Source organism: Camelus dromedarius, chromosome 2 (genome assembly GCF_036321535.1).
Source record: "Camelus dromedarius isolate mCamDro1 chromosome 2, mCamDro1.pat, whole genome shotgun sequence".
NCBI classification, from domain to species: domain Eukaryota; kingdom Metazoa; phylum Chordata; class Mammalia; order Artiodactyla; family Camelidae; genus Camelus; species Camelus dromedarius.
Window position 1 is genome coordinate 20,960,161 of NC_087437.1, and position 116,632 is coordinate 21,076,792.

The window sequence follows — 116,632 nt, forward strand, 5'->3', positions numbered from 1 at the left end:
TTCTCCCGATGCCTCTGTCTTTTTCTGTGTCTCCCCCAGACTGAGCTGCTGGAGAGCTGGGGCTGTCTTCACCTTGACATGTGTCTCTGAAGCTAACTATTGTCAAGTCTGACCCCCAAAACACATTTGTTGACAGACTGACTGACTCCTATTCTTGCCCTAGAAAACAACTACCCTGCCCTATTAAGTCACAGTTTCTTCCTTCTTAGGGCAGAGCAGTTAACCTCAAGACTAGGAAATCATCTTCCTCCTCACATACCAGGGTATTATTCATACAGTTTACTCACTGCAAAAAGTTTCCTTGAAATAAAGCTAACAACTAGTCAAAGATTTACAAATTTCCTAGTGTGAATCAATTTTTTCACAAGCTCAGTTATAATCTGGGGCGGGGGGAGCGGAGCAGGGGGTGGGACCCTACCCTTCTTAGCTCTGTTTCCATAATACCCAAGTGGTGGTAAAGTCTTCAAAATTGGGATGGTCTCAGGCATTCAGCTTGTGATTGCGAGTATGGACCTTTTTTTGAACCAGAATAAAGTGTTCTTACTCAGAAGTAAGAATGTGTACGTACGTGTGGCTTGAGGGTGGAGGCGTGTGGATATTATTACGGGAGTCTCTAAGGCACCTCTTGGCTCGTTTTGAATAGGGTAGTTTTGAGGTCTGTGCAACTGTCAAATTCCATTCTGTTTTCTTTCCACAGGGAGTTCCCTTGAGCGCTAGAGGTGGAAGTCCGCTGATGGGGACGGGGAGGGGGGCTAATTTCCAGGAGGATTTGGGGATCTCGGAAGGCCCAGGGTTTTCCCTCAGTAGGGTTTTGAGGCTGCACAGAGCCACGACTTGGAGCCACACTTGGCTAGCTCCTGGGCTTTTAGGAGGCCAAGAGGAGCAAAGCCAGGAGGTGTTTAGCGCGGGGAAGCCGGGCTTAGGCGGAGCGGGGGCGGTGGTGAGTGGAGGTGGGGGGGCCGGGGGGGGGCGGGGGCGGGGCGGAGAGAGCCAGGCCGAGGCCCAGGGGCGGGGCCAGGCGCGCGGCTCACCCTGGCGGAGGCCGCGGCTGGGCTCCGCCTCGCCCGGCTACGCAGGCGGCGGGGCTGCGGCACAGGCCGGGCGGCACCATGGCGGCGGCGGCGCTTGCTGCTGCGGCGCCTTCTTCCGAAGCGCCGGCGGCGACTGCGACGGCAGAGCCTGAGGCCGGGGATGAGGACAGTCGGGAGGTCCGAGTGCTGCAGAGCCTGCGGGGCAAGATTTGTAAGCGGGGGCCGGGCTGATGGGTCCCACCCGGCGGCGGCGGCGGCCGCGGGGCTGAGGGGGCGGCGAGCGCGCGGGGGTGGCGGCGCCGAGCCGCGCTGGGCTCGCGGGGCCGAGAGTGGCCTGGGCGGTGGCCGGGGCCGGGCGAGGCACGCGGGGAGGGCCGGCACGGAGAGGCTGGGAGGGGGGTGTGTTGGGGGAGGCGTCTCCTGGACGGGGCGGCGTGGGCTGGAGCTGCCCCTGTCCGGAGGGAGTGGAGAGCCGGGAATTTGCCGGGGAAAGGGGGAGGCTCCGGTGGCAACGCTGGCGCGAGGGGCTCGGCCTCGGGGCGCGGCCTGGGTGCGGGGACTCCCCGGCCGGGGGTGCGGCCAGGGGCGCGGGCCGGGGGAGTGAGGAGCTTCCGGCCGCTCTCCAGCGCGGGCCTCCGGGCGGCTGCGGGCGTCGGGAGCGGCCCGGCGCTGGAAGCCGAGCGGTAATTACCCGGAGGCGCGGCCGGAGAATGAGGAGGAGGAGGGCGGGGAAGCGGGGCTGGCCCGAGGGGAGGGGGCTGCCTGTTTCCTGAATCGGGGAGAGGTGGGAAAAGGCGCCCCGAGTTGGAGGAAACGGGTCGCCCTGGGGCTCGGGTGGCCGCCTCGCGGGTGCTCGAGAGTGAGTGCGCCGGGAGGGGCTCGGGCCGGACACCTGTACTCGCCCCATCTCGCTGCGGCGGGGACTTGAATCGAGAGACAGCGTGACTGACAGGGACTTCAGGCAGGATGTAGTGGCTTCCTGTGAGCAGGTCTCGAAACACCGTCATCCAGCCCGCACTTAACCCACTTAATTCCTTTCTTTCTCATGCGTTTAATTGTTACTGTTGTGAGTGAGCCAGTCTAGTTGCCTTCAAATTTTTTCTCAGAGATTCTGCACATTGCTATGGACAGACCATTTGAGTTCAGTCATTTGGACATTTATTTGGCTTCCGATTTTTTCACAGAAACGCCCCCCCCCCCCGCGCGCCTTGTAAGCTGTATCAACATAATTTATTTTTGCTTTTATTGAAAATTAGCTTTGCTTTCTTGATTCAGTATCCTCAAATTGGAAACATGCTTTATGTTTCATGTAAATAACCCTTAGTCATGAGGAGTACTTTTCACTTTGTATGAAGAAAACCGAGTTGCATTAAAATGGTTAACAATGCTCTTTCTTGCGCAGGATGTAAAATTTTCCTCTTCCTGAGAAGTGATGTTATTAATTGAGCTTGGGTTTTCCCACTTTTCCTCTTTTCAAGTTGCTCCCACTTTCAAGTATTTGGGATTTTACTAAACCTCAGAAGCAGACATGTTAAATTCTCTCACCTTTTTATTCCCAGAAGTAGTCCGTCCTGGGGCTCTTAAGAGAGTAGAGTTCTTAAAACCTGGGAAAATGACACCAGAGAAGACCTTGTCTATAAGTTCCCAATGTTGAAGTTACCTTCTAGGGTATAAAAGTTTTTCCATATTCAAATTAAGTCTTATGCTTAATATTTGAATACATCTGTTTTAAACATGGGAAAACTACAAATGAATGGGCCAGAGCACCTCCTTGATCTCATTTTCCAAATTTTTACTGCTTTACATTTTAGTGTCACTTGATGCTAGGCAGTGTCGAGCCTCGCTGATTGACTTATCTGCAGGTTATACCGTGGAACTGCATGTACATATGTCTGTCTTGGAATTGAGTTAGGGTTGGGTTGTTTTCAAAAGGACTTAGCTGCCCTGCACTTTCACCTGCTCCATGGCGAAGATAGCACTGTAACTGATGTCACTGTGAGTGAAACTTGGGCCTACAGATTTAAAAAAAACAACAACAACAAAACACAGCTTTGTTTCTACGGTTTAGAGCAACCCCACTACCCAGATTTGGGAGACTGAACATCCACTTGCTGGCAATGATATTACCTCTTTAACTGTAGTTGAGGTATTACGTCTGTTATCTCAGTTTCTTGCTTTTTGAATTGCTTGGCTTACAGCTCAGGTCATGGAGTGCCTATTTCATAGAAAAAGTGTATTAGGATGCTTGTAGGTGAAGCTTCTCCCCACCTCCCTCTCCTTTTTTTTGTCCTCTTTTTAAGCTGGTGTAATCTAGAGTTGGTTGACTGAGCTTCAGAACCCTGAGAAGAAATGCTGTTTTCTGTTTCCCTGAAACTGACATGTGGGTTTTGCAGGTTGAGGGTTTGGGGGCTGGAAGAGTCATTGTTAGCAGGTGCTACAGTCACAGAAATGGGATGATAGTGCTTCTGACAATGCAGATGTTACGCAGCTTGGGGATGGGGGTAACCCTGTCAGCTTTCCTTTTCACCATGCTGGGAGACTTGGGAGGAAGGCCTGGTAGTGCCCACTAGCCTGGAGATGTGCTGGCAGATTCCAGACTGCTGGTTGAGAGCCTCTGACTTGGACGGTTAGAGATCCACAGAGCTGAAAGTGAGCCTGAAAGGAAACGTTCCTGGATGTGGGCAGACCCCTCACCTCCAAATCATAGCAGCAGAAAATGAGGAGGGATTGATTTATATGTCTCCAAAGTTCTAGAGTAGAACTCCACAACCTTCTTTAGGCATTTGATTCCAGTATTTGTTAGTTTTCCCATATATCCCATCTGATTTTCCCATATACTTCCCATATACTTCACAAGGTGAGATGACAGATTGAAAACCATTTTGTGGTCACTTTCAATCAGCTGACATTAACAAATCCAGTGTTACTGCAGTATTTTAGCTTATATGCCGATCCCCAATTCCCTGAGGTCATATTAGTGCTGTAGGAAATCATGACAGCTCCAGATATTAATATTCAAGAGACAGATTTGGTTTTTGGATCTCCTAGAGTTGTCATATGAACCTTTGATAAAGGAAATTACAGTTGTACTCCAGACTCCATCCTTTGGCTTGAACTCAGTGCAGTGAGTGGCAGGTATGCTAGTCCTTCTGAAGCACTTTGACATTGGCCCCATCCTCCTAAGAAAACCTTTCACAAGTGAAAGACGGGGACTGGGGCTTCTCCTTTATACTTTAAGGCTTCATGCTGCTATTTTGTGCTGTCCTTTTCGGTCACTGCTTTTTGTTAAATTTGCTCTTGTCCAGGTTGTAAAAATGTTGCTCAGAGAGCTCACGCTACCTTATATGTGGGTTTATCTGCTCAAGGGAGACCAGATTGTTAAGGGAGCCAACGAGAATTTGTATGAATATTGAGATGTGTGGTACAGTACGAGATCTGTGGGCCCATGATGTGTCCCAGAACTCACTTGGTCTCCCTGATATTTTTAGATGAAGAGTGATCCAGGGCTGTTTGGAGAAGTAGAATCTGTGGGTATGGTTAAGTGCTTGAGTTTAGAGGTTTGGTCAGGGTAGTCATCTGGGTTTGCTTCTTCACTTAATTTCCAACTTTTGTTAACCCTATTGTGTCTTTGTATTCTCACATGTAAAGAAGAAATAGTAAAAACACCTCTACCTCACAGGATTGATCTGAGGATTCAGTAAATCCCCTACTTTGATCATCTCTCTTTCTCCCCGCAGGAGCTGAATCAGACATGGACCACCTCTTAGGAAGGAGTAAAGTAGGAGATAAAAACTGATGTTTATCTAATGTTCATGCCCAACATGCACTGGCATTTCCTGGTGTATGAAGCTGACTAAAATCAGACCTGAATTCTGTTTCATACATTGTTAATTGTTGTTCATGTGACTTTAGGCAGCTCACTTACTTTTGAGCTTATCTTCCTCCTCTTTAAAATGAGAATAATTCCTCATCACTATCCATTTTGTACATGTCATTCCCTCCACCCCATATTTATGTCAGGGAACTCCTACTCATCCTTCAAAAGCCTGCGCCATGTAATCTCCTGACCAAAGCCTTCTTTGGGGCACTGCCACCCTGATTCCTGGAGAGAATGTGTTAGGCCTGTTTGGCGTACTGTTTGGTGATCACAACTCATTGTTCATTTCCTTATTACAGCACGTTTTATAGAAATCATTTATTTCCCCCATTAGACTGTGAATTCTTCCAGAATAGAATTTATTATTCTTCTTGGTTTTTTTTTTTTTTTTAACTCTCCAGGTGTCAGTACAGTGCCTAGAACAGAATAGGCCTTTAGAAAATGCTTTACCTCTCACTATGTTATCCTGAGGAGAATTTGAGATATATACTAGATATGAAAGTGCTTTGTAAATTTTACAGCCAAACAAACTAGAAGGTGATAATATTATTAAAAGAAAATGACATGGGTCTGTGGCAGGAAGTTCATCCCTTTAAAAATCACAGTGCCAACTGAGCTTAGGTTTGAAGTGATGCCAAAGTTGCCTCATTAGGAAAAGGATTAAATTTTTCTAAATGCCCTGATTGCTTATTATTAGGGGATTTGAATATTGTTACCTGACCATATTCCATGAATATCGTTACTAATTGGTCCTGAGCCTGTAAAAGAAAAATCTCATAATCACACTGTGTACACATTAAATGTTTTTATTTGCCATGGCAGGTTTGCATTTTTTGGTAATAAAGTATAATCAAAACATTTTATTGACCATGCAGTAGAATTGAGAGGGAGAGATTAAAAAGAGTTTATTCATGCTAAGAACTCATTATTATCAGATATTTGAAATGAGATGGGTTATTTAATAAATTAATAGAAAGAGGGAGAGATTAAAAAAGGTTTTGTTCATGCTAAGAACTCATTATTGTCAGAAATTTAAAATGAGATGATGAGTTATTTAGGATGGAGGAAGAATCCATCTTTCAGAGGGATACAAATGAGAGAAAGGGGTTCTTTGTAAAAGTTCACAGAGCACTCTGCTAATCATTTGGTCTGAGGAAGGCAGGAGGTAAACCTCAATGAGTTCATAGATTTTTTTGTAACTTAGAACTCTTTGAATGGACTCTAAGAGACTGGAACTAATGTAGCTGAAATAAAACTATCGTTTTATCCTTTAATCGTAGATGCTAATCCTATTTCTTGTTAATGTGCTTTATGAAATTATTTGACAATAATATCAGATTATATGTTTTATCTACTAATGAAGTTCTATGCACTTTTGAGAGCAGCTGACAGCTTTGTTGTAATCAATTAATGTAAATTAAGAGACTATGTATATTAAGAAATTTCTGTATCTTTAGTTTTATATGTCATTATTGTCATCAAAAATCCCTAGCTAAAATAATATACCTTATAAGGTTATACCAGTACACATGCAAACATCAGTGAACAATAATTGACAAATCTGTTACTGTGAGCTTGGTTCTAAGAATATTCTTAATGACAAAATGACTTTGGGCAAATTCTTTAACTTTGCTGAGCTTCTGTTTTCTTACTTGTAAAATGAGAGTTTTGGATGTGGACTTTAACATCCCTTCCAGCACAAAGTCTTTGACTATTACCTTTTAACTTGAACCATTTTTTTAAAGACAGTGTATCAGATGCTTTTCTTTTAAAGCTCAAATGTAGTATGCTTATTTTGCGTAAATCTAAGATGTATTATATAAGATTGTTTGAATCCTAACAACATTTTTTTCCTGTGACCATTAATTTCTTCAGTAATACGCAATAAATGTCTGAGTGTCTGTTAGGGCACTAGCCTCCTGGAATGTGAACTGGGCCTAAGCAGTGAATGAGATGAAAAAGTTTCTTCCTAGTTTGTCCTAAAGCAATTGTTGCTTTTAGGCACCTGTATTCTTAGAGATTTATAGATGGTTAGAGCTGGAAGATGGAGAACATATCTTGTTCAGTCCTATCATTTTACAAATGATGAAGTTGAGGCTCAGAGACTCCAGTGTCACACAATTAATGGCCTGTTGGGCACTAGTACACTAGCAGAGTTTTTGCTAAAATGCTACATAGAATGAATTCATACAAATGTACTGTGTTTAATATATGAAGATTATACTGCTTATCTAGTGGTATATCCAGAAGTAGTAATATTGTGCCATCTACACACTCATCTGTTCCTTTTGAAGAACTTTGTGACGTGATTAGGATTCGTGATGAAACTACGGTTGTAAGCTCAGTGGAGATTGAGCCTGGGTATTTACCTGTTTGTCTCATGCTCTAACTCAGCTGTTTTCAGATCTGACTGCCCATCAGTGTCACCTGTGAACTTAAAAAATTTGATGCCCAGGCCCTACTCCAGACCTACTAAATCAGTATCTGGGGTGGTACTTGGACATCTGTAGGTTAAAACATCCCACAGGGGTTGAAAATGGGCAGCTAGGGTAGTGAACCTCTGCTTTTGTGCATTGAACAGACTAGCCCCCAACTAGCTGAATAGTAGCAACCTGCTGTGCATGACTGTTTAAAGAGTACCAATAGAAAGTTTGGTGTGACATAAGGGTGGTTCAACAGACACAGATCAATCAATGTAATACATCCCACTGACAAGAGAAAGGACAAAAACCACATGATCATCTTAATAGCTGCAGAAAAAGCATTTGATAAAATTCAACACCCATTTATGATAAAAACTCTCACCACAGTGGGTATAGAGGGAACATAACATAATAAAAGCTATAAATGACAAACCTACAGCCAGCATAGTACTCAATGGTGAATAACTCAAAAGCGTCCCACTAAAATCTGGGACAAGACAAGGCTGCCCACTATCACCACTCCTATTCAACATAGTCTTGGAAGTCCTAGCCACAGCAATCAGGCAAGAGAGAGAAATAAAAGGGATCCAAATTGAAAAAGAAGAGGTAAAAGTGTCACTATATGTAGAAAACCCTAAAAGGTCCACACAAAAACTACTAGAACTGATTGAAGAATTCAGCAAGGTAGCAGGTTACAAGATTAACATTCAAAAATCAGTTGCATTTCTTTACACTAGCGATGAATCAACAGGAAAAGAAAGTAAAGAAATAATCCTCTTTCAAATAGCACCCAAAGTAATAAAATACCTAGGAATAAATCTAACCAAGGAGGTGAAAGAATTATACACGGAAAACTATAAAGCAGTGATTAGGGAAATTAAAGAAGACATAAAAAACTGGAAAGATATCCCATGCTTCTGGATTGGAGAAATCAATATTGTTAAAATGGTCATACTGCCCAAGGCAATCTACAGATTTAATGCAATCCCTATCAAATTACCCAGGATATATTTCACAGAACTAGAACAAATCATAATAAAATTTGTATGGAATCACAAAAGACCTAGAATTGCCAAAGCATTACTGAAGAAAAAGAAAGAGACTGGAGGAATAACCCTCTTCAGACAATACTATAGAGCTACAGTAATCAAAACAGCATGGTATTGGTACAAAAACAGACATATGGACCAATGGAACAGAATAGAGCCCAGAAAGAAACCCACAAACTTTTGGTCAACTAATCTTTGACAAAGGAGGCAAAAACATACAATGGAATAAAGATAGTCTCTTCAGCAAACGGTGTTGGGAAAACTGAACAGCAGCACATAAATCAGTGAAGCTAGAACATTCCCTTACACCATACACAAAAATAAACTCAAAATGGATCAAAGACTTAAACATAAGACAAGATACAATAAACCTCCTAGAAGGAAATACAGGCAAAACATTATCTGACATACATCTCAAAAATGTTCTCCTAGGGCAGTCTACCCAAGCAATAGAAGTAAAAGCAAGAATAAACAAATGGAGCCTAATTAAATTTACAAGCTTCTGCACAGCAAAGGAAACCATAAGCAGAACAAAATGACAACCTATGGAATGGGAGAAAATTTTTGCAAAAGATGAAACTGACAAAGACTTGATCTCCAGACTATATCAGCAGCTCATACAACTTAATAAGAAAAAAACAAATAACCCAATCCAAAATGGGGCAGAAGACCTAAACAAACAATTCTCCAAGGAAGAAATAACAAATGATCAATAGGCACATGAAAAAATGCTCAGTATCACTAATTATCAGAGAAATGCAAATCAAAACTACAATGAGCTATCACCTAACACCAGTCAGAATGGCCATCATTCAAAAGTCCACAAATGACAAATGCTGGAGGCTGTGGAGAAAAGGGAACCCTCCTACACTGCTGGTGGGAATGCAGTTTGGTGCAGCCACTGTGGAAAACAGTATGGAGATTCCTCAAAAGACTAGGAATAGACTTACTATATGACCCAGGAATCCCACTCCTGGGCATATATCCAGAAGGAACCTTACTTCAAAAAGTCACCTGCACCCCACAGTGTTCATAGCAGCACTATTTACAATAGGCAAGACATGGAAACAGCCTAAATATCCATCGACAGATGACTGGATAAAGAAGAGGTGGTATATTTATACAATAGAATACTATTCAGCCATAAAAACCAACAACATAACGCCATTTGCAGTAACATGGATGTCCCTGGAGAATGTCATTCTAAGTGAAGTGAGCCAGAAAAACGAAAGAAAAATACCATATGAAATAGCGCATGGGTGGAATTGAAAGAAAGGAAGGAAAGAACGAAGGAAGGAAGGAAGGAGAGAAGAAAGGAAGGAAAGAATGAAGGAAGGAAGGAGGGAAGGAAGGAAGAAAGGAAGAAAGAAATGAACATAAATACAAAACAGAAATAGACTCATAGACATAGAATACAAACTTGTGGTTGCCAGAGGGGAGAGGTTGGAAAGGGACAGACTGGGCGTTCGAAATTTGTAGATACTGACGGGCATATGTAGAATAGATAAACAAGATTATACTGTACAGCACAAGGAAATATATACAAGATCTCGTGGTAGGTAGCCCACAGTGAAAAAGAATGTGACAAGGAATATATATATGTTCATGTATAACTGGAAAATTGTGCTCTACACTGGAAATTGACACATTGTAAACTGACAACAACTGAACTAAAAAAAATTTGGTGTGATCACAGGGAGGTTTTAATTTGATTACTTTTTAAGGTTTATTTGTTTATTTGATTAGATAATACAAATATTTGGCACAAAATTCAAAAGATACATAAAGGTATACGTTAAAAAGTTTTGTTACTTCTTTTGTCTCCTAGCCATTACCTTTCCAGAAGCAAGCATTGCTGGTTTCTTGTGTATCCTTGTGGAGATTATTTAAGCATTTACATTTAAAAGTATGAGTATTAATATCTCTCTCTCACCAATATACATATCACAACAAAATACACACATTGTTTGTATCCTGCTTTTTTATGCTTAACAGTAATAGCTTGAAGATTTTTCATAAATAAATAAATAAATAGGGGAGCTGCCTCATTTTTTAAACAGCTGCATAAAATTTCATCATCTGGATGTACCACAGTTTATTTAGCCAGTCCCCTGTTGATGGACATTTAGCTTGTTTGCAATCTTTGCTATTATACACATTATTGCGGTAAATAATCTTGTAGGCATGTCATTTTTAATATGAATACACGTGTCTGTAGGATAAATTCTGGATGTTAAACTGATGAATTGGATGGTATGTGCATTTTCATTTTGGAAAGACAGTGCCAAATTGCTTTTCATAGAAACCGTAACAATTTATGCTCCCACCAGCAATGTTTGAATGTCCATTTCTTTATACCCACATAGTGAATATTTTAAAACTTCTTGATCTTTACTGGTCTGTAAGATGAAAAGGAATACCTAATTTTTAATTTTAACTCACAACTTCTAAATGAGGTTGAGGATCTCTTCATATTTTTCAGAGCCATTTTTATTTCTATTTTTTTGGTGAAATTGATTATTTGGTTTGCCTTTTTTTTCTGCTGAATTACCAGTCTTCTTACTGATTTGTGGGAATGCTTTATGCAGTGAGGAAGTTAGCTTTTTTTAGTGGAAAGATGTTTTTTAAATTTAGATGCTTTGGCTGATGTCTGTGTTTATTCTTGAGGAGAAGTTGGTTGTAAGATCCAGTGAGCGCAGTCTTTTGTTGGTTTCATCTACTTATATAATTTCTGATATTAGAATAGAAGTGGAAAAAGAACTGTTTGAGGAAAAGTAAGTGAAGACTTATAAATAGGAGTTAAAAGATAAACAATAGATTGGGAGAAGATATTTGTAGCAAATCCTACAGACAAAAAGAAAACACTTATATAACACTTATTCTGTGCCAGGCACTGTTTTAAAGTGTTTAAAGAATGTTAACTAATTTTATCCTTATGGTAACTCTGTAAGTACAGTTATTATCCACATTTTTACAGATTAGGAAACTGAGGCATGGAGTAGCTAAACTAAATTAACTTGCCAAGATCAGAGAGCTAGTGAGGCATGGAGCTGTCATTCAGACTGGGCAGACTGGCTCTGTTGCTTGTAACCTTCCATGCCATGCTGCTACCTGTTAGTATTCAGAATATTGAAAAAGTTCATCCGGATTTTAAAAAAGAAAAGAGCACTAAAAAAAAAAAAAATAAAGGTTGTGAAAAGGAGATTCAAAAGTCTAGTAAACATAAGAAAATACTGGTAAGGTTTAACAAAAATTAATCAAAGAAATACAAATTTAAAACATTAATCAGTTTGTGAAAAAAGAAAAGGTTGTTAATTTTGGTTTTAATTTAACAAGAAAAGCTTGTTAAATTTGGTAAGGGTTTAGGGAAACAAGTAGTTTCTTCACTGTTGCTGTGAGTTTAAATTGGAAAGCAGCGTTAGAGAGCATTTTGGCAGTATCTGTTAAAAATTTAAAAGTATATACTCTATTCATTTCTACTTCTGTCTATCTGCCCTACAGAAACACTTGTGTATTTGCAGAAGATGCATATACAAAGCTGTTTAATGTTACCTTGTTGGTAAAACAAAACAATTAGAGGCAACTTAAGTGTCCATTCATAGGAAATGGCTAAATAGTGTGTTCATATGCATATTCTATAACAGCTAAAAAGAATGAGATGTATCTATACTATGAAAGAACCTCAAGATGTACTGTTGAGTAAAAAAAAAGAAAAAGCCAGTTGTTAAGGTGATATGTGTTGTTATTCTACGTGTTTTATTTTCTCTAATGTATATGGGAAAATGCACAGTGAGAGGTTTGAAAAGATGAACGACATTGGTTTTGTCAGTGGGGACAAAGGGAATTAGCCTTATAATGGTTTACTTTCCTAGAGAGTGTATTATGTATGAGCTATGTTATCAAAAATGACTATTTGTATAAATGAATTTGATGCAATATTAGTCGTGTAACCAAATGTTAGGTTTGGTAACATTTTGAGTGCACACAGAAATAAAGTCAACTTTTCTGTCAGTTTTTTGGATAGTTTTTAATTTTAATATAACTTCACACACACTCACACAGTGTTAGAATAGTACAGTGAATTCCCATATGCTCTGCCTGTTTTTACAAATTGTATTCGGAAAGTTGACTTTAAAAAAATTCAGTGTTTTTTTTTCAGAGGAATATAGTGAAAGAAAAATTTTGATCTCTTCAAATATTATAACATTTGTGTGAGTGGTACAGCACCTCTTAGTTTTGAATTTGGACAGTTTTATAAAAATACTTCTTGGTGGATGGGGGAAGTAAACTAACATTTATTGAGTATTTACTCTTTTCTAGGTACTGTGTTAGGATATGTTGTAAATTATCTCATTTAATCCAATTTCATGAAGAAGTTTGTTATCATTCCTGTTTTAGCAAAGAAGCAGACAGAAAGGTTATTTATTCACTGTTCAACGGGGCATAGCCAGGTTATTCAGAACGTCTTTAAGATGCCAAAATCCTTGTCCTTTTCTCTACCAAGTTGCCTGTCAGATGGTATATTGGGAAGAATTGATGAGTACATTTTTGTTATCAAGAAGTTGATAATTGTTCCTAAATTAGTTATGATCTAATGTAATGGGTATTCAATAAAATTAGAATGTTGGAATGCTATAAAAATTTGTCTCTAGTATTGTTTTGAGGAGTCATAAAAAATATTCTTCGGTCTGCATGACTGTGCTCATGTAGGTTTGTCTCTGCATGTTAATGGTTCTCCTAGGGCACACATGTGTGCAAGTGTGCACATATACGTGTACATGCACTTGTGTGGATGCAACTGCTTTATATCTAGGTGCCCCCCCCTTTTTAAAAAAGCATTACATCACAATGAGTCCCATTTTGGCTTCCTGGATGCTGTTACCAGGAATAGCAGCCTTATCCCACATACAGCCTGGGTAGGCAGCCCTGAGTTCTGCCACCACTTGATTTGGGCCTTCCATTTGCTTGCCATGCTAGTCTCTCTCTGTCAGCTTAGGAGCCCCTAAGTTTCAGGTGGCTGTAGGCCTATCCTAGGACAGATTTTTACCATATGTGCTTCAGAGTTTGGTGTGCTACTTGAGAAGGGGGCTGTAGGGAGCTTAGGAATCAGCACACATTCAGAACTGAAACCAGAAGTGGGCAAGACAAACCACAGGAAGATCCTGCCTGCAACTTGGTGACGTCTTGCTATAACCCATGGACGTTTCCTGGCAATACCTTGCGAAACTTGCCTTTTCATGTGCAGTAGTTTCCTAACTTCTCGTTCTGGACCAAGCTTCAGTCAGAGATGATTAATATGATAGCAGTATAGATAACTGTGATAATTATTGCACAAGACTTGTGTAAAACAGTTGGCCCCTAATTATGTTCTGTAGACTTTCCCACTAAAGAGCTGCATGTTACCTAGTAGGGCGTTTTTGAGGAGTTGCCATGGAGTTTATGCTTTAAAACCTTGACTTTATGCCAGGTTTTATAACCACAGAACCATTCTTTGCTCAGAGTCTAAGCTAACCACCTAAAGTATGCTGGATTCCTGGAGTCCTTTGCCCACTCAAGTGCTTGCTCAGTGCTATTACTTGAGTTTTTGTCTTATTGATGCTTGCACAGTACCTTACTTCCATGATGGAGTAGGAGTGTAGTGTTAGTGAAACTTTATTATTCCTTATTTCTTTAACCTCCAGGTCCCAGGTTAATATCATAGTGCCTATTCTTAGGTAGAACCAGATTTCTGATAGGATTTATGTAATGTGTTGATTTTTTCAGATTACCAGTTGAGTGGGATTAGGGAATCTCGGATTATATTTTTCTTTTCTTTTCTTTTCTTTTAAACATTTTTTATTGACTTATAATCATTTTACAATGTTGTGTCAAATTCCAGTGTTTGGCACAATTTTTCAGTCATACATGGACATATACACACTCATTGTCAAATTTTTTCTCTGTGAGCTACCATAAGATTTTGTGTATATTTCCCTGTGCTATACAGTATAATCTTGTTTATCTAGTCTACAATTTTGAAATCCCAGTCTATCCCTTCCCACCCTCCGCCCCCCCGGATGGATTATATTTTTCAAAGATAATTTATCATTTACTGGGAGTGAGAAAAGTTGTTTGACAGTCCAGTTATCTGATCATGCTAATTTATGCATTGGAAAACCCTACTTACCAGTAGCTATTCCAGTAGGCACCATATGCCTATTGGTGACTCATTCTTTGCCTGAATAATATCACATCTATATCACACATCCAGTGGTGCTTTCAGGGTAACAAGAAAAGGGAGAAATAACAGCTGCGTAACTTTTTTCTCTTCAATAGTTCTTAGGCATCCCTCCCTCCTTTTTTGCTACTGTACACCTGGGGCAATCTGTCATTTCACAGGATGGATGTGAAACTTTTGGAAGGTCATGTTGATTATGGCAGTTTTTCTCTTCCTTTCTCCATTGAGAACTGTAAAGATAAATGAATGAGAGAGAGCTGTTACCTTGTGTGAGATTTCTTTATTCTCTACAAAGTATTTATTATGTTAGGTACATAGAAATTGATTGAATGATGAATGAAAATGTAGCACGTTGAAAACATGATTTTCTGCTACTTTTGTAGTAATCACCTAATCTCTCGGAGCCTCAGCTTCCTCTTGTATAAATTGGTAATATTAGTTATTCTAATCCTACAGAATGGTTGTGAAATGATTGGATGACTTGGTATACTGCTTGCACGTTGTGCTCAGTTAAGTGTGGGCTAACATAAGCAGTAATAATCAGTAAAGTGTATGTTCATAGTTTTTTTGATGAACAGTTTATTTAATATAAATGTGTATCTAGTTCTTGTAGTGTTTAGCAGGTTAAACTGGCAGTAGGTAGCAATATCTGAAAACATTTGAAATCAGAGTTGCCATGTGCTTTTTAAATTTCAGGCGTTACCTCTCAAAATCTTAAAGCTACGGGAACCTAGAAGATTAACTAGTTCAGGGGTTGCAAACACCATTCTACAGAGAGTAGGCATAGTGAGGTAAAGCCAGGTGGGGATTGTTATGATTTCCAAAGAGAGTGCCTGTCTGTAGTTTCTACTCAGAACCACGTTGCCAGGTCTTTGATTATTAAAGAGAAACCAGAAGTATGGATTTGCTTATTATTAACTCTCCCAGTTTCTAGATATTAGCTCCATTTTTTCTAATACTGTGCAGGCCAAATAAAGTTAATTGCTGGCCAGCTGACCCCAATTTGTGTCCCCAGTCTGAAATAGTTCAAAATACTTGTTTTAGACATGTGGGGGCTGAGGTATAGAAAGGCCAGATATTTTTCCATATATTTCCTCTAGTAGAAATGTATTCCTTATGAAATAAAAGTCTCATTAAAAAAGTAAATAAGCTCCTCTGGTGTATCCAATTGTTAAATTATAGATTATCTTTGGTTAGGACCTGATGGCTTGGGTGAAGGGAATTGTGTCAGATGCTAATTTTTAGGAATCTCTGACCAAGGAAGGACATGACTAGTTACTATGTATTGAATGCTTACTCTGTTCTAGGTATTGTGGTAAGGGCTTTACATCAGTTAAGGCTCACAGTAGTCCTGAAGCATTATAATTACCTTTTTTTCATGCAGGAGGTGGAGACTAAGGAGATCATTAAGTACGAAACTCAAATTGAAACTCAGATCTGTCTCCAAAATGAATTTGCTTAATTTGCTGTACCGTACCAGTACTGTATGTTTTCAGAATTCTGTACACCTTTTATCTTACTGCAAAAATTTAAATTAAACTTTATAAGAAAATTTGAAAGACCTTATGTTAACATCACATAGGATTGTCTTATTTATAATTAGATGGCATAACAACATTTCACTTTTACTCTAAACTTGTCAGCATTGAGTCTGTATTGTATTTTTAAGAGTATATTTGATTCATTCTTCCTCCATTTTTTTTGTTGTGGTGTGTATAGATGATTAAGTTTGCATATTTTTGTATCTTTCCCCCATCTAAAGTTCTTAATCCTCTGTTTAGACTGATATTCCAGTTACTAGAACATCATATCCTGAGTCACTCAGGCCAAATTCTTTGAATTTTTTCTGCATAGTGTCTCTTCCATTTTTCTTTTCCTCCGTTGCCCTTTCATTACCTTAGTTTAGGCTCTGTAACTGTCCGAGTAATTTTCCTGAAGCATAGTTTTGACCACAAGGAACTTTTAGTGACCCGAATTGCTGCCTGAATAAAGTAAAACTCCTTAGCTTAGCATTCCAGGTTCTGTTTGATGCCACCTTTCCTTTTAGTACCTTAGCCCTTCCTATGCCCCTTTAATCTCTCTCTGTGCTCTAGCCAGCCTGAACTATTCACCGCCTCCTCGAAGGTGCTCCTCTTGTTTCCACCTCCCGGACTGGTTCGTGTTGTGCCATACTCCTGGAATGTTCTCTCTCTATCCCCAATTTCTGTGTATAAAAAAAAAAAAAAAAAAAAAAAACTCACTGGAAAAAGTTATTATTAAGATTGAGTGAAATGATATGTATGAAGTCCGTAAAAAACATCTGCTGCGTGTAATACGTTTATTTCTTCAGTAAATGACAGCTATTACTTTGATTGAGCTTTCCTCCTACTCCAAATAATCTTTATGTTAGGGTCATCTTGCCCAGGACCCTGGCCCTTTGCAGTTTCTCTTGGGGGTTAATCACACTGGGGTCTGTGTTGGCTCTTCTGTACTTAAGATGTCCTTTGAAATAGATCAGACCTCTCTGAAATACACTGCAGGATCTCTTAGGATAATTTCAGAAAGGAATAGCTGTCTATTCCTCTCAGAGCTGCTGTATTCAGAAAGACATTAAGAGGAATGGAAAGAGTGGGCTTTGGAGTTTGTTTTCTGTTAAATCACAGTACCAGCTCTGTAACTGAATTTTTAAAAAATTATAAAAAAGAACAGGAACAGTAATGCTTACATCACAGGGTTGTTGTACAGACCAAATGAGGTATTTGAGAAAATATTTAGCATTGTGTTGGAGCATCCAACTGCTTAATAAATATTTATCTTCTTTTCTTATTTATCCCAGTAATATCTCCCTCCAGGGCACAGAAACACACATACAAACTATAGATATAAATGCATGCATGCAAGCAGTCTCCTCTAAAACGTACACATAAGCGCATGTGTGCATATATTCACATTATGTCCGGAAACATGTACACCAGAATCTCTACCCAGTAGCCTGATATTTGGAATTCCAGTCCTAGGTAAAATTTGTATGGTACTGTCTGGATTTACTACTGGTGACCTTTGCACAGTCACTGATCTTGTACACAGAGAATTGGCCTTCTTTCTATTTCTGTTAATCTAAGTTATCTTATCAATTTTGATTCCCAGTGGTGTTTATCTTGTTGGTTTAAATTGTTTGCTCTTTGCCAACGACTAAAAGATATTTTCTATAAAACAAATGTCTACCCTCTTTCTTCAGGCATTTATGCAGAAGTTACCTTCTAGGAAGAGCCTTCCTTGGTTCCCTTCCCTCTGCCATTTCATGTGGTGCCCATTCCTGCTTAATACTAACGTGCTATTTTTACTTATTGATCTTATTTGTTATCTATGTGTCCATCTGTGTTAGCTCAATGAGGACATAATTTTGTCTGTTTTTCTCACTAATGCATCCCTAGCATCTTAGTAGGCACCCAGTAAACATTTGAATGTGTGCATTTCAGAGTTGGTTTGTTTATTTTCAATGTGATATCTGTGTAGTAACGCTATAAAGACTTAAATTTAGTGCTTTTGGTAACTGTATACAGGGGATATTTTCTTTTTAAACCTTTGGAGCAGTTGATGTAGATCAATTTGTATCAAGCTTATAAACTTATAAAAAGTAGTTTATATGGAATTTTATCATTTGCGATGTGGTATTAGAACCTCTTTGCCCATGCTAAAGTTATAAACATACACATACATACACTTATTCAGTAGGTTTTCATTGTCTATTATAAACTAGGCATGATGCTAAGAATTGGTCCTGTCCCTTAGAGTTTGTTTATAGTTCAACGAAGAGACATGTAGCAGTCTCCTTTGCTGGTGGTTCCTTCTTTTAACTCTACTAACGCAAAATGATGGAGAGCTCTGAGGCAAGTCTTCAAATCTCTTTTCATTTTTCTTCACATTTACTTGACGTGTGATCCTGTATAGTCTTACGGTTTTATAAATATTGTGTACTTGCTAATAATTCTCAAATTTTGACTCTAGCTAGGACTTCTTTGCCCCCTTGACATTTGTACTTGGATATTTAATAAGTATCTCAGACTTAATATACTCAATACAGACTATTTATTTATTTACTTATTTATTTATATGTTGGGGGAGGGTCCTGGATTTTTTTAAAATTTTAATTTAAATTTATTATAATTTTTTTTATGGAGGTACTAAGGATTGAATCCAGGACCTTGTACATGCTAAGCATGCACTCTACCACTGAGCTGTACCCCTCAGTACAAACTCTTGATCCTCCTTTTGCAAGAGGCTCTTTCCTCAGGAAATGGCATCTCTATTCATCCAGCTGCTCAGACTGAAACTCTTTGAGAAGTAATTCTTGACCCCTTTTTCTCTCACACTCAAATCCAAAATATCAAAAATCCTTTTGGCTTTATCTTCAAAATATAAGCCCAACTGACCACTTCTCTCCATGCCAGGACTGCCCCCCTGGTCTGAGTTATCTCCAATCAAAATTATTGTAATAGCTTTCTGTCTAGTTTCCTGCTTCCACCCTTTTCCTTCTGCAGTGATTCTTTAGAACAAAAGTTAGATCATTCTTCTGTCCGTAATCTTTCAGGAGCTTCCCATCTCATTCAGAAAAGCCCAAGACTTTCCAGTGGCCTACAGGACCTTATTTAACCTGCTTCCTCCCCACCCCTACCTCATCTCTTGCCATGTCCTCCCTCTCCCTGCTTTGCTTATTTTACAGCCATACTGCCTCCTTGCTGTTCCGTCAGTGTACCAAACTATCCTGTCTCAGGCCCCTTGCATGTTTTATTCTCTCTGCTTCTCCATCTCTTTGCCCAGATATCTACCTGGCTCATTACCTCATTGATTTCTTTCAAGTATCTCCTCAAATATCTTGATTCCCTGTAGAAAATAACATTGCCATACAGAAATCAGTTGCATTTCCTTACACTAACAATGAAATATCAGAAGAGGAAAGAAACAATCCCTTTTAAAATTGCATCCAAAAAAATAAAATACTTAGGAATAAATCTGACCAAAGAAGTGAAAGACTTTTACATGGAGAACTACAAAACGTGACTCAGGAAATTAAAGATGACTTAAAGAAATGGAAAGATATCCCATGTTCTTGGATTGGAAGAATTAATATTGTTAAAATGGCCATACTACCCAAAGCAATCTACAGATTGAATGCGATCCCTATCAAATTACCCAGGACATTTTTCACAAAATTAGAACAGATAATACTAAAATTTATATGGAATCATGAAAGATCCAGAATTGCCAAAGCATTACTGAAGAAAGAATTATTTTGGAGAAATAACCCTCCCAGACTTTAGGCAATACTACAGAGCTACAGTAATCAAGACAGCATGGTATTGGTACAAAAACAGACATTTGGGACAATGGAACAGAATAGAGAGCCCAGAAAGAAACCCACGAACTTTTGGTCAATTAATCTTTGACAAAGGAGGCAAGAACATACAGTGGAGTAAAAAGACAGTCTCTTCAGCAAGTGGTGTTGGGAAAACTGGACAACTGCATGTAAATCATGAATACTCCTTCACGCCATACACAAAAATAAACTCAAAATGGCTTCAAGATTTAGACATAAGACACTATAAACCTCCTAGAAGAAAACATAGGCGAAACATTATCTGACATAAATCTCAGCAGTGTTGTCCTAGGGTGGACAATACCCAGGCAATAGGGATAAAAGCAAAAATAAACAAATGGGACCTAATTAAACTTACAAGCTTCTGCACAGCAAAGGAAACTGTAAACAAAATGAAAAGACAACCTACAGAACGGGGGAAAATATTTGCAAGTGATGAGACTGGCAAGGGCTTAATTTCCAGAATATACAAACAGCTCATTCAACTCAATAACAAAAACAAAAAACAAAAAACAAAACCCAATAAAAAAAAAATGAGCAGAAGACCTAAACAATGAAGATATATAAATGCCAATAGGCACATGAAAAAATGCTCAGTATCGCTAATTATCAGAGAAATGCAAATCAAAGCTACAGTGAGGTATCCCCTCACACCAGTCAGAATGGCCGTCATTCAGACGTCCACAAACCATTGGGGGAAGGGTATAGCTCAAGTGGTAGAGCGCATGCTCACCATGCAAGAGGTCCTGGGTTCAATCCCCAGTACCTCCTCCAAACAGAAATCAATGAATAAACCAAATTACCTTCCCCTCTTAAAACAGACAATACAAGCAAAAGTCCATAAGCCATATGCTGGAGAGGGTGTGGAGAAAAGGGAACCCTCATACACTGTTGGTGGGAATGTAGTTTGGTGCAGCCCTCATGGAAAACAGTATGGAGATTCCTCAAGACTAAAAATAGACTTACCATATGATCCAGCAATCCCACACTTGGGCATATATCCAGAGGGAACCTTAATTCAAAAGGATAATGCACCCCAATGTTCATAGCAGCACTATTTACAATAGCCAGGACATGGAAACAACTTAAATGTCCATCAACAGATGACTGGATAAAGAAGTTACGGTATATTTTTACAGTGGAATACTACATATATGTATACATATGTAAATGTATAAATAAATCTAACATGTATAAAATACACAACAACTGTATAGCACAAGGAACTATATTCAATATCTTACAGTAACTTATGGTGAAAGAGAATATGAAAATGAATATATGTATGTTCATGTATGATGGAGGCATTATGCTGTACACTAGAAATTGACACAACATTGTAAACTGACTGTACTTCAGTATAAAATATATATATACACACAAAAAAAAACATTGCCCTCCTCCCTCTCTCTAACCTCTGGGCATTCCCTAACTCTCTTACCTTACTTTCTTTTCTTCCTTGGCAGTAAGTATTTGTTTCTTTTATAGCAGTAAATATTATGTACTTACTTAAGTTTAAGTGTTTATGATGTTTGTCCCCTCTGTCTAGATTGCACAACAGTTCCATGTGGGCACACTTATTTTTTTTAACATTTTTTATTGATTTATAATCATTTTACAATGTTGTGTCAAATTCCAGTGTAGAGCACAATTTTTCAATTATACACGAACATATATATATTCACTGTCACATTTTTTTCTCTGTGAGCTACCATAAGATTTTGTGTATATTTCCCTGTGCTATACAGTATAATCTTGTTTATCTATTCTACAATTTTGAAATCCCAGTCTATCTCTTCCCACCCCCTGCCCCCTTGGCAACCACAAGTTTGTATTCTATGTCTGTGAGTCTATTTCTGTTTTGTATTTATGCTTTGTATGTTTTTTTGTTTGTTTGTTTTTGTTTTGTTTTGTTTTAGATTCCACATATAAGCAATCTCATACGGTATTTTTCTTTCTCTTTCTGACTTATTTCACTTAGAATGACATTCTCCAGGAGCATCCATGTTGCTGCAAATGGCGTTATGTTGTCGGTTTTTATGGCTGAGTAGTGTTCCATTGTATGAATATACCACATCTTCTTTATCCAGTCATCTGTTGATGGACATTTAGGCTGTTTCCATTTCTTGGCTATTGTAAATAATGCTGCTATGAACATTGGGGTGCATGTGTCATCCTGAAGTAGGGTTCCTTCTGGATATATACCCAGGAGTGGGATTCCTGGGTCATATGGTAAGTCTATTTGTAGTCTTTTGAGGAATCTCCATACTGTTTTCCACAGTGGCTGCACCAAACTGGGCAGACTTATTTTTAGTCACTGTTATGTTCCCAGCATTTAGAAAGGTGCCTGGCATGCTGTAGGCACTAAATAAATATTTGTTGGAATGAAATACAAGTGCAATACAGTTTGATCCTTATAGTGGCAGTACATATAAGATGCAGTAGGAAGTAGAGGAAAGGGTGACATGACTACCTAGGAGTTGAGGGAAGGCTTTACAAAGATGCCCTGAGAAAGATTTCCCTGTTTGGGGAAAAAAATCAGGTGAGAGCATCCCATACAATGACAATAGCATTGCAGACATGAGAGAACACAGTGTGTTCAAGGGACCAAAAGTACAGTACTGCTGGAGCATAATTTGTGGGGGTAAAGATTTAGTAGTAGGTGGTGCCAGATCATGAGAGTTTTTATGCCAGACTAAGAAATTTTAGATTTTATCCTGGGGCAGGGGTAGATGGTGTGGAGCCATTGAAGACTTTTGAATGAGTGATATATTTGGTTACATATTTAAAAGGTAACTGGTAACAGTGTGAAGGATGGGGATCAAAGCTAAATACTACATTTTATTATATACTCTGTGTATGATGTTGCAAGATATATATGATGCAGAGAAACAGTTACTATCACATGAAGGGGCAGGTGGCTATTGCATTTTATGGTTGGACAAAACCACTCATATGTAGTGTGAAGACGTTCTTGGCATACTTGCAGTACATCTGTGAGGGAGAAGAAATGCCCAGTGGAAGATTAGTTCATCTCTAAAAGTCTATTCTTTAGGATAGAAGCGTTTTTAAAAAAATTTGGTTAACAATTATGTTGTAAGTCATGTAAACTAGAAAAGTTATTAAAGAGTACCAGTTATGAATTCAACAAGAAGGGGTGTTGTTATAGAATAAAAGATGTTGTATTTGAAAGCCAGCCTCCTTTCTTCATAGAAGAGCAGTTGTTTTGTCAATAATATGCCTCCTGACCTTGATTCATTGTTGAAGGACATAGTGACAGTTGTAAATGTCATTAGATCTATATTATTTGCTACAGGACCAATGGTACATCTACCTTTGTAGGACAAATACCTGCTTTTGCATATAGTAGTACCCTGGCATGGACAGAGTTTTTTAAATGAAGAATAAGCTAAAAACATTTCTTACTTTCGTTCAAATGCAAGTAAAAACCACTTGCATCATTTCAGCTGTCTTGCTCAGGTGTCCTATCTCAGCAATGTATTGAATGTCTTGACTACTTTAATCTTATTACTTTAGAGTCAAAATAGGATGTGTAAATTTGAGGATAAGATGGAGGTGCCAGAAACGGTGCACATGGTTTGGATGTTGAGTGTTTGGCACAACCAAGTTCGTGGAAACATGATACTGTATCATTGAGCGTGTTTTAAAAACCACATCCAAATGCTAAAGTAGGAAACAAAGAAATGTTTTCCAGAGGCAGATATAGCAATACAGAGAATTAAGATCCATTTGTCTCCATTTCCCAAGTTGAAGCATTCACCTCTTGTGCACACTTTGCTATTCAACTCATTGTCTAATGGAACAATAAAAGTAGTTATGAGTGAAATACTGCTTTATAATTTTTGAGTTCATGTTTGATCCAGATAGGGATTTTCAGATTTGTTAGAAAAAATGGAAAAGATAAGAGAAACTAGTCAGGATTAGGTTACAGAATCAACTCTAGCTAGTTTAAGCAGAAAGAGATTTAATAAAAGATTTTAAATGGCTTATAGAGTTGTTGGAAAGACTGAAGAAACGGACTCTAGTCAAACTTTCAGGCATGACATTCAAAAGCCACATTGCACCTGGACCACAAGGGGCGTAATTACCACTTTTAGGATCAGAAAGGTGCCTGCAAAATTAGGAAGCTGTAACTTGTAGCTGCTAGTCTTAGAACTCTGCCACCTGTGCCATGATGAGAAGTCTGCTGCTATTAGGAAACAGACATCGACAGGCCAGTCAAGTGTGGGTAATGGATGAAAAGCCCGAAAAAGGGAGTCAATGGAAAACCATTAGAATGGGTTACCTAAATTGAGGAAGGGTCAGTGTTATCAAATACTAAAGTGTGGTTAAATAAGGTCGCACCAGAAAAGCAGTCCTTTGATTTGGTAACACTTAATATTATTATTGTTCTTGAAAGTTCTAGTAAAGAAAGGGTCAGAAGCCAAATTTCAGGTTCAGGCTGTGAGTAGGAGGTGAAGGATTGGAGCGAGATTTTAAATTAAGTTTTCCAGAAGCTTGCCTTTTAAGGAGCAGTAATTTTTTGTTAGTGTTTTTATTTTTTTGGTCCAAAGCACTTGCTTATTTATATACAGTAATTAACTAGAACTAGTGAGGCCCTACGCAGATATCACATGTAAGACAAGTATATTCTAAAGTTCCTGACGTCTGACCTTTTTGTGTAGCTTGATATAAAGTGTGTGCTATTAAAATAATCTCTGCTTAGAGATGTAATGGGTACAACGTGATTTTTATTAATTCTCTAACCATTAGTTACTTCATTTTTTGTTTTTTAAAAATAAAGTTGCAGTTAATTATTTTGATTTTTTTTATAAAGTGCCAATTAATTACTACTGTAGTTTGGAGTTACAGTTTAAAGCCTTGATAGCTGACTTAATCAACATATTAACATGATTGATTTGTGATCTGGCATTGATTTCGATGAATTTACTTGCAAGGTAGTTTATTTTGAACGTTAGTGACACTCAAAGAGTACAGATTATGACAACTGCCTTTCTAAGAAGTGATGTTGAGTGCATTTTATGTATTACATAGAAGTTGAATTTTTACTTATTCTAAGTAAATATCTGACAATGTCAAAGTCATTAGATTCTGCTGACAAAATGATCCCCACTGTCTCCCTCTTAAACAGGTGGGTGGTAGAATACGTGTACACTTAATACAGTGGCATTTGCTCAAACTGCGCTTATGTGAATAAAACAGCAACATGTTCAAGGGCAGTGATTGAGTGTTCCAGATTCCCTCATTAGATATGGAGCATTTTATTATGATTTAATTCCAAATTTGTTTACTTTCCAGGCCTTATATGGTGACCTAGTTGTATTTTCAGTTGAGAGAAAACAAACCAAAACCCTCTGGGTTATATAGAGGGGAGCTGTCAATGAAAGAGAGACTTAAAGGAGAAGATTGGAAATAGAATTGGTTGGCAGTGTCCTAGCGTGAGAGGGAGGGAATGGGGTAGAGAGAGCACCGGTAGATGGATGAGCTTTGGAGAAGAGGAGGGGGATCTCTTCTCATGTGGAACAGGAAAATGGATGGATACAAATTCAAATACATATAATTTTTTTTCTGTTAGGAAACCAGTGTATTTATAAAGGCCAACTCACATTAGACAATCTGAGGGTCATTTTAAAAGATCAGATTCCTTGATTCTGACTTGAGATGAATGTAAGTATGTTTATTCTGTTTAAGTGGTTCCTTGACTTTTTTCCCTAACCTCTCAGTGACACACTTAACAATGAGTATCTTACTGGTGCCTTTCCATTGATTTTCTAATTTTAATTTTAGAGAACTATTTGTTACTGGGTTTTTCATCAGTGCTTCTTAAGTTTCTGATTGACTTCTTTAAAATATATTGGTTTAAGTGGCCTTTAAAGTTGACAAGCAGAAAGAGACTTGAGTTTATCTAGCTCAGGCTTTCATCAGGAAAACTGTTCTTCAGAGCTTTGAAGTCGTTTGCTGCTTAGTGGCATAGGTGAGACAGGAGCATTGGTTTCATGATTCTCAGGGAAATGCTCTTGCCCTGTGCCAACCACCTTGCTTTCCTAATGTAGTTCACTGGTGTCTGACTTCAGCGCCCACACTTCTGTGTGTCCTTTCAGCCCATGAGCATCTCATATCACGAGAACTTCGAAACTAGACTTACAGGCTTCTTCTAATATTCATTCAGCAACTATTTCTCAAGTGTCACCTGTGTGACAGTCACTGTTTTAAATCTTGGGGATCAGCAAGTTCTCAGGCCTTGAATTGAGGGAACCAAAAATAAACTTAAGTAAAAATGAACAGTTTCAGATAGTTGTAAATGCTGTCAAGAAAACAAGCAGAAATAGAATATGGTAGCAGGCTTATCTACTTTAGATAGAATAGTCAGGAAGGGTTTTTCTGAGGAAGTGGCATTTGAGCTGAGACCTGAGTGGTAAGAAGAGGCAGCCATAAGGAGAGGGAGGGTTAGAGCGTTCCAGGCAGAGGCCCTCCCCTTGAACAGGCTGGGCATGGTTAATGTAAGGGAAGAGGGTGAGTGGGAGGAGAAGAGGCCAGAGAGAAGAGCACAGTCCAGTAGAGCTGTGAAGACCATGAAACTAGGGATTTAGAAATGGCCTTGTACGCTAAGTGAAATGGAACCGTATTGGAGTAGGGGAATGACCTGAATAGTGTGCTTAAAAGATCACATGCTTGATGGAAGGTGGGCTGTAGGGTAATACTAATGAAGGCAAGAAGAAGTGGTGGGATTTGGGATTTATTTGGAGGTCTGCTGGATTTACTGATGGGTTGGATATAGGGGTGGGAGGTTTTGGAAGGATAGTGAAAAAGAGAGAAGATGCTGGTAGACTGGGGTAAGCCTGTGTTCTTTGGGGAAGAAATCAGATGATCTGGGGCTTAAGTTTGAGAAGCCTACTGAATATTCAAGGAGGCAGTTGAATATTCACATCTAGTGTTGGGGAGCAGTAATCAGGGTGGGAAATGCAGATTTGGGAGGCATTAGCATTAACACCATATACCCTGAAGGAATTTGCATAGGGAAAGAAGAGAAAGTGGTCCAGAACTGAACCCTGAAGCATTGCAACATTTAGAGGTGAGAAGGGAGGGAAGTCAGCAGAGGGCCAGTGATGTAGGAGGAAAGCCAGAAATACTGGGTGTGGAAGCTAGGGAAAGAGGGATTTTTAAGGAGGGGTGTTTGCCTCCACTTGTATTAAATACTGCTGCCAGATCAGGTGTGATGAGGACAGAGACATGCCATTGGCAATATGGAATGCATTGGTGACTTTGGCTAGAGCAGTTTCAGTGTCATTATTGGGTTAGAAGCTGAAGAGGATCAAAGAATGAATAGAAGGTAAGGAATTGGAGACAGTGACTAGAGATGATTGCTTTTGAGAAGTTTTGCTGTGAAAGGGAGTCTAGAAATGGAATAATATCCTGAGGGAGGAGGTAGAGTCAAGGGAGATTTCTTTTTTCTTTTTTGTACTTTTAAAAAATTGGGAAATGCCAAAGCTTGTTCATGAGCTGATGGGAATGATCCAGTAGAGAGGGAAATTAATGGTGATACAAAAAAGAGGGATTAATTATGGAGACAAGTCTTTGGGGTGGCGCTGGTGGGATGGGTTGGAGGGCACAAGTTGGGGGATTGCCCTTTTCTAGGAGGAGGGACCCAGTGGTATAACATGATCTCACACGCCCCTGTGTACACAGCTCCTCCCTTCTGTCTCACCAGACTCCTTTAGATCAAGTTGATCATCATCTTTCTCTAATCAGTAATTTTTTTTTCTGTGCTACATCTTATATATTCTTTTGAATTTAATTTATTCTATATAAGGCTTAGCATATAGCAGGTGGTGATTTTTAACATCAGTTTTAATTTTTGTGCCAACAGGTGAAGCAAAAAATTTATTGCCATATCTTGGACCCCACAAAATGAGAGATTGTTTCTGCACCATAAATTTGGACCAGGAAGAGGTTTACCGTACCCAAGTTGTTGAGAAATCTTTAAGGTTTGTAAAACAATTGGTAAATTATCATTTGCATGATATATATTGATTGAAACATTTTATACATACATTTCCTAGGCAGCCATCATCAAGAAGACATTTTTCATCTGGAACTTTTACTTTTCTTTTACATTCTGAGTTTATTTTTAGAATTATGAAATCTCAGAGTTTAAAGGAGCCTTCATGTTCATTGAGCTGGACTAAATGCCTTATGCTTAGTTCACACTGACAATTATCTTTGACAAGTGATCATCTGGCATTTGCTTAATAATGTTCCAGTGACCAAGGAGTTCACTGCCTCCTAAGCAGCCTGTTGGGTCTTGGAACCATTCTGACTCTTAAAAAACTGTTGCATTTAGTTGATTAACGTCTATCAAAAGGAGAATGTACTGCACGCCAGGAACTTGCTGGGTGCTGTTTATTCATACAACCACGAGAACAAGACAGACTCAGTGCTTGCTTTCATGTGACTTTTCATTGCCTCAAAATGTATCTTCCTGTTAATTGTTTTTAATTCTGTCCCCTGGATTTCTGGAGAACAAGTTTAATCCATGTTTCACATGACACTCTTTCAAGTTTTTGAAAACAACTGCCATATACCTCAGGTTTTTCTGTAGGCTAAATTTTGCCCATTCATTCAAACTTTTCTCAAAGTTCATCATTATTTTATTACTCATGAGAATAAATTACCCCTTAAAGTTTGTACAAGTCGCTTAACTAAGTAGGGCATTGTAAGGGAATGAACTCCTAGGTAGATTTCTCATCTTTTGAAAGTGTAATAGCACTTTGAGAATATCATAGTAAATTCTAATTCATCAAGTTAGAGTGTACCGCCTCTTCTCTGCAATAGTGTTTGTGGACATAATTCTAGTGCAGAGCTGTGCTGTAAGGATGCAGTCTTATTCAGAGGTAAGAGTTAAAGCTAGGGAATGGAGAGTTGTTGGAATGAACATACGGTGGATGAGATATTTAGTAACCCAAAAAGAGTTAAAGTAATACACTTCACGTCTTTAATCGTAAATCACCTGTCCCTGTTGTATTAGAATTCTTTTGTTACTTACATGTTATAAATGATGAAACTGAGTCACCAAAAGGCTGAATAATTTGTGCATATAATAAAGGAAGTTAGAAGCAAAACTGAGATTGGGACGTGAAACTATTTAAATCTTAATTTGTTACTTAATGTATGTTGATTCCATATCGCAGAAAAATCAGTGACATACAAAACTAGTAATTTTTAATAAATTGAATACTTTGGGTTGTTCCTAATATGTAGACTTGTAAATGAGTAACTGAAGTTAGTTTACTTTTTTGTTTGTTTGTATTAAACCCTTGCCTTTCCAGATATTTGTGTTGGGGAAAATTATAAAACCAATTATTTTTATCCATCTTAAATTATTTTTCTAGATGCGTAGCAACTTGGAAGATATTTTAAGGCTAGCAGTGGTTACCTGAGGTCATTTCAATATAGTTAGATATTTCTTGGATTCTAGGTGCCCCCCTAGCATGTTCCCTTGTGGAATAGGGTGAAAGAAACTGTAGCACAAAGCCTTCCTCACTTTGCTTTCATTTCATTGTTTTCTACCCTTGTGGATAATGTGATAAGCTAAGTCAAAAGTCGGTAGATACCATTTAGATCTTTATGGGTTCTGAATATTATAGTTTTTATAGGCAGTCTGGATATAGAATTTTCATATCAGGTAAGTAGGAGTCACACATGGAATCCATAGCTCCTAAATCTCTACCTTAACTCCTTTTAAGGAGTAGGTGGTCTGTAAACAAATCGAGTAACATTAATACTGCTTCTCTTCTCCACACCAGGAACTTCCTTAGGAGTGATAAGCGTGATCATAGGTCAGTGATCATAGTAGAGTATTGCTTTAAATAAATCTGGTCATTGCTCCTTACCAACCTTGTTGAAAAGTTTTCTTCAAATACATTGATTAATCAATTAATTAATTTATAGAATAAAGACGTAGACACCCAGATGTGGGGATTAATTTGTTGAGATTGTGGTAATATAGTGATACAGATGACTTAATGAATAGGTCTCATCTTGTCCTTTTTTGGCCTTAGAATGTGTTTTTAAAATAATAGTTGAGTGTGGATGTGTGATGTATAAAGGAATTTCTTAATTTTATGATTGTAAAATGATGCAAAGGAGGAAAATTCCTAAACATGTCGTGTCTTTACCTAATAGTTGTTTTTGTATTGCTTTCTATGTTGAGACTAAATAGAAGACTAGTTACTGTGACAGACCAACTTTTAGAAGTTTATTTTGGTTACGTTTGAAGTGAAAAACATATTGACAGACGTTGACCAGGCATTGTAACAACTAAAAAGCTGAGCTGGCAGTTTTCTGGACAGGGTCCTAAATGACTTCTTTAAGAGTCATTTACTTTGCATTTCAGCTTCTCTTTAAGTCGTGACATCCTGAAGAAGTTATATTTTATGGTGACATTTTTAATGTATCTTTTTGCTCTTTAAACATTTTCAGGAAAGAGGTACTTTGACAGATGATGTTAACTAGCATTTCAGAGATTCATGTCTTCATGGGAGAATTTAAATATCAAAATAGCATTTTTAAAATGAACTTAGAAAAATAAGCTGTTTCATAGGAGAAAATCTTAGCAACTTAGGGGTAAGCAAAGATTTCTTTACTTAGGATGCTAAAAGCATCAGCCATAAAAGAGGTAACTTGATAAATTGGATTTTATCAGAATCAGAGCCTTCTGCTCTTCAACAGACACTGGCAAGAAAATGAAATGGCAGGCCACGCCTGGAAGAAAATATTTTGACAAAGGACTTGTATCCAAAATTTCTTTAAAAAAAAAAATAGAAGATAGACAACCCTTTTAAAATATGTGGGGAAAACTCAGACAGATGTTTCCTAAAGTAAGATATACAAATGGCCAGCAAGCACATGAAAAGATATTTAACATCATGAGTCATCAGGGAAATGTAGTTTAAAACCATTTCTGTCACTATAGATTCTTGAACATAATGTATCATGATAGAAATCAGACCACTGGTCCCTGTGATAGTATGAAGTGACTGCACAAGGGGACTTTCTAGGGAGATGGAAATGTCTTTATCTTGATTGGGGTAGAGATTACACAGGGGTATAAATTTATCATGTCAAATTCACTAGAATATCTGATTTTAAAAAGTTTTGGTAGCAAAAGTTGACAATGATACAGAGCACCTGAAGCTCTCTCCTGCACTGCTGGTAGCAGTGGAAAATGGTACAATCAGGTTGGAAACAGTTTGACAATTTCCCATAAATTAAAAATTCACCTACCCTTTAACTCAGCAACTCCACTTATAGTTACATACACAGAAGAACTGAAAGCATAAAAGGGCTGTGCGTACAAATATTCATACAGCTTTATTTTTAATTGCCCAAATTGGAAGCAAGTCAGATGACATCACTAGGAGAATGGATTGTGGAATATTCATAAATGGAATGTTATCCTGCAATTAAAGCTAATGAACTAGTGATATATGTAACAAAATGGAAAAAAAATCTCATAGACATTAAGCTGAGTGAAAGAAGCTGGACACAAATGTACTTAACCATTTGATTCCATTTATATGAAATCCTACAGCAGATCTTTAGTGACAGAAATCAGATCACTGTGGCTGGTATGGTAGAATAACTTTATGAGGAGATAGAAATGTTACTGTATCTTAATTGGGATGGAGGCTACACAGGTTTATAATTTTATCAAAAGTCACAACCTCTGCACTTTTGAGGGGGTGGGTGAGTAATTAGGTTTACTTACTTATTTTTAGAGAAGGTATTGGGGATTGAACCCAGGACCTTGTGTATGCTAAGTATGCACTCTACCACTTGAGCTATACCCTCCCCCCCCAACCTCTGCACTTTAAATTGGATTTTATCATATGTAATTTATTCCTCAGTAAAGTGGATTAAAAATATCTTGTTTTATTTTTTTGAAGAATATGTTTAACATTTTATATAACATTACCCACTTTAGATGTTATATTATTGTGATTAATTTAGCTTTACGTATTTCTGAGATGATGATGGTGTGAACAACACTATCCTCAGCTCTTGTGTCCACTTTAGGTGAGCATGACCCTAGGCAGTTAGTGGGTCTGCTGGCCACAGGACTCCTGCAAATCTGCTTGTTCAGAGCCCAGCCTGGCAGTTGAGGTCCTTGTAGAGTTCAGCTTGGTTTGTGCAGGATTTAGTTGAAACATAACATAGAGAATTATTTTGGAGCTATTGAAACTTTTCTTTATGGTGTTTTAGTTTGTAATTTTAATTTATTTTATTGAAAATATTAATTGAGGATACTGTTGAATTTACATTTAATGAACTTTCCCCCTTTTCTCTTCAGCCCATTTTTCAGTGAAGAATTTTACTTTGAGATTCCAAGAACTTTCCAATATTTGTCTTTCTATGTCTATGATAAGAATGTTTTACAAAGAGACCTTCGTATAGGTATGTACTATTCATAATTATCTTTAATCACAACATTGGTGTTTGCACTCATTCTTTCTCTAAAAGTGTTGAAAATATGCTCAACATTTCTAATCCTTTCCTCTAGACTTCATTTGTGGACCTGATTTTTAATTTGTATGCTCAGCTTGTATGACACTTCCTCAGGGAAGGGGTGTAACTGATCCTCCCCTTGTCATGGTTTCATCTATTTCCATAGTACCTGATCGGTCCCTTTCTGTAGTATTCATTATACTTGTTCATCATTTTGTTGTTTAAGGTCTAGATTCGCTAGTTGAATATGATATTTATGAAGGCAGAGACTGTCACTCAGAGACTGCCTTACATTTAGTAACTGTTTGGTAAGTATTTGTTAAATGGTTCAAAGAATGTTTTTATACAAAGATCACAGTATTTGATCTCCAAAGAACATCTGTTTTTTGGAGCTTTTCTAATAGAAGTAATAATTCACTTTAATCTAGTCATATGTTTTCTCTCTGGCCATATTGGTGACCAGTAACTATTTCTTAAATAATTGTCTGAGGCTGGGGTGTAATCTGTAGGCACGGACTAGAACAATGCTAACTGGCCCCATATGTGTCACATTTATGGTCTTTGCACCATTATCTTTGAACTGTAATAACAGGTAGAGGTCTGTAATTTACATGTATTACTCTCCCTTTTTAGTGTCCTGAATTTCATCGTCTCCATCTCTCATTTCCAATTTGAATATGCTCGTCTCCTACAGTTTAAATGATTAGGCTTTAATTGATTTTGACCTCTTAACTACCATCTAATTTGTTTCTGCTTTTGCTATTGAACTACTTAACAAATGGTGTGTATCCTTCTGCTTACTACTTATTTATCTTTAAATCTCCTGTAATCTGGCTTCTACGTTTTTCTGACAATTGAAATTTGCCAAAATCATTTAGGAGCAAATAAAATAACCTTTTAAAAACAATCATATTTTTTCTTAATTATAAAATTACTTTGTGTTCTTAGGGGACTGGTAGTGACTTTGCACAGGAATAGTTACAGTTAATATGTGTATTTCTTCCCATTCTTTATTTCATGCATTTGTATTGTTATGTTGTACTATTTATTCAGTTTTTTCCTTTTTCACTTAATATTATCTAATGATTCTTTCATTAAATATTTTTCAAAAATAATTTGTTTTTTAATATCTTTTTTTAGAAATATATGACTTTATCACTCCTTTGTCACTCCTTTCTTGGTGGACATTGATGTTTCCAGATTTTTAATACTCTAAATGGTGTTGCTATGAATATCCTTCTGCATAAACTTTTGCATGTCTCTTTTTTTAGGATAAATTCCTAGAAGTGAAAATGCTGAGTCAAAGGGTTTGAATATTTTTAAGCTTCTCCTGTATGTATTTTTACATTGGCTCCCAGAAATATTGTACTAATTTACATTCCCCCCAGCATAGCATGGGCATAATCATCATCATGCCCTGGTCATTCTTGAATATTATCATTGAAATTTTTTTTCCATTTGATAGGTGAAAGTAGTATTTTCTTTTTCCAACTTAATGTTTTCTGATTATTAGTGAATTTGAGGAATTTTTCAAATGTTTATCGGTCTTTTACATTTTTCTTCTATGAATTAGTTGTTAATTCTTTTGTCTATTTTTCTTTTGGATGGAATTTTATCTTTTATCTATTCCTATACATCTGTATTTATTAAGTATGTTAACTTTTGTCAGCTGTATACATAACAAATACTTTTTCTCTATCACAAAAGGCATTTTCGTAGTTTTCAATCGCCTTCTGCCTCTGTGTCACATTAGACTCTCTGAACTGTTTATTCAGTTTATTGAAAGCCAAAGAAAAGACAGTTTAATGTCACTGCATTTTCCTAGTTGTCTTTCTTCTGACTCCTTTACTTATATGTGGACTTTTCTCTTTCTAACAGACCTTTAATTATGGATTACCCTTGAGGCTCTATCCTCAATTCAGTTAAACGAACATTTACAAACACTTCTGTAGCACACGAAAGATGGGAATATTAAGATGAATAAGATTCAAGTTGCTCCCAGGCTATCAGGGAGGCAGATGTGTACTCTAATACTAATGTATTTAATAGGGTCTGTGCTGGAGGTAGGAACAAAGTACTTGGGAGCACAGAGGAAAGAAGAGTTAATTTTGTTTGGTGGAGGATTAGCAGAGAACAGAGACTACCCTGAGTTTCAAGATAACAGGGATTAGCAGAAGCAGAGAAGAAAAAGTGAATCTTTGTGGTGTATGTGCTGGAGTGTATAAATTACTTCAGAGCAGTGTGGTAGCTGGTGAATCTGGAAATACAAATTGGGCCAAGTTGTGGTGACCCTAAAAGCTGTGCTAAGGAATTGGACTTTATCCTATAGACAGTAGTACTGAGCCTTTTTAGAATGAGGAGGCTTTTGAAAGTTATATATAACTATATATACAAATAGACGTTTGTAGTTTAACAACTTTCTGTGGCCTAAGCAATAAATCTCAAACTACAAACTCAGTGTCTCTAGAAATACATAGTTAAAGTATATATGTGTAATTATATATAACTATATATACACACACAGTTTTTTTTTAGGTATACATACACATACTTTAAATATGTAATCTATAGTTTATGGTTTAGAATAGCAAGAGGTTAATGGCAGGGAGGTCATCAAGGAAGCTGTTTTCAAATGAGATGAAGGGTAATGGCTGTGGAAATGTAAATGATGGCATGTACCTCACAGGAGTAGCCTTCAAATAGGATTTAGGGACTAAGGAGATACAGGGGATATAAGAAGAGAAGGAGTTAAAAATGGTCTTGTTGTCTGTGGCTCTTATTCATTAACTGCGATAAACTGTGAAAAAGACCGTTCAGTTTTGAGTGGGGGATGGGACGGGGAGAGGATGTCTTTGGCTTCAGACAAGTTAAACTTGTTGTATTACCTGGGCTCTATCTTGGTGGACATGTTGGTTGGCTGTTGGAAAAACAGATCTGAAGTTTAGGGAAGAGATCTGGACTTGATGTGGAGATGTGGATCTGAGAGTCATTAGCATTGAGTGATACTTGAAGCCTCTACCAAAATGAATGAAATTGTCCTGGAAGCAGTTAAGGAGGGTTGCAGGGAAAATGAGGCTTCAGTGAAGATTGATAGTGTATCAGAAAGGTCAGAAGAGAGATAGGAGAGAGCAGTATCTCAGAAGGCAAGGAGATCTTTTAATAACTAGAGAGAGAGTAGGATAAAGATTGCATAGAGGCTGTTGGCTGTTATTAGTGACCCTTGAAAGAGTGTGTATCTTTGATTATCATGACTTTTTAAAATGTTTTGTAATTTTCATTGTCTTATTTACACATAGTCATCATTTAGTGTTTCTCGAAAAGGCTTTAATTGAGGTTTATAATTATGATTTGTAAAAGTTGCCCTTGTTTCATTTTTTGTTTATTTTTAAAGTAAAAATTTTAATTTAAGTAAAAATCAATTCTTTGTAGAGTGGTATCAGAAGGCAATAACTTGGTATAGAAACTTTTAAAAAAATAAGTTTATTCTTATTAGGAAATAAAACTTCTTCACTTAGCAGAAATTATTTTTCCTTTTACAAATAGGAATTATTAAAGTAAACACAGTATGTGCATAGTTTTTAAAGTTGGAAAAGAAGAAAAAGCAAAAAAAAAAAAAGAAAGAAACCAAACGAAAAAGAAAAAACTAGTTGGAAAATGGTCTTGATATTTTCACTTATAAATTTTTGCATTTTTTAGTTTAACATATTTTCTTTTGTCATTAACTCATAAGATTAGGGGGGGTTTGTTGTTGTTGTTTTTAATTTCAAGCTGCTGGAAATTGAGTTCCCTTAACTATTCTATGACTCTGAGTTGCTCTGTTGTAGGTTAAACAGTGCCATAGCATTTTCTGGGAATGTAATTTGAGTTAAATTTGAGAGAACTATCTTTCAAACATAAGAAGAGCTGAGAATGTGAACTGGTTGAATAGCTTTGAGAGCTTTTTGTTTTTTATTTTTAATTGTATAGGTAATACATGGATATTACCTTCCATATATGGTAATATATGGATATTTTTCTTTTTGTAAGAAAATTTAAATTATAGTATTACAGATAATTAATTTTGACCACTGACTCCCACCTCCCAGTCCCCTTCCTGGAAGTTATAACTGTTACCAATATGGGCAAAGTTTTTCATATTAGACGTCTTTATATGCCAGGAACAGTTAGTACAAAAACTTGATTATGGAGTAATTAAAAACTTGAGACCTAGAAACCATTACTACAAAAAGATAGGAAATTGTAAAATTAAGGTTTTCAAGGTCTTTTACTGTGCTATATTATCCTAAGATATAATGTCTTTTTCTCTCAAAAAGAGAGGAAAAGAGGAAAGAAAAGCTTTATATAAGAATAAAATTCCATCAGAGATTTAGAAAAGGATGTGTGCATAAATATTCAAAAATACTGATTCATGATAACAAAACTTGAACTAACTCAAATGTCTATTATTAAGAGAATGGATTAATAGTTTGTGATATACTCTTACAAGCCTTCCAACAGAATGAATGAAAGGCATATTCCACCCTATGAACAGAATGAATGGCATATTCATATAAAAACAGGCATGTAGCTCTAAAAACAGTACTGAGAGCAAAAGAGACAGACATGAAAGTGTATACAAGCATTGACACAGCTTTGTAAACTGACTATAACTAAATAAAAAACTTGTACATTGCAGTTGATTTCCTTTCCATGAAATTCAGCCCCCACGAATCTGATGGATCCATGATGAGTGTGTGTGTTTCAGTAGAAATGGGACAGAGGTGTATATTCTGTGTTAATGGCTATGATTCTAACATAATTACTACAGTGGTTCTTCAGATACTGTCAGGTTTTAGAAATTTTAAAGACATATGAAACCGTAACTTTCACATGGACACACTTCACACCATTTGTATTGTGTATTGAGATCAACACAAAAGGAAAGAGGGAAGAAAAAGTTACAATTAGACCCTAGTGGAGAGAATCACATTTTCGTGACAAACCTCTCCTCTGACACAGCCCCTCTCCCAACACTGACAAGATACCTGACCAATCTAGGATGTCAGTTGCTGGTTGGGTTCCAGGTAGAATGTTGGTGTGTTCCCAGGGCTTATTGTGGCTGGTGTATCCATGGTAACTGGGCAGAGCCCTGTGGTGGATCAGTGCCATGGAGGGGCTGCCATCCTTTGTGGAGCTTGGCTTAAGGCTCTTCTTTGGGAAGCTGAGTGAGTTTGTGGTGTTGCTGCTGCCCAGTGGCCTGAGTTCATGGTTCACTTTCCAGACCCTAGAAGGGCGGACAGTGGCATGTCTGCCTGTCATCAGCTTCCTGTTGGGTGTCTTATGTACTTTCAGACTTGCTCAGTCTTGTAGAAGTCGACTTTATGGAAAACACAAAGAGAAGTTGGCAAAAATGCTGGCTGCATTGATTGAGGAGAAATACCAACTTATTGACAAGATTGGTGCTGCTAAAAAGGAGAATGCTGGCATGGAGAAATCTGTAGAGCATGCCAGGCTCAACAGAGATTTATTTAATATACTTAGCCTCACTGATACGTGCAGAAAAGTGATGAGGGTCAATGTGCGTTTGAGGAAGGAACTCAATTCTCTGGTCCAAGAACTGGTCCAAGATTCCTGTAGTCTAAACAAGAAGAGATGGCAGAGATGCTAAAAGTGCTCAAAAAAAAAAAAAAAAGAAAGGGTAAAAAGAATAAATGAACAAAACAAAACAAAAAAATATTGGAATTCTTAGAACACATCACGAAATGATGACCTTTTTCTATATTCAGCAAATGCTTGGGTTATGTCTTCTTAGTGGTGAAAGGAATATGGTAACTGAGCAGAATGTTTAATGAATATTAGAATATTCATTAGGCCTCATTTCTCAAAAAAGTGTTGGTGACTATTATACACCAGTCATAGAAGTGAACTTTAAAAACTGCTATAAACATGGACGGACACATTTTTTTTGTGGACCTTCTTTTCCCTAAAGTCAAATCCTGGGTGCAGGATGTCTTGTTGGTGCAGAATTTGTAGGGTTAAATTAATTTTTTCAACTTGCTTGTACCATTAAAAATTCTCATCTTTGAAAAAAAAAAGGATAAAATTCCATTTCCAATGAGGATCGTAATTACATTAAAATGAAAATATATGTATTTAACCTTCTAATGTGTATTTTCTTATTATTTTAGTTTTCAGGGGAATCTAGGGTCAAACAGTTAAACTACAGTTTTCTTAGACTGGTTAACTTGTTTTGCTTTCCTCTGGTTCAGAATGATACGAAGTAAGAGAATTTCGCTAGAGTATCAGAGACCTGAATTACAGTCATGACTCCATCATTAACTGGCTTTGTGACCTTAAACAAGTCATTTTACTTTCTTAGGCCTTGCTCACCTGTAAAATAAGGGTGGGTTTAAGAGAGCTAAGGTGTTTTCCAACACTTTGAATTATAATTTATCCTGGCATTTAGCTCTTAACTCAAACCTATTGTCTGAAAATTGCCTAAGACTATACTTTGGTGACCAAGCTTAATGGTCTGACCCACATGTCTGATGGCTGGTGCTGGCTATTACCTGGACCTCCCTCTCTTCGCGGTGTTGAGGTTCTAAGAGGGTAAGCCTTACTGCTGCACAGGTGCTTCTTGAGACTCTGCTTGCATAACATTTGCTGATGTCCCATTGGCAAAAGTCAGTGCCGTGGCCAAAACCAGAGTCAGTGCTGGAGGGGACCATGCAATGGCATAGACCAAGGAAGTATGATTTATTGGAAGCCACTAATATATCCATCTGCCACAGAAACCAGAACATGTCAATCTAAACCCTGTATACTAGGGCATCTAAGTGTTGCCATTGACTGGATGGCTGTTGTTGATATTTGCCAGAATTTTTTCAGTCCTCTGGTCCTATTTCATCTTGTATAGGCAGGCACACTTACCACTACTTTTATCTACCCTTTTAGCTATTTCTACGAGTGGCCAAGATTTTGCCAGTTGGTTATCTGTATCAGGACGAAATTTCTAAGAATATGTTGTGTCTTAAAAATGGGACCCCAATATAATATGGTAGTTATGGATGGTAAGGAAATGCTTAGAAGTGGTGCTGGATCTAAGAATACTCTTTTTATTTAGAGACCGACAAGATGGTTTCTGTGTCCATAGTTCCTTCATTTCTTTTGTGTTTCCTCTCCTTGCCTGATTTTAAATTACACATATAGGTAGTTTTTGTAGTTTGCATTCCAAGTCCTAAGTAGGAAGATAAGCTTATCAAAAATTTTAATATAATTAAATTTTAACAACTTTATTGTTGTGTAATTCACATACCATAAAACTTACCTTTTTAAAGTGTATAGTACAGTGGGTTTTAGTACATTCGAAGTTGTGCAACCATTACCACTAATTCCAGAATAAAATTTTAAAGACAGATTTTCTCTCTGTTTTCCTGTTATGCCTTTTCTCTCTGCTTGATACACAAAAATTGATGTATTTTGACAGAAAGTTTTTGTTTTTTTACTGTTTCCTAAACGTTTTTCAGTGTTGAACTAAAAGACCAAGATAGGTCATAAGTGAAAAGGTATGAGGTATGATTACGGCACTTAAAATGAAAATTCTTACTTGATAAAAGAAAGTGAACTGATTTTTTACTTTAGCATTTATCCTTTGTTGAAGCTTTTGTGTTGAATCTTGTAATAAATTGTCGGTCATATGCAAAACTCTGTCTGCTTCTTAAAACTTGAATTGAGGAAGGAAATGCTTTGTACCAACATGGCAAATACTTCATTATAATAAGAACATTTCTGTTTCTTCCTCTCGTACTGCTTTGTTCATTGTACTGTATCCTTCTCTGAGAAATAGAAACTCTTTGGGGAAGTGCTTTGATTTTTTTTTTTTTTGTGGTATGCATTGTAGCAATGTAAGCAGTGTTTACAATGTTTAGATAAAAGGAAATTTTTAATAAAATTATTTTAATCTCATAAGTCTCAAGTCAGTTTTCAATATTATTAGTGACGTATGATGTTGATTTACTTTTCTCTTCGGGGAGCTTATACACTCTTATTAAATGCAGATATATCTGCTCAGACCAAACATATGCTTTATTCATAGTGTTAAAGAAGTTGGGGATTAATTTGCACTATGGTGGTGCATTGCTTCTTACACTGAATGTACTCTGGGTGAAAACATGAATCTGAGTAAGTACTAAAAAATGCAGTTGCATATAAATACAATTGAGTTTTGGTCTAATCCCCTGATTCAAAATGACCCAGAGAAGGACCTGTTAAGGGGTTATAAGAAAGTGAGGCACTTTTTTATTCTTTAGAATGTAGAAAAATGCTTTATAAAAATGGATTTTTAAACATCAGCAGATGTAAATTATTTTAAAATGTTTTCTACAAATATAATATGTAACAGTGCTAATGATTATACAAAATATGTTTCCTCATATTGTTTTACTTATTTTTTTATAGGAAAAGTAGCCATCAAAAAAGAAGACTTGTGTAACCATAGTGGCAAAGAAACTTGGTTTTCACTACAGCCTGTTGATTCCAATTCAGAGGTCCAGGTAAATATTAAGGCTTAAGTGGTAGAAGAGATTGTCACACTTAGAATGAGTAAAAAATGAACTAATTATACTAATTCATATATAGAGAGAGCTTATCATAGCTTATTTTAAATTCTGGCACTCAGTATTATAGACCTCTGGGTAACATAGCGGGAAGGAAATGCCTTGCCACATGGAATCAAGAAGAATGCATGTGTATGTGCACATGTGTGTGTTTGGGGGCTTATCTAAAGAGGACACTTTTTTTGGTGTGCTTTAGTTTTGTTTGAGTCACAGTAGCAAATTAACAATTTTCTTAGGGAAAAAGTTTTAAGGGAAAAGATGTATTTTATTAATAACTCGGGACTTTGAGGAGAATCCTTAGATATCCGTGCAGAGCCTTCATTCCCATACTCACCCTTCCTGGTGTTCGCCTCTCTTTTTTATTTGAAAGGATATATCATTACTCTTTTTAAAGCTCTTTTTTCCTCTTGCCAAAATAAGAGGTCTGAAAGATTCTATGTGTGAGTGAAGATGTATGTTTAACCATGTAGTTTAACTTTTTATTTTCTTTCTGAAAAATCTGAATTGCTCTTAGAAATTGTTATTTCTATCTAAAAGGAATCCTTTTTTTGTAACCCTATTTATTTATAAAACATGGTAAGGATTGTGAAACCATTTCCCGAGGGCATCACTGCAAGCAGATTCTTCCTCTCTAAAGGAAGTTATAATTTGCCACTGTGACTCAAACAGAAGTTTAAGACAAGAAAAAAGTCCTGCACGCACACCCACAGATATTTGCAAATAAAGGGCCTGTGTCTCTATTTCCTCATAACCTTTCAAGCATTCTCTTTGATTAAGTTGTCAAAAAAAATTAAATATTTGTTTGCTAAGATCCCTTCTTAAGTACAACATATAATTGAAACTTTCCCCTTTTTTCCACTCTACTCCATTTTAGTATTCTTTTCTTTCCACTTGGTGATAACTGTATTCCTGTCCCAGTTAATCCTGTATGGTTAACGATCCAGGTGAGAGGCAATGTGATGAAGTGGAAAGGATGTTAAACTAGAAGTCAGAAAATTTAGGTCCTAATTTTCCTAAGTGGTTATCTTACTGCCCTTGAGTTTTATTTCTGTGAAATGGGAATGAAAGTTGCCATGCTGACTTACATGGTTGTGAGAATGAAGTGAAATATCTTCAAGAGTATTTTGAAAGCTGTTAATACATACAGATGTAAAACATCTGTTTACCACCATTCAGTCAGGTGCCCATTTCCCTCATATGCCTTTACCAAAAGGCTGACATGAAAGTTTTTAAGTGCTAGTTTTTCTTTTTTAATAGTTTGAACAAAAAAGCAAGATAAGGAAAGGCTTTCAGAATTTGGCCTGAAATGAAATGAGGATCATTTCAAGATACAGTTTATCAGGGTCCATTCTTTTTCTTACGGCCAATGTCATCTGCTAAAGGATTTAAGGGACTCAGCTCTCTGAAGGTAGAAATTGCTATAGAATAGTCATTATATAGTTACTGGAAATGGTATTAGAGATCAGTCATGAGTAACAGGCTTTTTGATAGTATGCATAAAAGTCATGTCTGAGATATGAAAATCTATAAATAGCATTTTACTGTTAGGTACAATGACATTTTTTATTTGCTACGAGTTATTTTCATGACCATGAGTAACTAACCTTTACAGCTCTTTTGTCCTTTTTTTTTGAAGTTTTTTTTTTTTCTTTTGGAGGGGAGGTAATTAAGTTTATTTATTTACTTACTTTTAGAGGAGGTACTGGGGTTTGAACCTGGACCATGTGCATGCTAAGCATGCACTCTACCACTTGAACTATATATATCCTTCTCTCTACAGCTCTTTTGTCTTAAATGATCCTTAATTTGTAAATCTAGTCACTATTTAAAATAAATTTTAGGAAGAAGAGTACATAACACTTTTACGTACCATTGAGAATATTGTTGTTTGGCCCCTAAACTGATTAAGAATACTAAATTAGTTTTGTATTAATAAAATTTGAATCTGAAAAAGATAGAAAAGCAGCCCATGGTTCATCCAAATCCTGTTGTTAATAAATTTGTTCACTTGCATAAATTTTATAAAATTTTACACAAGTATGGAAATATGAGCAATTGATGGAGCTATAGAAGAAAGCTATGAGACAGATTGAGTTCAGCAGAAATTTAATAATTACTATTAGTAAGTGTAACAGTATATAACATGCACAGTACTAAATACTTAATATACTTATCTCACTTAACCTTCAGAATAGTGTTATGAGGTGTAGGTAGCATTACCTCCATTTTACAGATGCAGAAAATGGATTCGTAGAGGTTAAATGACACCTGCAGGGTCGTAAAACTATTTGGTGGAGCCGTGATTCCATTAGAGAGCTTGTCTGATTCTGAAACTCCTAACCACGGTGCTTACTGCCTTTTACTGTTTTGTACTGTTGGTCATAAAAAAAGGCTTCAACATAGTGATTAGAAGAATCACTTAGGAAACACCTGAGTATAAGGCACAGAAGCATAACCAAATTAGCTCACAGAAAAAGGGAAGGACATTAGAAAGTTCCGAGGGAACTTCTTGGAGTATAATTACAGGAACTTCAATAAGGCCAGTGAGAGCTGGAAAGTGGTCATGCATTTATGGAGGGTTTGCATCTTAACTGAAGGTCAGGTTCCTATTATAACAGACTAGATACAGTTCACACAGTCAAAATTATTTTTGAAAGGACTCTGATTTTTCATAAAGTACACTAAAATATTGGATGGTTGGTTTGCTTTTGGTTAACCACTGCACAAAATAGTTGGCGTGCATCTGGCACCATGGTGAGTGAAAAGTATATATTGTATATTTAAAGTATAGACTTTCACTCAGTGCAGCAGTAGATAGTGCAGACGGCACAAGGGAACTGACACCCACCGATTCATTTCTCCCTACTCATGTGCTCATTGAGTGTATGAGCTCACTGTTTTGTGTTTTTTCCCTTTCCCTCTTCTTTTGTGAAGTGAATAGTTAATGTTTCTCTCTAGTTTCCCATCTAATTTTAATAACTATTCACTTTGCAAAGTGAAAGGGAAAGAAAAAGCATCAATGATGAGATTCCACTATATTCTTTTTGTATGTCTGATGAGACTGCATGTCTCTCCCTTCTGCTTCTCTTTGTAAATCTGCTCTAGTCTGTTGTTGAGAGCTAAAAAATGCCACATCAATCTTTGAGTCTACTTGACCACACAGCTTCCTCCCTCTCTTAAGATCTGACTCAGTTCTCTGCCACAATTTAGAGAGATTTGGCCAAACTTGAGTCAGATGCCCAGTGCAATGTAATTTGTTATGATTGAGGAGTAAGGTTTTGGGGCTTTGTATAGGCATGTCCCCTAACACCAAGGGGTTTAGGTAGAGGAAATGACTGATACCTCTACTTCAGAGGGGAAAATGTTTGATTTCCTAGTTCTATTTGGCGTTTGTACCCAGAAGAGTTGTTAAACTATTGTTGTCTGAGAATCTTCAACTGTTACATGAGAACTTCAATGTATAGAATTCCCTTCAGCTCTGGAGTTCTTAGGGAAGAAACGTGTGGAAACTTAATTTAACCCTCAAATGAAAAGATCCCACAGTAGTAAGATGGGTTTTATACCAAAACAGCTCAAAAACTGCTAAGAACACTAACTACTTACCTTGAATTGTTTCTCAGATCCTTTATTATTGCTGTTAATGTTAATCATTTTCAGTTTTCTTTTCAAACATTCAAGACAATATTAATATTTGTGAGTGCATTTTTCTACACTTTCTTTTCTTTTTTTGTTTTGCAGTGTTTCCCTGTGGTTTGAACTATTCTTTTCTCAACCCACTGTAATCTGCCTTCAGACCCCACAGTGGGTTGGAGGAAGGACACAGATGGCTCTCACTAATGTTACCCATGGCACTGTTACTAAGTCTAGAGGACCTTTTTTTGTCCTCCTCTTAAATGATCTTCCAGCAGCTTTTGATACTGTTGACCACTCCCTCCTTTTTAAAGAACTTCCTTAGTTTCTGATCCTAGTTATCATCCTGCTTCACTTAGTGTCCTTTCTCCATGTTATTTTCCATGTAAATGAAGTTAATATGGGTTGTGTTGGTGCCCCTTCCTATAAATCCTCTTTTGCCTTAAGTGATCTGCAGCCATGCTTTTAGCTATTTGGTCCTGGAACTATCAACGAACTTTAAATATATTTCCTTTCTTTATTTTTCTTTTTTAGGTCCTATGTTAAAGAGCATGCCTTTACATAAAACGATTAAACTTAATCTCTCATATGGAGAAATTGTTGCTCTCATTAATTAAGGGTGTTTATCTCACACAACTTGTACAAGCAGTAAATCCAGATGCACTCAGTCACATCCTTTTGATGTAATTACTTAGTCAATAAGTCTTTATCAACAAGCTTATCTTGAATTTCTGGATCATGCCATAAGTTGTTGATGGTTTCATTGAATTTTATTTGGGGGGGTGGTAATATGGCCTCTGTCCTACTTATTTAAAACAAGCATTTAAAAATGCAGTGATGATAGCTAATAATGCATGTATCAGGTTTTTTTTTTACATGCCCAATTAAGACATAATGAGTATAAAGGTATAATTCACTGTTACAGATTTATTTTAAAAAACTTCATTTGTAAATCTGTAAACATGAAATAATAAAGGAATGCGTCATTCTAGATCATAATAAGTACTTCTTTAAAGAGAAAACAAATCCATCCATAAACAGATATTAAGTAAAACTTTTATTTTTCCAACTGTTAGGCAGTTCTGTCCAAAATGATTCGCAGAGTTAATTACTATATATAAAAACATCTGTTAGAAATCTGGAAATGTGCTTCATGTGAAGAAAAAATTTTACCAGTTGAAATATACTGAGATCTTTTATGTGGGATGGTTGTTAAAATTTAATGTTTTGTGATTAAAAAGTGAAAAGATGTTTAGACTCATGGGGTGTTTTTTTTTAACTGAAGTATAGTTAATTTACAATGTTGTATTTGATTCTGGTGTACAGCATAGTGATTCAGTTATATGTATATATTCTTTTTCATATTCTTTTTCATTATGTTATTACAAGTATTGAATAGAGTTCCCTGTGCTATACAGTAGGACCTTGTTGTTTATCTATTTTGTATGCAGAAGTTTGTATGTGCTAATCCCAGACTCCTAATTTATCCATCCCTCCCTTCCCTTTCCCCTTCAATAACTGTAAGTTTGTTTTCTATGTCTGTGAGTCTGTTTCTGTTTTGTAAGTAAGTTCATTTGTGTCATCTAGACTCATGAGGTTTTTAAGTGTGTGCATTGTGTTTTGCCCAGATACCTATGTTCATCTGAATTTCTCAAATTTTATGCATCAGTTCACATGATACCTTCTTTATGGTACCAAGAATATACACAATATAAAGTTAAAATAATTACAGCCTTTTCTATGTGAAATTTTCATAAAAGTAACCGAAATCAAGTTAGCACATAAACCTTCAGACAGTACCAGAGAAATATAAGTTCCTAAATATGCTGCCTAATACAAATTAATGTGATATAATTGTATATGTTAACCTAATATCATTAATGATATGAAATAGAGAGAGAATAATACCTTCCAAGAATTTGGTTTATTTTTAAATTATAGAATATAATGTCCGATATTTGATTTTCCATTATTTTTCTGACATATATAAAATAGGTACACTGTTTTGTCCCTGAACCTACCTTAGGAGGTTGGAAAATAAGAAAGCAGTTGTGGACCAAATCACCTTGCATGTTTATCGCCAAATATAGTTCCTTGTCAGTGTCTTAACAGTTACTTCTTGGCAAGTAATGTCTGTTTTTCTCTAGTTGCCTTTAAGATTTTCTCTTTATCTTCTGTTTTCAGTTTTACTATGCTGTGCCTACTTGTGGCTTTCTTTGTATTTGTCATAGTTGGGTGTTCCTAGGGGCTCTTGACTGCTATGCCTTGATGTCTTTTTTCAGTTTAGGAAAATTCCAGGCAATTATCTCCTCATCTTTTTCCCCTGGTCTTTCTTTCTCCTCTCTTCTAGAACTTCAGTTACATGAATAATAGACCATTTTACTATGTCTCATGTGTCTCTTACGCTCTTTCCCTCTCTGACTAATCTGTCTCCTATTTCACCAGTTCTCTTTTCAGCTGTAGCTAATCGGCTGTTAAATACACACTCATTTTGGTTATTTTATTGCTCAATTCTAAATTTTTTAAACTCCTTTCTTTTTAATTTTATTTATTTATTTATTTTTATTTTGAGGGGAGGAAGTAGTTAGATTTATTTATTTTTAGAGGAGGTACTTGGGATTGAACTCAGGACCTTGTGCTTGCTAAGCATAAACTACCACTTGAGCTATACCCTCCCTCCTTTAATTCTGAATTTTTTATTTGACATATTTTATAGTTTCCAAGGATTGGCTGGGTTTTTAATTTTGTTTTCTGTCTCAAAAAAACAAAAAACAAAAAAAAACCTCTGTCAGTTGTCAGTTAACTTCAACATCTGTGTCTCCTAGAAATCTGCTGCTCTTTGTCAGTTTCTCCTGGAGGGGAAGGGGATTTGGTGTTACGGCATGCTCCGTAATTTTTGGTGGAATGCTGGGCATTGAAATATGAAATATTTTAGAGATAATTTGAAGTTCTGGATGATATTGTTTTCTTCCTCCAGTAAAGATTTACTTTTGTGTTTGGCATGTGGTTAGGCTGGAGGCAGATCACCTTAAGCCAGTGAGGAATTTGGCTGATTCCAGGCTTGGGTTCAGTCTTTGTAAAGGCTGGTCTATGTTATTCATCCTTACTATTCTCACATAGTCTTCAGTCCTTCGAAAGTTCCAATAGAAAGCCTAGGTATTACCAGAGCTACTCTATCTTGGTAGGACCCAGACTCCCACTTTAATCATGCCCAGCATGAGATTGTGGAAAGCTTTGAGTATACTTCTCAGCCTCTCAGGCTGCTGCTGAAGTTAGGGAGTTCCTTTCAACAGGCTTCTTTGGATGTTCCACCAGCAACTTCTGTTTACATCTCATTGGCCAGAACTATATCTTACGGCTATCCTTAGCCGCTATCCCTGGCTTCAAGGGAAACTGGGAATTGTTTTGCTGAACTCAAGTGCTCGCCTCCTCACCACCACCCCCCAAAAAAAAACTTGTTTTGCTGTAATCCAAATTAATAAAATGGTGACAGATGTAAGTAAGACTGAACTTTTGTGTGAATGTATAAGGAATACTAAATACTTTTTCTAAAATATTTTCAAATTTGTATTTCTAACACTGAAAAGTGGCTTCAAATAATTTTCAAAACTTTTTGTTCATTTTTCTTTACTAGAAAGTAAAACACATTGGTAGTAGAACCTTTAAAAATCTAGATGAACAGAAAGACAAAATCTGAAATCCTACCAACCAAAGGTAACTTCTATCAGTGTTTTGGTAGATGGCCTTGTAGTAATTTTACATAGAAATATATATATATATATACACACACACACATATGTATATCATGTTTTGTTTTTACAGATTAACATTGTATTGTACACCCTATTCTTTTCTTTTATTGAGTATCATGTACATATTTCCATATTAAAGTATATAATGAGATAGTGTTTTACTGTTTATAAATAATAATTTCCTTAATTTAACTCATAATGCTTTTTAATTTTAATGTTCCACCCTAATAGTGTGTGTCTTGTGTTTGCTTGTTCTGTCCCCACTCTTTTCTTGACCAGGTTAATACATAATTATGCTATTTTTGACTAATACCAAAGGAATGTTCTGTTTAACAGCCAGTGGGAGTAATGAACATATTAGGTAGGCTCTGACTCTGTGATAATGATTCCTGGTGGAACCCCATTAAATGTCTTTTTATTTCTAAGCTTGACTTGAGGCAGTGCTATGATTTTTAGTTGTGAATAAAGTTATTATACTTTTTCTGCCCTATTAAACAGTTTTTGTTATTTTAAAAATAGAGTAGATCCTAGACATTTCCTGAGAAATAGCTGGGAGCACCTCGGTAGTACACAGTTTCTACCATAAAATACACGTATGTTGAAAGTAAAGCTGTTTTGAGATGCAAATGTTGGTGCAGTTGTCTTGACTCACTCACTAGTCACATGACACACATGCTCGTGTGACAGCAAGTATGATTCAGGATTCTAGTTGAGTAATATTTTAAATAACTACATATTATGGACCTTCTCAGAGTCACTCTTGAATAGTAAGGGATTGTAAATATTAAATGCAGGACTAATGAAAGACTTACTTTATAAATTGTATATGATTTTATAAATATTTGTGCCTAGATTTTTAATGGGAGATTTGCTCGATCTAGTTCCAATTCCACCTAGCTGCTAATTTTACCACCAGTGATGCCTTCTTTGTGTTTTGGAGCTTAGCTTTTCTCATGCAGACTTTCGTGTTGCGATCCAGTAGTATTTATTGCACGTCTGTCTAACCCTGAGCTTTGTAGTTAGTGGACCTCAGAATGACTCTTGTATAAAATATCCCCGTTAAAAATAGGCTGATTCAGGTTGTATTTCTGTGACTGTCTGAAAGGGGTTGTTCCAAAGAGTAACAATGATTGTATAATGAACTTTCCTACCTCTGATGGAATTACTTGTGTCATTAGTCCCTAGATTTCACACCCCTGAAATCTCCAGTTGGTAGTGTGGGAATTTGTCTTGTCAACTGGGTGGAGGTAATCTAGCACTGATTCTTAGCCAGTTCAGAATTGCTCATCACCAGTGTCAGTGTAGAAATATCAAGCTCTAGATTATATTGTTCCCAAGCCTTTGTTTCTTGGGAAGTTGATAATTTATTTGCTTTAAACTTATACTACTGAATGTTTTAAAAATCCATTCGTTAAAGCTATTTAAGAAAATATACTCCTTTATTTTCATTTTCTGTGTCCCATTTTTTTCATCAGTGCTCTTAGCCATATATTACCTTTTATTTATTATTTCCTCAACTGGATTGAGTTCTTATAAGCAGTGAGTGTGTCTTAGATATCTGTGGATTCCTATGCACTCCCACAGTGCCTCCTAAAATATAGTAGATCGTCCATCAGTCTTTATTATTTGAGACAAGTAAGTGTTGACAAATTGAATCTTATTAGCTTTGACTTAGTTTTAGTTTTCTTGTTTTAGAATTGTATGATTTCTCTGTCTTTTACCGATACTACCTGTATACTCATAGATGATTTATATTTTCTGGAAAAAATAGTCTACATCTTGTAATTTGCTAAATTCACAATTTCCTAAGACATAACTATTATCTTTCTTTTCAATCCATGATAATTGAGATAAATATTTGTTGAAGTGGGCATAAAATTCTTAGATTTGAATCTGTGTTTGATGTGAACATTTGCTTATCTTTCAGATTTTGGTCTACATTGTTGATTATTAGTTGTTTAACAAGTACTCAGTGTGGGAAAAGCATGTGCTACGTACGGATCACTAATATTTAGTTAGTGGATAACTGAACATTATGGCTACCATTTGAAAAAGTGCATACCTTTCATTAATACTTTGTCAATAAAATAGACTTCTCAGTTTATAAATTTTTTTTGTCATTATAGGGTAAAGTTCACCTTGAATTAAAACTGAATGAACTGATAACAGAAAATGGAACTGTGTGCCAGCAGCTTGTTGTACAGTAAGCATATTTCTTTTACCAAAATCAGCTAGAAATAATGCTCCATTTTGTAGTCTTTGAATGTTAAGCCAACTCCTATTTTAAATACTTCAGAAACTTTTTTCAGAAATGAACTCTGCTATGCCATTCCTTTGTTAAATTGATTTCCCATCTATTTTCTCGCATCTAGTCTACTCAGGTTATATATGATGAGTCATTAATTCATTCAACCAATATTTATTTAATGTGGGTTAAATGATAGATGTAGGGTGTTGTTATAGGATCACACACAAACATGTGTAACTACCTGGCAGGAAGGAGTTGGAAAGGAGTCCTAGTAGAGAGCCTCCAGAAACTGATGCATACAACAGATACAGCAGCATTAGGGACCTTGGGGCTAAAACTAAATGTGCACCTTGAGATTACCAGTATTGGTTCTCACCTACTGTGAATTCCCTTTTGCCTCTTTTGCTCTCGTTTTTTATCACCCAGATTCTAATCTTCTAACTGTTTGGGAAATCTGATCCAGCCCAATCCCCTGCCTTTTCCCTCCCACCCAAACCCTTCCTCTGTGTTATCAGCAAACTACTGGGACATCCTTGACTTCTGAATGTTTTCTCTATCTTTTTCTTAACTGATATCTGGACATCCCCTGAAGTACAGTTTCCTCTTCTGCCTTCTAAGTCTGAGGCTGTGTATTCTACCATAGCCATATACCTTAGAGTAGGAGTCAGTATACTAAGGACTAGCCTCATTATTACTCTCCGGTTGCTGCTCCAGACTATAATTTATTCTCCTAATTATGAATACCCCGGCTCCTTTGAGGTATCTCTCTCATAAATGTATATATTTATACTTATGTGCTTATGCACACACACACACACACACACAAAATACTATGTTTAATATTACTTACTTAACCTTTTCTGAACTCTTTTAAAGAAAGTTACACGTATCATGACCCTTAATATATCAGTGTGTACTTCCTAAGAATAAGGATAGTCTCTTGAACACAATACTTAAATATACTCTAGTACAATTATCAAATTCAGGAAACTTAACATTGTTACAATAAAAGTATAATCTATAGTTTTAATATTTCAATACTTTAATGTACAGTTACTATATTTCACTTTTGTCAACTGTCCCAGTAATGTCCTTGAAGACATTCTTTTTTTCTCCAAGAAAGGATATAGTCCAAGATAATGTGTTATTTTTTTGTTTGTTTGTTTGTTTGGCAGGGGGAGGTAATTAAGTTTATGTAATTATTTTTAGAGGAGATGCCGGAGATTGAACCCAGAACCTTGGGCATGCCAAGCATGTGCTCTACCGCTTGAGCTACACCCTCCGCCCCCATGTATTATGTTTAGTTGTCATGTCTCTTTAATCGCCTTAACCTGTAATAGTTGTTAGCTTTTTCTTTGTCTTTTATGGTATTGAGATTTTTGAAGAATATAGGCCAGTTATTTTTGAATCTTCCTCAGTTTGGATTTACCTACTAAAAACAATTTAAGATTTGTTTGCAGTTTTTTTCCCCCTCGACTGAGAGCATATAATGAAAGTATTTGGATTGGTCTGCCTTCTTCTGCTCTATCCTCTGCTCAGTTTCATTATGTTGTATTATGAAATACAGTTAGGTGGATTGATTTGGTTTGTTTGCATTTAGTTTATTGTTATTTTCTCCTGTCCTTGTTGGTTTACTTTTATTTTTTGAATATGCAGAATATCAGCATGACTTCAGAAGTCAAAGCTATACGAAAAGGGATCACTCAGTCAGTCCCCTCTCCCTATTCTTAGCTCTAGGCAGCCATGAACTGATTTCTGTCCCTATAGTTTTATCCTTTTCCAAAATGTCATATGAACAGATTCATATAATATATAGTCTTTTGTGTCTTCCACTTAGCATAATGCTTTTGAGACCAATCCACATTGTATAGCAGTTGTTCATCCTTTTTTAGGTATTATTTTGTTTGTTTCTTACCATAATTTTGTAGATAACTGTTGTCCTCATTTACAGATGACTAAATGATGCACAAATCGGTTAAATAAGCCCAAGTTCATACAAGGAAAGTAGAACCTAGATTTGAACTCTGGTATTTTTTTTTTTTTTTTAATTTCTGAGACAATCAGAGATTTACAGGAAACTGCAAAGTGCAGAGAGGTCCTGTGTACCCTCTACTTAGTTTCCCTCAATGGTCCCATCTTGTGTAACTATAATACAATATAAAAACCAGAAAATTGACATTGTACAGTGTACAAAGTATCATTTTTATCACTTGTGTAAGTTTGTGTAACCACCACCACAGTCAAGATACATAACTGTTCTATCACCATAGAGATCTCCCTTCTGCTACCCCTTTATAGTCACACCTACGTCTTTCGCCACCACCATCACTAATCTTTGGCAACTCTAATCTTTCTCTGTATCTACCATTTTGTCATTTCAAGAATGTTATGTAAATGGAATCTTATAGTACATAACCTTTCGAGATTGGCTTTTTAAAAATCAGATCCATCTAATTATTGTGTGCAGCTTCTTCTAGATAGAATATAGTTGGGTCACTTTTTTAGATCCACTTTGGCAGGTTCTTTTATTTGGTGAATTTATACCATTTATTTTTAATATAATTATTGATATGTTAGGCTTAAATCTGCCCTTTTTTTTTTTTCGGTGTTTTCTGTCCCCTCTATTCTCTTCTCTATATCTGTCCCCTCTGTTTCTTTTTCCTATGAGTTAATTGAAGATTTTTTAGAATTCCATTTTGATTTATCTGTAGTATTTTTTTAATCTATGGTGTATGTCTTTGTATAGTTTTTTTTAGTGATTGCTTTAGGTATTACATTGTACATTTATAGTAAGTAATCTACTGATGTTGATGTTATACCACTTAGAATAAAGTGTAGAAATCTTACCTTCTTTTAATCCTTTTACCCTCCACCATTTGTAATATAATTGTTTTAAGTATGTCCTGTATATACAGTGAGAACCACTCACATAGTGTTACAGTGTTTCCTTCAGCCATCTAACACAATTTAGAAAAGAAAAAAAGAAGGGAATTTTAAGTATTTTGTATTGTATTTACTTATATTTTTGTTCTCCATATTCTTTCCTTCTGTCATTTCAAGATTCTTTTATCACTCTCTTTATATTTAGAGAATATTTTTGAAAGTAGGTTTACTGGTGATAAATTCTCTTAGTTTTCCTTCATCTGAGAATGTCTTGATATTTTTCTTCATTCCTGAAGGTTATTTTCACTGAATATGGAATTCTTGGTTGACAGTTCTTTTTTTTCAGCACATGAAAAAATCGACCATTTCCTTCTGGCCTCCACAAGAAAGCAACTGTCATTCAAAGTGTTTTTCCTATGCAGGTATTCCTATATTTCTCTCTAGCTGCTTTCAAGATTGTTTTCATTGTCTTTAGCTTTCTAAGTGTTTTAGTTCGACTACAGATTTGTTTGGGTTTATCCTGTTCAATGTTGCCTCAGCTTCTTGAATCTATATTCTTATATCTTTTGCCAAATTACGAAAATTTCCAGCCATTATTTTCTTGATATACTTTATCAGCCCAGCTGGCCTTCTCTCCTCTCCTTTTGTGACTCCAATGGCATGAGTGTTAGATCTGTTATTTTCCCACAGGTACCTGAGGCTCTGTGCCTCCCCCTTTTTACCCCCAGCATATTGTTGGAATATGCTGTTCTGTTGTTTATATTGGGTTGTTTCTATTGTTCTGTCTTTAAGATCACTGATTCTTTCCTATGTCCTCTCCATTCTACTGTTGAGCTCATCTAGTGAATTATTTTTTTGTTGGTTATTGTAGTTTTAAGTTATAAAATTTCCATTGGTTCTTACTTATGTCTGTATTTCTTTAGTGAAACTTACTATTTTTTTGCTGAAACTGTTTATTTTTGCATTTATTTCAAACATGTTCATAATTGCTCATTGAGTCATTTTTATGATGGGCTGCTTTCACATTTTTGTCAGGTAAGCCCAACATCCATCCTATCTCAGTGTTGTCACATACTGATTGTCTTTTCTCATCTAAGTTGGAAATTGGTTTTTTTGTATGGTGAATGGTTTTCAGGTCTGTCCTGGACATTTTGGATATTATGTTATGAGACTTTGGATCATCTTTAAATCTTCTGTTTTAGCCAGACTCCTCTGACACTGCTGGTGAGGGAAGAGGAGACCTTTTTTATTACTGTCAGTCTATAGGTAGAAGTCCAGGTCCCTGACTCAACCACTAGTGATACTTCGAGGGAAGAGTGAGAGGAGTTCCTTGTTACTACTGAGTGAGGGTGGTAGTTCAGGCTGTCCCCAGTTCCTTCCTGTTTCCACTCTGGCTGGGATGGAGAGGAGTACCTCATTATTGCTCCTTGTGTCCTCCACTGACACCCTGGTTGTGGGGAGTTAGTTACCCTGGAAAGTGGGAAAGTCTTGCCTTCCCACTCAGCCTTCTCTGACACCACCCTAGCGTGGAGGGAGAGGCGTGCCTCATCGTTCCTCAGCGGCCGTGAACGTCCAGGCTCCCGATGTGCTCCCTACTGACACCGTGGAAGGAAGGGGCTCGTTACAACCTGTCAAAAGTAGAAGTCTAGGCTCTCCCCTCAACCTTTGGCCTTTGTTGATGGGGGTGAGGGTGGAGCCACAGTGTTTTTCATGCTGTTTGATTGGAGTAGGTGATTATTGTCTTAAAATGGTTTCCATCTTGCAAGCGGCCCAGTTCCTGGTCCTTTAGCTAGAGAAAGCTAGCTTTTCTTAGGGCATCTTTTCTCTATGCCCATTGGTGTCTCTGGTTTGGTGCCTTCTCTAGCACTCAGTCTGGGCTATATAAAGCATAAGAAAGCCCAGAAAATTCACTGCTGCATCTTTCTTTGGGTCCCACAATCTCTAGTTGGCTTGCCTTTTTCTCTTCATCTTTCAGTTTTCTTATGTTTGTTTTATGTATAATATCCAGGGTATTTAGCTATACTTAATGGGAAGAAGAGGGAGGTATGTATCTACTCCATCCTGTCCTAGAACAGGAAACTAGTTCATTTCTTTTTATTTATGAATGGCCTTCCTTTGTATGGAATTTGTTTACCCATTCACCAATTGATGAATATTTGACTTATTTTTAGTTCGAGGCTATTACAAAGAAAACTGCTGTCAGTGTTCACAAACATGTCTGTTTGTGGACATATGCTGGTCTGCATTCTTTCCTTTTTTTCCCACATAAGCCTTCGCTGTCCATGCTTACAGCAACAGAGCTCCAGTAGTAGCTTTGTGGAATTTATTGCTGATTTCTCAACTTTAGAAGTATTTTGAAAGTTTGTGGTATTCTGTTTCTCAACAGTGTTGAAGGCATAGTTTCATATATCGTCGTCTTTGTGCTCCTTGCTGAACACATACTTTTGGGGAGTACTGTGTGAAAAGATTCATATCCCAGCAGTTGCTCTTATCCTCTAGACCTGGAAGCTCCCCACTGCAATATTTCTTGAACTTCAGGAAGACCTTGATCCACTGATCTTTACCACATTCTTACCTGCTCCTATTTTAACTTCCCTTGGGTCTTTTTCCGTGGTCTGTCACTGTAGTCATTTTCTTACAGGTTCGCTAACCTCCCCTGCTCTTCTCTTTATCCCTTTTTTATTTATATAGGGATATATATCCCTCAACCTCTCCCTCTGTGTTCAGTCTGCACCTTAATATTGCTAGAGAAAAATCACACAGAAAGACAGATTTTACTTTAAATTCATGATTGCAAACCTCACATGGGTACTTACAACTACCATGGCATTTCACTGTGCTTCTCTAATACACCTATGAGATTCTCCATCATTGTAGACTGTAAATTGGTTACATTTTCCTGAATCCAAGTCTGCAAACCTGTCTTGGCATCCATCTTTTTGTCTTTATGTTATAGTAGAGGAAGTACCTCTTCTTTTGTTGGGAGTGACTTTTTCCAACTAAGCTCTGGATTCTATTTCCCCTACTCAAGGACTTTGCTCCTTCAGTTTTTCCTTCTGTTTCATCAGCTTTACCCTCTCTCTTAGATTGTTTTCATCAGCATGTAAACATGTTCTAGGATCTCCCATTCTCAAAGACATGCCTTCCCAGACCTCATCTCCAGCCTCCTTCCTAAGCTACCATCCCCATTCTTTACTCTCCTTTGAAGGCAGACTTCTTAAAGTAAAATTGTCTAATAGATATAGGAGGGGTGTGTGTGTGTGTGTGTGTGTGTGTGTACATACACACTAGCTCTGTTCACTGAGAAGGCCTGGAAGCAATGTCATCCCAGTAGCATGCATATATTTAGCATCCGTATCTTGGTTTCTAAATATCATTCTCCAGTCAGCGCTGTCCACCAGATCTTTCTGTGATGATGAAAATATTTCATGTCTTAACTGTCCAATACAGTAGCCACTGGCGCATGTGTGACTATTGAAAACTTGAAATGTGGTTAGTGTAACTAAAGAACTAAATTTTAAATTTTATCTAATTTTATTTAATTAAAATTTAAATAGCCACACATAGCTATGGCTATAATATAAGAGTTGCTCCAGTAAAAAGAACCTAGCCTTTTTTTTTTTTTTTCAGCAGTGCCTATTTTCTGGGTTTGGACAGGGAAAATATAAGGTGAGCCCAGAGTCTCTATGGAGTCAGAAAGTGAGGAATTGCTCAAAAAATAATGAGGGCATATGGAAAGGACATTGAAGCCAGCTTGAAAGAGCTCCAAATAATCAAATCTGGGACAATTTGAGCATCAAAATAAATAATGATAATGATGGATTAAAAGCTATAGAATAAAACTAATATCCATGAGCCAATGCTGATATAACAAATACATGGGGGGACAAAGGACTTTTTCCTTATAGTAGAATTCTAAGTGATGAATGTAGGATAAATGATGGAAATAGAAAAATAACTATTAGCAAACACTACAATAATAATTAGTACAGGGTCACATCATCTATAGATGCTCAATAAGTGGGCATAAGCATAATGACAAACAGCATATTTCCATAGTCTCAACAAATAACCCTATAAAATGGTAGTTACCACCTTAACTGAATGATCAAAGTTAATGTCTCTGGTAATGAGACATTCAGTACCTCCTGGTATGTTGCATTGAGGACACTGAGATGCATAACCTCAATCTAATCATGAGCAAGCATCAGACAAATGCAATTTAAGAAATATTCTTCAAAATAACTGTCCAGTTGGCAAGATTGTGATGCAGAGAAGGAAAACTAAGGACCTGTTTTATGATGGAGGAGCCTGAGAAGACATGACAACTAAATACAAGTTGAGATCTTATATTGCATCATGGACAGAAAAAGGACATTGATGACATTTAAGTAAGGTTTGTAGATTTGTTATATAATTGTTAACTAACATTGTATCAGTGTTAGTTTCCTGTTTCTATAATTCTACCCTGGTTACACAAAATGCTAACATTAGGTGATAGGTATATAGAAACTCTATATATTGTTTTTACAACTTTTTAAAAGTTAGAAATTATTTCATAATAAAAAGTTTAAAAAATTGTCTGCTTCTTATGCATCCAATCCTGATTTTCTTTTTTTTTTTTCCTATCTCCAAACTCACATGTGCACCTGCCTTTTTGGCAAATGCACTATGATGTCTCACAGCATCGCAGATTTAACATACTTAAAACTGAAATATTGATTCTTATATCTATCTAGTTCCTCCTGATAGCCTTAGCAGGTGGTACCACCATCCACCTAATTGCTTTAGTCAGAAATCTGAGAGTCATTGAAAATCTTTCCTTCTCTCTCTCCCTACACATTGGATCCACTTCTTATTGATTCTATATAAGTATTTTTTGAATTTTCTAATTTTTAATGATATCTGCTGAAGTCTCCTTATTTCAAACCACCAACCATTTCTTACCTTGACTATATCAATAATCTCTTAGCTGGTCTTCCAATCTGCAATCCGTTCTCTTTGTAAGCAGCGCAGAGCAGTCTTTTGAAACATAAATTAGATCATGTCATTCCTCTGCTCAGATACTTAGTGCATTTAGAATAAACTCCAACCTCCTTATCTTGGCCCACAAGATCCAGTGACCCTGCCTGTCTCTCTTTGATTTCATTTGGTGACATGTTTCCTCTTGTGCATGTGCTTGCTGCCCTTCTCTCAGGTCCTCAACGTGACATTACTCTCCCAGCTTCGATGTTTACATCTGCCTTTCCTTCTGCCTGGAATGCCCATTATGCCTATTCTTCTTCTAGCTGGTTCCTTCTTATCTTTTAAGTTTCAGCTTAAATATCATTTCCTCTAAAACAGGGTGCTCTATTCTTTTTCCTCCATACACTTACCACTCTTTGTAATTATTATTATTGTTTCTTTATTGTTCATCATCTCCTTATTAACGTGGACTATAAGCTTCTTGAGGGCAGGGACTGTGTCTTATTCACCTCATCGCCCCAGAACCTGGTACTTAATAAGCATAAGTAAGATGAATAAATAAATCTTTGAAACAAGTAAATGAAGAAAGGTAGCATTTGTCTTCTTAAAGGATGAATAGAAAATGGCTAGCCTAGAAATAGTGAGGGTTTTTTTTTTTCCCAAAAGGAAAGAATAATATAGGCCAAAATATGGAGGCAAGAAACAGCCTGTGTTTTGGTGTGTAATTAAAAGCAGTATATGAACCTTGAGTCAAAGATTGGTCAGAAATTGGTGAAAGAGGTTGGAGCTAGATCTTGGAAGCTCTTATGTACCATATGAACATATAAAACTTATATGAGCCTGTGAAATTACTGGAAGATTTTAGACAATAGAGAATGGACAGATTTGCATTTTAGAAAGATCAGATTTGTGACAGCAGTTAGTGTAGAAGCTGGGAGGTGAGTTTGAAGGGTGTTGGGGGATCCAAGTGAGAGGTGATGGATTCTGTGTCAGAGCAATAATTTGCTGATATGAGAAGAGGACTGGTGAAGACATGTTTAAAGAGTAGAATCACTGACACTTACTGATTAGATGTAGAACATGATGAAGAAGAAGGAATTTAAGAGTAGCTCCTAGATTTCTAGATTGTTACTTGGGTGGTGGTGGTATATACAACAAAGAGGAAATACGGGAGGAGGAACTGCTTTAATAAGAGATGATAATGAGTTGAGCTTTAGCTGTTCTTGAGCATCCAGGTAGGGATTTCCGTCCAGCATTTGGATATAAAAATCTTGAGCTCTGTGGTGAGATCTCATATAGAAAAATAAGGCTGATGGTAGTTGTGACCATAAGAATCGACACGATAGCTAGAAGTAGGCTTAGAGGGAGGTTATGTAGTGTAAAGAGAGGAGTTGACTGAGAGTGAATCCAGCAGTAGAGGTAGAATAACATGTGAGGAAGACATGAAGGAGACAGGTAAGTCGTATGAGGGAAATTAGGAGAGTGAGGTCAAGGAAACCAAGAGAGAAGGTTTCAAGGAGAGATTGATCAGGAATATTGCATGCAACCAAGAAGTCCGGCAAGAAGAGCCCTGAAAAATATGGATATCATTTGACCTTAATGAGAAGAGTTTCTATAGAGTAAGTGTAGCAACAACTAGATTTCAGTGGGGTAAGAAGTGAAAGGTCAAGAAATTTTGAGAGGCAAACAGAAAAGTTAAACTCTTCTCATTATTATAAAATAATCTGCTTCATTCTGATATTGGTAATATTCTTTGTTGTGAAATCTGCTTTATTTGATATTAATATAGCCACTCTGGATGGATGGCTGACTGGTTTATTTTCTTCTTTTTTTATGTTTCTAATTTAAATTTAGTATTACAAGATTTTTAATCTAACTTTGACTTTATACTTCTGTCTTTCCTGTTACATTGAAAATCTTAATCCCTTACATTACATCATTACTTAACAACATTAACATAGTTACTTATATTTACATTGTCTTGTAAGATACAGAAAATAGATTCAAAATAGTAATATCAACATTACCACTGATAATTAGGTTAACTGAAGTTTTAGATTTTACTGTTCTGTTTGTTTTAAGAATATATAATACTAAGAATGTAGAGTCAAATACTGCGCTCTCGTCCTTTGAACTAATTCTCTCTCTCTCTTTTTTTAATGTAGTTTCTCTGTTATTTTAAAGGGTTATTTCCTAAGTTTGATTTTACTTTTGAAATGTATGTTTCCAAAGTCAGAACTATGTAAGGTATATTTGGGCAAGTCCATTTCCAGTCCTTTACCCTCTTTACTCCTGTATTTAAAAGTTTTTGTCTTTCTTTCCAGTATTTTTGCACATATAAGCAAAAAATATTTACACACATAGATAAAACAATTCATGTTTCCTACCCCATTCTTACACAACATATAGTGTTCTGTAACTTCCTCTTTTTTCATGTAAGAATATATCCTAAAGATCACTCTATATCAGAGTAATTAGAGAATAGAGATTTACTTCATTCTTTTTGACAACTACATAGAATTAGATCATATAGATTCACTATAATTTATTCAACTAGACCCTTACTAATGGACATTTTGTTGTTGTTACTCATTGAATCTTTCTCTTAATTAGTATTAGCATGGTATACATTTTTCCACTCTTTTACTTTTAACCTAATTTTATCTTACATTTAAAGGAGTTTCTTAAAATCAGCATATAATTTTTGTTTTGTCCAATCTGAAAATCTCTGCTTTTAATTGTCATGTTTAGACCATTTATATATCTATTTATTATGTATCTATTACTCTATCTTCATGTTTGCTAATCTTTTCTTCTGTCATATCTAATCTTTTAATCCCACTCAGTGTGTTTTTCATGTCAGACCTTGTATTTTTCATCTCTAGATATTCAATTTTTAAAGTGTCCTTTGTCTCTCCCGAATGTATGAAATACAGTTGTACTTGTTTCATAATGGCCTTGTCTATGTATTCTATCCCCCGTGTCATTTCTGGATCTATTACTATTGATTCATTTTTCTTCTTCATCGTGGGTCATATTTCTTGATTCTTCATGTTCCTGATTATTTTCTTTTGGATGCTAGACTTTGTGTAGTTGCTGGATATTTTTATATTCCTGTGAGTATATTTGAAGGCTCAGTGAAGTTACTTGGAAGCAGTTGGTTCATTTGTGGTTTGCTTTTAAGCTTTGTCAGTTGGAGCAATAGTAGCCTTAGTCCAGGGCCGATATTTTCCCACTGTTGAAGCAGCACCCATGAATTACCAAGTGGCCCATCCCTCTGCTCTTTTTTGTTTTTTAAACATACACATGTATTTATTTTTCTTTTCAGATTCTTTCCCGTTATACTCTCCGCTCTTTTCTAATGGTTCTTTCCCCAGCCTCAGATAGTTTCCTCACATGTGTATGCTTATCAGCAGTCAGCTGAAGACTCTAGAGGGGGATTTTTTGTGGCTTTCCGGAGGCTTCTTTCTCTCTGTGCAGCTTTCCTTCTTCCAGGACTCTGCCCAGAGAACTCTCATCACTTTGGCCTTCCCCAGCTGACAGCTCTCTGTTTTTTCACAGGGAGACCATCTGAAAGTGGGCTGGGACAGTTGGAGGGCTCACCTTGTTTGTTCCCCACTCACAGATCACTGTCCTGCATTGCTGATTTTACCCATTTTTTTAAGTTCTTTGAGGTGGCAGGGTAAATCCATTCCCTGTTACTCCCTGTACTATGTACTCCTGTATGTAGAAGCTAATATTTGTCTTTTAGTTAAAAACAAACAAAAAAATCCAAGGAAAAGAATGGGTCATTCTGTATTATAAAGAAACTTGGACTAAATTTATTTTCCTTTGTGATTTCTAGAAAATGTGTTCATATCAAATGCTTTATATGTCATATATAAATAAAATACAAGATAATTTAGTGTACTAAGTTTATTTTAACATTTGTTTCTGGCTCATCCATGGTTTATGATGTAAAATTGCTTGCCTTACCAATTAGAAGAATAGTTATATCCTAGGTAATTTGGAAAACATTTTATATATATATGTAACAAATAAAACAATCTGGATTTAATAGTATTACTAAGTTTGTTTCAATTTTTAAACTTAACATTTAAAAATTAAGAGTACTTCTGATGATTTTTATAAATTCATACTTTTGGCTTGTGGGCATTTTTTTTGAGGGGGGTTTGGCTTTGTTTGTTTGTTTGTTTATGGGTATCCTTTTGGAGGTCTTTGTATACTGAACTGAAGTTTTCTCAGTGCTTTTGTACCTCATAAAATTATGGTGAATTTCTGTAATTAAGATTTCTCATTATTAGTGCTTACATGAGATAAATTTGGTATTAACAAGGAAAGTAATACAATATATTCAGGCACAGTGGGAATGTTGGAGGACCCCGGACTTTAGAAACAGGATTAAGAAAGTGGGAGTTGAGTCTTGGCCCACTTCTGAGAAGCTGTGCTGCCTCTTTAGTCTTGTTTTGTTACTTTCTCACATAACCTTTCTGAGCTTTACTTTCTTCTTTAAAATGTTGTGGTGATGCTCTTCTCAAAGGTAGTTGTGAGAATTAGATGGCATTTTTGTGAAAATAAATAGTAAACTGCAAATACTGTGTAAAAATCAGGTATCATTTTGAGGTTTACCCTGAGAAGTGTAAATTTCAAACAGTACGCACAGTGGGAAAATCTGACTGTACCTAAGCCTGACATTAACAGTCAGAATTACCATCTTGGCCTGTGCTTTCTTTGGTTAGTTTCAGAAATGTTTTAACTTTGATTTTTGATACCCAACTTAATAGAAATGAGTCATATTATCATTTGTTTCTTTACTCGTCAGTGCACCATTTGCACTTCACCCACGTATATGATCTGTGGGGTTGTGGAGAGAAATTAGGATGTTGCTCAGTAGCCCACATCTTTCAACAAAGAATACGTTTCTCCAGCACTCATGAGTTTTTTTCAGGCATTAGGAAATGCACTTAGATGCTAACCTAGATTCATGAACTCAGTAATTTAGTGAGAAAATTTGAGGAGCAGGTCATTAAGTTAGATTCTGTATTCTCTGTAAATACCAATGACTATTACCCATGGAGTGGATGAGATAATGTTGTTTTTTTATGGTCTAAAGCATTTTCTGCAGAATGTTGCAGGAGCTGTTACTGAGAGTCAGAATAAAAGGCTACATACAGAATTGTGTGCGGTTTGCCCTTTATTTATGAATCAGATTTTAAGTGGAAACCACAGTTGTTTCCTTGTTTCTCATTCATGCTCTAGCAGAGCATACGATGCCACAGATCTGACTTGGTTTGTAGTTTCTCCTTTAAGGTTCATACCGCTTTCTTTTCCTTTTTAGAAGCCACAGCAGTTTTAATGTATAATTAAACCACAGAGTGTACCTTGTTGGGTACTTTGTGTGCTAAACGTTATTTGGTAGTCTTAGTACTGACTGTGGTGGTCTGGTCCTATTTTGGAAATACACGTAAGTAAATAAGTGCGTACATACATATGTTTGGCTTAGGTGATACACAGGCATACTATTGCAGACGTGGAAAACAGCTATAACCCTTTGAATATATTAATTTGTATTTAAAGATAATGTTTTATGTTGTTTAATTTGAATGTAATACCTTAATTTTCCTTTGTTCTTCCTTAGCATCAAGGCATGCCATGGGTTGCCTCTCATAAATGGACAAAGCTGTGACCCTTATGCAACAGTTTCTCTAGTGGGCCCTTCTAGGTAATGTTTATTGAATTATTACTAGATTTTTAGTTTTAAAGTTCAAGAATTACAAAATCAAGGTTTTAAGAGCACATGCTAAATACCTATTTATGACACAAAGTAATGAACGCTTTGAAAGAAAGATCTTTAGTTCTGTTATACAGTTGCAACCAACCAGCTCCTGTTTTTGTAAAAGAAAATGGGTGCCATTTCAAATCTGCCAGACTCTCAGGCTTTGGGAAGCAACCTCAATTTTATAGTGGTTAAAATGTACTCTAAAACATAAATTTGACCTTCTTCATTTATCATCAGCTGTCCTGCTTTCAAATGTATTACATGTTATTGCAGGTAAAATCCTATTTTAATAAATGCTATCTCAGAATAGCAGGGAAATTTCCATATTTTTATCTGGAAAGCAGCTCAAAACTAAGAATACCTTTTCTCCTCATGGTATCTGTGCTCCTCAGAGAGAATTCCAAGCCACAGACAAACTGCTCAAGTCAGAATACGGTGAAGTACACTGTGTCATTGATTTAAATTACTCACGATAATTTATGGAACATCTATAGCACTTTGTAGTAGTTTGTATTTTATAACTTCATTATGGTTTCTTTCAGAGCCTGACTAGTCTGAAATTTGTCTACAACTTAAAGGTTTAGAATCAGGAAACAAAAAGCACAATTTTCCCTCTACACAAACGCATATATACGCACACACACCTTCTTCCCAACCCCAAGCTCTCTAGGTACTTTTATTTTTTTATAAAGTCACCAGTAAGTCACTTTGAAAAATGTATCTGTCTCCACGTATGTAAAGTACCTAGCACCATACCTGGCACTTATTAGATGTTCAAACAATAGTATCCTATTATTACCATAGATGGTTTTAAATTTAAAAGCTGATACTCAGTTCTGTAGCACGCATGCTATCAGAGGGATTTAATTTGCATGTTAAAAACGCTTAATCTAGTGGAGCTGTTTTGGGGTTTTGTTCTTGTTTATAATCTGTACCTGACAGATTCTTTAGTGTAATTGTTCAGTAATATACAGCTAGAAACTATTGGCAAATTAATTTGTTTTAAAAAAATCACTATTGGTTTTGATATTATACTGTAGTTGTATAAGATGTTAACTTTGGGGGAGGCTGGGGAAAGGCTACATGGGACTTCCCTGTACGTTTCTTTGCAACCTCCTCTGAATCTATAATTATTTCAAAATAAGAAGTTTTTCAAAAAGCCACATTGTAGCTGAAGCCCAAGAAGTAAGCTGAGTTAAGAATGCTTTCCGTGTTCCTCGGGTATTATTCAACATAGATAAAGGTACTCTGACTCTCATTGTTTTCCTTCTATCATTTATTTTGAGTTGCTTATATAATAGAATGTGTTCCTAAGAACCCCTGAAGTAAGCTTGGCAGTCAATCTAGTACAGCCAAGAGACAGAATAATAAAATCTTGGCATATGTCAGATATACAAAACTTGTGTATTCTTTGATTAGAGTTTTTAGAGACACCTCAGTTTTTTTTCCCCAATTAATATTTAAAACTACGGCCTTCCCTGAGTCATCTTAACAGTTAAACAGAGGTCAGGCTCCCTGGTTGGAATTAGCATGTTTTATAATTGTGTACTGTTAAGTTCTACAAGGTAAAACTCTACCACATTGGAACAGGAATGACCAAAAGAAGACAAAAGTAAAGAAGAAAACAAGCAACCCGCAGTTTAATGAAATCTTTTATTTTGAGGTAACTTTTTGTTTTATTTAATTGTTGACATTGACTGTTGAATGCTGTTTTACTTTCTTTTTTCATATCCTGGCTATAATAATCATTTTATGAACTAGTGCAACTGAGCATTTCTCTCCTGAAAGCAGTAGAACCAGGGTGTAATACAGTGGAGGCCCAGTGCATAAAACAAACAAAGGCAGAGCTCTGATTGATTTGAGGATAGAGAGGTCTAGGACCGCACCCAGTCAGCATCACACCCTACTTCGAACACATCCCCCCACCCAACCCCCGACCTGACGTGCAGTGGCCACAGAACTCTCCTGCACGGAACTGTTTGAAAACCACTAGTGAAATAGGTATGATATCACTTGGCAGATCTGAGTTATAGTCTCATTTGAGTTTTAACAAATCACTCAATGGGAGACTTAACTTTCTCATCCTGTGAAAGGATAATTTTGTACGAGAAAACAGCAGCAGCCCTACCTGACTCCGAAGAGTTTTTATGAGGTTCCAATGGAAAAATGTTTTGAGATTATAAAGTACTATATGATTAGGGCCTTATTATTAACATCTTTTTAGCTAAATCACTCTGGACACATGCTTATTTCCGTGGAGAACTTCAGCTGCCTTGAAACTGTCCCAGATACAGTGCTTTGGAGTTCTTTATTGTGGAGCATTTGGTAAAGAAATCCTTTTCCGTATTATTTGAAAACCACAGGAAAAAGCAAAAATAATCAAACTCTCTATTCTAAAAGACTGTGTTCTAACCATAGATGTTGCAGTTGAGATTAACTTGTAGGGAAGATTTGAAAAAAAAAAAGGGTTACATTTTGTGCTTTTTCTTCTTTTTGTGTGTGTTTTTCTTGGTATTTCAAAGTGAAGATAGTGAAAGCACATCTAACCATGCCTGATTACTGTACATTAATAGAGGAACACAGGTTGAAGAAATGGCAGAATCAAAGTAGGAAGAATTGTGGAGGTGGAGGCAAGGGGAAAAGAGAAACAAAAGGAAATGCACCAATGTCAGGGTTTTCTGTTCCCCTGTTAAGGACTCATGTAGTTCAGTTCTACATTTAAAAATGGCTGCTGTATCTAGCTAGCCTGCAGAAAACAAAGGGGCAACTGCAGCAAGCAGATGGCCCTTTGAAGGTCAAGGCCTGACTTGTTTGCTATCTGCAAGTGTACCTATTAGGCCTTGAAACGTTCATTCAAAGGACCCTTTGTTGAGCTGATTATAAAGATAAGGTTCAATCTTTGTCATCTAGCTAGAGCAAGAGACCCAAAGCGTGCACACACACATACACACACAGCAGTAAAACACAGCAGTAGATATTGGGGAGCTCCGTTCCAGCTGAGTTAAGCCAGAGGAAAAAGTATTAGAGAAGGAACATTCTGAGCAGAGATATAGAGACAGAAAAACAAAGTTATGTCCAAAGAGCAGCAAGTAGTGATTTGACTGAAAGTTTTATATAAGAGAATAATGGGAACTAAGCTTAAGAAGATAGAGTAGGACTGACTAACGAAAGCCTTGAGAGCCAGGCTGCAGTGCTGTGTTAGCCACTGAATGTTTTTGAACCTTAAGTAATAAGAGTAATGCAGTGTTTGGGGAAGAATTAATCATGATCTGTGGGCCAGATGGCTGAGAGAGAACAGAGATCAAGAGACTGTTGCAGTTTAGGTGTTTGAAAAAAAAAGGGGGGGTGGGGAGGAAGAGAGGGGTCTGAGCCAAGAGAGTAATATGGAAATAGAGAGGAAGAGACAGAAGAGAAAGAAACTACAAATGACAAGGTAATGAACTGGTTATAGAAGAAAGGATAAAAGGAGGAGTCAAATGTCCTTATGGTTTCAGATCTGGAAAAATAGAAAAGTTAAGAAGGAAAACATGAGTGATTCAGTTTGGGACTTAATGAGCTTTGAGGTCTGACATGTAAAATCCTCCCATAGGAAGTTCATGATGACGATGGGTGATGGTTGTAGATACTCAAGATTTGCTTACAGAGTCAAGAAAGAAAGCCAGGGGAGTAGAGGTACACAGTAAAGGAGAAAAGTGAAGAAGCTCACTGCCACATATGAAGTATTCAGCTTGAATATGTCTCTTAATTTCTGTACTTCAGCTTCCTCATTTTTGAGATGAGGATAAAAAATCTAGCCCTGCCTGCTTCAGAGCAGTGTTCTGATGAACAAAAGAGATAATGGGTGTGAAAGCACTTTGTAAACTGTACAGCACTGTGCAGCTCTTAGAGCAAAATAAAAGATAAAACCCTGGAACAGACCCCTGTTTATAGGTTCTGAGGAAGAAGAGGTACCAGAGGAAGAAGCACAGAGAGCAGAAGGTGGCTGGGATAGTGCTGGGCGCACTCAAAGGAAAGAGTATCTCTGGGAAGAGCAGGGATGGTTGTCTGGTCAGTCGTTCAGATAAAGGAGTCATGGAAAGTGAGAACTAAAAATTCATCATCAGACTTGGTGATTAGAGAGAGGTTTTAGGAGGGTGATCTGTGAGGAAGCCAGATTATAAGGAGTTACAGTCATGAGTGGGTGGTGAGGAAGTGGAGGCTGTAAGAATGGATTACAGTTTTAAGATATTTGTCTGTGAAAGGAAAGAGATAGAAGAACCGTAATTTAAGGGGAGAATTTTTCTGAGACTTGAATGAGGTGAACAGTCTGGTAAAGAAAGCTGTAATTAAAATAGATCGAATGCTTACTGTGTGTTTACTGCCTACTGTGTGGGTGGAGTAGTCTTAGGAAAGAGGAGGATCATCTCATCCTTGTCAAGTAGAAGGACCTGTGTGGGGACGGACGTGTTCAGGTGCACAGTAGTTGAGGAAGTTCCTGCCAGTGGCCTTGATGTTTTCAGTAAAAATGTGAGGAGGAAGTGTGAGGGTGACATTGGTATCTTGAGAAATGTGGGAGAGTCTTCAAACAGTTCCTAGCCTGTGCAGCTTTACTGAAATAGAACACTTTTACTCTGAGTCACCAGCAGATTACATGTGAACCAGAGAACCCAGTGCTGCTATATTTGAGTTGATAAGGAAGGGTACAGAGGCAAGGTGGAATTTGATATTTTTACACCACCTTATTCTTACCTCTCTGCTACTTCCGTAGCTGTTTTTGTATTTAGCTTTTGGGTAAAATGTTCCTTAGATATTTTCCTATGTTTATGATAAACACAATTGAACATTTTAAGGATGATAGTTTTTATTTAAGTTCATGTAGGAAAAATATATTAGAAAAAAATTTTTTACTAAAATATTTTGTTTACAGGTAACCAGATCCAGTAGTTACACCAGAAAGTCCCAGTTCCAGGTAGAAGAGGAGGATATTGAAAAGCTAGAAATTAGGTATGTGTCTTGTGGTTTTACAGAATTGCTTTTTTACTGTGCCAAAAGAAAATCCTAAATTTAACTGAAAAAAGTGAGTCAAGCCTAACAGAATTCTCCTTAGCAAGTTAATTGATAAAAGTTAGAGGAATGTGCATCTAATTTAAATCCAAATTATCTTTTCAAAATCTGGTATTCTTGCAGAAATAGTCAAGGTGTATTTATTTGATAAACAAAGATGACCTAATTTTCACCTATTTTATTTTTTATTTTTTCCAAATTTAAGTGCTCCTTAAATTTCTAAATCATAGCATAATGGATGGAAGAAAAAAATATGTAGAAAAGTAATTATATATTAGCCAATTTAGAAATAATTTTTTTATTCTTCTTAACATATCTGCTGTCTAACAGAAATTTCAGTGAGGTAAGAAGTCTTGTAAGATAATTCAACAGGTGCATGTGTTTGAAGTTTGTGCTATTTCCTAGGTATTAAATATCTATGCTGTTTGGGAGGGGAAAGTTTTGTAAATGCATGTATAGGTGTGGTGTTAACAGTGTGTTCATCTAAAGGGTGTATTAATCACATGTTTGGAATGATCAGGTAATGTATTTTTCTAAATCACCCATCTTTACATATTAACTGGTTTTAATTGAGAAAGAAACTGTAGTCTTGTGTTGGTTTCTTTTCTCAAATTCAAAAAAGTAACTCTGTAGTCCTTATTGCTACAGATTAAAATAAAGCCTAGACTTTGAAACTAAGAAGCTTAAATGCTTTCTTTTAGATTATTTAAGATAATTACTTTCTGTGCTGTTAAATAAAAGCTACTGCAGTATTCTGCTCTCTTAGTTTAGATGGTGAGATATATGACAATGCTAACATCCCTTTTAAGCATGTAAAATCACGTGTCTGGTACTTTCGCCATAAGCATCTTTGCCATAGATATTTTTGCCACATAACTAATTGGCCATAAGTCAGCTTTGCTGTGAAAGATAAAATAACTTGATAGTTTTTTCAACTGGTTGAAATGCATTAGCATTTCTTCCAGTTAGCAATGTTATTGATAGCTTTATCAAGCCGACAGATGACATGATTTGCCCAAAGAGTTGGTTTCTTATTTTGAAACACATCACATTGAAGGAAGAAGAGTCTGAGGGCCTCGAAAGCATGGAATAGAACCCACGTTTCCCATAGGACTTTGTAATATCTATCAACAGATGTGCAGCAGCATGCCAAGAACAAACAACAACGTGGAGGCTTTCCTAGTGCAATACAAAACTCAGATACAAATATGCATTAGTGTTTGGAAACTGATACCTCTCTTAACAAAGAAAGAAATTTTAGCAAAATGCAACGCCAAACAAGGAGACGAATCAACAAGCAAACACACACACACACACACACACACCTGTATAAAATACTGTGAATGAAAGACTTGAAAGACAGAGTGCTTTGGTACAACTCACAAAATAAAAGCAGTTATTTGCACAGTATTGCCATGAATCTACACACATTTTAAATGTATTCAGATATTTTGTATTTTGCAACAGTCTTTAATTTTGTTATTCATTTTTCATATTTTATGTTTGTGTCTCTGTTTTATCTTTTATGACAAATTGCCATATGACCAATTAGTTATGCAGTGAAATGTTTGTGGCAAAAATGCTTAAGGCAAAGATGTCTATGACAAGGATGCTTATGGCGAAAGTATCCAGAACTGTAAAATTAATGCTATAACACAAGGCATAGTGATTTGAAGCTATTTGGTCCTGCGTGTTCTCTTAAATATTGTTTGCAAAAAATAAAGCCACTTTTAAATTTTCAGGATTGATTTGTGGAACAATGGAAACCTGGTCCAAGATGTTTTCCTAGGTGAGATTAAGGTTCCTGTGAACGTATTAAGAAATGATTCCTCTCATCAAGCCTGGTAAGAAGACAGACATTGTAGTGAACTACATAGTAGATCATGCCCTTTAATGTACTATATATGCAAATAAATGCCTACCATGTGCATATTTTAAATTTTTAATGGAATAAGCCCAAAGTCATTAACATTAATTGATTTGGTCCCTAATTTATTGCTGCTAAAGAATAGGTACAATTATATGAGTTTTATGATTTGTCCTCTGGTACTGCGTTGAAAGAGCTGAATTGTTTAGAAATATTTTTCTCTTCAAAAACTTAATCTTAACTCTAAAGAAAAAATGGAGACCATTTAAAACAGTACATAAGAGCTGCCCATGTGAGAGGGTGCTTGGTCACAAACCAACTCTGCAGCTCAGAAGCTTTTTTAATGGTCATGGGAACTGTGGATGTTTGAAAGCAAAGGGTTTATTGTAGAGATTCGGCTGTTTATGGGATCTGGCCAGTGATTCCCCTCCCCTACATCCCTGCAGCTGAAATGCGCTGTGGATGGCCCTGACGTTAGTTTCTGAATGTCTAGGATCTACGTGTTGTTAAGCTGATTTAGTTAATAGATTTTTCAGGAGCTCTGGTGGCTCAGTATTGGCTCCAATAGTATTCTACCTTTTCATGACTTCTAGGTGACATTAAACTCATGTTAAATTAGTGTTCAAGACATTAAGCTGACGTTAGTTTCCGTAGCAGAATCAACGTGAAACTATTGTTTTTTCCTATCTGCACCACTTAAAAGCATGTATATCCTGTCCCTTCCAGTAGGTTGCCAGCAGCCCTCATGCTAGACTTGGGTTTCAACTGAATATAAAACAACATGCCTTTCTCATTTGCCTTTTAAGGCCCACTTTTTAAAACTCAGTTTCAGTCGCCCGGAAGAGAAGTTGAAACTGAGTGTTTAGATGTTTCTCACTGTGGGCAGCAGGCTCCTTTGTCTTTAAGAGCCTGCCTCTCCTGACGGGGCGGGCCATCAGGCGTTCTTCAGTTTGAACTCTGTTGTCTTCAGGCCATTCCCCTGAGAGACTGATATTTAGACTCTCAAAGTTTTTTATTTTATTTTTTACCTCTTGCTAATGCAGGTCTAAGATTTAGTGGTCTTTATGGTGGTATTTTATATGCTGTAATTTCCAAAATATTTCCATAGATAGGGAAAAAATTTAACTTTGTCACTGTGAAAAATTGATGAACATTTGAAGCTTGTCATCTTCCTCCCATCCCCACCCCCAGTCTTCTTCCACTTTCCATAAAGTAGCATACATTTTAAAATGAAAATTTCTGAACTTAATTCAGTAAGTCTTTAAAATTATACGCCATGCTACTCGTTACAAAATAAAATGTGAGTTGCTGTGGACTTGGGCCCCTTAAAGTGGACTTGAAATGTGCCACACAGCCTGTATTTTAAGTAAGACCATTTCCAGACAGGCCCTCCAAATCTGGCAAAACTTTGTTGAGCTACCTTGGCAGGATGTAAGAACACTGACAAACAGAAATTAACTTTATTCCTATAGTTTTTTTTGCCAGTAATATTTTAAAAGTAACCTGCCAACAGTATAAGTGCTAAAATTTATACAGCACGAAATGGGAGCAGCTGCTAATTACTTTATACTTCCCTACTTGTAAGGAAATAGAAAAATGTGTGTCATTTCCTTTTAAGTCAAGTTAAAACGCTTAGCCTCCTTTGTCATTTGTGGAACTGCAGCATCCCCTTGTGGGGTTGATAGTAACTACATGAAAACTCAAGAAAAGCTTTACCTTCAGAATTTCAGATATTCTTTCTAATCTTAATATTATGAGAGTTAGAATAATGTAATGTAATTCTGTTGTTTTGAAAGCCTCAATTTGCTTTCCTTTTTCACAGAATTTCCCCTTGGTATTTGTCTATTAGAGTCTTTTCCTAAAAACTGATTTTGATGGTTCCAATTTAATTTCATTCTCGAATTATGACATGATTCAATTACTTTCCCTTTCCTTTCTTGGCTAGTCAGTTCCTTAGTAATGATATGTATTCTTTATTCTGAAACATCTGTCAGATGTTAGGATTAGCTTGTTAGTGTTGATATTTGCTAGTTTTAACTTTAACATGTAGATAATAGCTGATTTGATTTTTTGAATAGGTAATATATTCACATGGTTTACAGTTCAAAAGGTAAAAATCTATTTCCTGCCCCTGACCCTGAGTTTCCCTTTTCTGAGGCAGCAGGTTTGAGTTTCTGAAAATATTTTATGTGAATACAGACAAATACATACATGTCCTTCTTTCCCTTTCTCTCTTTTTTTTTTTAATTGAAATACCATCAGTTACAATGTGTCGATCTCTGGTGTACAGCACAATGTCCCATGCATATACATACATATATTCATTTTCACATTTTTTTCCATTATCCCCTTCTTTACACAATGGACACATATTGTATCATGTTATGCACTATACTTTTTTTCACTTAGGAGTTTAGCAGAACTTCAATAAATATTTGTTGACTTTTTATAGTGGTTAAGAGTATGGACACTAGAACCAAACTGCCTTGGTTCAGATCCCATTTCTGTCGTTGACTACCTGGGTGACCCTGGACAAGTTACTCCACCTGAATGCCTTTGCTTTCTTTGGCTGTTAAATGGAGATAATACGGATAGTACCGGACTCCCAAAGTGGTCAGAAGATGAAGTGGCTTCACACAGAGAAAGCACAGGGGCTGTGACCTTGAGTATTACTCGTGCTCTTGTTGTTGTAGCTATTGCTGCTGTCATCACCATTATTCCACGCCAGTACATATAGGATTTCTGCTGCTTTTTTTCCCCCTTTGTACCAGTAGTCCATTGGTTTGGGATGTTACAAAGAGAACCTTAGTGATAATCTAGTTGAATCTCATTTCGCTAGTTAGTTACCTCAATGTCAGAGAACTTAATGTATGCAAAACCTTTGTGTGATTGTACAAATCAGTGCAGTAATTTCCCCCAAATGATCCAAAGTGGACATTAAGGAAGTAGATACAAACATCTTTTCATGTTGTAAGTTTTAAGTTTGAAAGTAAGATTCAAATAGTAAATAAAACATGGAGTTTTATTCAACATAAACGCTTTATACAAATTTAAAACTAGATTAATATTTACTGGAGATGAGTTGGTTTTCTGGTTTGCTAATTTTGGCACCTATCTTTAATCTCCTGTCTTCAGTAAGAATTGATAATGGTTCTATTTCTGGAACCAGAAATAACATTCAAGTATTAGTAGAGCTGCCTCTGAACAATTACTTCCCAGCTTAGGCAGCATGATTCACAAATAGTTGTAGTTTTCCCCTGCCTAGCTCAATTTTAATTATTTAAATCTTGTTAAAATTTTCCCAGTGCTGATTTTTTCTTTCTATTAAGGGGCTGTCAAAACTGCTGAATATTGAGAGCATTAGGATTGTTTTTATGCTGCTCTGTGAATGAAAAAAATACGTGTGAGCAACTAAATGCCACCTCCAGTTAGTGACTTCTCTTTATTTCCTGTTTCTTATTCTTTCAAACTGAAACACTTCATTCAGAAACTGAAGAAAATATATTTGAGATGTTTTTGTTTTGCATCCTTAGACCTCAGGCACACCAGATATTCTCTGTTTAACAAATCTTGAGGTTTTTCTCTTTAACTCTAATTAAAACAGGATTACTTAATTCACAAGGGATCGTTCAGATGGTTCAAACTGAACCTTTTGTAACAGTGTTTTAAAAGAATAAATCACATTTATATAGTTATATAAGTAACTACATTTATCATTATTTAATATATTTAAGTGGTAATAGTTAGTGTATATAAATATTTTATAAATAACATTTACTGTGTACCAGGCACTATTCTAAGTGCTTTGCTTATATAACCTCCTTAGGATTGTTGTAAGAATTAAATCAGTTAGACACCATTATTACCACTTATTTAGCAGATAAGGAAACAGGCACAGAGAGAGTAAGTAATTTGCCCAAGATCACACAGCTGGGATTTGGACCAAACTCTTTGACTCCAAAGTTTGTGCTCTTAGCCAATGTACTACAGTAAATTTGTACTTTGGCATAAATACTTTTGAATATGTTTAAAACTCAGAAATACTTTGTTTTAAGCTGTAAAAAATTTGAGTGCCCCTTGCTTATAAAATATTATTAAAAAGAAAATCAAGGGGGAGAAAGGTACAGCTCAGTGGTAGAGCGCATGCATGCACAAGGTCCTGGGTTCATTCCCTAGAACCTCCATTAAAAATAAGCAAACACACCTAATTACCACCCCTCCTCAAAAAAGAAAACCAAGCGAGTGGTCCTTTCTCATTTAAAAAAAAAAAATGACCTTTTCAGGGAATGGGTAGGACAATGACATATTTTGAAATGCTATATTTTGTTCAAGTATGCATGGATGAGATATTTTGTTCGTAGGGATTTCTTATCCTGCCAAAGAAGCCCAAGGAGACAAGTTTAAAAAGAGTGGCTGGCACAAGCCCTGCTGGAGTTTCTGAGCATCCTGAAACAGTGTATGCATAAAAATTAATAACTGGTACAGCACGGCCTTAATCCCTCTGTGTAGAATGTGCATGTAGGACTGTAGGCCTATTTTGTGTGTGTTTGTAGTTTTATAACAGTACCAGAGGGCCAAGGCATGCTCCTTCCCCCCCAGTAATTTAGAGATAAGGGAATTAAAGATGCCCTCTGAGTATAATTTCTAACGAACAAACCCAGACAGGGTCTGTAAGTCTGACTGGAGCATGGGGACACTATTTAAGGTGGGTACGTGCAGCCCCCAGGAGCCAGAACCAGGTTGTAACTGTGATACAGTTAATTTTATTCTACCATATATGGAAAGCACCAGTTAAAATAAAAGGGGCAGATTAATCTAGAACAATAAAAAAGGACCCCAGAGGCAAACATGGGTGGGTAAGGCCCATTGAAGCACCGTCAGGGGGGTAAGGGGACTCTGCTCTAGAAGCATTATCCTTTCCTTGGAGAAACTATTGTCTTAGCTGAGAGATTCTTACGACCACTTAAATCTCTGTTGTGTCTCTGAACTCACCACAGCACTTTCTGATAATTTGGCTTTCCGAATAGCTTACCAACAGGTAAAAAATATATTGATCAAACATAAAAACTTAAGTATTAACAGGTTTAAAAAAAAAAAGTATTTGTTGAAGTGAGAGATGTAGATGAAACACTGTGGGAAATGGTGATAACTGTTCAAGCCGAGTGATGAGTGCATGGGGTGATGGTGAGGGTGTTCCTTACTAATGTTATCACTCTTCTTCCTACTTTTGTGAATGAACATTTTCATAATAAAATGTGTCAGGGACAAAAAAATGCAGGTATCTTTGCCACTTGACTGTTGTGGTCTTCCCTCAGTATCCATGGGGGATTGGTTCCAAGATCCGCACATTTCAAACCCATGTTGTTCAAGGGTCAGCTGCATTTCTTTTCATAAACTTAGTCATTGGCTTTCTACTGTAAGTATGCTAGTGTCTGTGCTCAGTCATTTCAGTTCAGGCTCACTTTTCGATGTGCTGATGGCATTAGGTATCAGAATTTGCAAGGCTATGGAACATATACCTCCTTGTGGGAAACTGACCAAAATAGTGCCCACGTCAGGATGCTTGGTGATCAGCCAGCTAGACTTCCCTTGGAGGCACTCCAGAGTCACCTTTGCTAACAGGCTTATTTCCTATTATTTCCAGAGGCAAATTCTTTAAATCATTATTCCTTAAATCAGAGAGTAGAAGTTCTGAAGGGTTTGTCTTCCGAGATGAAATTCCTCTTTTGTGGGTAGTGATATAATATCTGTATAATTTCTTCTCCTTGTATTACAAATTTTGCTTGGTTAATTCTCTAGTTCTCTTTTATGTCTTTATCGTCTTTCTCAAAGCTAATATTCTATTAAAACCTCCTCCCTTCTATTTTTAAATAAGTTAGTCTATTAGGGGAGGATATAAGTGATAAATACCAAAATTAAACATCAGTATGCACAGCCCCCTTGGGCCATCCCACTCAAACCCCGAGCTGCAGGTACCTCTGTAACCCTGCAGCCACTGCTGGCCCCGTAATACCCATGTGTAGCCCTGGACCCCAACCCCAGTCCTGCCACCCCTCCATTTTTTATATTGAAGAGATCTCTCTAATAAATCAGGTAATAAGAAAAAAAGCAAACATCGAAACTCCTGACTCCTTTATAAAAAGCATTCCAGCTAATGAGTAGAGGAGGAATGATAGAAATAGTTATCATTTTGCAACTTGTGCAGATTACTGACTCTAGGCAGTGATCATCAGTGATTGCTAATACCACAAAAAGAGAAACGATCAGACATCAGTGCCTCTTGATGGAGCTACACAACACTGTCAATGAAGTGTTCTTGCCAGAATCCCAAACTTGAGTTTAACCAAGCCCTTAGATCTAACTCCAATATACAGGAAGTACAGAGGAAACAAAAGAGCATGTTAAATGACATCATGGAGATAGAGTTAACACAGTCCCAAATGTGGAAAATTTTATAGATAAATCACCTGATTTATTAGTGGTTAGAGGGAATCTGTAGATTAAAAGAAACTTTAACTATCAACCATGTTTACAATCTGTGAACCCTGGATTTGAATAGACTGTAGAAAACTGTTTACAAGTTTGGGAGAAGTTGACTACTGACTGGATAATGATGATGTTTAAAAGTTTAGCTGTTTATGTAGTTACAGTTATATATACTGAAATATTTATAGATGAAATTTTAAAACCCCTGGAAAATGCTTTAAAATAACGCAGGAGTGGAATGGGAGGAGTGAGTAGAGATATGGCTAAAGCAAGAATAGCATTGAGTTGGGAATTACTGACGCTAGGTGATGGGTGCATGAGAGTTCAGTATTTACTCTTTTTACTTTTTATGTATTTTTAAATTTCCATTAAAAAATCTTTAAAAATAACAGATTTCTGGTTTTGGTCCTACAGATGTTTCTCTTAATTCGTAAACATTTCTCTATCCTTGGATATTTAAAGCTGCCTCTGTTTTTACATATACATTGTTTACTTTTTACTTACCTGAAAAAGTTCGTGTAAATCTGATTTTTGCAAATAAAAACATTTTCAGTATAGTTGTACTGTTAATCCTTTAATAATATGAAAGTCTCTTATAAACTTTCAACCCTAACTTTTAAAATAGAAGTTCAAATTTTTACAACATAGGATTTACTTTAACACAAGATCACTTATGCTTTCTTTCTTAAATTTAGTTGGTAAAAATTATTTTTGATAATATGTTGGATTTTAAATGTTTTACTTTTTGTTTTTTTCCCTAACCTGCAAGCTAATCAAACTCTTACTCAGCCCTTTTGAGATCTTGCTTTTTGTATTATCTGTACATTTTGTTTCCTGGATAGAAATCTATTTATAGCTTTCTAGTTCAATACGCAACCAACATGAAGCCTCTGAAGACTCATACCCTGCTACTTATGAATTGTCCTAATGTTAAATATTAAGTTGACTTTTTTAATTTAGTTTTTTTATAGCTTAGCTGTTTACCTCACCAGCATGAATATCCATTACCATCGCATAGAATTGACTGTGTTTTTACTTTAGGTATTTGTTACAACCAAGAGACAATGGAAACAAGTCATCTAAAACTGATGACCTGGGGTCCCTTCGATTAAATATATGTTATACAGAAGACTACGTGCTTCCTTCAGAGTACTATGGTCCTTTGAAAACTTTGCTGCTAAAATCACCAGATGTTCAGGTACTTAAAAAATCTTAAAGCTTGTGATTTAATAGGAAAAAGCTAAAGTAATTCTGTAAATGATGAGGAAAAGATTTCAGAGTATCAAGGTTTTTTTTTTTTTTTTTTTTCAGTTTTTATCTGAACCAGAGTATATATACCAATATGTGCACCAAATTTCATCTCTGATAAAAATTTAGAAAATTAAATATTATTCTATACAACAGTTACAGTTAATGAATATATTTGAATTACTTTTACAAGCTAGTGATTGAATATATATTTAATCATGCTTCCTTGATTTTCTGCTTGTTCTCTACCTTTCTGTGTTCTAGCCGATATCTGCCTCAGCTGCTTACATTTTGGGTGAAATATGTCGAGATAAAAATGACGCTGTTTTGCCCCTTGTACGACTGCTGCTCCACCATGATAAACTTGTTCCTTTTGCTACTGCAGTGGCTGAATTAGACTTGAAGGATACACAGTAAGAGTTACATTTTATTAAAAGTTAATTATGTGCTGTTGAAATTGGACCATAATTCTCCAAATTGTTTTTGTGATCTCCATTCTTCTGTATTGACCAGCCTTACTCAATAGAAGTCTGAAAAGCACTGCTTAGCAAGTAATAAAAGGCAGTTCTTTTAAGTTAGCAGTTGTCCACCAACAGAATTAACAATTAATGCATGATTTTTTTTTTTTTACTCATTTGTCAAAATTTCCTGTTTCTCATCTTAAATGATTCACTTGTCACAAATAAAACACCAGGACAGAAGCTTTTTTTCCCGTTATTTGCTGTGTAGCACCCTAACATGCACACGTGTGACAGAAAGAGCAATTGGATGGCTTCCCATTGCTGTCATAATTTAACACTGTTGTTTTAGACATACACACTCTACTTTTGTAATTCAAATACAGTTTGCTTTTTATTGTTAACTTATTTTTGTATATTTTGGATAAGTGGTTTTAGTAAGTTTGAAAATCCTAATTGTAGCAAGCTTTTGAATGGTTGGTAAGAATTACTAAGATTGTGTACATGACTAAAGTCAAATCTCTTGTTATTGATTTTACAGCCTTTGATTATTACACTTGGTTTCACCTTATTTCTGTTTGTATTTCAGAGATGCAAACACAATTTTTAGAGGAAATTCCTTGGCCACCCGATGTCTGGATGAGATGATGAAAATAGTGGGAGGGCACTACCTGAAAGTAACATTAAAACCTATTCTAGATGAGGTACAGAACGCACCTCCAATAAGAATAGTTTGGCCTTATCATAGCATCTCTTCCATCAAGTGATCTACTGATGCGAATACTGTGTCCACTCATATATTACTGAATGAATGAGGCTGAACACTTCAGAAATAAAATAAATGATTTATTCTTCCATCAGTGGATTTTTACTTGAAGGGCACATTGCAGTATATACTCTACATAATTATTTCTTTGTTATCCGATTTATTTTAGATAGAGTTTTAAATATATGAAAAATACTTTTTGATAAGTTCTTTAGGTATATTGTATACACTATCTCTAGATGGGGGTTTTAAACTTTGTTACAGTTTTAATTTTTATAATTGTACGATCAGAAAAAATAATTATTTTCATTTTGCCAAATTATTTAGAAAAGAGCTTTAAAGGAAAAATTAATCTTTTTTCCAGATATGTGAATCCTCAAAACCCTGTGAAATTGATCCTATTAAATTGAAAGAGGGAGATAATGTAGAAAATAATAAGGTAAGTCTTTGCTGTCTTTGTAACTGCATTAAAATTGGTCTTAATGGTACCGCTGTCTCCCACTTACTCTGTTGTAGCAATGCTGGGGGGTGGGGTGAGCAGTGCCTTTTACTTACATAAGGCCCATACTGTTAGCAGCATTTCCTGTGTCTAGTTTTTAGAATGTTACTTCCCTGATTTCTCTTTGGGTCGTTTTATTGTCTGCTTCTTATGAAGTTTATGCCGTCCATTCACCTCTTACATCTAACTCATCTAAATCTGATTTATTAAATGAGGTCAGGATGCAATCTGTCCTTCAACTGAATGAGTTCAGAGAAGGGAAGCAAGGTCTCAGAATACTAGATAGTGACTGCCTAATATGTCTCATTTTTGTTGCATTTTTTTCCCATAAAGGCTACTGAAGATGTGTAAAAGTCAGTATCTTAGCGTTTACCTTTTTTAATCCTACAGGAGAATCTGCGCTACTATGTAGACAAGTTATTCAGTACAATTGTAAAATCAAGTATGAGCTGCCCCACTGTAATGTGTGATATCTTTTATTCTCTAAGGCAAATGGCTACTCAAAGATTTCCTAGTAAGTGCCTTGTTTTACTAAAATACACCATTTCTTCTTCTATATTTGATTTTTTTATAGATTTATCATGTATTTGGTTTATGAGAAATGTTTAAGGTTTGTAAGTACAGTCTTCTTTTGTTGTTCAAAATAGTGCTAGCTTTTTAATGAAACATCTGATTTAATTTTCTTATAATCTCAAAACATAAAACTGTTTTATTTCAATATAATGGCAACTTTATACAAGCAAATCAAAACCACCATTAGTTTTAAGAAAGGCAGAAATTGAGAACTATAACATTATATAAGTACACATTTATACCTGGTGCTTATGAGACTGTTAAATATGATAAACCAGAATACCTTTGTTATTTGTACCAACTACTTTTTCCACTTACATGCATTCAAATAGTGAGAATGCTTAGTTCCATACAACTGACGAGATTTGACAGTTTTGAGAATGCTAAGGTTTTAGTGGTGAGAGGTTTTTGCAGAAATGGTTTTAGACATTAGAAACTTCTCTGTTGCAATATACCTCAAAATACAGGATTTTGAGGCCCACATATCAATAACTGGCATGCTTTAACATTGCAAGAGCAGCTGTGTCAAGGCTTTGCTTAGAAACATTTCATAAAATTAACAGTTGCTATCTCTGATTGTCAATACTTGGAATTATTCTAACTATATGCATCTCTGATAAGTAAATAAACTTACTATGGCTGTCTTTCCAGATCTGCCTGTAATAGGGGGGAGGGTGAGGAGGTAAGGCAGCTACTTAAATTATCAGTCTTACCCAGCTATGTGAAACCGTAAGTTTATTTCTGTAACCATCTGAAGAGATTTTATGATTTTATCATATTCATTTGAGTATGTGTGTGCACACAGGTGTGTGCAGTTATCTGCCCCTCCACTAAATTTACCCAAAGCTCAAGTGGGGCTGAGTTTACTAATTATAGTAAAGCTGTAAACGGTTAACTTGTAATAAGTATACTAAATCTAGACTAGGTAACAAAAATAAGGGGAACAGAGATATTAACATATGAAAGGATGAAATGCTGACTAAAATTGTATTTTTAAATAGTGAGTTAGATCATAATCTCCACACTGAGGTCTTAGTGAACAGGCACAGTGCTAGCCTGAGTTATCTCCTCTCCCTCACCTGCACACCACCATATACGGTAGGTACTGCTCCCTTTCCGTAGATAAGGAAACTGGGGTTTAGAGAAGTTAAATGATTTGCCCAGGGTCTGTGGCATGGCCAGCAGGCGAGCAGGGTCTCACACCTGGGCCTGGCCTACCCCCAAACATATTACTGATCACTGTACTCCACCCTACCCAGTGATCTTGGCCTCAAATATGCAGTAGCTGTTTGGTTTTTATTTATATGAATAATCTAAAACACATTTTATAATTTTTTATAAATGCAAACATAGTTCCTTAATTGTCTTTTTGTTGGCTTAAATATTAACTTGTCTTCATATTCTCCATAGACTAGAGTAGTGGTAGTTTTGTTGTCATAAAGTATTTTCATTATTTTCTCATTTGTTCTCACTACCCCGGGAGGGTGGCTGGGGAGTGGGGAGGAGACAGTGGTGGGAAGCAAGTGTTAGTAAAGAACTACAAATTCAGTGACTGGTCGGTGACTTTCCGCTGAGTGACTGGAAGAGTTGAACTCAAACCAAATGCAGACATTCTTTCCGTCACCACCTGCTCCTCTACCATCTGACTGTTGGGTTAAGTGTTGACTCTAATCTGAAATGAAAACTGTAGCTGAATGATCAAAGCCACAAGGTGTCCTCAGTTCATCGGCATTTTTATAAGGAGTAGTGATAACTTTTTGAAGTAAAGATTGCTGTCTGATTGTTTTTACTCCGTAGCCTTTGATATTATCAAGATTTTTGAGGGGAAGATTGAAACAAGCTGAAGACAGTCTGCTATCCTAGTCTTAGGGGATTCAGTATCACCACTAGGTGGTGCTAGATACTACTTTTATTTTTGTTGTAATTTCAGGCATCCCTTCTTGCAGATGAGGAAAGAGGTATTTTTCCAAATTAAAATATTTCTGAAAACCTAGCAGCTTTGCTTTTCACTTTCCTTATTATTTCTTATTATTTCTTTCAGTTTTTTTTAGTCATAGAATTTTTTTCCTTTAGTCATAACCACTACTATCATTTCATCAACTCAGTTCTTACTGGACAAATTATATTTATCGCCTATTTAATTTACATGTTTTTTCAGTATCTTTTACTTTGTCATCTTTGTTTTTTAATTCAGTGTTTTTGTGCATGACATTTCACCATTTTTTTCCTGCAGATGACCCTCATGTTCAGTATTCTGCAGTGAGCAGCTTTGTGTTTCTTCGTTTCTTTGCTGTAGCCGTAGTATCACCTCATACTTTTCATTTGCGACCTCATCATCCAGTAAGTGTTGTTCTCAAAGCTTTATTCCATTTTTATTAAAATAAAGAAAAGATAAAATAACAAGCCCATTTCACTTGGCTGTGTGTTCTTATAACTGATACTTAAATTTACTGGGCATTTTTCTTAGCCATTTCTTTCAGAGAAGGCTGAAAATTCTGGGTTTTTGTGGTGGTTGTTAAAAGATACTACACAAGGGTAGTAAAATGTTGGTAATAGTTGCAGCTTAGTGATGGGAACAAAGAAGATTCATCGTATTTTCCCTCTGCTGTTGTGTATGTTTGTAAATTTCCATCATACAGAGTTGTTGAGTTATTTTTCCTTTCGTTAGTTACAGGTTTAATCTTGCATATCTAAAAAAAATTTTTTTTGGTGGGAGGTAAATAGGTTTATTTATTTATTTTTTAAATTTATTTATTACTTTTTTAATGGAGGCACTGGGGATTGAACCCAGGACCTTATACATGTTAAGCATGTGCTCTACCACTGAGCTATACCCTCCTCCCACTAATCTTGCAGATATTTTTAAACGTCACACAGATTTGAAGAAGAGGCTCATTTCTGTAAGGTGTAGAAAGTTTCATTGTAACATAATTTGTTGATATCTCCATATTTTTACTTTTTATTCACCTGAGATGATATTGTAAATATATGAGCTTTAAAACTTAAGGCACATAATGTTTTTGTTCTGAAGTCATATTTAATTACTTAAATCTGAATCTGCACTGTGTAGATATTTACATGTTTCTTAACATTTTAAACTCCTTATTTTCACTGTTTCTGTTTCCTTCTCATAAGTGTGTTTTTGCTAATTTTTAACCTTTTATAAATGTTTCAAATATTTATAATCTTATCTAATTGCTTTTGTTGCTGATTTTTATAACAATAATAATAGTCAACATTTTAGTGCTTACTTTGTAGTAGGCCTTGTTGTAAATACTTTATTTGTTCTTAGTCCTCCCAATAGCCCTGTGAGATAAATTCTGTCATCTCTTATCTTCTCCATTCCATCTCTCCATAACAAAACCACTATTCAAGAACGTCTCCAAGGTTATGCAACTAATAAACTATGATTTGATCTCACTCAGTTCTAACTGGATTAAACGAGAATTCTGACTCAGTCTTCCCAGGCTGTGAGCTTACCCTGTTCCTTCCAGCCTCTTACGGAGTCGCGTGTTTGAGCACCTGCAGTGTATCAGATGCTGTGCTCAGCGCTGGAGATGCAGTGATGAGGCAGACACTCCCTGCCCTCAAGAAACTCACTAATACCATCTGGGGATTGAACCCAGGGAAGACATGTAGATTTTGGAGTTACACTGGGCTCTGAAGGCCACATCTCCTCTTGACAGCTGCACATTGGCCACTCATTTAACTTTGAGAACTAAGTAAAACTATGCTGCGGTAGTAGCAACATACCCTTTCTTGCCAAAGAACAAATGGTCAGTGAGTAGCTGCAGCGGAGAGTGGGCCAGTGTCCTTTCTGTGGCTGTGTTCCTGAAGCTGTTCAGTACTCCGGGGCAGCGAAAGCTTGATAGCAGCATTCTGGACACAAGCAGAACTCCCACCTCTGAGCTTCTGACCCTGCCTTATATTCAGACTTGGATTTGCATATTCCTGTAACAGATGTTGCAATAAAGTCCTTCTAACCATAAACTCTGTATTTTAGGTCACCTTTCCAATCAGTATGCCAAAAGGACTGCTTCAGACTGTCATGTAACTTTATTGTTTGCTTTTAAGTGAACCTTTTATTCTAATTGGGGAAATAAGGCAAATACATAGGATACATAATCCAAAACTACGCACATATATCTAAGACAAGCACCTGATTAGTAGCAAGTAAGGAGTATAGGCAATCCATTCTTTAGAAATTAAGAGCGAGGAATGATCCCAGTGCCTGAGGGTGATGACATTGTCACAACCAGTACTGAAAGTTACAGAGTAGTTGGGGAGGAGAACCAATGATAGGCTGTTGGATTTTACATTTAGAAGTTCTTTGAATTTTGAGAAGTCAGTTTTAGTAGAGTAGAAAAGAACATCTGATTGCAGAAAATTAATGAATAAGTAAGTGAGTGGAGTTTTACTTAGGAAATATATCAAAAGTGAGCTTGCCCTGCTGCTAAAAGACATGGACAAATTCAAGCATGTACATGTGCATACATGAATAAATACTTTTTAAAATTTTAAAGTATGGGTTATGTTAACGTTGACATAGTAGACCACTTTTTAGAGAAGTTTCATGATAGGGAAGAAGAAAGATTGAACCTTCCTTCTCATCCTAGCCCCTGTTCTCTCACTGATAGCTCCTTTTAAGACTCAGCAGAGGAAAACTTCTGTAACCTTGGAGTCTGGATTAGCTTCCTCTCTTATGTGTGTCTGTAGCACCGTGTAACTCTCCTGGCATCTGTCATACTGTTTTATCATCATCTTTGTATTGTCTCTGCATGTGGACAGGCTACCTTAACAGCATGAATTGGATCTTTTTCAGATTTGTGTATCCCAAGCACGTGGCACAACTTCTAGGACAAGTAGATGCTCAGTAAATGTTTGATAAGTAAAAGACGGTAGCTCAGCAAATGATAAGTCTTTTCCAAAACGGGAAAACCTATGTAAGGTTTAAATAGAGGAGAAGAGACCAACAGAAAGGGAGAAATTGAAGAGAGAAGAGGACTTAACCAGTACTAGATCAGTATGCTGGAGGATTCATTCAGAAAGTCTTTAAAAGAAAAAGTGATGGGATAAATCTTAAGGAAAAAGAACAATTCCTTCTTTGAAGTATTATGATGTACCATATGGAATTACTTGGGGTTTTTTAGTAGATCAAAAATAGTCAACAAGAGGGAGGGTATAGCTCAGTGGTAGAGTGCTTGCTAACATACATGAGGTCCTGGGTTCAATTCCCAGTGCCTCCACTAAAATAAATAAATGAACCTTGTCTCCCTCCCCACCACCAAAAATAAGTATTAAAAAAAATAGTCAACAGCAATTTCATATGGTTCAACCTAATGTAAGGAAAAAAAGATAGGATATGTTATTTTGAGGTGAGAGAGTCAACGTTTCAGTTGAATTTAATAAATGTTCTATAGCATCTACTATATGCTAGTGCCAGGCTGTATACTAGGTGCCAGATGACTAAAGTCCTGGATGTCTGTGAAAAATTATGATGGCAGATGGTAGGGGAAAAATTTAGAACAGTTTATATGTAAGTACATCAGGGAATCAACAGTAGCTAAACGACATAATTGCCAAATAGTAGTAAGGGCCACATTGATGCAAAAAAAAAACTCTGACATGCAAAAATTGTGCAAAATATACTTTGCTCACTTCTTTCAGTTTAGGGAAATAATGACCTAAAACACTGATTTTAAAACCAAATTTGAACAGGGATGACTTAATGAAATCCAGTTCAAATTCAGGTTGTTAGCACATTAAGAATTTTATATTCTTTAAAGGCGGAGGGTTGGAGGGACCTTTTATAGATATAATGGAATCCTGGATGTTCTAGCTAAACTATTTTCTGAATAACCATAATTAAGGTGTGTAACTATTTCATAAGTATATCCTACTGATCATATCTCAGATACTCCTTTTCCAGAGCTGCCTTACATCCTGGTCATGTCTTCCCCCTTCATATTCACTGCCTATTTTCAGTGTCGGGATATTAAAATATTACAGAATGCCAGCCAGACACTAAACTGAAGCATTTTTGCATCTAAATTTTCTTGAATATGTCTTCTGATGGCAGACAGTTTATTTGAATCCCCAAAACAAAAAAGGTGTTTTTTATAGTGATAGAGGAATCGGTTATGCAGATGCATGGATTGGTGAAAACTCATCAGGCTATATACATTTGAAATCTGTTCATTGCACTGTAAATTATACCTCAATTATAAAAAAGGGGGGGAGGGAGCAAGAATTCAGTAGGAAACACTGTTTTGTCAATTTTCTTTATATTTACTTCTTTATAGCAGATGGGCCTGGAAAACACCTTTGATAGTAGACCCAAATAGTTACCTTCTGCTGAGATCCTGCATCAGCTGGTGACTTCTCATTTCCTAAGTTGAATTTAGGTCTCTGCATCCATGGTGAAAAGAGTTGGTTGCAGAACTCATAAAATTATTGAATATGCTTACAAGTGGGTTGAGTATAGAAAATTTGGAAGCTGCCATTTTACGTGATAAGGTAGAGGAAAGTAGATGGCGTTGACATTCCAAAAGTGAATACGATTTGTTAGGTAATTCAAGCTGCCATACTGTTTGGGGGAAAAAAATAATAACAATGTTGATTAAATTATGGCTTTCAGAAGTAACACATCATTAGGTATAATTACTTTGGGAGGAATTGTCAGTTACATGTGGCTTCTTTAGTCTCTTAATTGCTTAGTCCAGTGAGTTGTGACCAACCTTAGCTAGAGTTTAACTGGTTTGAATGAACATTTCTGAGTCAGTGTTTCAGGGCAATGTAGCCTATTTACTCTGTTAGATATTTCACACAAATTCTACTTCTTGAAAGCCTGACAACACTTTTGTGTCTTTTTTACATTGTTTAGGATCCACAGACAATCAGAACGTTAACTCTCATCTCAAAAACCATTCAGACTTTGGGAAGCTTGGGGAGTCTGTCCAAAAGCAAGGTAAGTCTTTATATCTTCTGCTTTGTATTCACACTCCTAAACGTTGTCATACCCTGCCATCCCTTCTCCCTCCCTCACTCCCTTCCTTAAAAACAAAGCAAAACCAAAAAAAAAAAAAAAAAAAGTATATGTAGATGCAGTTGTTGTCTTCTGGATGTCCTTTTTCAGTCACCTGTTACAGTTTCATTTAAACTAATGTGTCTAAGATGGGGAGAGAGTCTAGTTAACAGTTGCAAGAGCCTCCTGTTTATCTTTCTGTGCATAATCATTCAGCAGCTGTTGAGAGAAATCTTCAGCTCCAAACCCCGTAACTCTCTTGAAATATGTGATTAAATCCCTTTTGTCCCTAATCCTAAACTTAAAAATTATATTCTTGTTTCTCTACTTAACATACATAAATTGTTTTTTTCTTAGTCAAGTTTCAAAGAGACATTCATGTGTGAATTTTTCAAAATGTTTCAAGAAGAAGGATATATTATAGCAGTTAAAAAGGTATGATTGTTTTACTCTGGAAATACTAACTTTTTATCATACAGCATTAGGGAAATAACATTTTATATTATTCCTAGGAATCAATCCCCAGTTAAAAAAAAATATGTTGGAACTGTCCATCAAATATGAAAAGGCTGTCTTCATCTTTTCTCCTCCCATACATAAATGGGTTTTTCAGCTGTGAAAATACCTAAATGAGTTTTAGCAACAGTTACTATTACTGATGTCTTAATTACAAATTACAAATAATCCAGGGTTAGGGTTTCTTAGCAGCACTGTTGACAATTTGGTTGGATAATTCTTCTCTATGAGGGGCTTTTTTTTCCTGCATTTGTGGAATGTTTAGCAGTAGCTCTGGCCTCTGCTTTTAGATGCCAGTAGCATGTTCCCAGTTTTTACAACCAAATATATCTCTAAACATTGTCAAATGTCCCCCAAGGAACAAAATTTCCTCTGATTGAGAACCTCTGGTCTAGGGGGAAGGGCTTAATATGGTGCCTGCTGTATAGTGAGCATTTAACTTCCAGGGTAAAATTTTGTGAATTATTGAGTATCTTATAAACAGTATAGGTTTCTGGTAGTAACCTGAGGAAAGGCTTTAATTTAAAATGTACGAAAGCCTACAGTATATAACATCCTAACACGAGCCCTACAAAAAAACAAAAATTGCTGTACTTAGAAGTTGAGAATGTTTTGAAAAGATCTTTAATTTCTTGAGTTTCTAGTTCTGAATCATCCTAAACAAAATGTAGCATTATTATAAAACGCTAGAAATTTTGTAAAGACAAGTTCTTTTGAAGTACATCTAAACTTAGCGTGAAGACAGTACTTACTTATCACTGTTCTAACTTAATGAATCTAAATTAGCAAGGTCAGATTTTAAAGATTTCATTCGGTTTCTGTAGTGTGATTCATGGTTGGCTGCCAAGAGTATATTTTAAGAGTATATTTTGTTTGTATTTTTTTTTGTATGTACTTTTAAAATTCTTACAGGGACTCAGTAAATGAAAATGATGATTTAAAAAGTTAAAGCCAGTTGGAATTTTTTCATCGAGAATAGTGCAAGTTCAACCAAAAAAATTTTAAGCAACCATTGAATGCTTTTGAGGAGAAAGTCTTTCAAAAGAATAGGCAAAGAAAAAGCTGCCCTTTTATTTTTAGGATATTGTTGAAACAGTTTGTGGAACACTGTAGGCAGACTTTTGTTGGCAAGGTTATGATTACTGTCTTTTGTTTTGGGGTGGTTTTCCTATTTTTTATGACCAAGGCTATGGCAGCATCTGATTTCTTTTTCCTGATATAATCAGCATGTGTATAGTTGGTAAGGTCAGTGGAGAAAGTATTTAAGGGTGCCAGGAGTTTAGTCTGTCCCTGATCTGCTCTGAGTCACCCAATCACATTCTCATGCACTGTCACCACAGTACAGCTCCTGTCTCTGAACTGCATAGGATGTTTTGCCCTAATACACGAACTTACTTGCTAAGTCTAGATATGTGCGGTGCTAGAAATTGCAAAAGCTTATGAAACCCAATTTCTCATTTAATAGTGGTGTTCTCACTAGTGACATTAGCCACTGCTCCAGAAGAAAACAGTTTATAACTCTGAATCCTATACTATTTCCACAGAGTTTAGGAAGAGTAACCTGAATAGCTCTATAAACAGGGTGACCATATAATTTAGTGTCCAAACCTGCAAAAAATTTTCAAGAGTGAAAAGGAGTACTTTGAATATGCTAGGACCAAAGTTGTAGACAAGGATGGTCCTGAGCAAATTGGGACCTGTATTCACCCTGCCTATAGTCCATCTTAATTATTATGTTTTCTTTCACCTTATGTAGCCATATTTACCTCATAGTTCCTTAATAATACAACAAATAAACAATAGATTTAATAATTACTATAAATAATATCTGTCACGTAAATGAGGCAAATACTCAGAAATGAAATATTTCGGATAACTCTTTGACACTCTATGAGTAGATGGTCCATCTGTGAGAACTGAAGATGTGATGGGACCCTTTAGTTCCCTTGGATACTTGCTCTTTATCACCCACATATAATGCAGAAGTAACTCTGTTCTTGTTTTTCACTTACTGAGATTTCTTCTAGCAAACTAGAGGTAAACATTCCACTGAAAAATCCCACAAATGGAGGTTCTGGTGGGCAGTCTACAGCCAGACTTAGGAGAAAATGACTGTGTCCACAAATTCTACTTTATTCACTGGTACCTCAATGTCGTCCTTATTGGAATGTACTGTGTTTTTATTCTAAATCCTTAGTGGGACAATATAGAAAAGTGTAAAGGAGAAAACAAAGACTAAACAAATAGTTCATTTATGGGGCAAAATACGATTCCTCTTTAAGAACAGGAATTGTTCTGAACTCCTGGTTTCCCTCTCCTTGCATGAAGAGAAGGCCGCATGCCAGGAATCTCTTGACCAGTTGAGGTAGCATATTCATGAAGCTAAATGCTCTTTACTAAATGGCTAGATTTGGGTACCCCAAAATTTTTTGAGCTGCCCCATTCTCACATTCTCCAAAGGAAGTTTATAAATGGTTACTAGATCTCCAGGTTATTCCAGAGAACCCAATTACACTTCAGTCATAACTGTGAAATACTAGCTCTCAGGGCTATAGTCAATTATATATTATAATAGACGTTAGCACACTCTTTTCTGTAAAGGGCTGTGAGTAAATACTTTAGGCTTTGATGGCCCCATGAGGGCACTGCAACATATTCTTCTTTGTTTCTGTTGTTATGACTCTTTAAAAATTTCAAAACTGTTCTTGACTTGCAGGCCTTACAGAAACAGGCTGCAGTTTGAATCTGGCCTGATGAGCTATAGTTTGATGATTCCTGACCCGCAATATAGGTTCACAATCCTGTATCCAAAATCTTTGGGACCAGAAATATTTCAGAATTCAGTTTTTCAAAGTTTTGCAAATAATAGTTATATGCTGTATATTATAATAGTATACCCAGTGGGTCATGGGTCACAGCCTATAATCAAACACATTAATGTTTATGTAGCTCAGTATATGAATATTCACACTGAGTAGGAGAAATACAGGCTTATAAATAGCCTTACACCAGTTTAAGTCAAGTTACTGTAAATGAGTTTACTGTAAGTCAAAAACAAACCAAAAAACTCTTTGCACTCAGAGCTTTACAGATTTCAGAGTTGCAGTTAAGAGATTGTGGGTTGAATTATCTCTACAGGGAAATAAATATATTCTACATTTTGAGTAACTTAAGAATAAACTTTTTAGAGTACCTGTCATGTAAATTGGGGACTTCCTCTACAATTAAATATGTGTTTTGCTTTATAAATTATAATTATGTATGTTCCTTAATAATGAAGAACTTCATGGTATTCTCTATCAGTGACATTTAAGATAAACTGAATTTGATGCACCTTATCACGAAGTATAATATTTGCCCATTTCCCCGTTTAGTTCTTGGATGAAATTTCATCTACTGAAACTAAAGAGTCCAGTGGTACGAGTGAGCCTGTGCACCTGAAAGAAGGGTAATGTAATTAAAGTAGATACTAAAGTCGTATTTCAGTATAGACATTAAGTAAGGACAGAGAGGTCCAGGAGTGAGGAAATCCGGGTTTTGTTCTGTGCTAAAACTGTGTAAGTAACATCAGTGGGTAAGTCACCCTCGCTGTCCTGTAAGCTTTATTCCAGATAGGCATGACTTCTTATCCATGCAGTCCCAGAGTTGTTTCGCAAATTTAATGAGATGATGGATGTTGGAGTACTTTGGGAAAGTCACAACATTATTCAGTCTTAAAGTAGTGTTATCTTTGGAAGTTAAAGGGGAAAATTACTCCAAGTGGCCCCTCTAGTTCTGGATACTGCAATTATAAATATTAAATTATTTAAAGAGTTTATTCCCTTAGTAGGGCCAAAATAAACACAAGAGTTACAGATGGTGAAGACTTAATATAGTCTTACACAGCTATTCATGTCATTTAAAATTAAAGAACAATTCTTTGTTTTGGATTAACTGTTTTAATACTTGTAGCTAAATGTTTACATCTGTTGTTTTGGCAGGGAGATGTATAAAAGAGCTCAGGGAAGAACTCGGATTGGAAAAAAGAATTTCAAGAAACGGTGGTTCTGCTTAACAAGCAGAGAGCTCACCTACCACAAGCAGCCAGGTAGTTGTGTTTATGCTTTATTGTGGGGTCTTGTCCTGGTTTCCAGGGAAGGTTTCTTTCTTTTTCTTTTTCTTTTTCTTTTCTTTTTTTTTTTTTTTTTTTGCTGCTTAATGTAACTAGTGAACCTTTTCACTAATACTTTTGTAGTCTATAGTTTCTCACAGTGATGCACACACACTAAAAATGTAAAAAATATTTAAGTGACACCATGTAAAATTACATTTTTCTCTCACATTGAATGTCTTGTGTTGCTAAAAATGGTGTCCCTACAGTATGCTCTGTTTTCTAAAACTCCCTGGTAAATCCCTGTTTTATAGTCACTATATAAGGAACAAGTTAGACCTTTTAGAACTTGGAAGTTTCTTTAACTCCCAGAGTCAAATTGGTAAGAATTAATATCTAATAATGACAATATTTCAGTGGTTTGCTGGAAAATATAAGCCAAAAATTCCCATAGTCATCCCATAGACTGTGATTTCTATTCAGTTAAAAGATTTCATTCTAGACTATTAGCCAAGCTAAATCTAAGATGGGAATTTTAATAATTTGCCTCCTGAGAAGGCACAAATTGTCTACCTGTTTGAGTAAAGAAAGCCATCTTCCTACAGTGTGATTTGAGGGCTTCAGAGAGGCAAAGTTTGTCCCTCAGTGGACTGACATAATGCTTAAAATCACTCTTTTAAGTATATTCCTTTGGACTAATGCATTATCCATAGATGGCCACAGCTTCTGATACCTTAACAAGAACCACTTTTATCTAGATCACAGATCTGATACAGTAAAATCCTTTCTATCCAACGTGATCAGGATCCAAAGATGTTCACTTAACCAGAAAGGTCCGTTAAAGCAAGAATCACTTAAAAACAAACAAAAAGATGCAGACATATATCTTAAATATTTATATATTTGTTTACCTGTCTTTTGATAGAGAGTCAAGATCTTTTCTTTGAATTTGAATCTGTAAGTTTAGATTTCCCCATTGTCTTTCTTGTGCAGATATCCCCCAAATGCATGTTTTCAGGTTGATTTCTCCAAAGTGGATCTAGAACTTAGATACTTGAAAAGTAATCCAGTTATAGAATCCTGTTAGATTTTTATGATAGTCACCCTAACCTTTTACAGCTGTCTCACGCCATATAAATCAACTTTATTTGTATGGGTGTTAGTCTCCTTTTTTGAAAAGCTTTTCAGAGTGCTTGCCTGATATTCAAATAAATAATATACCTCTTGGTAGGTGGCATTTATTTTGTCACTTTACATAATATTTAAGTAAATTATAATTACAAAGTGGAAAAATGGCATAATAGTTTTGAGAACAAACCCAATGGACTTGGTAATCAGGACAGCCTAAGTGATGGAAATGGAAGGGTTACAAGCTTAGTAGATAGTGCCCTAGCAGCCCCAACACTCAGCATCCCATAAGCATCATTTAGTATGTTTTACAGAGGAGATGGAGAGTCTTGGTTAATCCATCAACTCTGTTAAGTAAAGATCTGTTAAAGGAACTTCTGGTATAATTTCTGAAATGATAAAACAAACACCAGACATAGAGTACTTTCAAGAGAATGTAGACTCAAATTAAGTAGAATGCTTCAGTGGAGATTCTTGAAGAGCAGAGTGAAAAAAAAAATGTTTTTGTATCATAATTCCTTAGAATGGCTTAGCCAGAAAGACTCCATATGTTCAAGTATATTAGTAAGACATAAGGAGCCAAATGCACTATATTTTTAGGCACCCTGATCATTTGTTGTGGAATGTAAATATTTGAATGACTAGAAATCAGTAGGCTACATTCCTGCCCATACTTACCCTTCCAGACAGCATTCTTTAAGCATATTTTGAATGTTTTAGAAGTGACAGCTGATGTTGAATACTATATAAATGCTCTCATATATAGAGCAACATTTAAAAAATAGCTGTCATAATATGCTAATTATGTTTATATTACTAGTACATTGAAATGAAATTTAAGGTAAGTTAGTCATTCTCTATGAATAAATTAGCTATTTTCTCCTCTTTTATTTTCTAATCTAACCAGTATTCTAAAGTCTTCTTTCACTTAAGACTTTAAGAGTTAGATGATAGTTTTGGACCCTTTCCTCCAGAAAAATGCACCCACAAACTTAGACACAGAATCTTGCATATAATTTCAGAGAGTTCATATAGCCAGAGCCCATCCACAGTTCTCAAGAACTTCTGTGCAGTGATCTTGTGAGGATAAAATTCTGCATAGTGATTAGACTGCTCTAACGTATAAAATAGACATAATAGAAGTTATATTATTTTCAGGCCTTAAGAGATTTAACATGTTGGAATGGCATTGGAGGAATGAGGGCTGTTATATGAAATTTCAAGATTATTTACCAAAGCCTACAGTTTTAAGCATCCATGCTTTTTGTTTTAACTATTTTGTTGGATTTTTCCAAAATGTATTACATGCTTCCCTGCCTTCTAAAAAAGAGTTCATTGAACGTAAGTTAACGTTTTCTAGATGACTTGGGGCTGTCATTGATAATAATAATTATTATATAGTACTCTGATTTAGTGGTGTTTTCAGGGCTGCTTATGGGTGTGTGCAGCTGTTTACTTCCCAGCTACATGCCTTGGACTGCTGTGCTTGTTTGTATTCCCGTGTTTGCTTTATACAGTTTTTCTTTTTCCCCTTTATGTTCAGGCTGTCACCTTAAATTTCTTGTGCTGTCAGTGAACCATAATGTAACATCTCATTCCCACCTCTACCACCTACCTCCATTTTTTACTGCTAATGTACTGTGAGTGAGGATATAGGTACTGTGTTTGTTAAAATTATGCTAAGATTAAAAGGTTTTGATTGAAGATTTCAGGACTTTCAATCTATGAATAAAATACCTAGGCTTTGGAGTCTCTCTTTGGTCGTTCAACAAATATTTTGCTTACTTCCTTTTCCCTCGCAGTTTTCTGGAGAGCTAAGACTGCTAGTTAAGTAGTCTCTTTTTACACTTTGTGACTTTGGTGTCTGAAAGTGCGCCTCCCAGGTGTTCTGTAACACAGCTCTAAGTTACTGAGTCTTTCATTCTTTCCTCCTACTGGACACTAGTATTTGGAATCAAGTATTTCTACCACTTAGAATCAAAAATACAGTCTTTTTCCAATTTACTGGAAAAGTAATTAATAGAATTTTCTCAATTTTAAGGATTTTTCTTAAGTGAGTTATTAAATTTTGATGCCCACTGAGGTAATTGCTGCCAAGCAATAGTAAGCAACTCATCCTCAATGTAACTAAATTGACAGGTGGAAAATGAGTATCATAGGGCATTCAGTCAGCTATCAGTTGTGATTACCTTGACAGTTTTTTATGGATCTGTGTGGTTATGGTTATGGATTGATATTGCCGTACTGTAATGGAGTCGTGTCCTACAAGTAAAAGTTCTCCTAGTTGTATGCTGGAATCAGACATGTTACTGATGTTCCAGCCTCTTCCTCTTCTGTCTCTTCCAGCCTCATCTTTTACATCCTCCATGTGTCTCTTCACCAGACTAGCTCTTGCAGTTCCTGTAAGTTGTGCTCTTTTACATTCATGCTTTTGCATTTGCTCCACCAAGAAATCCTATCTTTCCTTTTTGACCTGTGTGATCTGTTGTCCTTTAAGCCTCAGATCAAGTGTCAGCTCTTCATGGAGGTCATTTTCATAAAGCCTCTGGCCACCTCAGTTGAATAGTCTCTTACTGCGTTTCTTAAGCACATTAGTGATGACTTCTGTCACTCTGTGTGATCATTACTTTTATCTGTCTCTTGCCCTAGTCTTTAAGATCCTCAGTGGTAGAGACTGTGTTTTTACTACCTTCATTAAGGCATTTAGTAAGTGTTTTTAGTAAATGGTGTTCTTCAGAGAACATCATGTCTTCCAGATACGCTATTTGAATTATATTAAGAACCACTGCTCTAGGTTTCTAAAATTTCCACCAAACTTACTAATAATAGATTATTAACAAATTCACCTCTGAAATTCCGTTTGTAGTCTCCAAACTTGATTAGATATTGTTTGCTTTTGGATGACCTATCATACACAGATACATACATAGAGCCTACACAACTTCTATATGATATCAGTATTCTACCTCATATAACCTATGAACAATATAAAAGAGATTTCCATGATGTTTTAAACATAAATCTCAATACATTTAGGTTGACTTGGTTTACCTTTTCATATTTTCACACACAGGGCTCTGTGGTTTTTTTTTTCTTTAATAGCTAAAGAACACCATTGATTTGATTATGCATTACATTCAACAGATATTTTATTGAGGGCCTACTGTATGCCAGATGCTGTTGAAGCTCTGGAGAAAACAGTAGTGAACAAAACATACCAAAATTCTTACCCCCATGAATCTTACAGTTTAGTAGTGATAAACAATAAAGAAAATTTTTGTATAGCATATAGGATAATTATAAAGGACAGGGACAAAAGTAAAGCAGGGAAAGAGAATAGAGAATGATGGGCTTAATGTGGAGAATTGCAATATTAAAAGTCTAGCCAAGGAAGGCTTCAGTGAGAAAGTGATATTTGAGGAAAGACCTAAAGAGGGTGAAGGAGTGAGCTATGTGGATATTTGGAGTAGTAGTGATGGAGACATAGCTAACAGCAGCTGGTTACAAAGGCCCTGAAACAGAAGTATGCCTGGAGTATTCAGGAGATAAGAGAATGCTTTTGTAACTACAGAAAAATGAGTAAGGGGGTAATCATAGGAATTGAGGTCAAAAAGATCATGGAGAAGCTAGATATTATAGGGCTTTGTGGGAGACTTTGAATAAGATGGAAAGGCACTGGAGAGTTTTAAGCAAAGGAATGACATCATTTGACTTACATTTTAATAAGATTGATCACTCTTGCTGAGTAATCAATCTCCATACACTCTATTCTGTGTGGAGAATAGAATGAACGGGGGGTCAAGGAGACCAATTAAGAGGCTATTGCAATAATCCAGGGGAGACAGGGTAGTAGCTTGGATGTGTTAGTAGCAGTGGAGGTTGTAAAAGTGTATCACATTCTGGATCTGTTTTAAAGATAGTACTTACGCACAAGATATGATTCGAGGATCACATATCAAGAGTGAGAAAAGTCAAGGATAAGTCCAAAGATTCAGGCTTACACAAGTAGACTGATGAAGCTGCCTTTTTAAAAATAGACATGTGAGTTCTAATAATAGGAAAGAAGCTTGTGCTAGACTAACTCTTTCATAGATAATAAGTATAAACTTTAGGCAGAATATGTAAAACAACTCTCCAAAGAATTTGACACTTCAAAGATGAGAGCCATGCTGGGTGAGATTTATGTTTATTTGGCTTTTCCTCCTGAAAGCACTCCCAACCTGTGCAGTATGAAGTGGTTAAAATTCAAGCAGAAAGCTATAGTTTTATTGGCTTGAGGTGTCAAAGGGCAGAGTTCAAACTGCCAGAGAAGCCAGAGATTAAGGAGGTAATGAGGATGAGCCCTCCAATCTGCATGTGAACTCCCCTGAAATCTTCAGCTGACTCTTGAACTGCTCATGCTAGGGGGAACTTCAAAGAGGCTAGTGAAAAGCAATAACTGAAAGATTAAAAAAGATGAGCAGAGATCTCAGTTTCTTTCCTCCTCAGAGACAGAGTTTGGAATTTTCATTGAAATCTCAAGAGGGTATTGGCTCAGAAGACTATGTCCCAGGATTAAGAATAAAGAAAGTATCATATAAATAAAGTATAAAACCAAGCCTCCAGATGATTAATGCTATAATTCTTCAAAGGAAGATAACTGAATCCAGTTTCCACAATGTGTCATTCATAATGTTCATTATACAATGAAACATTAACAATGTTGAGAAGAAACAGGAAAATGTGACACTAGTCAAAAGAAAAACTAATCAATAGAAGTAGACCCTATCGGTCTACACATTGGAATTAGCAGACAGGGACTTTAAAGCTATTATGAATATCTTGAGGATTTAATGGAAAAGATAGTCATCATGCATAAAGAGATGGGGGATTCCAGCAAAAGAAAAAAATAGAAACTATAAAAAAGAATCAAATGGAAATCTGGAATTGAAAAGTACAATATTGGAAATGAAAAATTTATTGGATAGGCTTAACAGCAGGTTGGAGATGTCAGAAGAAAGGTTCAGTGAACTTGAAGACAGAGCAATAGAAATTATCCACTCAAAGAACATAGAGGAAAAAGATTGGGGGGTGGGTAGGAATGGACAGAACCTCAGTGACTTGTAGGACAATATCTAATATATGCATGGTTGGTATTCCAGAAGGAAAATACAGAAAGAGTGAGGCAGAAAAAAGTATTTGAAGAAATAATGGCCTAAAATTTCCCAGATTTGGTGAAAAACATTACCTTACATATCTAAGAAAATCAGGGAACGCCAAGCATAGTAAATACAAAGAAAATCATACTTAGACATATAATAATCAAACCAAAGATAAAGGGAAAATCTGAAAAGCAGAGAAACAAAAGACAGATTACGTACAGGAGAATACAGTTAACAGCTAACTTCTCATAAGAAGCAACCAAAGCTAAAGACAGTGGAAGGATGTCTCTCAAGTGCTGAAGGAAAAAAGTTCCCAACCTAGAATTCTAGTGAAAATTTCTTTCATAAATGAAACTTAGATAGACTGCAATCATAAATGAAACTTAGATAGACTGCAAGCAGGCTTGCACTATAGGAAATGCTAAAGGAGATTCTTCAAGCTGAAGTGAAATAACACCAGATAGAAACTTAGATCTGCAGGAAGGAATAAAGAGCACCGAAATGGTAAATATGTACATAAATACTGTATTTTCCCTTGATTTCTTTAAAAAGCAGCTGTTCCATGCAACATTAACATTGAACTGTAGAGTTTATAACTGTAGAGTATATAACAAATTTAGATGTAAAATACATGACAACAGTAGCACCAAGGAAGAGGATGGAGTAAATTACTGTAAGGCTCTTACATTTAATGTGAAGTGACACAAGAATAATTTTAAGTAGATTGTAATGAGTTAAGGCTATATATATAATAATCTGTAAAACAAAACTTTAAAAAAAGGCTAACCCATCTCCTCTCCCCTGCCCAAAAAATAAATATGGCAGGAGAGGAAGAACAGAGGCACAAAAATCATATGGGACAAATAGAAAACAAATACCAAAATGATAGTGTAAGCCCAACTATACCAATAATTAGAACAAATGTAACATCATATCTAAACTCGGGAGCAAAGAAAGGATTATCCAGTTTAATCAGTTCTGTTCAGCATTGTACTGGAGGTTGTAAACAATGCAGTAGGACAACCCCTCCTCCAAAAAATGGGAAAAAAAAGAAAAGGAAGAAAAGGGCATACAGAGTTACATAAAAAATCCTAAGGAGTCTTCAAAACAACTACTTAAACTAATAAGTGAATTTAGCAAGGCCTTAGGATACATAATGCATATATAAAGATCAGTTGTATTTATATAACCTAGCATCAAACTGTTAGAAAATTGAAATTCTAAAAATAACACCATTTATAAAGCAGCATTCCTCTTCAAAAACAACCACCTAAAATACTTAGGAATAATTTTTTAGAATAAGTATAAGACTTAGTGAAAATGACCAAACATTGCTGAGATAAAATAAAGGAGACCTGAAATGGAAGGAGACATACATCATGTTTATAGATTTGAAGATTCAGTATATTTTAAGAAGTCACTTCTTAAATTCATCTTGTTTTAACACAGTCCCACTCCAAATCCTAGCAAGTTTTTTTTGTAAAAATTGACAAGTTGATTCTAAAATCTATGTCAATGGGAAAACAAAGGATTTAACAGAGCTGATGCAATACTGAAGAAATAGACCGAAGTTGGAGAACTAAGACTTACCATAAAGCTACAGGATTCAAGACTGAAATTTTGGCACAAGAGCTAGAGAGCTCGATGAACAGACAAGAGTCCAGAAACACACACACACATATACACATAAATATGGTCAATTCAGTTTTGACAAAGTGTCAAGGCAGTGCAATTGGAAAAGGAGAGTCTTCTCGGCAGATGTTGCTGGAACAACTGGATAAACATGGAAAGAAAATGAACCTCACCTTACCTCGTACTACACACAAAATTTAATTCAAGATGACAGGATCATAGGCCTTGGTGAAAACGCGGGGGACTATCTTTATAACCATGGAGTATGCAGGAATTTCTTAGGATATTAAAAGCACTAAACATTTTTAAGATAAATTGAACTTCATTAAAGTAAGACTTTCCCATATTTTTCCCACTCTTTATATCACCACTCCTTTTTCTTTTTTGTTATTACAATGGGCATAAAATGTACTACTTGGCAGTTGAAATTTTTCAAGACTTTGTTGGGATTTGAATTTCTTTAAACCATAAGCTAATGTTTTTCACAAGATATGGGCAACTTTTTACTTGTTTCTTCAAATATTTTTCCTGCCCCTTTTCTCTCCGTCCGACACTCAGGCATACTTGATAGTGTCTCACAGATCTCTCTGAGAGTCACTTCACTTGTCATTCTTTTTTTATCTTTGTTCCTTAGAGTAGATAATTTCTATTTAAGCTCATTGATTGTTTCTCATCTCAAATCTGCTCTTCAGCTCACACAGTGAATTTTTCATTCTATTTATTGTGCTTTTCAGCTCTAGAATTTCTACTTGTTTCTTTTTATAGTTTCCATTTTTCTGATTAGAGTCCATATTTGTTCAGTCATTATTAGCGTATCTTCCTTGAATTATTTGAACATATTTATAATGGCTGCTTTGAGGTCTTTGCTCACTAAGAGAATAAATTCAACATCTGAATCCACTCAGTCATTTTCAGTTGTCTGCTTTCTTTCTCCAGTATGGGTCACACTTTCCTATTTCTTTCCGTATCTTATTTTGGGTTAAAAACTGGACATTGTAGATAATACATTGTAGTGTGTCTGGATTCTGTTTGTTCTTCTGAAAGTTTACCTAGACTCACATGCAGTGTACGTGTGTGTGTGTCTTTCTCTCTTTTTCTTTCTGTCTGTCAGTGTATGGCTGCTATTGTCTTTGCTCAGATTTTGGGTTTTTTCCCTAATCCCATCTGCTTCCCTAGGGGTCTCACCTGAGCTTGCTCAGTTGGCGTCAGCCAGTGATTTGCACATAGAGCTCAAATACCTGAAGCCAGTAGGTCTTCTTCTCACCTGAGCTGCGTGTGAGCCGGAACACATTCAGAGGCACAGCAAATTCACAAGTCTTACAGACTTCCCACTTTTTCTGGACTCTCTGGGATGGTTTACATACATGTGGCTTTAGCAGTCAGCCACGGATGTGGAGAGTTCATTATCTCAGCCTTGTTTTAAAAAAACTCTCTTATTTTCAAAATCTCACCCTTAAGCTGAATCTGTAAATTCCAGCCAGTAAAGCTGTGAGTTTTCCCTGAGCGGGGGAATTCTGGAAACACCCCCAGGGAGGAAGACCATAAACTCACAGTCCTTACCCTGTGCAGTAGCAGTCGTCCATGAGTGAGCGTGTCTCAGAGTTTGGCCTGCCTTTGGTGGTTTTCCAGTGCCCCAAAGTGGTTGTTTTTAATAATTTGCCCAGTTTTATACTTACTTCCTGAGGAATGGAGTTACTCAACCAACTACTATCAGAAAATAGACTTGTGGTTATTTAGCTGTGTTCCTTGAAACCGGTAAATAGCTGGACTTCTGTTTTTCTTGTGGTGGTAATGGGTTTTTTTGATGGAGATATAATTCACATACCATAAAACTCACCCGTTTAAAGTGTACAGTTGATTTTTAGTATATTCACAAAGTTGTACAATGAGCACTAGTTGCAGAACATTTTCATCCCCCCAAAAAGAAAACCTATACCTGTTAACAGTCACTGCCTGTTCGTCCCTTCTCCCAGTCCCTGGCAGACACAGATCTGCTTTCTGTCTCTATGGATCTGCCTGTTGGACATTTCATATAAATGGACCTAAATATATAACCTTTTATAACTGGCTTCTTTCACTTAGCATAATGTTTTCAAAGTTAATCCATGATGCAGCATGAATCAGTACTTTATTCCTTTTATGGCTGAATAATATTCCATTGTTTGGATATATTCCAAATTTTATCAGTTCATCAGTTGATATACATTTAGATTGTTTCCAGTTTTTTACTATTGTGAATAATGCTGCTGTGAACATTCATGTACAAGTTTTTGTGTGGACATGTGTTTTCAGTTCTCATGGTCTGTACTCAAGAGTGGAATCAGTGAGTCATATGGGTAACTTACTGTGTTTAACTTTTTGAGACGATAATGGTGATTTTAGCCAAATCTGGATTTTAGTCATTTAATAGGGAAATTTAATGCACTCACATTTAACACAAAGTAATTGCTACTTTGTTTTGTATATTCTGTTTATTAGGCTTTTCTATTTATTGGGTTTATTTTTTTTCCTGCCTTTTTGTTGGAATAATCAGTCCCACACATGCTCACATTATCTATTTAGTGAGAAACTTGGGCATCCTGTTTCTGCCTTTAAATTGTTAACAGGTTAAATTTACATATTTATCTTAACGTCTGCAGTTAATCACAGTCTCCATGCAAGTTGAGAAAGAACGTGAATATGTTTTCAGTTTATTTTTTTCCTATCATCTGCCTAATGAAGTCATCTGAAATTTTAGTGCTACGTTCTCTTTTACCATTTTATATTATGTTTTAATGATTTTCTATCTATTCTTATTAAGTTTTTCTTTGCCCAGTACTATTTCTTATATAACACACTTGTCTTTTTCCTGCATTCTTATTTATTTTGCAGGAATATATCCTCAAGGAATTATTTCAGATGGACTTTAGGGCTGATAAATTTTCTGAGTCCTTGCATATAAAAACCAACAAAGTCTGTATTCTACCCTTACTCTAGAAGGGTAAAATTTAAATTGGATTTAAAATCATTTCCCACAGAACTTTGAAGATACTATTCCATGGTTTGCTAGTTTCCCTTGTTGATGGTGAGAATTTTGATGTCATTCTGATTCTCAATCTTGATTCTTCTCCCTAGAAACTCCCAGGACTTTCTTTAAGCTGCAGGTTTTAATATTTTACTGCCCACTGGCTAGGTATTATCTTTTTTCTTCCATCCTGCTTAGCACTTGTTGGATCGTTTCAATCTGAAGATTTCTGCTTTCATCTCTGGGACATTCTCATTGGTAATTTTCTTCTGAACACTCTTTCTGTTCTGTTTCTGGAATGCTTATTAGACAGATACTGAAACTTCTAAATTCATCCACCGTGGCTCTTAACACTATTACTTTGTTTCTTTGTCCCTTTGTACTCTACGTTTGGAGAGTCCTCAGTAAAATCCCCCGTTTTACTAGTGCACCTTGCAGTTCTTTCCAGTTAACACTATTAACTGATGACATCACACGTGCCTGGGAGCAATGCGCTTTCTCTACATATGCTGTGTCATAATTTGCCTAGAAATGAACAGACACAGTGGTTCTAGGTATGTGCATGCTTTGTGTATTCAACAAATCAAGACGGAAACTTCCTGCAAAATTCTAAAGTTCTCTGGAATCTTTGTGGTGCCCCATGGAGGTTGGTACCCAAAGATATTCTCCTCTGCCCACTAATTTATTATACCCCTGATTTCCTCAGATGTATTCTGTTTGTTGTATGTGTGTCTCTCTTCAGAGTGCTGATTTTCCTCATCTGGTGATTTTTTTTTTGTGACTTGCTCATCTTTGTGTTACAGTCCATTTACCTGCTTGAGTGTTCAGTAGCTGACCGCCAGCGGTTGCGAGGGAGGGACAGGACGAGCTGCTGAGGGGCAAGGGTGCTAGTGCTTGTCTAATGGCGCGGCACTGCTCCACAGCCCGGGCCGCGCCCTCACTGCTTAGCCTGGGCACACGCCTCTTGACTGCTGCTTAGCACTAGCCGGCGGGGGGCGGGGGTGGGGTGGGGGTGGGTGGAGGACCTAATTGGCCCAGCTGTTCCCGGTGCAGCTCACCAATTAATCATCCTGATACATGTCTGGTGTGTCCCCCCACCCCGCTCAGCTGTCTGTGTCCACTGACTCTGGCCTGAAGCTCTTCTGACCAGTCCTACTTTTGCGGGTGTCTTTTCCTACATGTGGCTCAGGCTGTGGCTTCCTTCAGTTTACTCTCTTCCCGTCTCCCCCAGCCCCCTCATAAACTTGATCTTGTCTGCCTCCAGGAGACTGCTGATAGTCTTTTCTCATTTTCCCATGTAGATATGATTTGTATCTGTTGAATTTAAATTCAACATAAGAGTTTTCCCTAACTACCCAATTTAAAATAACTTCCCAATTTCTATGACATCACCTTGGGTTATTTTCATTACAGCATTCATCTCTACCTAATATTTATTTGTCTTTCATCAGTCTTTCTAGACCTAAATGCAGACTTTATTAGGGGCCTTATGTGTTTTGTTTACTGCTATATCTCAAGTGGCTAGGACAGTGTCTGGTATATAATAGACATTCAATGTATGATAGTTGAATTAAGTGACGTTATCATTTAAAAAAAACGGTTATCACATTGCTTGAATTACACAAATTTTAGATTTTACAGGAGGAACCAGGCTTAGCAAATATTAACCTTGCTGTTCAAGGACAAAAACCTTCATTAACCACAAATTAAGTGTCTTTGACCAAAAAACTATACATTAATCCACGGATAATATAAAATGTAGAAGTATCCAACACTTCAGCCATATGTCATTAAAGCAGAGTTTGGTGGGAGAGGGAGGCAAAGCTTTGATTTTCTAAGAACAACATTACAGAATGACCAGAAAAAGTCATAATTAACATTTGCCTATAGCTTCTATGACTATATGAGATGTCATTTATTCTCAAGTAAATTTTAAGTTGAAATGCATTATATCCTTGTGCTATATTATTATGGAGCTCCTTCAACAAACTCAAATTTCCAAATTCTCAAATTGGGTTGATGATTCACTCCATCAAATATAATTTTTTACTTTTGTTCCCTATCTCAAGAGTAAATTTGGTAGCTCCAGTCAGCTGACCAGCTAATATGTGATAGTAATGAACAGTTTTTCAATTTCAAATCATTGTTTTTGAGTTAAATATTCCTTATTTAATTATTAGATTGGAAAAAACCAGAAAAATACACTTAGGCACAGTCAGAATCATTGTGTATGTAATAACTCCATGAAAGAGAATCCCGTGTCTCAGCACATTTTGAGTAGGCCTTTATTGATAAGGACATATTTTTTCAGTCCCCATATAATTAATCTTACAAATTTATAATAACATTTTTATTTTATACATAAGAGATCAAATTTATTCCTGCATTTTTCCTTGAAAATGTTTTAATTTTATATCAAAAAAAAAGTAAAGTGGGAGTCACACTGTAGAAAATAATCAAAATTCATCTATTCCATAAAACAAATACTTACATATGTACCACTTGAAAATCTGTTTCCTGCTTCTATGCCTACCTTCAAAAGAATTATCTTAAACCTTGTCATTTATCCTGCTTCTTGTATTATTTAGGCAAAGATGCAATTTACACAATTCCAGTGAAAAACATTCTTGCTGTGGAAAAACTGGAAGAGAGCTCTTTCAACAAGAAAAATGTAAGTGACATAAATAATTTAAAGCACTTTAAACTGCATATATTACTTAGCTATAAATTTTAAGGAGGTTATTTTAGTGTTTGTTATTAATCACTAATATTTTATAATTGCTGGCTAGAACTGTGTCTTAAAATTGCCCACTGTTGTTGATGCTCACCTATCAAGTTAAGGTACTTTTCTCAATACTTTTGTTCTATCAAACTTCTCAGCTTGACGTTAAGTCTTTAATAATACTAGTCCTAACTAGTCTGTGCAACCGTATCTTCTGCTGCTCTTCAGTATGTACCATCCACTCAAGCCATCCAAGATGATTTCCTTGTTCCTTTGTATTTTCCTTCTGCTTTGCCTTTACTCATACATTTTCCTCCATCTGAAATTATCTTCCTTGATTCCTGTTTATATGATAGTCTATTCCTTTGCAGTTGTCTGGCTTCTTAAAATTATATTCTTTTGTACTATTGAGTACCATGTGATTCAGACTGTCCTGGGGACTAACTTGCTTGCAAAGTAACAATTCATAAGATACCCAAGCAACAGTTATCTAGCCAAGGAAACTATATTTCTGTTATATGCTTTTTGTGTTTCATAATGTGTTTGGTTTTTAGACTTTGTCACTAACTTTTTAATCTTAATTGCCTATGAAGATGTTCCAAGTGATACATACGGAGAAACCACTCTATGTCCAGGCAAATAACTGTGTAGAAGCTAATGAATGGATAGACGTCCTCTGCAGGGTGAGCCGATGCAATCAGAACAGGCTCAGTTTTTATCACCCCTCTGCATATCTAAACGGAAACTGGCTCTGCTGTCTGGAGACCAGTGAGAGTGCTCTCGGCTGCAAGCGATGTACTGCGTAAGTTTCTTTTTGATTAAAAAAGTTTCAAATTATTATAAAATAATAATAATTTTTTAGTATTATAAAGTGGAACGAAGTCCTGATACATGCTACAGCACAGGTGAACCTAGAAAACATGCTGAAAGAAGCCAGACACAAAGGCCATATACTGTATGATAACATTTGTGTAAAGTGTCCAGAATAGGTAAATTTCTAGAGACACAAAGTAGATTAGTGATTGTGAGGGACTAGAGGGAGGGAGGAATGGGGAATGCTAATGGGGGTACAGGGGTTTTTTTAGGGGAGATGATAAAAATGTTCCCAAATAAACTGTGATTGCACAAGTCAAAAAAAGATGAGGGGGGCAGTGTTTAAATAGATGCGCGAGTGTGAGCCTGATATTGGGGAAGAAGGGCTTAGGAGTCTCCCTCTAATTGAAGCCCTATGGATTTAAAAAGTAAAGTATGCCTTTTGTGATGAAGCATAAGTTATGAAAATGCTTTCACTTTAAGATTCCTCTCCTTTTGATTAGAGTCACAAAATGACCGAACCTCTCTTGGCCCCATTTTATTTAATTATTAAGTTAGACTAGATTCCTGAGGTTCCTTCTACAAAATTCTGTGGTTCTGTTTTTAGTCTCAGACTGTCAAAAGTCAGTAGCGTGTTAACAGAGTGAAATTTTTCCAATGTCTTTGATTTCATTTTTACCATAGAGGTGTCCCTGCAGACATCCAGATAGATATTGATGAAGACAGAGAAACAGAAAGGATTTATTCCCTTTTTACCCTCAGTTCACTTAAGCTGCAGAAAATGGAAGGTAACTATACAACTGAAATACTTTATATAACCATGATCCTTCATTACGAATTAGTGAAATGTTGTTTGGCATTTTCTTAAAGTTGAAGATACGCATAGATTTCCCAAAACGTTACTTCTATGAAAGTTGACAAACTCCCAATGGGAGCCTTTTTCATAGATATTCATCAAGTGAAAATACTGTTTTTGATAAATGGGATGATCATAATTAATAAAATGTATGTATTTTGGTTGTCTGTGCATTTCCGGGGGCGATCTCCCCAGCTTGAGCCCCTTGAAACATTCTTGTTTATACTACCAATTACATTTAATGACCTAGCTGTCTGACCAGAGACCTTCTTGCTCCTCATAGAGGCCTGTGGGACTATAGCCGTCTATCAAGGACCACAGAAAGAGCCCGATGACTATTCTAACTTTGTAATTGAGGATTCTGTAACAACCTTTAAGACAATTCAACAAATAAAAAGCATCATAGAGAAGCTAGATGAACCTCATGAAAAGTATAGGAAGAAGAGATCAAGTAGTGCGAAATATGGGAGCAAGTAAGTATTTTTAAGACACTTGAAACGTAGCTGGGACATAGTGAGACCGCCTCTGCTCCCTTGCACTCGCCTGCAGTGCAGGCCTCCTGCTCGCTTCACCTCTAAGGCCAGCTCAAAACCTTTCCCTTGCGCAAGAGTCTCCCTGGCCACTCGTACGGTGATCCTGGTCTTTTTCAGTCCTGGTATCATTTCATTCTGTTGGTGCTGTACTTTGTCACCATTTACAATGTTATATTCCACTGTAACCACTGAATCGAATACTTGGTAGTTTTCTGTTTTTGTTCTCTGATCCCCTTCCTTCCTTCCATCTCCCACAGTGCCTCTGTACCTGCTAAGCACTGAAAAACAGCCAGCTGGGAAAGTGCTAGAAGTGTCTTACAGTTGATGCTTTGGCTGCATCTCGGATGCAGATGGGCACCGCAGAGGAAAACGGCAGTAACAGTTAACACTTATCTCAGAGCTTACTCGGCGCCCTGGACAGCGTGCCCAGGACTTTACATCGTGTCCGTTAGATTGTTTGTAGTAGCAAATAACAGAAAATCCCAGTTGAAGTGGTTTACACAGTCAGACGTTTTTTAATCTCACAAATTAAGTCCTCTCTTCTATACTTGGTTAGTTCAACACTGCCATCAAGGATGGTCCAGCCACTCAGCCGTCTTCAACAAGATGATTTCTGTCTTCCTCAGGCTTATCCCCTTGTGGTCACAACTGGGCTGCAGTAGTTCAGAGCCCCACATTTTTTAATAATAGTGTCCAGAGGCAGAAAGAGCTGTTTTCTTCCACAACAGGAAAGAAACCTTGTGTAAAGTTACCTTCAGCTTCCCCTGAAACACAGGGTTGCCCAGTATTAGCACTAGAATCAGGTTTCTGTTTGCACAGAGGTACAGAGGGAGGGGATGGTTCTTGGACAGCAAGTGTTTGCCACAGTGCACACTCTCGTTGGCCTCATGGTTGCCCAGCATGGTTCTATTCCTGTTTTATAGCTAGAGAAACTGAGAGGCTCAGGGAAGTAAAGGGCCTTGCCCAGGGTCATGCAGCTGACTGGGGGAAGGGGGCCCTTTGAATCCTGGCCCCATCATCTTAAGTATTCTTTTAAAATTATGTGGATTGGTAATTATATTTGTGTTTTATAAACAATAAAAATCAGTTTGACAGGTATAAATATTTATGTTCTCCCTGGATAGAAGGCTCAGTACATTGGAAGTTTACTGTAAGCATCCTAATACTGTCTTTTCTACATTAGTGTAATTGTTTTCTTCCAACAGCAGTAACCCAGTTTTCTTGAAGCCCTGGCAAGTGTCCACATGAGGTCCTGGCCAGTGCTTGACCATCCTTCTTAAGTAGTATCGTTTCCCCCAGCCTCACACACTGTACCCCTTCCCAGCTGTATTCTTCTGTTAAAAAATACCAGTCTTTCTTGTACCAAATATTATATTTGTTCATACTATTTTCTCTATACTCCACAGGGGCAAGGGTTTTGTCCATTTTGTTCATCACTGTGTCCATAGTTTCCGAAATAGGGCCTGACACTTAAAAGATGGTCAGTAAAAACTTGAATTAATAAAGTAAGATTTGGCATGAGAGGTTATCAAGAGATTACACTTACTGGATACTATATTTGTCACTTTTTAAAATTTTCTGTTTTTCAACTTTTGAAAAATGATTTTTTTTTTATTTTCTAGGGAAAATCCAATTGTTGGGAAAACATCTTAGAGTTTGACCAGTTGATTAAGAAGAACTGGAAAATAGAACTTTTGTTGGAGTTTTTCAGTTCATCGTATATTTTGTTCATAGTATTTAAGAATGAACATTGGCTTCAGTGTCACCTGCATTCATGTTGTATTTAATATTTAATAATCAAAATGAACTGTTTGGGAATCTTGGTCTTAATGTATTCCTGGAGAATTTAAAAATCAAGATTCCCTTCATATCTTGTCTCAAAAGCCATGTTTCTGCAACTTGTTTTTAATAGAAAGAATCTTCCTGAAGCTTTGTCACAGAAGGAAAACTCCACATAGCAAGAAACCATCTCTCCTTGTAACACTCCGTGTTCTGTGGACTTTTCACTACCATTAGTGCCTGCTCTATACTGCCAACATTGTGTTCTACTAGAAAATTTCAATCCATGACTATTCAGAGCTTTCCATTTAGTTCATCTAGACCCTCCTTCAAAAAAAAATTAAAAAAGGATTTTCCTCTGGTCCGTTGGTCATTACAGATTCCACTAGGGACAGCGACAGAACAGCAGAAAGCTGCCAGAGCGTCCTTGAAAGCCAGCAGATCCTCCTGCCTATTTAGGGATGTAAACAGAACAGAACTCCGGAGGAATCAGGGAGCGTGGACTGTTGTGTGCATCTTGTTTACATTTAGGATGAGTGATGGCAGATGACATAAAATGAGATCACTAAATTTTTTTCTCATCGTTTTAAACATCAGGTACTCATTTTCTTGATTTGAGAGTTCAGGTTAACGTGACTTCCAAGGACTTCTCTTCTCAAAAAGAAGAGAAAGTAAACAGTGGGGGAAGGTGGTGGTAAAATCACTAGACTTCACCTGTGACCATGTTATTATAAGGGCCACCATAGGATGCCCCCCTCCCAGGGTAAGGTTGAGAGCTAACTCCAGAACAGTCACTCGGCGCACTTTAATAATCTGGGCCGCCCCAGATTCTACTTTAGATACTCCATGGTATCTAATCTTTATGATCAGTTGAATGATCAGTGTTTAAGTCTAGAAATAGTGCTTTCCTGAAAATGTTTATATCTCATTGCTGTTTCCTTACTGCCTGCTAGCCAAATGGAATTTGGGCAAGCAACTGTTCGAATTCTACTTTTCCCTAATAATTTACTTTTATCTTAAAAATGATAACTGTAAATAAGCAGTCGAAGCAAGTTTACCACCTTGAAGTTGAGAGGGATACACTTTGCTTCATCAGTATTAAAAACCATGGTACTCTTATTTTGTCTTTTTAAATTTTGTAAATGTGGTACCTTGAACCCTGGAGTATTTTACGTGTTTCTGTTTAAAACTGTGACTTATTAATGTAAGTCTAGCTAGTACTGCTTTTTTTGTTTCCCTGAGCATAAGCTATGTTTCAAGATAGACTTTGCCAGTTATGTTATTGGTAAGTAATTGTTTTTAAATTCTGTTACTGGATAATTATTTTTAAAGACCATTGGCACACAATCAAAGTTGTTCCATAATGACTGTAACCGAACAATGTATTTCTCTAAAGGACTTGTAAAAATCAGTTGGTTTTATTTAAGAATAAGTCCTAGTCTGCATTATAGTAGGTTATTCCTGGCCCATTTTAAAGACAAGTTTGAAAAAGTCCTTTAAATTTTATGAGCTCGTAGATTCCATACACTACACTGACTTATCAGTGTGAAAGAACTTCACATTTAGTAAATTTCTCATTTTTGAATTTCATTTCACTCAGATTGAAATTTCCTTTTAGGAGTCTCTGAGATGTCTGCCTGGAAAGGATATGTGAGCGTTGCCAGGTACCACACATTTCTCTCTTGTGGCTTCTTTAGTTATATTCTTCTAATTGTTTCTAATATCAAGTCCCCAATTATGATTGTTTTTTAAAGATCACAGCATTCTCACAGGGACCAAGGCTGTGTGAATACAGAACTCAGAATTTGAAGAGTTCAGTTACTAGTTATTTTCTTTAAAAGGGTCATGTGAACAGCCAGTTTGACTGGAATTAACCAGCTCGGCACAGCCTAAAAACAAGTAATGTGAAATGAAATTTTCTTTTAAAGTCTTCTGAAATAAGAGACCATGTCAGTGGGACCCCAGGAAAACCAAGGTACTTACTTGCTTCCAAGGGCCTCGTTCCTTGGCTGTTACTGATGAGTACTATCGTTACTACCTGATCTGCTCTTTCTGCCTTTTCCACACTTGAAGAAATACATGGCAGCTCACTTTACCCTAAAACTCTGAAAACCCCAGGAAGGAAAGAAAAGGATGATATGGAGAAACTCTTGCCATAAATGCCAGTTCTGGTTCTTAGTTTAGCCATTTTCTTAAGTCAAGATTGTGCTGATCTGTTGCTTGTTTTGTTATTGTTAGTTTTGTTTTTGTTTAGCTTTGTTTTTTAATATTCATTTAATGAGGGGAAATAGCAAAGAAGTTTTTTACTTCCAGGAATATAATTTATCAAATTGAACTATTTTATTTGCCAAAGAAATATGTTTATAATATCACGGGTAATGGTTAAGGGTCAAAACAAGACTTTCCTTATTGTACAAAAAGGGTGATGAATGATGCGGCTTTTGTTTATTTCTGAAGCCTAATTTCATTCATTTATCAGAAGGCTGCATTCAGCCCAGGTTTTAAATGTTTTTTGGTTTGTTTGTTTTTTTTTTTAAGTAGAAGCACCTTTAATTTGTTCTAACGGTACATCCTATAAAGACAAAACGCTTCAAAGCCTTTTAGGTATCCTTGCAGTATGTGAAAAATACAGGGCTCATTCTAGAGATAAACGCCAGTCTTGACTGATATTATCTGCTTCCCTTTTTATTAACTTGGAAATTAATATGTCACTAGTAAGTATTGGTTTTTAGTGTCCACTTTGAAAATGTAAGTTATCAAAATTTAATGTAGTGAATTTGTGTAACCATGTTGTATTGTTGAGAATGTATTTTTATTTAAATTTTATTTTCTTATCAAGAGTATTATAAAAATTAAAAACTTTTGTAACTGTCGCTTGGAAATAACTCAAATAAATTACAAGAAGCCTATCCATTCTTTGCGTGACCTTACTTTCTCACTAATGTAAGATTTTCTTCTCATTTCAAATTACTGTACCTCACTGCTAGTAAGGGAAGGGCAGGAGTGAGGAGTCCTCGGTAACAAAGCAGAAGAAACCGTCTGGAAAGGACATAGCAGTCTTTTCTTGCATTTAGTCTAGGCTGGTTTTTGAGCACTGTGGTGCTCATTCATTCAGCAGACTTACTTTGAGGACCTACAGGGCCAGGCAGGATGCTGAGAGCCATGCACATCCGGTAGGAGAGAATATATTCCACTCTTGTCTGGGTAAATAGTTGAGAGCTGAGTTTTTCAGCCTCTGTTAGCCTTTTGAAGAATCCCACACTCCGCTCCTTTCAGAAATGTCGACATCAGGGCCTCAGGTTTAGTCAGGTCCTGCGTGGACTCCTACTGGGTAGCTTGACTTTCAGTGCATCCTGCCGGATGTTAAACTTGACCATGCTGTGCCACTTTGCTGAATGGTCCAGGGAATATAAAGTGACAGCACCAAAGGCCAGGTTTGTTGATAATTTGTGTCCCGGACAAGAGAAGCCTAAATCCTTCTCCACTTAGTACCGTAAATAAATATCCCTAAATAAACCTTCATAAAACTTAGCCTCTGTGACACTGGAGGACTTGAAAGTTAACAAAAAGGAAGGACAAGGGTTCTCAATCTCTAAGCATGTTATTTTTATTGAGATACCAGAACCCCACTCATATTAGCCCCAGGTGTTAGAACAGGCCTCATCAGAAATATCAGAAGGTTCTAAGAGGGTTCTAGTCTATGATGTAACCAGCTAGTTCTTTAATGAGAGAGGGGGCCATACTTTGGTTGGGTGTCCCTTTCCAAATTGCATGATTCCAAAATGAAGGACACCTGAGGCCAAGCAGAGGCCCTGTATGTGCCACCAGCTGGTGTAAGTTTCTCTGCTACTCCAAGTCAACGGCCAGTGTGGCCCCTCGGAGAATCCGTCTTGGGCAGGCGTGACATGCCTCAAAGCAAACTGCCCCCAGTCCAGAGACCTTGGGTCTTGATTCCTCATATGCATCCTCATCTGAGGTTTAGTCTTTTGTGGCCAAAAGGCTCATCCTTTGGCTTGTCATGTTGCCATTTGACATCTTAGTTTGACAACACCATTTGCCAGCATATTTTAAGCTTATGCCTAGATTTCATATTGACAACAGAGAAGGTGTAACCTGTTTAAAGTCCTAGTAAGATTCATTTAGTTTTTTGCCTTGTCAAATCCTCTTTATTTCATGCCATCAAAATCTTTGTATTGATCTACTTTTTGACATGGGCTTAGATATGTGAAGTTTTGGCTCATCACAGAAAATTCTGTCTGGCATAAACAACACTGTTTTCCAAATTTAACATATTTCTCAACTCCACCTAGAACTGAGAAGGCCACGCTGCACTGTGAAAGAAGCACCCATCATTTTAGACAGACTCCATGCCGTGCTGCTCTCCTGGAGGCCATTTCCATCATGAAGCCTGAGATACCTGTGTTCATGTGGGATATTTGTTTTTAAAGTTTGGGGAACACTGGGATTAAAGTAATTCCAAATCCTGATCCCAAGTCTCAGTCCTAAACTACATCAAAAGTATGCGTCAGGAGGAAGAATACAGACAAAAATTACTGCCTCCTTGGAGCTAGCATTCTGGGGAGAGAAGGAAGATTACATCCACAGCAGTAGGTCAGATGGTAGTAAGTATTATGGAGCAAAGGAAAGCAGGGAAGGGAGACGGGGAGTGTCACGTATGGGACTGGAATGTCTGGGATACAGTTTAAAACTAGGTGGTCAGGAAGGCCTCACAAGGAAGGAGACACGAACAAAGATGTCAACAAGGTGAGGAAAGGGAGTCATAAGCCTAGGAAGGGAAAGGTCCTCCCAGGCAGAAGAAATAAAATGTGGTGTGCTCAGAAGCAGCCAGGAGGTTAGTGTGGCCAGAGCGAATTGAGTGAGGGGACGGGTAGAAGACGGGTGAGGAAGGGTTTTTGAGTAGAAGAGTGACAGGATGGTCTTGGCTGTTTTGGGTTGCTCTGAGTGCTGCATTGAGAGAAGTCTCATGGGCGTAGGAGGCGGGAGGGGCAGGCCCGCCATCTGGTCAACCTGCCCTTCGGTGGCCTCTCACAGTGGCTCAAGTTGGAGGGCTCCTGCTTTAACGCCACTGTGAGCTGGTCTGCGTGGGTCCAGGTGCTTAGACTCCTTGGATGTTCTCCCTGACACCGCTGAAGAGAGGAAACCAGCCTCTAGGTTTGGGGGCAGAAGATATTCCTAGAAGTACCAGGTCATCTCCCAACACCCTCTTAACTTCCTGGAGGTGTTAACATGAGGGGGAAAAGCTCGACGCTGAATCAAAGTGGTGACGAGCCATCCAAGGTAAAAAAATTCAAAGTTTCCAAAATATTATTGTTGGGAGTACTTAGGAGGGCTCTAGTGTGGTGCCTTTTACACAAATATTGTGAGTCACAATAAGTGTGTTTATCTTCTTTTTCCTTCAGCAAATAAGGAAACATCTGTGGGGGCGCTGATACTTATTTATTTTTGGATGAGCACCGTGATGACTGGAAATATTTCGTATGTGCTATTTCGTATGAAGCACTGCCCCTGAGGAGGAGCGAGGAGTTAATTGGTGAATAATGCAGACATTCTCTTCTAGTTAACAAGTGTGTCGCACTTGTTTTTAAGTGACATCACCCCGGGCAACTTGCTTCTCAGTAAAAGGCCAGCAGGGGGAGGAAGGCAGTCCTGGCAGAGGATGCCTCACCGAGCAATCTCAAATCATAACTGCCTTGCCTGTGCCTCAGTTTCCCCTTGTTTTTTGGCTTCATGGGGCAGCTGAGAAGGCAGATGCACTGCAGACTCAGACCTGCAGCCTCGTCTGGAGCCAGGCCCTCAGGAGGGATGTTTAAGGGCAGATCCCTACAGTGACGCCAGAAGCCTCCTGCCTGAAAAGCCTGCTGATCCACGTGACTCAGGCACTAAACCTAAGAGAAAAGGGGAGCCTGTGTCTTATGATGATGGAGGCCTGCTAAACATACAAGTAACGAGACTCTGACCACGGGCCAGGTGCAGCCCCTGACTCTACACTCTTGAGAAAAAGGCAGGACATTTGGAGACAATCATGATTTTTAAGATTGGATTGTGAGAAACAAAGCCAAATGTCCACACAGAGACTTGTACAGAAGGTTTTAGAGCAGCTTTGT

The 116,632-nt window shown here is 36.7% G+C and overlaps 1 protein-coding gene and 1 non-coding gene across 8 annotated transcripts; one reads left to right on the forward strand and one right to left on the reverse strand.

Annotated features, from left to right (window-relative positions):
* Positions 1 to 1,072: 1,072 nt before the first annotated feature.
* RASA2 (RAS p21 protein activator 2) lies at positions 1,073 to 114,994 on the forward strand. 7 transcript variants are annotated; one of them, XR_010383194.1, is made up of 26 exons: positions 1,073 to 1,242; positions 27,842 to 27,959; positions 32,324 to 32,427; positions 40,915 to 41,009; positions 50,581 to 50,657; positions 64,189 to 64,272; positions 65,920 to 65,992; positions 69,236 to 69,312; positions 71,115 to 71,216; positions 78,767 to 78,923; positions 79,238 to 79,386; positions 80,021 to 80,135; positions 80,562 to 80,636; positions 81,087 to 81,210; positions 83,503 to 83,609; positions 88,153 to 88,236; positions 88,651 to 88,728; positions 92,184 to 92,257; positions 92,790 to 92,899; positions 106,393 to 106,475; positions 107,120 to 107,328; positions 108,024 to 108,127; positions 108,479 to 108,668; positions 110,351 to 111,104; positions 112,126 to 112,171; positions 114,818 to 114,994. XR_010383194.1 is itself a non-coding variant. In XM_064491663.1 (24 exons), exons 1-24 carry the CDS (start codon positions 1,110 to 1,112, stop codon positions 110,379 to 110,381), a joined length of 2,553 nt encoding a protein of 850 aa, XP_064347733.1. In that variant the 5' UTR covers positions 1,073 to 1,109; the 3' UTR covers positions 110,382 to 113,418. The 7 variants fall into 7 exon arrangements, 4 of the variants coding, with proteins under 4 accessions (XP_064347733.1, XP_031301511.2, XP_064347743.1 ...); XR_010383190.1 differs by having other exon boundaries at positions 110,351 to 112,171; XR_004134512.2 differs by lacking the exon at positions 114,818 to 114,994 and having other exon boundaries at positions 112,126 to 113,418.
* TRNAV-AAC (transfer RNA valine (anticodon AAC)) lies at positions 84,036 to 84,108 on the reverse strand. Its single transcript has one exon. It is a non-coding gene; the product is annotated as a tRNA-Val (tRNA).
* Positions 114,995 to 116,632: the final 1,638 nt, after the last annotated feature.

Coding starts and splice junctions, on each gene's coding strand:
- RASA2 (XM_064491663.1), top strand. CDS start 1,110: ATGGCGGCGGCGGCGCTTGCTGCTGCGGCGCCTTCTTCCGAAGCGCCG. Junction 80,136..80,561: donor TAAAACCTATTCTAGATGAG/GTACAGAACGCA, acceptor TCTTTTTTCCAG/ATATGTGAATCCTCAAAACC. Junction 88,729..92,183: donor ATATTATAGCAGTTAAAAAG/GTATGATTGTTT, acceptor TTCCCCGTTTAG/TTCTTGGATGAAATTTCATC.